Source organism: Budorcas taxicolor, chromosome 15, assembly GCF_023091745.1.
Source record: "Budorcas taxicolor isolate Tak-1 chromosome 15, Takin1.1, whole genome shotgun sequence".
NCBI classification, from domain to species: domain Eukaryota; kingdom Metazoa; phylum Chordata; class Mammalia; order Artiodactyla; family Bovidae; genus Budorcas; species Budorcas taxicolor.
In genome coordinates this window covers 77,947,184-78,091,362 of record NC_068924.1, presented here as the reverse complement: position 1 = coordinate 78,091,362, position 144,179 = coordinate 77,947,184, and the positions used below count along the sequence as shown (strand labels likewise).

Genomic DNA, 144,179 nt, shown 5'->3' with positions numbered 1-144,179 from the left:
ACAAGGCAGGCAATGTGCCTTGTTCAAATTTGTACCTTCAGTACCATATAGTGGGCAATCAACTGACGGTATTTTTCAGTATCCATAATAGCAATGGCTTCAGCTTAAAAAGCACTTTGAAACGCACCAGTGTCTTTAATATTTATTACTTAATACAAGCTCCAGTAGAACAAAGCTGAGTATATCATCCTTACTTTGCAAATAAGGAAACAGACACTGATAATTTAAGAAATTGCTCCAAGTCACAGCTCAGTTCAGTTGCTCAGTTGTGTCCGACTCTTTGCAACCCAGTGGACTGTGGAACGCCAGGCTTCCCTGTCCATCACCAACTCCTAGAGCTTGCTCAAATTCACATCCATCGAGTCAGTGATACAACCCAACCATCTTATCCACTGTCATCCCCTTCTCTTCCTGCCTCCAACCTTTCCCAGCATCAGGGTCTTTTCCAATGATTCAGTTCTTCGCATCAGGTGACCAAAGTACTGGAGTTTCAGCTTTAGCATCCTTCCAAAGAACACCCAGGACTGATCTCCTTTAGGATGGACTGGTTGGATCTCCTTATAGTCCAAGGGACTCTCAAGAGTCTTCTCCAACACCACAGTTCAAAAGCATCAATCTTCAGTGTTCAGCTTTCTTTATACTCCAACTCTGACATCCATATGTGACTACTGGAAAAACCATAGTTTGACTATATGGACCTTTGTTGGCAAAGTAATGTCTCTGCTTTTTAATATGCTGTCTAGGTTGGTCATTGCTCTTCTTCCAAAGAGCAAACATCTTTTAATTTCATGGCTTCACTCACCATCTGCAGTGATTTCAGAACTCCCATAAGTAAAGTCTATCACTGTTTCCGTTATTTCCCCATCTATTTACCATGAAGTGATGGGACCAGATGCCATGATTTTAGTTTTATGAATGTTGAGTTCTAAGCCAACTTTTCCAGTCTCCTCTTTCACCTTCATTAAGAGGCTCCTTAGCTCTTCTTCGCTTTCTGCCAAAAGGGTGGTGGTAACTGCATATGTGAGGTTATTGATATTTCTTCTGCCAATCTTGATTCCAGCTTGTGCTTCATACAGTCCATCATTTCACATGATGTAAATAAACATGGTGATGACATGTAAATAAGCCACCTTGCTGTACTCCTATCCCAACTTGGAAACAGCCTGTTGTTCCATGTCCAGTTCGAACTTGCTTCCTGACCTGTAAACACTTCCCAGGAGGCAGGTGAGGTGGTCTGGTGTTCCCATCTCTTCAAGAATTTTACACAGTGTAATGTGATCCACACAGTCAAAGACTCTGGCATAGTCAATAAAGCAGACATAGATGTTGCTCTGGAACTCTCTTGCTTTTTGATGATCCAACAGATATTGGCAGTTGAATCTCTGGTTCTTCTCCCATTTTAAATCTAACTTGCACATGTGGAAGTTCACAGTTCACATACTGTTGAAGCCTCACTTGGAGAATTTTGAGCATTACTTTACTAGCATGTGAGGTGAGTACAATTGTGTGGTAATTTGAGCATTCTTTGGCATTGACTTTCTTTGGGATTGCAATGAAAACAAACCTTTTCCAGTCCTGTGGCCACTGCTGAGTTTTTGAAGACATAGAGCAGGTATTTATTAGTACACAAAGGTCCGTCTAGTCAAGGCTATGGTGTTTCCAGTGGTCATGTATGGATGTGAGAGTTGGACTGTGAAGAAAGCTGAGTGCTGAAGAATTGATGCTTTTGAACTGTGGTGTTGGAGAAGACTCTTGAGATTCCCTTGGACTGCAAGGAGATCCAACCAGTCCATTCTGAAGGAGATCAGCCCTGGGATTTCTTTGGAGGGAATGATGCTAAAGCTGAAACTCCAGTACTTTGGCCACCTCATGCGAAGAGTTGAGTCATTGGAAAAGACTCTGATGCTGGGAGGGATTAGGGGCAGGAGGAGAAGGGGACGACAGAGGATGAGATGATTGGATGGCATCACGGACTCGATGGACGTGAATTTGAGTGAACTCTGGGAGTTAGTGATGGACAGGGAGGTCTGGAGTGCTGCAATTCATGGGGTCGCAAAGAGTCGGACACAACTGAACGACTGAACTGAACTGAACAGAACTGATGAGGGCCGGCAAAAGCTCTTCCATATTTCATATTTCAGTTGAGTTTTCTTGTTCTGCCTCTGCTGCCCTCATTTTTTGGTAAAGTTTGAAAGAAACATGAATGAATGAATGATGGCTGTGGTAATATACCTTGTCTCCAGATTGTAGAGATTACCTTGGCAATCTTATTTAACTTCTGCTTAATTAATAGCACCCTGCTTATCTAACTTCTTTGCAGAGTACATTAAGCAATATGCCAGCATGGATGACTCACAAGCTGGAATCAAAATTGCCAGGAAAATATTAGCAGCTTCAGGTATGCAAATGATACCACTTTAATGGCAGAAAGTGAAGAGGAACCAAAGAGCCTCTTTGCAGGGTCCAGGCCCGGTGGATCCAGGGTATTCGAAGCGGGGATGGAGTCGGCGAGGAGAGACTTATTTATTTAGAAATATGAAGAGAGATTAGGAAAGAATAGTCTAGTACTAAAATTAGTGCAGAAAAGAGGCCGATATTCCTTGGTTTACATGGAAAGCTAATAAAGTCTCAAGACAAGAAACTTGCACCATCTACATTAGGCCACAGGTGCCCGCTTGAAATGAGCATGTGAGATGAGTGCAATTGTGTGGTAGTTTGAGCATTCTTTGGGGTTGGAATGAAAACTGACCTTTTTGACTCCTGTGGCCACTGCTGAGTATTCCACATTTGCTGGCATATTGAGTCTAGCACTTTCACAGCATCATCTTTTAGCATTTGAAATAGCTCAACTAGAAATCCATCACTGCCACTAGCTTTGTTCACAGTGATGCTTCCTAAGGCCCACTTAACTTCACATTCCAGGATGTCTTGTTCTAAGTGAGTGATCACACCATCATGATTATCTGAGTCATGAAGATTTTTTTTTTGTACAGCTCTTCTGTGTATTCTTGCCACCCCTTCTTAATATCTTCTGCTTCTGTTAGCTCCATACCATTTCGGTCCTCTGTTGTGCCCATCTTTGCATGAAATGTTCCTTTGGTATATTTAATTTTCTTGAAGAGATCTCTGCTGCTGCTGCTGCTGCTAAGTTGCTTCAGTTGTGTCCAACTCTGTGCGGCCACATAGATGGCAGCCCACCAGGCTCCCCTGTCCCTGGGATTCTCCAGGCAAGAACACTGGAGTGGGTTGCCATTTCCTTCTCCAATGCAGGGAAGTGAAAAGTGAAAGTGAAGTCGCTCAGTCCTGTCTAACTCCTAGTGACCCCATGGATTGCAGCCTACCAGGCGCTCCTGTCCATGAGATTTGCCAGGCAAGAGTACTGGAGTGGGTTGCCATTGCCTTCTCCGTAAAGGATCTCTAGTCTTCCCATTTTGTTGTTTTCCTCTGTTTATTTGCATTGATCACTGAAGAAAGCTTTCTTATTTCTCTTTGCAATTCTTTGGAACTCTGCATTCAAATGGGTGTATCTTTCCTTTTCTCCTTTGCCTTTCGCTTCTCTTGTCACAGTGGTGGCTCAGACGGTAAAGCGTCTGTCTACAATGCGGGAGACCCGGGTTCAATCCCTGGATTCGGAAGATCCCCTAGAGAACGAAATGGCAATCCACTCCAGTACTATTGCCTGGAAAATCCCATGGACAGAGGAGCCTGGTAGGCTACAGTCCATGGGGTCACAAAGAGTTGGACATGACTGAGCGACTTCACTTTCACTTTCTCTTTTCATAGCTATTTGTAAGGCCTCCTCAGACAACCATCTTGCCTTTTTGCATTTCTTTTTCTTGAGGATGTTCTTGATCCCTGCCTCCTATACAAAGTCATGAATTTCCATCCACAGTTCTTCAGGCACTCTGTCTATCGGATATAATCCTTTAAATCTATTTCTCACTTCCACTGTATACTCGTAAGGGATTTGATTTAGGTCATACCTGAATGGTCTAGTGGTTTTCTCTACTTTCTTCAATTTAAGTCTGGATTTGACAATAATGAGTTCATGATCTGAGCCAGAGTCAGCTTCTGGTCTTGTTTTTTGCTGACTGTATAGAACGTCTCCATCTTTGGCTGCAAAGAATATAATCAGTCCGATTTTGGTGAGCATCTGGTGACGTCCGTGTGTAGGGTCTCCTCTTTTGTTGTTGGAAGAGGGTGTTTGCTGTGACCAGCGCATCCTCTTGAAGGATGCCTAGGATGCATCTCTAATGGCAGGATGAATGTCCTGGGGCAACGCCTATGTGAATAGATATTATCTGTTTTCTGTAATACCTCGAAAGATTCTTCATTGCTTAGAGTAAGAATTTTTACTCTAAATGTTAAAATGCTTTGAAGTTTGAGTCCAATCCTATTTTTAGTTTTGAAATTTTCATATATACAGTGTGTACTTATTTTGTCTTTCAAAGATGTTGTCCAAATTTTAGCACTCCTCTGCTGCTTAGATACCATCAGTCCACCTTATTTTTACTTACCTATACCTTAATCATACTGTTCATGGGGTTCTCAAGGCAAGAATACTGAAGTGGTTTGCCATTCCCTTCTCCAGTGGACCACATTCTGTCAGACCTCTCCACCATGACCCACCCGTCTTGGGTTGCCCCTCGGGCATGGCTTAGTTTCATTGAGTTAGACAAGGCTGTGGTCTGTGAGATCAGATTGGCTAGTTTTCTGTGATTATGGTCTCAATGTGTCTGCCTTCTGATGCCCACTCGCAATATCTACCATCTTACTTGGGTTTCTCTTACCTTGGATGTGGGGTATCTCTTCATGGCTGCATCAGCAAAGCACAGCCGCTGGTCCTTACCTTGGGCGAGTCACCCCTCCTGACTTTGAACGTGGAGCAGCTCCTCTCGGCCCTCCTGCACCCGTGCAGCCACTGCTCCTTGGACGTGGGGTGGTTCCTCTCGTCCGCCACCCCTGTCCTCGGACGTGGAGTAGCTCCTCTTGGCTGCCACAACAGATAATCATGATGGTGAGAAACCTATATGCAGGTCAGAAAGCAACAGTTAGAACTGGACATGGAACAACAGACTGGTTCCAAATAGGAAAAGGAGTACGTCAAGGCTGCATATTGTCACCCTGCTAATTTAACTTATATGCAGAGTACATCATGAGAAACACTGGGCTGAAAGAAGCACAAGCTGGAATCAAGATTGCCAGAAGAAATATCAATAGCCTCAGATATGCAGATGACACCACCCTTATGGCAGAAAGTGAAGAGGAACTAAAAAGCCTCTTGATGAAAGTGAAAGAGGAGAGTGAAAAAGTTGGCTTAAAGCTCAGCATTCAGAAAACAAAGAACATGGCATCTGGTCCTATCACTTCATGGGAAATAGATGAGGAAACAGTGGAAACAGTGTCAGACCTTGTTTTTGGGGGGCTCCAAAATCACTGCAGATGGTGATTGCAGCCATGAAATTAAAAGACGCTTACTCCTTGGAAGGAAAATTATGACAAACCTAGATAGCATATTGAAAAGCGGAGACATTACTTTGCCAACAAAGGTCCGTCTAGTCAAGGCTATGGTTTTGCCAGTGGTCATGTATGGATGTGAGAGTTAGACTGTGAAGAAAGCTGAGCACCGAAGAATTGATGCTTTTGAACTGTGGTGTTGAAGAAGACTCCTGAGCGTCCCTTGGACAGCAAGAATATCCAACTGGTCCATCCTAAAGGATATCAGTCCTGAGTGTTCATTGGAAGGACTGATGCTAAAGCTGAAACTCCATAGATGATATTATACATGCCTCAGTGTTGATGTATGGCAGAATCAATACAGTATTGTGAAGTAATTAACCTCCAATTAAAATAAATATATTTATATTAAAAAAATAAAGCTGAAACTCCAATAGTTTGGCCACTTGATGCGAAGAATTGACTGATTGGAAAAGACCCTGATGCTAAGAGGGATTGCGGGCAGGAGGAGAAGGGGACGACAGAGGATGAGATGGCTGGATGGCATCACCAACTTGATGGACATGAGTTTGAGTGAACTCCGGGAGTTGGCATGCTGTGATTCATGGGGTCACAAAGATTCAGAGATGACTGAATGCCTGAACTAAACTGAACTGAATATCTTAATCACCTTTTGAGATTGCTTATGTCCAAGAGACTATTTCCAAAACTTCTGTTACAGTGATCCCACCCTTGTAGTTTAGCTTGTGAAGCAGTTTTGGGGTCCTTAGTGCTGCTGTGGACTCAGACTCCCCTTCTGATTGTAACCTCTCTGAAGCAGGACTTTATCTTATATTCTCAAACTGCATAGTGTCAAGGACTGGTGATAATTATGTTGTAGTTGAAGGTTCAGAGTGGGAATTTCAGAGGCAGATGGTTACAAATGGAGGTGTAGTTTTAATTGGTGCAAGTACATTTGATTCAAAGTCCCAAAATTATTTTCTCATAAAATAACTTTAATTTCTTCTCTATAAGCCTGATCTCCTGAGCTTCCATGTCCTTGTAGGAATTATTGGTAATTTACACAACAGCTCTTTAGAAAACCCTCTGGTGAGTGTTGTGCAGAGTTGAGTCAATGAATTCACTAAAGTGCTATTAAGAAGATCCAAGTTTCAAGATGGTATCAGAATATTATCTATCCTCCTAGTCAACATGAAGAAGCTGAGAGAAAAATGGCATGTCTACATTTGTAGAGTAATTCATATGAGGGAATGTTAATTTCATAATTAATTTGGACATAACGAATTAGTTTTGGTCATGTCTGTTTTTAATTTATTCATTTTTAATTGAAAGATAATTGCTTTACAATGTTCTGTTGGTTTCTGTCATACATCAACATGAGCCACAGGTATACATATGTCCCTTCCCTTCTGAACCTTCTTCCCACCTCCCACCCCATCCCTGCCCTCTAGGTTGTCACAGTAGGGCATTTTTTCTTTTCCTTTTTAGGAAATTTCCCAAATTGCCATCAGGAAGCCAGACTTGGAAGGTGAGTTTAGAAGCTTAGGAAAGCATTATCTTTAAGCTTATTATGAGGGATAATTTGGTAGAAATAGAATGTTTCATCTTTGTCTTTTGGTTTAAATGACCTAACTTGAATGTACATTTTGTTTGAATTTTGTATTTGGCATAGAGATGCTGAATGTGCTTTAAGACATATGGGCTCATAGAATGTTAAAATGATGAGACCTTGGTTGGTTTCTCTGGGTCTTAATTTCTTCACATTTCATATACTGGAATATTATATGTAGAAAACAAACCTCTGAATCAGCTAACTTAAATCTTATGCTACTCATGTCCAAAGATGATGAGTTTTCTGAACTGGAATATTTGATTTGGGCAAGGCTGGGAAAAATAAAGTGATATGTGTTTTGCCAGTCAGAAACTGTTGTTTTCACATAATACTTTGAGTTGATTGAGATCACAGATGAGCATCTTCTGTTGCATCTTCACAGATTTTTTTTTAATCACCTTTATTTTGACACTTCAAATGCTTTGTTTCCATCTTTGAGTGAAAGTGAACATAAGTATAAATGACCTGAAATGATTTCTGTGTTTACAAAGAAACATTTCACTACTTAGGTATGATATTTTTGACTAATGTGAAATTCCACCCCTCCAGGTCTTTTCTTCTCTGAGCTCCATTGCCTCTGAGACCACAGGAGGTCTGTCACCTTTATTTCATTAATTTCCTGTTAAGTAAAATCCTTTTCAAGGCGACTTACCAGGGAACGCTGGCATTCATTTTCTGTCAACACATCTCCTGCACACACTCGGTGTTTCTGGGTGATTGTGTGGCTGGAATCACCGTGATTATTTCCATGTCCAAAATGTGTATCTCCCTTCTTAAGTTTTTCTTTTTCCATAGTGCTCTACTCACTTCCCCTCCCTCTAACTTTCTATTCATTGTTTTCTAAAACCTTTTTATTTTGAAATAAATATTCACAGGAAGCTTCAAAGATAGTACAGAGAGGTCTCATGTACCTTTCTGTCAGTTTTACCCCAGTTTACTACTATAGTGCAATACAAAAACCCAGGAAATTGACATCGCTATGTTATGCGTATAGTTTTGTATTGTTTTGGCACTCATGTAGATTTGTTTAATCACCAGCACAATCAGGATACAAAACTATTCCATCCCCACAAAGATCTCCTGTGTGTTATCCTTTTATAGTAACACCACCATCCTCCTTCCCAACATTCTTAATCCCAGGCAACCTCTTCTCCATCTCTAAAATTCTGCCATCTGAGTGTGTTTTATAAATGGACTCATAGAGTACGTGACCTTTTCAGATTGTTTTCCTTTTTATCAGCTCCGCTCTTGACACTCAGCCAGGTTGTTGCCTGTGCCATACTTTGCTCCTCTTTATTATTGAATAGTATTCTGTGGTATGGATATCCCACAGTTTGCTCAATTATTTTTGTTATTTCAAGTGTTTGATCATCATGAATACTGCTTCTATGAATACAGTTGTCCAGGTTTTTCTGTCAACATATGTTTTTAGGGGGATAAATACCCAGGTGTGTCATTTTCTTGCTCAAGATATCATTCTTCTCTCCCAGATTCTGATGTCACAATTGATTACAGCACCTATTGAATGTTTAAGAACTCGTCTCTCTAATGGGCTGAAAAAAGAATGGAGTTTGATAAAGTAATCAGCATGTGCATTAATAATATGAGGAATATAGGGGTTTTGGAGAAGGCATCACAGAGTAGATACTGCTAAGGACTTTGAACTCTGTTCGAAAGCCAACTTCATTTGTCTGAGCTTGCATTCCTTCTTAGACTTCAGAAGTTACCTTTTAGACAACACACTGACTTTTTTTCCCCCAGAATCTGAAGCAGTTAGCAAGCAAGTTATATTTCTTACAGCCTTTATCTAGGGTGGGAGTGAGAACTATCAGCCTGAATTCATTAAATGCACATGATACCTTATCTGTGAAACATGTCTTAAAATATCCTTGGTTCAAAGGCAGGGATTTTTAGAAATGTTATCTGGCACAGTTAGAGGAATTGCTTTAGATAATCTCCAAAAGCTACTTCTACACCTAAAAATCTGTTTTAATCAAGAAGAAACTGAGGTTTAGTGACTTAATATCATGCAAACAATAAGTGGATGATGACCACTCAGAGGCAGAAGTCAGGAGTGTTGTCTGTCGATCTACCCTGTAAATGTAAAAAAGAGAAAAGATTCATTCATGTTTAAAATGAGGAAACCCAATTATGAATGGACTCCAAAGAAAGATCTCTCTCATTCTCATTACAGATTAGATCAGAGAAATGGATTATGGAAAATGAAACTCTGGTGACTGAGTTTGTTTCCGTGGGCTTGACAAATCGCCTCCAGCTGCAGGTTGTTCTTTTTGTGATATTTCTCTTGGTCTATGTGGCCACTTTTCTGGGAAACGTCGGGATGATCACTCTCATTTGGATGGATTCTCGACTGCACAGCCCCGTGAACTTTTTTTCTCAGCCCCTTGTCCTTTGTGGATGTCTATTGCTCTTCTGTCATTGGTCCCAAGATGTTAACTGACATCTTTGTGGAGAAAAAAGTCATCTCTTTCTTTGATTGTGCTGCCCAGATCTGTTTTTTTTGGTCAGTGTGTAGTGACTGAGTGTTTCCTCCTGGCTTCCGTGGCATATGACTGGCACTTGGCCATCTGTAAGCCCCTATTTTACACACTCATTATATCTCAGTGAGTCTGTGGGCAGCTGGTGGAAGCTCCTTATATCGAGGGCCTTATAAGCACCATGATCCACACAACTTTCACCTTTTGCCTGCCTTACTGTGGTCCAAAAATCATCAGTCCCTTCTTCTGTGACCTTCTTCCGGTTCTCTCCCTGGCATGTGCAGACACACGGGTCCATGAAGTTTTAGTTTTCTCCTGGCTGGAGCTCCAGGAGTACTCAGTGGCCGGATCACCTTGGCCTCCTACATTTAGTTGTTGTCACTGTCCTGAGGATCCGTCTCCTGACAGGAGGTGGAAGCCTTCTCCACTGCTCTTCACACCTGACTCCTGTCTCCATCCTTTATGGGGTACTCTTCTTCATCTATGTATGTCCAAGTTCCAGTTTCTCCTTGGATATTAATAAAGTGGTTTTTGTGTTCTACACAGCCCTGATCCCCATGTTGAACCCACTTATCTATAGCCTGAGAAACAGGGAAGTAAAAGAATCATTCAGAAGGACATATGAAAGGAAGAAGTTTCTTATGGGTAAATTAACTGGAATACCATTTATACTACAGATTGAGAGTAATCAGTGTGCAAGACATAACCACGTGGGCTGGGTATGCTGCTGCTGCTGCTAAGTCACTTCAGTCGTGTCCGACTCTGTGCTACCCCATAGGCGGCAGCCTACCACGCTCCCCCGTCCCTGGGATTCTCCAGGCAAGAACACTGGAGAGGGTTGCCATTTCCTTCTCCAATGCATGAAAGTGAAAAGCGAAAGTGAAGTCACTTAGTCATGTCCGACTCCTAGCGACCCCATGGAGTGCAGCCTACCAGGCTCCTCCGTCCATGAGATTTTCCAGGCAAGAGTACTGGATCTTTATTTTATGTTGAGATTTTGCGTCATTGACAAGTCATACAATGTCTTGGGTTATAAATTTCTCACTTTGTTTTTCTCATTTCTGATTCAGTAGGGATGGATTTTAGAACTTTAAACTCAAAAGAGTAGATTATTGAATCCTAAGACTTAAAAATATTCTTATTCATATAAAAAATTTTATGACTAGGATATCAGAAGTTCTTTGTTCAGTCCTGAGTAAATGTAATCATAGCATTGACTTAGCAGTACTTTCGTTTTTCTTACAGTGTGTTGAGATCTCTCGTTGTCTGTAATCTTGACCTTGACTCTTTAAACATAGACTGTTAAAAAATGTATTAAGGTCAAAGTTTAAAGCTTTCAATTATATGATAAATATGTTCTGGGGCTGTAAAATATAGCACAGTTTCTATAGCTAACAATACTGTATTTTATATTTGTAAGTTGCTGAGAAAGGAAATTTTAATCATTCTCATGATGAGAAATAAAATTCAGAACTCTGTTAGGTGATGATAAGCTAAATGGGGTAATCATTTTGCAATATACACAAATATTGAATCATTATGCTATATACCTTGGGCTTAATAAAATATTATGTTAATTATATATCAGTAAACCTGAAAAAGTGAGATATTCAGGAAGTATGTAACCATAGCACTCTCTAATATTACCTTCATGTTTGGTGTAGGTTTATTCCCAAGGCGTTTTATATCCTCTATACTCTTTAGTCATAGTAATAACTTATTGGGATTTTGCTGCTGTAATCATATGCTTTGTGCACATGAAGTACAGAATGCCTCCATGTTCTTTAATAAAGTATTAGCTATTATTGTTATAATGTATTGATCTTTGTGACATAGGCAAGATATTAGTTCTATATTTACAGATAACGCACCAACAGCCATGAAGAGTCAATGCATTACTTGTGACTCCACAATTTGGTCTCATGGTTTTATTTTCTCCAGTTATAATATTCCTTCAGCCATATTTTTGTGTTCTATCTTCTGGAACATGGCAACAAATCAAAAAATGGGGGAATAAATGATGTTTTGTACTAGTATAAGACTTATTGAGATCTACACTTTGTCATCCTTAAAGACTTTCTTTAATATGTATTTATGAGGGCGAAGGTGGGATGATTTGGGAGAATGGCATTGAAACATGTATAATATCATACATGAGAAGAATCACCAGTCCAGATTCGATACATGATACTGGATGCTTGGAGCTGGTGCACTGAGATGAACCAGAGGGATGGTATGGTATGGGGAGGGAAGAGGGTGGGGGGTTCAGGAGGGGAACAGGCGGATTCATGTTGATGTATGGCAAAACCAATATAATATTGTAAAGTAATTAACCTCCAATTAAAATAAATAAATTTATATTTTAAAAAACTGTATTTAAATTTCAATTAAAAAATAAAGAACAACAAAAAATGCATTTAATTTTAGTTCAGTAACTTTGAAGGATAAAAGTAGCTAGTAATATCCTAGAATTTTTGTTTTATGTATTCTTTGTCATGCTTTCTGCCAGTTTTCGGGACTATGTTGGTTAATTACACTGCAGTATATGTTAGAACTGGAGATAGAACAACAGACTGGTTCTAAATAGGAAAAGGAGTATGTCAAGGCTGTATATTGTCAACCTGCTTATTTAACTTATATGCACAGTACATCATGAGAAACGCTGGGCTGGAAGAAGCACAATATCAATAACCTCAGATATGCAGATGACACTACCCGTATGGCAGAAAGTGAAGAGGAACTAAAAAACCTCTTGATGAAAGTGAAAGAGGAGAGTGAAAAAGTTGGCTTAAAGCTCAACATTCAGGAAACGAAGGTCATGGCATCTGGTCCCATCACTTCATGGGAAATAGATGGGGAAACAGTGGAAACAGTGCCAGACTTTATTTTGAGGGGCTCCATAATCACTGCAGATGGTGATTGCAGCCATGAAATTAAAAGACGCTTACTCCCTGGAAGGAAAGTTATGACCAACCTAGATAGCATATTGAAAAGCAGAGGCATTACTTTGCCAACAAAGGTCTTGTCAAGGCTATGGTTTTTCTTGTGGTCATGTATGGATATGAGAGTTAGACTGTGAGGAAAGCTGAGCACCAAAGAATTGATGCTTTTGCACTGTGGTGTTGGAGAAGACTCTTTTTTTTTTTTCTTTCAATTTTTATTTTTACTTTATTTTACTTTACAATACTGTATTGGTTTTGCCATACATTGACATGAATCCACCACGGGTGTACATGCGTTCCCAAACATGAACCCCTCTCCCACCTCCCTCCCCATAACATCTCTCTGGGTCATCACTGTGCACCAGCCCCAAGCATGCTGTATCCTGCGTTGAACATAGACTGGCAATTCGATTCTTACATGATAGTATACATGTTACAATGCCATTCTCCCAAATCATCCCACCCTCTCCCTCTCCCTCAGAGTCCAAAAGTCTCTTATACACATCTGTGTCTTTTTTGCTGTCTTGCATACAGGGTCGTCATTGCCATCTTTCTAAATTCCATATATATGTGTTAATATACTGTATTGGTGTTTTTCTTTCTGGCTTATTTCACTCTGTATAATTGGCTCCAGTTTCATCCATCTCTTCAGAACTGATTCAAAAGTATTCTTTTTAATGACTGAGTAATACTCCATTGTGTATATGTACCACAGCTTTCTTATCCATTCATCTGCTGATGGACATCTAGCTTGTCTCCATGTCCTGGCTATTATAAACAGTGCTGCGATGAACATTGGGGTACATGTGACTCTTTCAATTCTGGTTTCCTCGGTGTGTATGCCCAGCAGTGGGACTGCTGGGTCATAAGGTAGTTCTATTTGCAATTTTTTAAGGAATCTCCAGACTGTTCTCCATAGTGGCTGTACTAGTTTGCATTCCCACCAACAGTGTAGGAGGGTTCCCTTTTCTCCACACCCTCTCCAGCGTTTATTGCTTGCAGATTTTTGGATCGCAGCCATTCTGACTGGTGTGAAGTGGTACCTCATTGTGGTTTTGATTTGCATTTCTCTGATAATGAGGGATGTTGAGCATCTTTCCATGTGTTTGTTAGCCATCTGTATGTCTTCTTTGGAGAAATGTCTATTTAGTTCTTTGGCCCATTTTTTGATTGGGTCGTTTATTTTTCTGGAATTGAGCTGCATAAGTTGCTTGTATATTTTTGAGATGAGTTGTTTGTCAGTTGCTTCATTTGCTATTATTTTCTCCCATTCCGAAGGCTGTCTTTCACCTTGCTTATATTTTCCTTTGTTGTGCAGAAGCTTTTAATTTTAATTAGATCCCATTTGTTTATTTTTGCTTTTATTTCCAGTATTCTGGGAGGTGGATCATAGAGGATCCTGCTGTGATTTATGTCGGAGAGAGTTTTGCCTATGTTCTCGTCTAGGAGTTTTATAGTTTCGGGTCTTACATTTAGATCTTTAATCCATTTTGAGTTTATTTTTGTGTGGTGTTAGAAAGTGTTCTGGTTTCATTCTTTTACAAGTGGTTGACCAGTTTTCCCAGCACCACTTGTTAAAGAGATTGTCTTTTCTCCATTGTATATTCTTGCCTCCTTTGTCAAAGATAAGGTGTCCATATGTGTGTGGATTTATCTCTGGGCTTTCTATTTTGTTCCATTGATCTATATGTCTGTCTTTGTGCCAGTACCATACTGTCTTGATGACTGTGGCTTTGTAGTAGAGCCTGAAGTCAGGCAGGTTGATTGCTCCAGTTCCATTCTTCTTTCTCAAGATTGCTTTGGCTATTCGAGGTTTTTTGTATTTCCATACAAATCTTGAAATTATTTGTTCTAGTTCTGTGAAAAATATGGCTGGTAGCTTGATAGGGATTGCATTGAATTTGTAAATTGCTTTGGGTAGTATACTCATTTTCACTATATTGATTCTTCCGATCCATGAACATGGTATATTTCTCCATCTATAAGTGTCCTCTTTGATTTCTTTCATCAGTATTTTATAGTTTTCTATATATATATCTTTACTTTCTTTAGGTAGATATATTCCTAAGTATTTTATTCTTTTCATTGCAATGGTGAATGGAATTGTTTCCTTAATTTCTTTTTCTACTTTCTCATTATTAGTGTATAGGAATGCAAGGGATTTCTGTGTGTTGATTTTATATCCTGCAACATTACTATATTCATTGATTAGCTCTAGTAATTTTCTGGTGGAGTCTTTAGGGTTTTCTATGTAGAGGATCATGTCATCTGCAAACAGTGAGTGTTTTACTTCTTCTTTTCCAATTTGGATTCCTTTTATTTCTTTTTCTGCTCTGATTGCTGTGGCCAAAACTTCCAGAACTATGTTGAATAGTAGCGGTGAAAGTGGGCACCCTTGTCTTGTTCCTGACTTTAGGGGAAATGCTTTCAATTTTTCACCGTTGAGGATAATGTTCGCTGTGGGTTTGTCATATATAGCTTTTATTATGTTGAGGTATGTTCCGTCTATTCCTGCTTTCTGGAGAGTTTTTATCATAAATGGATGTTGAATTTTGTCAAAGGCCTTCGCTGCATCTATTGAGATGATCATTTGGCTTTTATTTTTCAATTTGTTAATGTGGTGAAGTACATTGATTGATTTGCGGATATTGAAGAATCCTTGCACCGTTGGGATAAAGCCCACTTGGTCATGGTGTATGATCTTTTTAATGTGCTGTTGGATTCTGATTGCTAGAATTTTGTTGAGGATTTTTGCATCTATGTTCATCAGTGATATTGGACTGTAGTTTTCTTTTTTTGTAGTATCTTTGTCAGGTTTTGGTATTAGGGTGATGGTGGCCTCCTAGAATGAGTTTGGAAGTTTACCTTCCTCTGCAATTTTCTGGAAGAGTTTCAGTAGGCTAGGTGTTAGCTCTTCTCGAAATTTTTGGTAGAATTCAGCTGTGAAGCCGTCTGGACCTGGGCTTTTGTTTGCTGGAAGATTTCTGATTACAGTTTCAATTTCCATGCTTGTGATGGGTCTGTTAAGATTTTCTATTTCTTCCTGGTTCAGTTTTGGAAAATTGTACTTTTCTAAGAATTTGTCCATTTCTTCCACGTGGTCCATTTTATTGGCATATAACTGCTGATAGTAGTCTCTTATGATCCTTTGTATTTCTGTGTTGTCTGTTGTGATCTCTCCATTTTCTTTTCTAATTTTATTGATTTGATTTTTCTCTCTGCTTCTTGATGAGTCTGGCTAGTGGTTTGTCAATTTTATTTATCCTTTCAAAGAACCAGCTTTTGGCTTTGTTGATTTTTGCTATGGTTTCTTTTGTTTCTTTTGCATTTATTTCTGCCCTGATTTTTCAGATTTCTTTCCTTCTACTAACTCTGGGGTTCTCCAATTCCTCCTTTTCTAGTTGCTTTAGGTGTAGAGTTAGGTTATTTATTTGACGTTTTTCTTGTTTCTTGAGGTATGCCTGTATTGCTATGAACTTTCCTCTTAGCACTGCTTTTATAATATCCCACAGGTTTTGGGTTGTTGTGTTTTCATTTTCATTAGTTTCTATGCATATTTTGATTTCTTTTTTGATTTCTTCTGTGATTTGTTGGTTATTCAGAAGTGTGTTGTTCAACCTCCATATGTTGGAATTTTTAATAGTTTTTCTCCTGTAATTGAGGTCTAATCTTAATGCATTATGGTCAGAAAAGATGCTTGGAATGATTTCGATTTTTTTTGAATATATCAAGTTTAGATTTATGGCCCAGGATGTGATCTATCCTGGAGAATGTTCCATGAGCACTTGAGAAAAAGGTGAAATTCATTGTTTTGGGGTGAAATGTCCTATACATATCAATTAGGCCTAACTGATCTAATGTATCATTTAAAGTTTGCATTTCTTTGTTGTTTTTCTGTTTAGTTGATCTGTCCATAGATGTGAGTGGGGTATTAATGTCTCCCACTATTATTGTGTTATTGTTGATTTCCCCTTTCATACTTGTTAGCATTTGTCTTACATATTGCGGTGCTCCTATGTTGGGTGCATATATATTTATAATTGTTATATCTTCTTCTTGGATTGATCCTTTGATCATTATGTAGTGGCCTTCTTTGTCTCTTTTCACAGCCTTTGTTTTAAAGTCTATTTTATCGGATATGAGTATTGCTACTCCTGCTTTCGTTTGGTCTCTATTTGAATGGTATATCTTTTTCCAGCCCTTCACTTTCAGTCTGTATGTGTCCGTTGTTTTGAGGTGGGTCTCTTGTAAGCAGCATATAGAGGGGTCTTGTTTTTGTATCCATTCAGCCAGTCTTTGCCTTTTGGTTGGGGCGTTCAACCCATTTATGTTTAAGGTAGTTATTGATAAGTGTGATCCCGTTACCATTTACTTTATTGTTTTGGGTTCGGGTTTATACACCCTTTTTATGTTTCCTGTCTACAGAATATGCTTTCGAATTTGTTGGAGAGCTGGTTTGGTGGTGCTGAATTCTCTCAGCTTTTGCTTGTCTGTAAAGCTTTTGATTTCTCCTTCGTATTTGAATGAGATCCCTGCTGGGTACAGTAATCTGGGCTGTAGGTTATTTTCTTTCATCACGTTAAGTATGTCTTGCCATTCCCTCCTGGCCTGAAGAGTTTCTATTGAAAGATCAGCTGGTATCCTTATGGGAATCCCCTTGTATGTTATTTGTTGTTTTTCCTGTGCTGCTTTTAATATTTGTTCTTTGTGTTTGATCTTTGTGAATTTGATTAATATGTGTCTTGGGGTGTTTCGCCTTGGGTTTATCCTATTTGGAACTCTCTGTGTTTCTTGGACTTGGGTGATTATTTCCTTCCCCATTTTAGGGAAGTTTTCAACTATTATCTCCTCAAGGATTTTCTCATGGTCTTTGTTTTTGTCTTCTTCTTCTGGGACTCCTATAATTCGAATGTTGGAGCATTTCATATCGTCCTGGAGGTCTCTGAGATTGTCCTCATTTCTTTTAATTCGTTTTTCTTGTTTCCTCTCTGATTCATTTATTTCTACCATTCTATCTTCTATTTCACTAATCCTATCTTCTGCCTCCGTTATTCTGCTATTTGTTGCCTCCAGAGTGTTTCTGATCTCATTTATTGTGTTATTCATTATATATTGACTCTTTTTTATTTCTTCTAGGTCCTTGTTAAACCTTTCTTGCATCTTCCCAATCCTTGTGTCTAGGCTATTTTTCTGTGATTCCATTTTGATTTCAAGATTTTGGATCATTTTCACTATCAATATTCGGAATTCTTTCTCAGGTAGATTCCCTATCTCTTCCTCTTTTGTTTGGTTTGGTGGGCAACTCTCCTGTTCCTTTACCTGCTGAGTATTCCTCTGTCTCTTCATCTTGATTATATTGCTGCGTTTGGGGTGGCCTTTTTATATTCTGGTATTTTGTGGAGTTCTCTTTATTATGGAGCTTCCTTACTGTGGGTGGGGTTGTATCAGTGGCTTGTCAAGGTTTCCTGGTTAGGCAGGCTTGTGTTGGAGTTCTGGTTGGTGGAGCTGGGTTTCTTCTCTCTGGAGTGCAGTGGAGTGACCAGTAATGGGTTATGAGACGTCAAAGGTTTTGGAGTAGTTTTGAGCTGCCTGTATATTGAAGCTCAGGGGTGTGTTCCTGTGTTGCTGGAGAATTTGCGTGGTATGTCTTGTTCTGGAACTTGTTGGTCCTTGGGTGGAGCTTGGTTTCAGTGTAGGTATGGAGGCATTTGATGAGCTCCTGTTGCTTAATGTTCCCTGAATTCAGGAGTTCTCTGATGTTTTCAGGCTTTGGACATAAGCCTCCTGCTTCTGGCTTTCAGTTTTATTTTTACAGTAGCCTCTAGACTTCTCCATCTATACAGCACCGATGATAAAACATCTAGGTTAAAGATGAAAAGTTTCTCCACATTGAGGGACACTCAGAGAGGTTCACTGAGTTACATGGAGAAGAGAAGAGGGAGGGGGTAGTTAGAGGTGACTGGAATGAGATGTGGTGAGATCAAAAGAGGAGAGAGCAAGCTAGCCAGTAGTCACTTCCTTATGTGCACTCTATAGTCTGGACTGCTCAGAGGTATTTACGGATTTATACAGGGAAGACGAGAGGGAGGAAGCAGACAGAGGTGGCCAGGAGGATAAGAGAGAGGAATGAGAAGGAGAGAGACAAATCCTGCCAGTAACCAGTTCCTTAGGTGTTCTCCACCGTCTGGGACACACAGAGATTCACAGAGTTGGATAGAGAAGAGATGGGGGAGAAAAGAGACAGAGGCCACCTGGTGGAGAAAAAGGAGAGTCCAAAGGAGGAGAGAGTGGTCAAGCAGGTAATCTCGCTCTCAGGTAAAATTGGGTAGTGAAGTTTGGGTTTTTAAATGTACAAAATTGACAACAAAAACCGACGAGCAAAGATTAAAAATCTAGAGAAGAGGTTGGATTTTCAAAAATACAATATTAAAGAAAAGAAGCAGAAGGAAAAAGGAAAAAATAAAAGAAGAAGAAAAGAAAAGCCACAAGAATTATAAAAAAAAAAAAAAAGTCACCAATAACCACCCAAAGACTATATATGGTGTTTGCCTTAAAAAAAAAAAAAAAGAGTCGTTTCTTTTTTTTTGGAATAGTAATAATAGGTTATAGAAATAAAAATTAGAGGAGAAATAGAAGAGTTAACTATTTTAAAAAAAAGTTAGAAAAAAAAGAATAAAGAAAAAAAAAAGGAATGATTTTAAAAATAGTAAAAATATATCTGGCCCTTCTCTGATGTTGTAGGCATTGTGGGGTCACTTCCAAGGTGGTTCCCTCTGTTTAACTACTTCTGTTTGCTGGTTTTTTAGGCTCACTAGTTCAGTCACGCTGTGGGCATGGGGGATGCAACAAACAAATAGCGCTGTCGTGTGCACACAGTGTCTCAGCTCCACTGGACCTGTCCCTTCTCGTGGCGTACAAACCACTCTGGCTCCAGGATGCTCAGCCAGGAACCGTCTGAGGCCGGCCCTAGGCTGCGTGCACTTTCCCGGTCTAAGCCGCTCAGGTTCGGCACTCAGGTAGCCCTCAGAGGCACAGATTCAGTTTGGACTGCATTTTGTGCCCTTCCCGGGTCCGAGTAGCTCAGGAGTTTGGTGAACACGATCGCTGTGACTTGTCGCCTTTTCTGCCTCTGCTGCTCAGTTTTCTGGGTGCACTGCTGGCGCCCCTTGTGAGGCAGATGGTGACTGTCCAGCACCCCCAGAAGTCTTAGCAAAGAAGCCTGCTTGCAGTTTGGTAAGTAAAGTCTCTCCGGGTCTGCAATTGCCCCTTTCCAGCCCTTACAGCTCTGGCTGCCTGTCCCCGGTGGGGGATGGTCTGCAGCCGGCTTTTTCCATTCCGTCCTTTGTTCTGTGCTCGGTCCTGGCGGTGTCTTAGGTTCGAGCTTTTCGTGTGGTAGCTATCCCACAGTCTGGTTTGCTAGCCCAAGTTAGATCGTTCTGGTTGCACGTGGGGCGTTCCTGCCCGATTCTTACAAAGCACTGCAGCCCGCGCCTCCCGCGCGTCCCTGCCCTGCCCCCACTTCCCAATGGCGGATGCAGGCGTCTGTGCTGCTTTTCCACTGGGGGAGTTACTGTTGGACTTGTAATCTCTTGGTTTTAATTATTTATTTATTTTTCCCTTCCTGTTATGTTGCCCTCTGTGTTTCCAAGGCTTGCCACAGACTCGGCAGGGAGAGTGTTTCCTGGTGTTTGGAAACCTTTCTTCTTAAAATTCCCTTCCCGGGACGGGCTTCCCTTCCCGGAACTGAGCTCCCTTCCCACCTCCTTTGTCTCCTTTTTCGTCTTTTATATTTTTTCCTACCTGTTATTGAAGACAATGGTCTGCTTTTCTGGTTGCCTGATGTCCTCTGGCAGCCTACAGAAATTGTTTTGTGGAGTTTGCTCAGCACTGAAATGTTCTTTTGAGGAATTTGTGAGGGAGAAAGTGGTCTTCCCGTCCTATTCCTCTGCCATCTTAGGACTGCCCCCTGGAAAAGACTCTTGAGAGTCCCTTGGACTGCAAGGAGATCCAACCAGTCCATTCTGAAGGTGATCAGTCCTGGGTGTTCTTTGGAAGGAATGATGCTAAAGCTGAAACTCCAGTATTTTGGCCACTTCATGCGAAGAGTTGACTCATTGGAAAAGACTCTGATGCTGGGAGGGATTGGGGGCAGGAGAAGAAGGGGACAACCGAGGATGAGATGGCTGGATGGCATCACTGACTTGATGGACATGAGTCTGAGTGAACTCTGGGAGTTGGTGATGGACAGGGAAGCCTGGCATGCTGCAATTCATGGGGTCGCAAAGAGTCGGACACGACTGAGCGACTGAACTGAATTGACTGATACTGAGGAGAGAAAAGATTTGAAAAAATGGTATTGGATCCATTGAATGTCTGCATGGGAAAAAAGTGATCATTTACCCTTACCTCACAACACATACTAAGGTCATCTCAAGATGATTTGGAAATCAAGATGTGAAAGGCAAGGAATTAAAACATTTAGAAAATAATATGGGAGAGGATCTCTGTGATATGTGGTTACAAATTTAAAAAAAAGCTACAAAAATACTAAACATAAAGGAAAATATTGATTCTCTAACCACATTAAAATTGAGACCATAGGCTTGCCTTTAAGAGCATAAACATGTAAGACACACCAAGGAAAGATGTATTTACAGTGAATATAGCTGGTATACCTGAAATACATGAGTAATAATTATATATATATATATTTAACAAATCAGGAAATCTGGTGAAAAAATGTGGGCAAACACTTGAATAACCAACCACTGGTTATGTAAATGTCCTGTAAATATTGCAAAGTTGCTCAGTCTCACTAGAAACCGGCAAAATGATTGGTAAAGCTCCAATGCAGCATTAGATTTGCCTTTGTCAGTGAAACATCTCTCAATTTCTCATGGAAAACCCTGTATAAATATAATAGAAATTCTTCACACATTTTGATTCTCAGTGATTTTTTTTTTTTTTGTCTGCATTGGAGAAAGACGCTAACTAAAATGATCACAATGTCAAATAAGGTATCCTGTGGAAAATTCTCTACTATGATGAACTTTAGATAAACGGTTCCAGAAATAGAGTCATCATTACACTGAAGTTTACTCTGTAAATAGCTAAAGAAGGAGGTAAGCAAAGGAGTCAAACACAGAAAACAAATATTTTGATCCCAGAGGATTTTTAAAAGCATTTAGAGGCAGCAAGAACATTTTAATTTACTCTCCTCTTAATAAAATTCCCAAGGTATGGCATACTTTAGGGAAACAAATTCTCCCAGAACAAAAAATGATGTAACTACTTCTGAAAACCTTAATTCATGTGGAAAAATTTTTTTTCAGAGTGAAATCTTCCTACTTCCTTGGAGGAAAAACTAAGAAAGACTACAACCAAGTGACTGCTAGACAGTCGGACTTCCTCTCTATGCAAAGGCACAGGTCTGGGTGGGAAGATGAAATGCATGCTGGAAAAAGAGCACAGTTTGTACTCCAGTGTTAATTCTCTAAAGAAGAAAGGAACTCACTGACATGTAAGTTTAACTCACTTTTTAAACCTATTTCTGCTTCTCTATTTATCTTCGAATGTTCAAGATGAGTTAAATGGATTTATGGGAAAATAAGACTGACCAACATTTAAAATATTTTGTAGGTTTTCTAATGTCGAACAAACTCTTAGTTAAACCCGAATTTTCTCTCTAAAACATTTAAGCCGTATTGCTCTTTAGAACTGTATTTGATTTGCTGGCGTTTTATTCTAGCTTTTTTATGCCAACGTTCCTAAACTGAAAACCTGCAATTTCTTTTCATATGGATAATGTTATGCTTTTAAGGCATTTAAAGCTTTGTGCACTATCAATTTCTTGTTTTTTTCTTTTTCTCACTCTAGTGACTGAACTAACCAATGGCTGGTGAAAACTATACCAGGGTCACGGAGTTTATTTTCACAGGCTTAAAGTGCCATCCGCATGCGCAAGGCTTCCTCTTCTTGCTCCTCCTTCTTTTTTACCTTGTTACCATGACGGGAAATCTGGGCATGGTTACCCTCATCCGGATGGATCCCCGCCTGCACACACCGATGTACTTTTTTCTCAGTCACCTGTCCTTTGTGGATGTCTGCTTTTCATCCGTGGTTGGCCCCAAGATGCTCAGAGACTTCTTCGCTGAAAGGAAAGCCATTTCTTTCCTGGGCTGCGCCTTGCAGCAGTGGTTCTTTGGGTTCTTTGTGGCCATCGAGTGCCTTCTCCTGGCATCCATGGCTTATGACCGCTACGTGGCCATCTGTAACCCACTGCTATATTCAGTTGTCATGTCCCACAGGCTCTGCATACAGCTGGTGGTCGGATCCTATGCTGTTGGATTTCTGAACACCATGACCCACACAACAGCTGCTTTTTGACTTCCCTTTTGTGGTTCCAACATTATCAATCACTTCTTCTGTGACATGTCCCCGCTTCTCTCTCTGGTATGTGCTGACACGCGGATCAATAAATTGCTAGTTTTCATTGTGGCTGGATCTGTACTTGTCGTCAGCAGCCTGACTATATTAACCTCCTATTTTTACATCCTCATCTCTATCCTGAGCATCCGCTCTGCTCATGGGAGGCACAGGGCCTTTTCCACCTGCTCTTCCCATCTCACAGCTGTGTCCGTCTTGTATGGGACTCTCTTCTTTATCTACGTGAGGCCAGGCGCAGTTTTTTCTCTGGATCTCAATAAAGTGGTGGCAGTGTTCTACACAGCAGTGATTCCCATGTTGAATCCTCTCATCTACAGCTTGAGAAATAAAGAAGTGAAAGCTGCTATGTGCAGGATCGTCGCCAGGAGAAAGTTTTGCCTCAAAAGTTAAATTTCCATCTAAAGCAGAAAATAGATTAAAAAGTAAAGCTTCCAGACATGGTTAGACTATCTGACCATCATCCAAAGATGCTAAAAAATTTGCAGAATTTGGGGTGCTATCCTTCCATTCTTCTATATGATTTTTATTTTAGTACCTTTTTTTAAAAGCTCCATTTCACCATGTCCCTATTAGTGATAAAAATCCCCAATCACCCAGACTCAGAGCGATTCTTTCTCCTCAAATATCTTCATTGCTGAGAATATGACGGAATCTAATAAATGTTGAGGAAACCTAGTTACTAATGCTCTCACACTAGTTGGACCAACAGAAATGTCCAGATGAGGTGAGATTCTTTGGAACAGCAAACATTACCCCTATCCTTACATGTAGAGGTGAAAATATCAAACAGAACATTTACTTCTCTTACATATGCCTTTACAAAGTAAATAATGCTCCATACATTATATTTAGTATCTATTATGCTTATTTTCTTAATTCTTACCTTCCAAAAATACAATATCATGATCACTGAAAATAAAAAGAAAATGCAGCTAAGCAAGTGAAGAAAAATGTTAACCAAAACACAAAAGCAAAACAACAACAACAACAAGAACTCTTTAGTTTTCCAACTATTACGTTAGTATTAATATTCAGTTTTCCCTAGTTCTTTCAAATAAAGATAGAGATAGCTTACTACAGAAAGCAGAAATAAATTACAGAGAAGTGAATGAAAAAAATGAGAAAACTTCTAAAAAATCAGGAACGATGTGCTGAGAAGTTATTGGTAACTAAAATGCAGAAAATTTATTTCTTATTGTCTTGTTAGTATTTTTCTGTTATTCTTTTCAAACTAAAAAAATACAATAGAATGGAGATAAAAATTATGTCAACACCTTTCTGCTCCCCTCAACCTCAGAAGAATCCAAAGAGGAATTATATGAATTGCAATCATTTTCATAAAATTTAAGTGCATTTTGAAAAGTATCCATTTGGTATAAACTAAATTCTAACAACATCTATTTTTAGCCCTGATAGCTATTGGTGAATTAAAAATGTAAAATTTATCTCTAGGCTATACAGAGATCCACATATGAGTAGGGGAAACAAAACAAAACAAAAAACAGACATGCTTGAGTAGTGATGTAGGAAAGAAATAGGGTGTAGAATCTAACTCAAACCCCTGCCCAGATAAATATCTTGATGGGGTTGTTGGATAAGCAAATGATTTCTCAGGCAGTATGGATGAAAGGATAGTGTCACAATCCTTCTTCCTCAGACCAGAAGTTGTTGTATCTGCTTTGAACATTGCAACTATACTAAGAATAGCATGTTACAGGGACTGGACTGGGCATGGAGTGACTTGGGTTCAAGGGAAGTGAGCAGACTGTGGAATCAACTGGATACCAAGATGCGGAGCCAGTGTACAGGCTAGGAATAATGGCCTGCATTCAATGAAGCTGTTGCCTCTGCAGGAATGAGGCATGTACTCAATAGTCAGAGAGACAGAAATAGTGCTAGTAGGATGCTATTAAAAGGATCAGGATGTTAGCTCAGAAATTTCCTCCATTTAATTTCCATTATTTATTTATTGTAGAAACAATTAATTAGATGGAGGCTGGGATGAACCATTTCAGATGTGTATGTGTTTGCTGCTAATAGTGTAATGAGGTGACTTTTCTTTCTCTTGATGGAAAGAAAATTATCACTGTTCTGATCTGTGCCTTAGAGCAGAGGTTCTTGGGGTTCTTGCAGATGGTAAGTCGTTCCTCTAAACATCTATGGCATCTAAATATCTTCTGGAAACCAGAGCTCTATTTATTTGCTGAGCCACAAAGATGGTGTGTTATGGTGGTGGAGAGGGGTTTCTGCTCTTGGTTTTGTGAACACCATTATAGCTCATGACAACTGCTGATTTCCAATTATTCTCCAGGTCATTTCTAAGACATTGCCCTACTATTTGCCATCGAATGCTCTGACACTCCATCCAGTGTATTTTTACTCAAAAATATTTTTATTATGGAATGTTTACATTTAGAGAATAATATAACACAATGAGATCCTCTGTTCCCAATATCCAGGTTGTTGCTGTTTGTGTCTGGATTTATAGGTATGGTCTAGCCACCTGCGTGGGAAAGAAAGTTAAAAGGGGGCTTCCCTGGTGGCTCAGATGGTAAAGAATCTGCCTGCAATGCAGGAGCCCCTGGTTCCAACCCTAAGTCCTGAAGATAGCCTGGGGAAAGGAATAGCAACCCACTCCAGTATTCTTGCCTGGAGAATCCCATGGACAGAGGAGCTTGCTGGGCTGCAGTCCATGTACTCTCTGTTTACCTCCTTATGGCCACTGTGAGAATTCACTCAGCTGCTGGAGGGCACAGACTTTCACCCTTGCTTTTACCCTGCGTGATCTCTACACTGGATGAGAACTGCTTCTTTCTCTCTGACTTAGTCTTCCAAGGTTTCCTGACTTTCTCTAAAGGAGTGAAGCCTTTAACACTAAGGTCTCATCAACAAAAGGAATATTTAGAAAAAATAAGATTTTTCCCCTTAAGACCTAAACTCATATCCAATACAGGATATGGGGAAAAAAGAGCTTCCATGAAAATCAAGTGAACTGGGAATGTTCCTATGATTCTATACCATTTAGCAAGGATTCTGAATGAATGGGAAAAGGAGAGGCTGCTTGATCAGAATTTATGTTCCTGTCATTTGGACACCATGATTGCTTCTCACTTTCCTAGGAAAAGAATAAAGTTCAAACCCCATGCATCAAATCCTGCTGCCAAGAGATTGCTGTTAATCTTGACTTTGAACCACAAGCAAGAGTGCTATATTGCTTCAATGTTGTCTGACCATTTGTGACCCTATGTACTGTAGCCCACCAGGCTCCTGTGTCTATGGGATTCTCCAGGCATAAATACTGGAGTGGGTTGCCAGGCCCCGCTCCAGGGGATCTTCCACACCCAGGGGAAGAACCCATATCTTTTATGTCTCCTGCAGATGGGTTCTTTAGCAATAGCACCATCTGGGAAGCCCTTTGAACCACACACAATTCCTTAAAATACCTTTATTAGATCTCTGCACCAAAGAAAATTTCTGGAGCATTCCTTTGTTTTTTCCTGTCCCAATCTCTAATGAGTTTTTTCACAGTTGAATTTCTAATACTAATTTTGATGTTATAACATACTGTCACAAAACTGGTCTAATTAATCTATGATTTTGGACTAGAAGACATATATGGCAACATTAAAAAAGTCACCCAGAGACGAAAAATTACACCCAAGGTAAGAGAAACCCAAGTAAGACAGTAGATGTTGTGAGAGGGCATCAGAGGGCAGACAGACTGAAACCATAATCACAGACAACTAGCCAATCTGATCACATGGACCACAACCTTGTCTAACTCAGTGAAACTAAGCCATGCCATGTGGGGCCACCCAAGATGGATGGGTCATGGTGGAGAGGTCTGACAGAATGTGGTCCATTGGAGAAGGGAATGGCAAACCACTTCAGTTTTCCTGCCTTGAGAACCCCATGATCAGTATAAAAAGGCAAAAAGATAGGATACTGAAAGAGGAACTCCCCAGGTCGGTAGGTGCCCAATATGCTACTGGAGATCAGTGCAGAAATAACTTCAGAAAGAATGAAGGGATGGAGCCAAAGCAAAAACAATGCCCAGTTGTGGATGTGACTGGTGATAGAAGCAAGGTCTGACGCTGTAAAAGCCATATTGCATAGGAACCTGGAATGTCAGGTCCATGAATCAAGGCAAATTGGAAGTGGTCAAACAGGAGATGGCAAGACAGAACGTTGACATTCTAGGAATCAGCAAACTAAAATGGACTGGAACGGGTGAATTTCACTCAGATGACCATTATATCTACTAATGCGGGCAGGAATCCCTTAGAAGAAATGGAGTAGCCATCATAGTCAACAAAAGAGTCCAAAATGCAGTACTTGAATGCGATTTCAAAAATGACAGAATGATCTCTGTTTGTTTGCAAGGCAAACCATTCAATATCACGGTAATCCAAGTCTATGCCCTGACTAGTAACACTGAAGAAGCTGAAGTTGAATGGTTCTATGAAGACCTACCAGACCTTTTAGAACTAACACCCAAAAAAGATGTCCTTTTCATTATAGGGGACTGGAATGCAAAAGTAGGAAGTCAAGAAACACCTGGAGTAACAGGCAAATTTGGCCTTGGAGTACAGAATGAAGCAGGACAAAGGCTAATAGAGTTCTGCCAAGAAAACGCACTGGTCATAGCAAACACCCTCTTCCAACAACACAAGAGAAGACTCTACACATGGACATCACCAGATGGTCAACACTGAAATCAGAGTGATTATATTCTTTGCAGCCAAAGACGGAGAAGCTCTATACAGTCAGCAAAAACAAGACCAGGAGCTCATTGTGGCTCAGATCATGAGCTCCTTCTTGCCAAATTCAGAATTAAATTGAAGAAAGTAGGGAAAACCACTAGATCATTCAGGTATGACCTAAATTAAATCCCTTATGACTATACAGTGGAAATGAGAAATAGATTTAAGGGACTAGATCTGATAGACAGAGTGGCTGATGAACTATGGACAGAGGTTCGTGACATTGTACAGGAGAAGGGAGCAAGACCATCTCTATGGAAAGGAAATGCAAAAAAGCAAAATGGCTGTCTGAGGAGGCCTTACAAACAGGTGTGAAAAGAAAAGAAGTGAAAAGCAAAGGAGAAAAGGAAAGATATACCCATTTGAATACTGAGTTCCAAAGAATAGCAAGAAGAGATAAGAAAGCCTTCCTCAGTGATCAGTTGAAAGAAATACAGGAAAAGAACAGAATGGGAAAGACTAGAGATCTCTTCAAGAAGATTAGAGATACCAAGGGAACATTTCATGCAAAGATGGGCTCAGTAAAGGACAGAAATTGTATGGACCTAACAGAAGCAGAAGATATTAAGAAGAGGTGGCAAGAATACAAAAACCTACTACGTCTGAGTTATTTGGGTCCAGGTAGTTCTGGGTGAGCCTAAGGCTACAGGGACCTTCATGACTCACGTGTTCCCTAGGCCAAGTGAGATGACTCTGGGCCCCTCTGAAGCAATCTGGGAGGATAGCTACCTAAGAAAAAAGCCAGGGAATTCATTCACGGTCATCCAGTGACTACTCTGAGTCTCAGCAGTAATTGATGCAAACCCACAGTTCATCCTCCTCCCCTAGAAAGACTGACTCTTGCATCTCTGGGGAGCTAAAGTGATGCTAGAAACAGTGTAGGTCTTATAGGCTTAGAATTTGTTCATCTCATGTCTGGAGACTCCATCAGGGCAAACTATACCTCATTTTATGTCTCAATCAAAGAAAGAAAGATTTATAAACAATTTAAGAAAGAGTAATTGGTCAGGAAAGAGGATACAGTGCTTACTGTAAGTCCCTGAGCATCTGAAATATCTCTTGATGGAGAACCCAACCTTTAGAAAGGATTAGGGGCTCTTGGGTCTTCTTCAGGTGTTTGAAAATTCCCTGAAACACAGGGATTATCCGAGTAGACATTCTACTTTGTCAAGGCTGTGGAGGCTTTAAGTGGAGCTCATTCAAACAGTGGACCTTCCACCTAGCTGGAAGTGGCTCCCATCTGAACTCAGGGTGATGGGTCAGTGACTGCACCCTCCCAAATCTCACTTGAACCATTTCGAAGCCAAACATAATGGGGTTGAAGTCAGATATCCTGATGCCGATGGAGAGTAGATTTGTCTATATCCTTCACAAAAGATCGCGTTGAGTGTGACAAGTTTTGAGCCATCCTGGAGATTCCATAAATTACTTTCTTGGACCATGGTTTTTATCACTCTTTAAAAATGATGGGCAGTTTTCTTAAAAAATTGAGAGGCTATTTCAACTTGCTTGGGTTATTATACAATTTAGTGTAAAAATCCAACAAAAAACTAATAAGAATATAAAATATTTGTGACTAAAGTTTAAAAAAAAATATATTTTTTGTTGCCTAAGAAGAATAATAAAAGACACTTCTGGAGCTGGTACTTAAAATCACTCTAAAATATTTGGAAAATAGAACATGAAAGAGATAAAAATCACATGTAGTTGTAGTAGTCGCATAAACATATTTTCATATGTTTATTTCAGTTATTTCTTGTTTATATGTATTTGTATAGTATATGTAGAACTCAGAAATATATCGATGTATGCAATTCATTTTATGAGCTAATGGGATATTAAAAAACAAAAGTCCTTATATAATATGGTTGGTCTGTACAGAACATTTGTGTTAAAGCATTTGTTTATATTCTTCTAGTATCTTTCTGTGTAGGTACATGTACTATATGAAAAGATTTCTTATGGAATATTCTTTTGGAATATTCTTATGGAATATTCTTTAATCATAAATCCTAAATACTTTTAATTGGACTATTGTTACTAACTATTCTCAGTAGGAGTTTTAATTGCCAAAATAATTTATATGATTAACAAATACACTTGTGATGACTTATAATAATATGACGGTAGGTAGGCAGTATCCCAGGTTCTGAGGATTTATCTGTGAGCCACACAAGCAAAGACCCTTCCTACATGGAGCTTACATTCTACTGAGAGGAGAAAGAAAGAAAGTGAAGTCGCTCAGTCGTATCTGACTCTGTGACCCCATGGACTGTAGCCCGCCATGCTCCTCTGTCCACAGGATTCTCCAGGCAAGAATACTGGGGTGGGTTGCCATTTCCTTCTCCAGGGGATCTTCCCGACCCAGGGATCCAACCCAGGTCTCCTGCATTGCAGGCAGACGCTTTAACCTCTGAGCCATCAGGGGAGTAACGCATTGAGAGGAGAGAGGCTTGCAAATAAAGACAAATCAAACTGTGGCCAGTACTACTGTGAAAGAAGAGCATAAAGAGGTGGAGTGTGTCTTGCAGTGGAGGCAGGGTCATGCAGCTGGCTTGTCGTGGGGCTGGGGGTTCCAACTCAGATCCTCAGACAGTAAAGCTTACACTTCTAGCTATTGTATTAATGCCATCATCATACTCAGATCACTGAGGAAAAGCAATAGATGAGAAGTCAAACGGACCCCATCTACTTCTGCGGCAGAAACTACTGAAGAAACATCCCATATTTCATTCTGCCCATCTTTAACGGATGACCTATGTTTGGGTGGTGCGTTGAAGCCTGTGTGCATGTGCACCAAGTTGCTTTCATTGTGTCTGACTCTTCTCTGCCCGTGGGATTCTCCAGGCAAGATCACTGGAGTGGGTTACTATTTCCTTCTCCAGGGGATCTTCTCGGCCCATGGATTGAACCCGCGTATCTTATGTCTCCTGCACTGACAAGTGGGATCTTTACCACCAGCGCTACCTGGGAAGGCAGTATGAAAGACTGCGTTTCTCATCGTCCTTTGTAATTGGGTGTTGACACGTTACTAAGTCCTGACGGGTAAGTGGAAGATTTGTGAGGTACCTATAGGAAGTCTTCTTATACTTTCAGAGAGTGCCTTTCTTCTCAGCTAGCTCCCTTGTGCGGCTTTAATGATTGGAACTCGAGCAATCATTTTGGACCACGAGGAAGCATTCGCATCCCTGATACTTTGTACAACCGTATTAGTCCTATATTGTGGTAAAAATAAATTCCTTTAAATACTTTTTGAAAGTCACCTATTTTGAGTTTTATATCATAGGACTAGGCAATCCTGATTCAAATTAACCCAGATGCCTATTTTGGAGGCAGAGGTGGCAACAGCTTATCTGTACCATACTTTGGTTGACTGTTGACTTGGTTTTTAGGTTTAGTACATTAAAATAGAGTAATATTCAGAGAAGATAGTAAAGGAATAGTTTCTATTTACTGTCTCTCTCTCCAGTTGACACACTTCAAGAGAAACAAATGTTGATTTTGACCCAACTCGTGCTTAGTAATCTGGTGGCTGTGTCCAGAGTGTTGGGGTTTCCTCACTGGTTTCCTCCGCTGGAGCAAGTGCTTACATCAGTGATTAATTCGGGAGATGCAGGGTCTCATGATTGACAGCCTTATCAGGTCTAGGATGGACAAGTTATTTATAATAAAAGAGTAATTCTGTTGCCAAAGAAGGAAAAAGGGAGATCTGGTCAGACAGATAAACACATCTGAAATGAAACTTTGAGGCAAGAGAGAGGAAGGTTTAAAGAAGATATTTTGGTGAAAGAAAGACACCATTTTCACAATTTCCTATGCCAGAGCAATGTGAGAAACACTCTGAAAAAAAAAAAACACACCTCATTTTTAATGTGCTTAGATTTTTGTGTGTGCGAGAGGCAGAGAGACAGAGACAGAGACAGAAAGAGAGAAGTTAAATGGGAATGTCCCAGTTAATTTCAGGATATCCAAGTGAGACTACATGATGAAAAATTTAAAATAAGAAGCAGTATTTAGTATCACAGATAATTTAAACAAAAGATTTATTTTGCTCATCTGTGAAATGGGGACAACATTATGTGAGGCACTGGATGAATATAAAAATAAGTAAGAGATCATGAAAAAGTGCTCAGAAGATTGTAAGCAACATTTTACTATTTTTATTATCAATATTCTTTTTTATATAAAAACATTTATAGCACTATTGACTGCAGGTTTTGTTGATTTTTAAATTTGATTTGCAAAGTAAATGCAATAGCTTTCTTTTTTTAGACTTCAGTAAGATAATTTAAAAATTTTTTATTTTTGCAAATTAATTTATTTTAATTGGAGGCTAATTACTTTACAGTATTGTAGTGGCTTTTGCCATACATTCACATGAATCACCCATGGGTGTACAATATTCTTCAAGTTAATAAAAATTCCATATTATCATCTTTATAGGCATAAGACAAAATCAATTCTTAATTAAACTTTATAAAGTTTTAGTAGCCCAGGAAAAGAGGAATTCTTATTGATCGAATGTCCTGGAGAAACACTACTTCTTTAGTGTAGGGAAATATATGACTCTGAAGCAGTTTATTCACTAGAAATTTGTGAGCTCTATCTTAGGGTTCCCCAGTGGCTCAGCAGCAAAGAACCCACCTGGCAATGCAGGAGACATGCATTCGATCCAGGAATCGGGAGGATTCCTGGAAGAAGAAAATGGCAACCCACTCCAGAATTCTTGCCTGGGAAATCCCACGGACAGAGGAGCCCGGCAGGCTACAGTCCATGGAGTCGCAAAGAGTCTGACACGACTTAGTGACTAAACAACAGCAAATCTCTCTTAGGGTATTTTGAAAGAAATGTGACAAAACATTAGCTTCTAAGACTCATACTAGTCCTGCTCCAGCATCATGTTAATAAAGATTCCCTCAAAATGACCTTATTTTCTAAACTATTATAAACCCGATTTTAAATATTTAGTATTACAAAGAAAGATTCCCCTCCACCTTTTTATTCATCTGCTATTTAACAGGATCTCAGTGAAAACAGTGTACTGTAAGTGATAATGACTCAGTCGTGTCTGACTCTGTGACCCCATGGACTGTAGCCCACCAGGGTCCTCTGTCCATGGAGTTCTCCAGGCAAAAATACTGGAGTGGGCTGCCATTCCCTTCTCCAGGGGATCTTTCCAACCCAGGGATGGGACCTGTGTCTCCTGCATTGCCCGCAGACTTTTTGTCATTGAGCCACCAGGGAAGCTTCAGTGCATATAGAAAGCGTTAGTCACTCAATTGTGTCTGACTCTTTGTGACCCGTGGACTGTAGTCCCCCAGGCTCCTCTGTCCACGGAATTCTCCAGGCAAGAGTACTGAGGTGGGTAGTCATTCCCTTCTCCAGAGGAACTTCCTGACCCAGAGATTGAATCCGCATCTCCGGCATTGCAGGCAGATTCCTTACAGTCTGAGCCACCAGGGAAGCCCACTTTCTGCTGTATTGCCCCCATATTGAATATAGGGTGTGTTCAAATAAAGTGTAGGCAAGATTCTTAGTGAAGTAAGTAACATTGTTATAGTTCCTTTGCAAGGTGGTGTTAAACGTTGCCACGAGGTGGCAGCATCAGCTTATCAATCACAATAAAAGTGTGTTCACATTTCCTTCATTATTTTTTAAGGGTTTTTTTTTTTTTTTTTTTGATGTGGATCATTTTGAAAGTCTTTATTGAGTTTGTTACAATACTGCTTCTATTTTATGTTATTTTGGTTTTTTGGTCACAAAGCACAAGGGATCTTAGCTCCCTGACCAGGGATTGAACCTGCACCTCCTGCATGGGACCGGATACCACTGGATACCAGAGAAGTCCCATGTGCTAATTCAATTTACAAAGGATTCCATAGAGTTTCCTTGTGTAGCTTGGAACTAGAGAAAATGGAGAGCCTATATCCAGTTAGAAACAAATATAAAATTATCAGAAAATAGATCTCACTGGACTGACTGAGGTTATGGAGCAGAATTTTAATTGCACTTTCCCTTAACTGTTTTTTGCCGAGATACAGTCCACTTTGGGGACAGGACATCTTCAGTAAGAACACAGAGAAAATGACTCAACGAATTCGGGGGACTTGCAGCTAGTTGGCTAAGACTCTGTATGTGTTACAGTGGAGTCTTCCACACCTTCTTTCTGGAGGAAAGCAAAAAGCAAAATCAAATGACTATTGAAAATTTGGACCCATTCTATGTGTGAAGGTAAGGGAAGAGATGAAAGCTAACAAGCTTGATTTGTTTTTACTTTAGTTCTTTTTGCCATCTTTAAAGAAGAGGGACACCAGTGAAACGAAAGTTAAAAACTTCTAAATCATTATGTGTTCCTTTTCCTACCTGATTTTTAGCAAGTTCAGGAGAACATAAATGAAGTAAATCGAAAGCAAATTTCATATTTGACTCATGGCCACGATGGCATGACCCTTGTCTTTGATGGATGGTTGAGGAAGGTCTAAAAAGAGATAACCTAGGTAGAGAAAAGTTCAGGTTCTGCAGTTGGGTCAAAATATTATAACACGAGTATAAAACGGATCAGAGATGCCTTAGCAGCAGGAACAGGGGAAAAGAAAAGCCCTGAATTCAGTTCACATTCCAGTCTGAGCCATCTGGGTGATTTCCTTTCTCCTTGCTGAAAGAAGGTTATTGTGGGCTGTGGTGTTGTTATCCTAAGCACTCTGAACCCCAGAGTGACTTGAGTTTCTCATCCTGTGTGGTCTCACCTGTTGGATCACTGTAGTCTATTCTAGGCATCAAGCCACATCGAAAAACTGAGAAATTAAAATGTCATGCAGAAGGCTTGGGCAGGGGCTTCCTTGGTTGTTTAATGGTAAAGACTCCGCCTGCCAATGCAGGAGACACGGGTCTGACCTCTGACCTGGGGAGATCTAACATGCTGTGGATCAGCTTCGTGGGTGCTGCACAGCTATTGAGCCCGTGGTGGAGTCCGCACACTGCAACTGTCGCGCCTATGGGCTGCAGTCACTGAGGCCGAGCACTCTAGAGCCTGTGCTTAGCAACAGGAGAAGGACCAGTCCGTGGCTAGAGAGGAGCCTCCACCCGCCGCACCCAGGGAAAAAGCTGCTCAGCCGTGAAGTCCCAGCACGGCCTGTATAAGCGCTTGAGCAACTCAGGTTCAAGGAGATCAGCTGACTTAACCAAGGCCATTCTCACAGTGCATGAAAAAAGAATACATAGAGGGTATCGAGTTGGGCTAATTCAGGCTCTTCTCATGGTTTCTTCCATGTACCGTTTCCATAAAGTGATGCTTAAACTCAGCATTCTAGTATCCTATGGGCTTCCCACTAATGACCATTGGCTGTAACCTCAAGAAAAGTAAAGAAGGCTTGAGCAGGTTTAGCAACAAAGACTGACGACAGGAGTTGATGCGCTTTCGGCAAAGGGCAAACGGAAGACTGAGATGAGGTGCCTGAGTGATCCTGGAGAAAGTGTCAACAAGTGGTGGGTGTGACAGGTGGACGGCTTGATGGCCCATCCTACCTTTCTCTTTAATTTCCCTAAAGTGAAGAATATCATGCAAGCTATATTATTGGGCCTCAGAGGTATAGCCTTGCTGAAGTTGAATAATAAATTTCAAAATAAAAAGTGAAGGAAAAGTGCTTAGCATAAGTGTGATGTTGAACTCCAATATTCCTGGGCAAATAAAAATTTAAAGTATGTGCAGTTTTCTGAGCACTTACACATCAACCCTCTCATTCTAAGTGAGTAAGAGTTCTGAGAGGTCAAGTTACAGGGGTTTCAGCCACATTGAATGAATGAAGCAACTCAGGTTCAAAGAGATCAGCTGACCTAACCACGGCCATACTTACAGTGCATGAAAAAAGAATACATAGAGGATATAGAGTTGCGCTAATTCAGGCTCTTCTCATGGTTTCTTCCATGTACTGTTTTCATAAAGTCATGCTTAAACTCAGCTTTCTAGTATCCTATGGGCTTCCCACTAATGACCATTGGCTGTAACCTCAAAAAAATAGGAAGCCAAAATGTGTTTTGTGTACTCCTATTGCAATGTACATGTTTAACCTCTTTAAGATGAAAGGATTTTTGAAGACGCAGGAGACATTGTTACAGTGTGAAAAAAGAAAGATTACAGTCTGCTTTGACAGGTAATACTTGATGCTCACTTCTGCCGGTCACTAGTATAGGGAAAAGGATTAAACTTTTATTTTGCTCCTATGTAAAAGGAAATATGATGTTTAGCCTGCAGGTTTGTTAAAGACAGCATGTAAGGCACAAATGCCAATAATCAGTCTGCACTTACTGGAAACTCAATAATACTCGGTTAGATGTTTGCACGCGTTAACTCATCTAATCCTCACAGCAATTTACAAGGTAGGTATTACTATTATTACTCCTATTTCACAGGTGAAGAAAAGTAACTTTCCTAGGGTCAGAGCACTTGCAGAACATGCGCTTAGGCTTAAGCTGTAATCCCGAGGTGCACAGAACATGGCCTAACACGGGGCAGCTGCTCATTCTTCTCGGCTTGTTTCATTTCACTCTCCTACATCACTTCACCAGGCGCATACCCACCTGGTGAGCTCAGGAAAATGTCACTGAAGTTGGAATTACCGGACACTTATTCTAGAATTTTCTCTGCTATTGGTAATGGGAATTTGAGTTTCTAAGCTGTGGTTTTCTCACCCATATATTGATGGATTCCTAGGGAACCTTGTAATATTATAGCTTCAAATCTGATCCTTTGCCCCGGCCTCATTTCACTTCTGTTTCCTTAGCCACAGCACGCAACTAAAAGTCATATGCTCTCCTCAGTTCCGTTCAGTTCAGTCGCTCAGTCGTGTCTGACTCTTTGCAACCCCATGAATCGCAGCACTCCAGGCCTCCCTGTCCATCACCAACTCCCGGAGTTCACTCAGACTCACGTCCATCGAGTCAGTGATGCCATCCAGCCATCTCATCCTCTGTCGTCCCCTTCACCTCCTGCCCCCAATCCCTCCCAGCATCAGTCTTTTCCAATGAGTCAACTCTTCGCATGAGGTGGCCAAAGTACTGGAGTTTCAGCTTTAGCATCATTCCTTCCAAAGAAATCCCAGGACTGATCGCCTTCAGAATAGACTGGTTGGTTCTCCTTGCAGTCCAAGGGACTCTCAAGAGTCTTCTCCAACACCACAGTTCAAAAGCATCAATTCTTCAGTGCTCAGCTTTCTTCACACTGCAACTCTCACATCCATACATGACTACTGGAAAAACCATAGGCTTGACCAGACCAGACGAACATTTGTTGGCAAAGTAATGTCTCTGCTTTTGAATATGCTATCTAGGTTGGTCATAACTTTTCTTCCAAGGAGTAAGCGTCTTTTAATTTCATGGCTGCAATCACCATCTGCAGTGATTTTGGAGCCCCCCAAAATAAAGTCTGACACTGCTTCCACCATTTCCCCATCTATTTCCCATGAAGTGATGGGACCAGATGCCATGATCTTTGTTTTCTGAATGTTGAGCTTTAAGCCAACTTTTTCGCTCTCCTCTTTCACTTTCATCAAGAGGCTCTTTAGTTCCTCTTCACTTTCTGCCTAAGGGTGGTGTCATCTGCATATCTGAGGTTTTGATATTTCTCCCGTCAATCTTGATTCCAGCTTGTGCTTCTTTCAGCCCAGCATTTCTCATGATGCACTCTGCATATAAGTTAAATAAGCAGGGTGACAATATACAGCCTTGACGTACTCCTTCTTCTATTTGGAACTAGTCTGTTGTTCCATGTCCAGTTCTAACTGTTGCTTCCTGACCTGCATATAGGTTTCTCAAGAGGCAGGTTAGGTGGTCTGGTAATCCCATCTCTTTCAGAATTTTCCACAGTTTATTGTGATCCACACAGTCAATGGCTTTGGCATGCTCTCCTAGGGACTAGTTTATTTCTGGGTCCCCCTTTTGAAGACATGCTTACCAAATTTCTCTTCTCTTCTCCAGCGGAATCCAGAGTCTGTCTCCGGCTAATGAAAGCGACACGAGGGTCACAGAGTTCATCTTCAGAGGTTTGAATTTCAGCCCTCAATTGCAGGTCTGCCTTTGCCTGCTCCTTCTGAGTTTCTACCTCATCAACCTATCAGGAAACTTGGGTACGATTGTTCTGATACAGATGGATTCCCGCCTTCATGCCCCATGTACTTTTTCCTCAGTCATTTATCTTCCATGGCCATGAGCTTCTCTTCTGTCGTGAGCCCCAAGATTCTCTCTGACTTCTTTGTGAGGCGGAAAGGCGTCTCTGTCCGGGGCTGTGCTTGGCAACAGGGGTGCTTTGGGTTCTTCGTCATAGCAGAGTGTTTTCTCTGGCGTCCGTGGCCTATGGCTGCTGTGGCTACACCTGAAACCCACTGTTGTATTCTATCGCCATGTCCCAGAGACTCTGAGTCCAGCTGGTGGTGGGTCCCTATGTCACCGGGTTCCTGAACCCCACGATGCACACGTGATGCTTTTCGCCTTCCTTTCTGCAGCCCCGATGTCATCCACCACTTCTTCTGTGACTTGCCGCCTCTGCTTTCCCTTGTGTGTGCTGACACCACTCTCAACAAGAGGGTGGTTTTTGTCGTGGGTGGAGCTGTAGGCGTCTACAGTGACCTGACTCTCCTGGGCTCCTCCACTGACATCCTCATCCCCATCCTGAAGATCCGCTCTGCTGACGGGAGATGCGAAGCCTCCTCTACCTGCTCTGCACGCAGGACAGCCGTGTCTATCCTGTATGGCCCTCTTCTCTTTATTTATGTCCAGCCTAGTGCCTGCGTCTCCCTGGGTCTCGACAAAGGTGTCTGTGGTTTACAGTGCAGGCATCCCCATGTTGAACCCACTTACCTATTGCTTGAGGAATAAGGAGGTCAAAGATGCCATCCATAGGGCCGTGTTGAAAAGGACGTTTTGTAGGGCATAAATTCTTATCTAGAAAGGAAATTGGAGGAGAAAGCTAAAATGACAGACTGCAGGGGGGCGGTCCTAAGATGGCAGAGGAAGAGGACGGGGAGACCACTTTCTCCCTCAAAAAGTCATCAAAAGAACATTTCAATGCTGAGTAAATTCCACAAAACAACTTCTGAATGCCAGCAGAGGACATCAGGCACCCAGCAAAGCAGATCATTGGCTTCAAAAACAGGTAGGAAAAAATATAATAAGATGAGAAAAGAGACAAAGGAGGTAGGGAGGAAGCGCCGTCCCGGGAAGGGAATCCCGTCCCAGGAAGAGACTCTTAAGAAGAGAAGTTTCCAAACACCAGGAAACATTCTCGCAGCCGAGTCTGTGGCAAGCTTTGGAAGCACAGAGGGCAACATAACAGGAAGGAAAAATAAATAAATAATTAAAACCAACAGATTACGAGCCTCACAGTAACTCCCCCCAGCGGAAAAGCAGCGCAGACGCCTGCATCTGCCACTAGCAAGTGGGGGCTGGGCAGGGAGGATCAGGAGGCGCAGCCAGCAGTGCTTTTTAAGAATTGGGCTGCAGGAGGCGTGGGCTGCAGTGCTTTTTTGAGAATTGGGCTGGAACGCCCCGCCCGTGGACAGAGCGAACTAACTTGGGCTAGCAAACCAGACTGTGGGATAGCTACCAGGCGAAACGCTCGAACATAAGACACCGCCAGGACCGAGCACAGAACAAAGGACAGATCAGAAATAGCCGGCTGCATACCATCCCCCTCCGGTGACAGGAAGCCAGAGCCTAAGGGCTGGAAGGGGGCAATCGCAGCCCAAGAGAGACATTACTTACCAAAATGCAAGCAGGCTTCTTTGTTAACTAAGACTTCTGGGGGTTCTGGGCAGTCATCACCCGCCTGAGAAGGAATGCCAGTGGTACACTCAGAAAACTGAGCAACAGGGAAAGGCCATAGTCACAGCGATTGCGCTCGCCAAACTCCTGAGCTACTCGGACCTGGGAAGGGCACAAAACGCAGGCCCAACCAAATCTGCGCCTCTGAGGGCTTCCTGAGGGCCGAGCCTGAGCGGCTTAGACTGGGGAGGTGCATGAAGCCTAGGGCCGGCCTCAGACTGTTACCCAGTGGAGCTAGGTAGAGCCTGAGCGGTGTGCACCATGAGCAGGGGCAGGCCCAGAGTGGATGAGACACTGCAAGCACACACCAGTAATATTTATTTGCAGCATCCCTCCCTCCCCACAGCATGACTGAATAGTGAACCTAGTTGTCCACCACCGCCCTCCCTGTGTCAAGATGGAAATCAGACACTGAAGAGACCAGTAAACAGAGGAAGTTAAACAGAGGGAACCGCCTTGGAAGTGATCCCACACAGCCCACAACACCAGAGAAAGGGCCGGATATACCTTTACTACTTTTACAATCTTTTTTTTTTTTTTTTTTTTGAGTTGATGGGGTTGCGTGATTGTTTTTTCTTCTTTTTTTTTTTGTTTTTCCTGTTTTTTTTTTTTTTAACTTTCTTAAATTTTTAAGTACTCTATTTCCCTAATTATTATTTTTAATAATTCTTCTGGCTTTGTTTTTTGTTTGTTTGTTTGTTTGTTTTTTCTTTCTTTTTTTCCTCTTCTTCTTCTTTTCTTTAATATTGTAGTTTTGAAAATCCAATCTCTACTCCAGAGTTTTAATCTTTGCTTTTTGGTATTTGTTGTCAATTTTGTACATGTCAAAACCCAATCTTCAGTACCCAATTTTACCTGAGAGTGAGATTACTGGCTTGACCACTCTCCCCTCCTTTGGACTCTCTTTTATCTCCACCAGGTGTCCTCTGTCTCCCCCCTCCCCCTTCTCTTCTCTACCCAACCCTGTGAATCTCCGTGTGTTCCAGACGGTGGAGAATACTCAGGGAACTGGTTACTGGCCAGATCTCTCTCTCTCCCTTTATTTCCCTCTTTTATCCTCCTGGCCACCTCTGTCTACTTCCTCCCTTGCCTCTTCCCTGTATAACTCCATGAACACCTCTGAGTGGTCCAGACTGTGGAGTGTACATAAGGACGTGATTACTGGCTTGTTTGCTCTCTCCTCTTTTGATCCCACCTCATCTCATTCCAGTCACCTCTAACTACCCTCTCCCTCTTCCCTCCTTCGTGTAACTCAGTGAACCTCTATGGGTGACCCTCAATGTGGAGAAACCTTTCATCTTTAACCTAGATGCTTTATCATCAGTGCTCTATAGATGGAGAAGTCCTGAGGCTAGGGTAAAAATAAAACTGAAAACCAGAAACAGGAGGCTTGAGTCCAAATGCTAAGAACATCAGAGAAATCCTGAATCCAGGGAACATTAATCAATAGGAGCTCATCAAATGCCTCCATACCTACACTGAAACCAAGCACCACCCAAGGGCCAACAAGTTCCAGAACAAGACATACCACGCAAATTCTCCAGCAACGCAGGAACACACCCCTGAGCTTCAATATACAGGCAGCTCAAAACTACTCCAAAACCATTGATGTCTCACAACCCATTACTGGACAATTCATAGCACTCCAGAGAGAAGAAATCCAGCTCCACCCACCAGAACTCCAACACAAGCCTCCCTAACCAAGAAACCTTGACAAGCCACTGATACAACCCCACCCACAGTGAGGAAACCCCATAATAAACAGAACTCCACAGAATATAGAAAGGCCACCTCAAACGCAGCAATATAACCAAGATGAAGAGACAGAGGAATACCCAGCAGGTAAAGGAACAGGAGAAATGCCTACCAAACCAAATCAAAGAGGAAGAGATAGGGAATCTACCTGAGAAAGAATTCCGAATATTGATAGTGAAAATGATCCAAAATCTTGAAATCAAAATGGAATCACAGATAAATAGCCTGGAGACAAGGATTGAGAAGATGCAAGAAAGGTGTAACAAGTACCTAGAAGAAATAAAAAAGAGTCAATATATAATGAAAAATGCAATAAATGAGATCAGAAACACTCTGGAGGCAACAGATAGTAGGATAACAGAGGCAGAAGATAGGATTAGTGAAATAGAAGATAGAATGGTAGAAATAAATGAATCAGAGAGGAAAAAAGAAAAATGAATTAAAAGAAATGAGGACAACCTCAGAGACCTCCAGGACAATATGAAATGCTCCAGCATTCGAATTATAGGAATCCCAGAGAAGAAGACGAAAAGAAAGACCATGAGAAAATTCTTGAGGAGATAATAGTTGAAAACTTCCCTAAAATGGGGAAGGAAATGATCACCCAAGTCCAAGAAACCCAGAGAGTTCCAAACAGGATAAACCCAAGGCGAAACACCCCAAGACATATATTAATCAAATTAACAAAGACCAAACATAAAGGACAAATATTAAAAGCAGCAAGGGAAAAACAACAAATAACATACAAGGGGATTCCCATAAGGATAACAGCTGATCTTTCAATAGAAACTCTTCAGGCCAGGAGGGAATGGCAAGACATACTTAAAGTAATGAAAGAAAATAACCTACAGCCCAGATTACTGTACCCAGCAAGGATCTCATTCAAATACGAAGGAGAAATCAAAAGCTTTACAGACAAGCAAAAGCTGAGAGAATTCAGCACCACCAAACCAGCTCTCCAACAAATACTAAAGGATATTCTCTAGACAGGAAACACAAAAAGGGCATATAAACCTGAACCCAAAACAATAAAGTAAATGGCAATGGGATCACACTTATCAATAATTACCTTAAACATAAATGGGTTGAATGCCCCAACCAAAAGGCAAAGACTGGCTGAATGGATGCAAAAACAAGATCCTTATATATGCTGCCTACAAGAGACCCACCTCAAAATAAGGGACACATACAGACTGAAAGTGAAGGGCTGGAAAAAGATATTCCACGCAAATAGAGACCAAAAGAAAGCAGGAGTAGCAATATTCATCTCCAATAAAATAGACTTTAAAACAAAGGCTGTGAAAAGAGACAAAGAAGGCCACTACATAATGATCAAAGGATCAATCCAAGAAGAAGATATCACAATTATAAATATATATGCACCCAACATAGGAGCACCGCAATATGTAAGACAAATGCTAACAAGCATGAAAGGGGAAATTAACAATAACACAATAATAGTGGGAGACTTTAATACCCCACTCACACCTATGGACAGATCAACTAAACAGAAAATTAACAATGAAACGCAAACTTTAAAAGAGACAATAGACCAGTTAGACCTACTTGATATCTATAGGACATTACACCCCAAAACAATGAATTTCACCTTTTTTCTCAAGTGCTCACGGAACCTTTTCCAGGATAGATCACATCCTGGGCCATAAATCTAACCTTGATAAATTCAAAAAAATCGAAATCATTCCAAGCATCTTTTCTGACCATAATGCATTAAGATTAGATCTCAATTACAGGAGGAAAACTATTAAAAATCCCAACATATGGAGGCTGAACAACACGCTTCTGAATAACCAACAAATCACAGAAGAAATCAAATTATGCATAGAAACGAATGAAAATGAAAACACAACAACCTAAAACCTGTGGGACACTATAAGAGCAGTGCTAAGAGGAAAGTTCATAGCAATAGAGGCATACCTCAAGAAACAAGAAAAAAGTCAAATAAATAACCTAACTCTACACCTAAAGCAACTAGAAAAGGAAGAAATGGAGAACCCCAGAGTAAGTAGAAGGAAAGAAATCTTAAAAAATAGGGCAGAAATAAATGCAAAAGAAACAAAAGAGACCATAGCAAAAATCAACAAAGCCAAAAGCTGGTTCTTTGAGAGGATATATAAAATTGACAAGCCATTAGCTAGACTCATCAAGAAACAGAGAAAAATCAAATCAATAAAATTAGAAATGAAAATGGAGAGATCACAACAGACAACACAGAAATGCAAAGGATCATAAGAGACTACTATCAGCAATTATACGCCAATAAAATGGACAACGTGGAAGAAATGGACAAATTCTTAGAAAGGTACAACTTTCCATAACTGAACCAGGAAGAAATAGAAAATCTTAACAGACCCATCACAAGCACAGAAATTGAAACTGTAATCAGAAATCTTCCAGCAAACAAAAGCCCAGGTCCAGACGGCTTCACCGCTGAATTCTACCAAAAATTTCGACAAGAGCTAACACCTATCCTACTCAAACTCTTCTAGAAAATGCCAGAGGAAGGTAAACTTCCAAACTCATTCTATGAGCCCACCATCACCCTAATACCAAAACCTGACAAAGATGCCACAGAAAAAGAAAACTACAGGCCAGTATCACTGATGAACATAGATGCAAAAATCCTCAACAAAATTCTAGCAATCAAAATCCAACAACACATTAAAAAGATCATACACCATGACCAAGTGGGCTTTATCCCAGGGATGCAAGGATTCTTCAATATCCACAAATCAATCAATGTAATTCACCACATTAACAAACTGAAAAATAAAAACCATATGATTATCTCAATAGATGCAGAGAAGGCCTTTGACAAAATTCAACATCCATTTATGATAAAAACTCTCCAGAAAGCAGGAATAAAAGGAACATACCCCAACGTAATAAAAGCTATATATGACAAACCCACAGCAAACATTATCCTCAATGGTGAAAAATGGAAAGCATTTCCTTTTAAGTCAGGAACAAGACAAGGGTGCCCACTTTCACCACTACTATTCAAATAGTTCTGGAAGTTTTGGCCACAGCACTCAGAGCAGAAAAAGAAATAAACGGAATCCAAATTAGAAAAGAAGAAGTAAAACTTTCACTGTTTGCAGATGACATGATCCTCTACATAGAAAACCCTAAAGACTCCACCAGAAAATTACTAGAGCTAATCAATGAATATAGTAAAGTTGCAGGATATAAAATCAACACTCAGAAATGCCTTGCATTCCTATACACTAATAATGAGAAAGTAGGAAAAGAAATTAAGGAAACAATTCCATTCACCATTGCAATGAAAAGAATAAAATACTTCGGAATATACCTACCTAAAGAAACGAAAGAGCTATATATCAAAAACTATAAAACACTGATGAAAGAAATCAAAGAGGACACTAATAGATGGAGAAATATACCATGTTCACGGATTTACAAGTGGTAAAGAATTGGAGTGGAATTCCAATATATGGATTGGAAGAATCAATATAGTGAACATGAGTATACTGCCCAAAGCAATCTACAGATTCAATGCAATCCCTATCAAGCTACCAGTGGTATTTTTCACAGAGCTAGAACAAATAATTTCAAGATTTGTATGGAAATACAAAAAACCGCGAATAGCCAAAGCAATCTTGAGAAAGAAGAATGGAACTGGAGGAAGCAACTTGCCTGACTTCAGGCTCTACTACAAAGCCACAGTCATCAAGACAGTATGGTACTGGCACAAAGACAGAAATATAGATCAATAGAACAAAATAGAAAGCCCAGAGATAAATCCATGCACCTATGGACACCTTATCTTCGACAAAGGAGGCAAGAATATACAATGGAGTAAGACAATCTCTATAACAAGTGGTGCCAAGAAAACTCATCAACCACTTGTAAAAGAATGAAACTAGATCACTTTCTAACACCACACACAAAAATAAACTCAAAATGGATTAAAGATCTAAATGCAAGACCAGAAACTGTAAAACTCCTAGAGGAGAACATAGGCAAAACACTCTCTGACATAAATCACAGCAGGATTCTCTATGATCCAACTCCCAGAATACTGGAAATGAAAGCAAAAATAAACAAATGGGATCTAATTAAAATTAAAAGCTTTGCACAACAAAGGAAACTATAAGTAAGGTGAAAAGACAGCCTTCTGAATGGGAGAAAACAATAGCAAATGAAGCAACTGACAAACAACTAATCTCAAAAATATACAAGCAACTTATGTAGCTCAACTCCAGAAAAATAAACGACCCAATCAAAAAATGGGCCAAAGAACTGAATAGGCATTTCTCCAAAGAAGACATACAGATGGCTAACAAACACGTGAAAAGATGCTCAACATCACTCATTATCAGAGAAATGCAAATCAAGACCACAATGAGGTACCATTTCACACCAGTCAGAATGGCTGCGATCCAAAATCTACAAGCAATGAATGCTGGAGAGGGTGTGGAGAAAAGGGAACCCTCTTCCACTGTTGGTGGGAATGCAAACTAGTACAGCCACTATGGAGAACAGTGTGGAGATTCCTTAAAAAATTGCAAATAGAGCTGCCTTATGACCCAGCAATCCCACTGCTGGGCATACACACCGAGGAAACCAGAATTGAAAGAGACACATGTATCCCAATGTTCATTGCAGCACTGTTTATAATAGCCTGGACATGGAAACAACCTAGATGTCCATCAGCAGATGAATGGATAAGAAAGCTGTGGTACATATACACAATGGAGTATTACTCAGCCATTCAAAAAAATACATTTGAATCAGTTCTAATGAGATGGATGGATGAAACTGGAGCCGATTATACAGAGTGAAGTAAGCCAGAAAGAAAAACACCAATACAGTACACTGACACATATATACGGAATTTAGAAAGATGGTAATGATGACCCTGTATGCGAGACAGCAAAAGAGACACAGATATATAGAACGGACTTTTAGACTCTGAGGGAGAAGGAGAGGGTGGGATGATTTGGGAGAATGGCATTGAAACGTGTATATTATCATGTAAGAAACGAAGTGCCAGTCTATGTTCGATACAGGATACAGGATGCTTAGGGCTGGTGCATGGGGATGATCCAGAGTGATGATATGGGGTGGGAGGTGGGAGGGGGATTCAGGATTGGGAGCTTGTATACACCCGTGGTGGATTCATGCCAATGTATGGCAAAACCAATACAGTATTGTAAGGTAAAATAAAGTAAAAATAATAAAATAAAATAAAATGACAGACTGTGGATTCCTAAGGTTCCAGGCCTCTAGCAAGTATTTCGGGATGCAGTGGTACCCCATTATCCACTCATCCATCCAATTATTCATTCATCTTGTCAATCAATGTGGATTCATTAAGCCTTGTATGTGATCTTTTCTGTATAATAAGGCAAAGTTATAGTTCAAATCCACAGCTCATTTAATCTGATTTCTCTCAGCCATCTCTAAATCCAATTATTTTCAGAAAAAGTTTATTATTTAGCATCAGCTACTATTTTTAATAAAAACTCTGTATATCTATTTTCTTTCTCTGCTGACTCCTTGGAATTGGACTTTTAAAATGCCATTGTTTGCACCTTTAGCTCTGATCAATAGGAGTTGGTAAAATAAATGATGTGGGGTTTTATGTTCAACCTCATAAATGGAATGAAAGCCTTGGCCTACACACACCAGTTTTGGGAATGGCCTTAATACAAGGAGTTATATGTATATCATGAAGTAAAGATCTATTTGTGTTCAACTGTGACAAATGGAGTGGTTCACAGAGCCAGTTTAGAGTAACACAGACCCTTGGGCTTATCTCTAATGCATTTCAAGCTTGAAAGACTTTCTGATGGAATCGAGTAAAATTATATGTGTGTGTGTGTGTGTGAGAAAATGTACAGCATTTGTCTTTTTCTAATTTATCTCACTAAACATTAAACCTTCCAGGTCCATCCATGTTGTAATAAATGGCAAATTTTCATTTTTTTTTATGGTTGAGTAAAACCCCCCACACCTGTTAGAACGGCAAACTAAAAAAGACAAGAAATAACAAGTGTTGGTGAAATGTGAAGAAAGGGAACCCTTTGTGCATGTGGATAGGGCTGTAGATTAAAGCAACCACTATGAAAAACAATACGGAATTTCCTCAAAAGATTAAAAATAGGACTACCATACAATCTGACAATTCCATTCCTGGGTATCTATCCTAAGAAAACAAAAACACTTATTTGAAAAGACTTATGTACCCTAATGTTCATAGAAGTGTTATCTACATAGCCTAGATATGGAAGCAACCTAATTGTTCATAAATGGATAAATGAGTAAAAAAGATGTGGTACATATATTTAATGGATATTTTCTGGGGTTCGGTTTGAAAATCATGATGGGTAAACATAAGTGTAACATAATACCAGTAAAGATACATGGGGGTAGTGGTGCATAAAATAACTGTCGAAAAAACCTGATAGATTTGACCATATATTGACATGAGTTTAAGCCAATTCCAGGAGACAGTGAAGGACAGGAAGCTTGACAGGCTGCAGTCCACGGGGCTCCAAAGAGTTGGACACGACTTAGTGACTGAACAACAACAATGGGAATGTTAGTAAAGTCAGTTTTGTAGGACAGAATAGAATAGAATTGTTTAAAGGAATAGAATAGAATAAAGAAGAAATAAAGTTGAATAGTTCAGTTCATTTCCGTCACTCAGTCGTGTCCAGCTCTTTGTAACTCCAGGGACTGCAGTACACCACGCCTCCCTGTCCATCACCAACTCCTGGAGTTTACTCAAACTCATGTCCATTGAGTTGGTAATGCCATCCAACCATCTCATCTTCGGTCGCCTCCTTATCCACCTGCCCTCAATTTTTCCCGGCATCAGGGTCTTTTCTAATAAGTCAGTTCTTCACATCAGGTGGCCAAAGTATTGGAGCTTTAGCTTCAGTATTAATTCTTCCAATGAATATTTGGGTTGATTTCCTTTAGGACTGACTGGTTTGATCTCCTTGCAGTCTAAGGGACTCTCAAGAGTCTTCTCCAGCATCACAATTCAAAAGCATCAGCCATGTTTATGGTCCAATTCTCACATCTGTACATGGCTACTGGAAAAACCATAGCCTTGACTGTATGAATATTTGTAGGTTAAGTGATGTTTCTGCCTTTTAATATGCTATCTAGGTTTGTTATAGCTTTTCTTCCAAGGAGCAAGTCTCTTTTACTTTGATGTCCGCAATCTCCACGCACAGTGATTTTACTCCCATTAATATAAGTTGAAAAATATGTTTGAAAAACACTATTCTTATTCAGATCTAGAGAAGAAGTATATTATTAATACATATTAGTTAAGATCATATACATTAAAACAGAACTTGGGTTTATATTCTTACTTTTCTACTTAATAGCTGTGTAAACCCGGGCAAGTTACTTAATATCTCTGAGCTTCTGTAAACACATATATAGAGTGAAAATGATAATAATAGTAGTTACATAGTTAATTTTTGTGAGGTAACCGGAATAGTGTCTTGTTACATAAGGAACTCTAGCTGTGTGATGTTGTCATTTGTGTTTGTATTAGTCAGGGTCCTCCAGAGAAACAGAACCAATAGCATGTGTGTGTATAAGCAGAATGGCATTTATTTTAAGTAATGAACTCATGATATTATGGAGGCTGGCAAGTACAAATTCTATAGGGTGGAGATTCAGGAAAGAGTTGTTGTTATAATTCAAGTCCAACCATCAAGCTGAAGACACAGGAAAATCCATTGCTGGAATTTCAAATCTGAAAGGAGTCTGCCACAGGATTCTCTCTTGTTCAGGAAAGATCAGTATTTTATTTTATTCAAGCCTTCAACTGATTAGATGATGCCCATCCACATGTTGGAGGGCAATCTGATTCAAAGTTCACTGTTGAATGTTATCCTTATCCCCAAACACCTCACAGAATCATCTAGAATAATGTTTGGCCACAGATGGGCATTGTGACCCAGCCAAACTGACACATATAAGTAGTCATCATAGAGCTGAATAGATTTCATGTCATGGTAACATAAAGAAACATGTTAATTGTTCAGCACCCTGAAGACACTGGGAAATGACTGGGGTATCCAAGTGGGATATTATATTATTTTCAAATTATTTTCAAATATCATATTTTAATGAAACAAATACAATTCAAAATGATAAGAAAGGTGATTTGAATTTGTATAAAAATTACAAATATTTTTTTTCCAAATTTTTGAATGGAAAACTTGAGTTTGCTTCCAACAGTTTACCTCAGCTTTTTCAGTTGAAATGACAATGAAAAATTTCTGAAGAATAATCTTTTAAATAAAAAAATTATTTAATTTATTTATTGGAGTATAGTTGCTTTTCACTGTTTCGCTAGTTTCTGCTATGCAGCAAAATGAATCAGCTCTACATATGCATATTATCTCCTCTTTTTCGGATTTTCTTCCCAGTTATTTCACCACAGAGCATGGAGCCGAGTTTCCTGGGCTATGTAGCCAGTTCTCATCAGTTATCTGTTTTATTTGTGGGTGTTGTTTAGTCACTAAGTCATGTCAGACTCTTTGTGATCCCACGGACTGTAGCCCGCCAGGCTCCTCTGTTCATGGGACTTCCTAGGCAAGAATACTGGAGCGGGTTGCCATTTCCTTCTCCAGGGGATCTTCCCGACCCAGGCATCGAACCCAGGTCTCTTGCACTGCAGGCAAATTCTTTACCATCTGAGCCACCAGAGAAGCCCTTTCAATTTTATCCATAATAATAATTTGAAATTTAGTTTTTGCCTCATTCAAATACTTAGAGGGCCTGACATTAAATTTAAAGAAATGATGTTAAAGCTCTTCTTCATTTTCTCCCTTTGAGAGACACAGTGTTGAGACTTCCTGTTACAATGCAAATGAATTTCAGACCCAGCCTTATGTTCGCATAGAGCACATTCCAAAAGCTGACGAATGTCTAAACTGTGGAATGTTCACGTGGTGTTAGATAGTCACGTTGCACCTTTAGTTAGTTAGTGAGTTCAGTCACTCAGTCATGTCTGACTCTTTGTGACCCCATGAATCGCAGCATGCCAGGCCTCCTGGTCCATCACCAACTCCCAGAGTTCACTTAGATGTCAGTAAAATGACAAGTCAGCTAAAGGTGCACATGTTTCTGATGAATATGAAAACAGATTTGGGAGCCCAGGTGGACCTGTATTTGCCAGGAAATTTGACCAGACACAATATTCACCCCTTCCTGCCTGACTGCCTCTCCACAGACCTATCCTGCTGTACCATGGCCCTTATCCACAATGGGGCCGTGGAGACAGTTCTTCAGGTGCCTGTATTAACCAGATTAGCATACGATGGCAAAGCAGAGAATGAAGCAGAGGATGTCGGAGTTAGTCTCCTTGGGGTCCTGGGGTGGGGAAGGCCATCAGAGCACTCTTTGCAAACTGCCTTCCTTATTGTACCTGAGGAGGTTGCCAGGTGTGTGTGGCCAGCTCCCCGTCTTTGTCCCAATATTTCTAGGCATGCTTGTACTTTGTACTTTAATCAAAAAGCTGTTTTCATTCAGCACTGTCCCCCTAGTTGAATGCCTGCTACAGAGTAGGTGCTTAGTAGTATTTGTGAAATGAATGTTCATAAACTAGCCAATATTTTATATTATCATATTCATCCTAATTTCAGCAGAAAATCTTTGCTTTGTCCTTGCATGGCTAAGAAGTTTACTGACAGTAGCTGGAGTATTCATCATAGTCAAAAATGTGGAACTCCCCCCCCAAATATCCGTTGACAAATAAATGGATAATCAAAGTGATATATCCATATAGTGAAAAATGAAAGTGAAATTTGCTCAGTTGTGTCCGACTCTTTGTGACCCAATGGACTGTACAGTCCATGGAATTCTCCAGGCCAGAATACTGAAGTGGGTAGATTTTCCCTTTTCCAGGGGATCTTCCCAACCCAGGGATTGAACCCAGGTCTCCCATATTGCAGGTGGATTCTTTACCAGCTGAGAAACAAGGGAAGCCCAAGAATACTGGAGTGGGTAGCCTATTCCTTCTCCAGCGGATCTTCCCAACCCAGGAATAGAATTTGGGTCTCCTGCATTGCAGGCGGATATCCATATTGTGGAATATTATTCAGCCTCATAAAGGAATGGGATTCTGATACATGCTATCACATGAATGAAATTTAAAATATTCAGTTTAGTGAAATAAGCCAGACACAAATGGACAAATATTGTATAATTCGACTTATGTGAGGTACTTGTGCTAAGTCGCTTCAGTTCTGTCTGACTCTGTGCGACGTTATGGACTGTCGCCTGCCAGGCTCCTCTGTACATGGGACCCTCCTGGCAAGAATACTGGAGCGGGTTGCCATTTCCTTCTCCAGGGGATCTTCCCGACCCAGGAATCAAACCTGCGTCTCTTACATCTCCTGCATTGGCAGGAGAGTTCTTTACCATTAGCGCCACCTGGGAAGCTAAGACTGAGCGACTTCCCTTTCACTTTTCACTTTCATGCATTGGAGAAGGAAATGGCAACCCACTTCCGTGTTCTTGCCTGGAGAATCCCAGGGACAGGGGAGCCTGGTGGGCTGCCGTCTATGGGGTCGCACAGAGTTGGACACAACTGAAGTGACTTAGCAGCAGCAGGGAAGCTGAGTAGTCAAATTCACAGAGATGGAAAATAGAATAGTGGTCACCAGCAGGTAGGGGAGGGGACAGTACGGAGTTATTGTTTGATAGGTACAGGTTTTAGTTTCGAATGATGAAAAAATAATTCTGGAGTTGGATGGCAGCAATGGTTGTATGATGGTGTTATTTACTTAATGTCACTTGCTGCTGCTGCTGCTGCTGCTGCTGCTAAGTCGCTTCAGTCGTGTCTGACTCTGTGCGACCCCATAGACGGCAGCCCACCAGGTTCCCCCATCCCTGGGATTCTCCAGGCAAGAACACTTACATTGTCAATTACGGATAATGTCAATTATATGTTGAATCGTTAAAATGACAATTTTATATATGTTTATGTTCTTTTACTATGATTTTTTGAAAAAGTTGATTGATAGGATTTGTAAAGAATAAGGGTGTATGTTCTGCCTTAAAGAAGTATCCAGGTCTCTACCTTTTCTCTTAAAAAAACCAACAACTAAAAAATGAGAACCTCAAAATTATTTTAAAATGGCTTTTATGAATTTCATCCTTAAAAGTACAAGCTTTGGGCTCAGATGCACCTGGCTACAGATGGAATGATCAACTACTAAAATAATCATTTTTCTCTGTTGAATATTTAAACCCAATGAACTGTAGCATTATGTCTTATATATAAAAATATATTTCAGCTATTGCCAGTCTTAAACAAGTGTTTATAAATTGCAAAGATATCATTCTCTGGCTAAACATGTAGTAAAAATAAAATGTTATACAGATGTTTTCAAAACACGAAACAGGGGAGAAAGGCTGAAAACAAGCAAGATCAGAAGTGACCCACCTAACTTCATAGCAGTTATATTTGTGTGATGAGATCATTGAAAAAAATTTTCTATGTTTCTATGTTGTTTAACCTTTTTATAATGAGTATATTTTTATAATGTCTACTTTAGATGACTTGCGAAAAGATGGCGGAGGAATAGGACGGGAAGACCACTTTCTCCCTCACAAATTCCTCAAAAGAACATTTCAACTCTGAGCAAACTCCACAAAACAACTTCGGTAGGCTGGCAGAGGTCATCAGGCATCCAGAAAAGCAGACCATTGTCTTCAAAAACAGGTAGGAAAAAATATAAAAGACGAAAAAGGAGACAAAGGAGGTGGGGAGGGAGCTCCGTCCTGGGAAGGGAAGCCCGTCCCGGGAAGGGAATTTTAAGAAGAGAGGTTTCCAAACACCAGGAAACACTCTCCCTGCCGAGTCAGTGGCGAATCTTGGAAACACAGAGGGCAACATAACAGGAAGGAAAAATAAAGAAATAATTAAGACCAAGAGATTACAAGCCCAACAGTAACTCCCCCAGCGGAAAAGCGGCACAGACGCCTGCGTCCGCCATTGGGAAGTGGGGGCAGGGCAGGGACGCGCGGGAGGCGCGGGCTGCAGTGCTTTGTAAGAATCGGGCAGGAACGCCCCACGCGCAACCAGAACGATCTAACTTGCGCTAGCAAACCAGACTGTGGGATAGCTACCACGCGAAAAGCTCGAACATAAGACACCGCCAGGACCGAGCACAGAACAAAGGACGGAACGGAAAAAGCCGGCTGCAGACCATCCCCCGCCGGGGACAGGCAGCCAGAGCCGTAAGGACTGGAAAGGGGCAATTGCAGACCCGGAGAGACTTTACTTACCTAACTGCAAGCAGGCCTCTTTGCTAAGACTTCTGGGGGTGCTGGACACTCACAATCTGCCTCACGGGGGACGCCAGCGGTCCACCCAGAAAGCTGAGCAGCAGCAGCAGAAAAGGTGACACGCCGCGGCAATCGCGCTCGCCAAACTCCTGAGCTACTCGGACCTGGGAAGGGCACAAAACGCAGTCCCAGCCGAATCTGTGCCTCTGAGGGCGGCCTGAGTGGCTTGGACCGGGGAAGTGCACGCAGCCTAGGGCCGGCCCCAGACGGTTCCCGGCTGAGCATCGTAGAGCCGGAGCGGTTTGTACCCCACAAGAAGGGACAAGTCAGGCGGGGCTGAGACACTGTGCACACGACAGTGCTATTTGTTTGCAGCATCCCCCCTCCCCACAGCGCGACTGAACTAGTGAGCCTAAAAAACCAGCAAACAGAAGAAGTTAAACAGAGGGAACCACCTTGGAAGTGATCCCACACGGCCCAAAACATCAGAGAACGGCCAGATATATTTTTAATAATTTTAAAATCATTCCTTTTTTTTTTTTTCTCTTTTTTCTTCTTTTTTTTTCTAACTATTTTTTTAATTGTTAAGTCTTCTATTTATCCTCTAATTTTTATTTCTATAACCTACTATTAATATTTAAAAAAAAAAAGACTTTTTTTTTTTTTAAGGAAAACACCATATATAGCCTTTGGATGGTTGTTGGTGGTTTTTTGTTTTTTTTTGGTTTGTTTTGTTTTTTTGTTTGTTTGTTTTTTAAATAATTCTTGTGTGTTTTTTTTTCTTTCTTCCTTTTTCCTTCTGCTTCTTTTCTTTAATATTGTATTTTTTAAAATCCAACCTCTACTCTAGATTTTTAATCTTTGCTCTTAGGTTTCTGTTGTCAATTTTGTACATCTAAAAACCCAAACTTCACTACCCAAATTTACCTGAGAGCGAGATTACTGGCTTGACCACTCTCTCCTCCTTTGGACTCTCCTTTTTCTCCACCAGGTGGCCTCTGCCTCTTTTCTCCCCCATCTCTTCTCTATCCAACTCTGTGAATCTCTGTGTGTTCCAGCCAGTGGAGAACACCTAAGGAACTGGTTACAGGCAGGATTTGTCTCTCTCCTTCTCATTCCTCTCTCTTATCCCCCTGGTCACCTCTGTCTACTTCCTCCCTCTCCTCTTCCCCGTATAACTCCGTAAATACCTCTGAGCGGTCCAGACTATAGAACACACATAAGGAAGTGACTACTGGCTAGCTTGCTCTCTCCTCTTTTGATCTCACCACATCTAATTCCAGTTACCTCTAACTACCCCCTCCATCTTCTCTTCTCCTTGTAACTCAGTGAACCTCTCTGAGTGTCCCTCAATGTGGAGAAACTTTTCATCTTTAACCTAGATGTTTTATCATCGGTGCTGTATAGTTGGAGAAGTCTAGAGGCTACTGTAAAAATAAAACTGAAAACCAGAAGCAGGAGGCTTATGTCCAAAGCCTGAAAACATTAGAGAACTCTTGAATTCAGGGAACATTAAGCAATAGGACCTCATCAAATGCCTTCATACCTACACTGAAACCAAGCTCCACCCAAGGGCCAACAAGTTCCAAAACAAGACATACCACTCAAATTCTCCAGCAACACAGGAACACTCCCCTGAGCTTCAATATACAGGCAGCTCAAAATTATTCCAAAACACTTGATGTCTCATAACCCATTACTGGTCACTCCACTGCACTCCAGAGAGAAGAAACCCAGCTCCACCCACCAGAACTCCAACACAAGCCTCCCTAACCAGGAAACCTTGACAAGCCACTGATAGAACCCCACCCACAGTGAGGAAGCTCCATAATAAAGAAAACTCCACAAACTACCAGAATACAAAAAGGCCACCCCAAACCCAGCAATATAACCAAGATGAAGAGACAGAGGAATACTCAGCAGGTAAAGGAACAGGAGAGTTGCCCACCAAACCAAACAAAAGAGGAAGAAGTAGGGAATCTACCTGAGAAGGAATTCCAAATATTGATAGTGAAAATGATCCAAAATCTTGAAATCAAAATAGAATCACAGATAAATAGTCTAGAGACAAGGATTGAGAAGATGCAAGAAAGGTTTAACAAGGACCTAGATGAAATAAAAAAGAGTCAAAATATAATGAATAACGCAATAAATGAGATCAGAAACACTCTGGAGGCAACAAATAGTAGAATAACGGAGGCAGAAGATAGGATTAGTGAAATAGAAGATAGAATGGTAGAAATAAATGAATCAGAGAGGAAACAAGAAAAACGAATTAAAAGTAATGAGGACAATCTCAGAGACCTCCAGGACAATATGAAATGCTCCAACATTCGAATTATAGGAGTCCCAGAAGAAGAAGACAGAAAGAAAGACCATGAGAAAATCCTTGAGGAGATAATAGTTGAAAACTTCCCTAAAATGGGGAAGGAAATAATCACCCAAGTCCAAGAAACCCAGAGAGTTCCAAATAGGATAAACCCAAGGCGAAACACCCCAAGACACATATTAATCAAATTAACAAAGATCAAACACAAAGAACAAATATTAAAAGCAGCAAGGGAAAAACAACAAATAACACACAAGGGGATTCCCATAAGGATAACAGCTGATCTTTCAATAGAAACTCTTCAGGCCAGGAGGGAATGGCAAGACATACTTAAAGTGATGAAAGACAATAACCTACATCCCAGATTACTGTACCCAGCAAGGATCTCATTCAAATACGAAGGAGAAATCAAAAGCTTTACAGAGAAGCAAAAGCTGAGAGAATTCAGCACCACCAAACCAGCTCTCCAACAAATTCTAAAGGATATTCTCTAGACAGGAAACACGAAAAGGGTGTATAAACCCGAACCCAAAACAATAAAGTAAATGATAACGGGATCATACTTATCAATAATTACCTTAAATGTAAATGGGTTGAATGCCCCAACCAAAAGGCAAAGACTGGCCGAATGGATACAAAAACAAGACCCCTCTATATGCTGCTTACAAGAGACCCACCTCAAAACAAGGGACACATACAGACTGAAAGTGAAGGGCTGGAAAAAGATATTCCATGCAAATAGAGACCAAAAGAAAGCAGGAGTGGCAATACTCATATCCGATAAAATAGACTTTAAAACAAAGGCTGTGAAAAGAGACAAAGAAGGCCACTACATAATGATCAAAGGATCAATCCAAGAAGAAGATATAACAATTATAAATATATATGCACCCAACATAGGAGCACCGCAATATGTAAGACAAATGCTAACAAGTATGAAAGGGGAAATCAACAATAACACAATAATAGTGGGAGACTTTAATACCCCACTCACACCTATGGACAGATCAACTAAACAGAAAATTAACAAAGAAACGCAAACTTTAAATGATACATTAGATCAATTAGACCTAATTGATATCTATAGGACATTTCACCCCAAAACAATGAATTTCACCTTTTTCTCAAGTGCTCATGGAACCTTCTCCAGGATAGATCACATCCTGGGCCATAAATCTAAACTTGATAAATTCAAAAAAATCGAAATCATTCCAAGCATCTTTTCTGACCATAATGCATTAAGATTAGATCTCAATTACAGGAGAAAAACTACTAAAAATTCCAACATATGGAGGTTGAACAACACACTTCTGAATAACCAACAAATCATAGAAGAAATCAAAAAAGAAATCAAAATATGCATAGAAACTAATGAAAATGAAAACACAACAACCCAAAACCTGTGGGACACTATAAAAGCAGTGCTAAGAGGAAAGTTCATAGCAATACAGGCATACCTCAAGAAACAAGAAAAAAGTCAAATAAATAACCTAACTCTACAACTAAAGCAACTAGAAAAGGAAGAATTGGAGAACCCCAGAGTTAGTAGAAGGAAAGAAATCTTAAAAATTAGGGCAGAAATAAATGCAAAAGAAACAAAAGAGACCATAGCAAAAATCAACAAAGCCAAAAGCTGGTTCTTTGAAAGGATAAATAAAATTGACAAACCATTAGCCAGACTCATCAAGAAGCAAAGAGAGAAAAATGAAATCAATAAAATTAGAAATGAAAATGGAGAGATCACAACAGACAACACAGAAATACAAAGGATCATAAGAGACTACTATCAGCAGTTGTATACCAATAAAATGGACAACATGGAAGAAATGGACAAATTCTTAGAAAAGTACAATTTTCCAAAACTGAACCAGGAAGAAATAGAAAATCTTAACAGACCCATCACAAGCACGGAAATTGAAACTGTAATCAGAAATCTTCCAGCAAACAAAAGCCCAGGTCCAGACGGCTTCACAGCTGAATTCTACCAAAAATTTCGAGAAGAGCTAACACCTATCCTACTCAAACTCTTCCAGAAAATTGCAGAGGAAGGTAAACTTCCAAACTCATTCTATGAGGCCACCATCACTCTAATACCAAAACCTGACAAAGATGTCACAAAAAAAGAAAACTACAGGCCAATATCACTGATGAACATAGATGCAAAAATCCTCAACAAAATTCTAGCAATCAGAATCCAACAACACATTAAAAAGATCATACACCATGACCAAGTGGGCTTTATCCCAGGGATGCAAGGATTCTTCAATATCCGCAAATCAATCAATGTAATTCACCACATTAACAAACTGAAAAATAAGAACCATATGATTATCTCAATAGATGCAGAGAAGGCCTTTGACAAAATTCAACATCCATTTATGATAAAAACTCTCCAGAAAGCAGGAATAAAAGGAACATACCTCAACATAATAAAAGCTATATATGACAAACCCACAGCAAACATTATCCTCAATGGTGAAAAATTGAAAGCATTTCCCCTAAAGTCAGGAACAAGACAAGGGTGTCCACTTTCACCGCTACTATTCAACATAGTTCTGGAAGTTTTGGCCACAGCAATCAGAGCAGAAAAAGAAATAAAAGGAATCCAAATTGGAAAAGAAGAAGTAAAACTCTCACTGTTTGCAGATGACATGATCCTCTACATAGAAAACCCTAAAGACTCCACCAGAAAATTACTAGAGCTCATCAATGAATATAGTAAAGTTGCAGGATATAAAATCAACACACAGAAATCCCTTGCATTCCTATACACCAATAATGAGAAAGTAGAAAAAGCAATTAAGGAAACAATTCCATTCACCATTGCAACGAAAAGAATAAAATACTTAGGAATATATCTACCCAAAGAAACTAAAGACCTATATACAGAAAACTATAAAACACTGATGAAAGAAATCAAAGAGGACACTAATAGATGGAGAAATATACCATGTTCATGGATCGGAAGAATCAATATAGTGAAAATGAGTATACTACCCAAAGCAATTTACAAATTCAATGCAATCCCTATCAAGCTACCAGCCATATTTTTCACAGAACTAGAACAAATAATTTCAAGATTTGTATGGAAATACAAAAAACCTCGAATTGCCAAAGCAATCTTGAGAAAGAAGAATGGAACTGGAGGAATCAACTTGCCTGACTTCAGGCTCTACTACAAAGCCACAGTCATCAAAACAGTATGGTACTGGCACAAAGACAGACATATAGATCAATGGAACAAAATAGAAAGCCCAGAGATAAATCCACACACATATGGACACCTTATCTTTGACAAAGGAGGCAAGAATATACAATGGAGTAAAGACAATCTCTTTAACAAGTGGTGCTGGGAAAACTGGTCAACCACTTGTAAAAGAATGAAACTAGATCACTTTCTAACACCACACACAAAAATAAACTCAAAATGGATTAAAGATCTAAATGTAAGACCAGAAACTATAAAACTCCTAGAGGAGAACATAGGCAAAACACTCTCAGACATAAATCACAGCAGGATCCTCTATGATCCACCCCCCAGAATTCTGGAAATAAAAGCAAAAATAAACAAATGGGATCTAATTAAAATTAAAAGCTTCTGCACAACAAAGGAAAATATCAGCAAGGTGAAAAGACAGCCTTCTGAATGGGAGAAAATAATAGCAAATGAAGCAACTGACAAACAACTAATCTCAAAAATATACAAGCAACTTATGCAGCTCAATTCCAGAAAAATAAACGACCCAATCAAAAAATGGGCCAAAGAACTAAATAGACACATCTCCAAAGAAGACATACGGATGGCTAACAAACACATGAAAAGATGCTCAACATCACTCATTATCAGAGAAATGCAAATCAAAACCACAATGAGGTACCACTTCACACCAGTCAGAATGGCTGCGATCCAAAAGTCTACAAGCAATAAATGCTGGAGAGGGTGTGGAGAAAAGGGAACCCTCCTACACTGTTGGTGGGAATGCAAACTAGTACAGCCACTATGGAGAACAGTGTGGAGATTCCTTAAAAAATTGCAAATAGAACTCCCTTATGACCCAGCAATCCCACTGCTGGGCATACACACCGAGGAAACCAGAATTGAAAGAGACACATGTACCCCAATGTTCATCGCAGCACTGTTTATAATAGCCAGGACATGGAAACAACCTAGATGTCCATCAGCAGATGAATGGATAAGAAAGCTGTGGTACATATACACAATGGAGTATTACTCAGCCGTTAAAAAGAATTCATTTGAATCAGTTCTGATGAGATGGACGAAACTGGAGCCGATTATACAGAGTGAAGTAAGCCAGAAAGAAAACACCAATACAGTATACTAACACATATATATGGAATTTAGAAAGATGGCAATGACGACCCTGTATGCAAGACAGGAAAAAGACGCAGCTGTCTATAACGGACTTTTGGACTCAGAGGGAGAGGGAGAGGGTGGGATGATATGGGAGAATGGCATTCTATCATGTATACTATCATGTAAGAATTGAATCGCTAGTCTATGTCTGACGCAGGATACAGCATGCTTGGGGCTGGTGCATGGGGATGACCCACAGAGATGTTATGGGGAGGGAGGTGGGAGGGGGGTTCATGTTTGGGAACACATGTAAGAATTAAAGATTTTAAAATTAAAAAAAAAAATATAATGTCTACTTTAAAAGGATCCTAGAATACCCTTAAGAATGTCCACTTAATTCTCTATTGTCCTTTTCGAGGGTAGTAACTCTCCTTTTATTTATTTTTAATTGAGATTGGGATTTGAAAATTAGCCTCTTTAACATATTTATTATTCAGTATCAGTCAATAACAATGCTTTAAGCATTCCCTTGCCAATTTATAGACTTCCAATTTCTAACTTAGTATTTCTCTGTATAAAAGACACATTCACCATTCTCATCTCATACTTTGATTTACCTGTTTAAACTTGAGGCCCCTATGGCATGGACTTTGCCCTTGATGAGGTACTTCTAAGGGCTTTTAGGAGATTCTGGGCTTGTGGACACTTTGGTGGGAAAAGAACAACGGGAATAGAAGATGGGACTGGGAAAGTTAAATGACTATAATCTTTGCATAGTTTTGTTTTGTAAAAGTGAGATGAAACTAATACTCTGGCGAATGTGTAAGTGTTCATGTGGGAATCCTGAGGGCATACGGACTGTTGACAACGTTGACAACACAGAACTGGTGATCTTGTCCCAGTAAGATTAAGAAGATATTGGTCTGGGAAGCTTACTGGCTAGGAAGTCAAAGGGGAGAGTATGAGACTGAACTTTGTCGTTAATTTTTTCTTTAACCTCCAGATACCTTGCTCCCAGAAGGGCTTCATTTTCACATTTATAAAATAGAATTATGACCGTTTCTGAGCAACAAAATAGGGCTTATTTACTAAACTTAAAATACTATCATTTGTTGGCCTTTATTGTTGCTATTAATAAAAATAACCAGAAAAAATATAGTTTCTATCCTTAGGAAAGTCCCAATCGAATGAAGCATGGCTAACATATAATGACTAAAACTTCTGACAGAATTGTCAATAGTCATAAGAAGGAAACACAGGGTTTGATGAAGACTCAAAGGAAGGAAGGGAAGAAGGAAGGAATACTCACTGTGTGTTAGACTAGGCAGTAAATAGTCGTTGTGGACGAGGTGACCTTTGAGACGGGCCTGAAGGTAGGGTTTGGATGTCCAGCTGTGATGAGAGGGATAGCAGGTGATGGGAATGACCCGAGGAGGGGCCTGGTGAGGTGACAAACAGGGGTCACGTTTAGCTGAGATTATGGCAACGGTGAAGTCGCGTGGTATGGGATGTGAGTAGAAAAATAGACGGAGTCATATCTAATTGGTTTAGTGAGTTGGAACATTATTCTCTAGAAAGAGGCTAATTTTTATCACATTAGGGCTACCCTGTTGGAAAGGCGGCTTTGTGTAGGATGGTCAGAGCGTCTAGAGGGGATGCAACCAGGTAGGAGCTAGTGCAATAGCCTGGGAGAGAATAGCAGTGATGGTTAAGCAGGAAGGAGACGTAATATTTATTGAGCACTTGCTATCTTCTAGGCACATTATGTACACTACCCCCATGTGATTCCTGACTGTGGGCACCACTAACTTGCAGCTACGCTTGAAGAAACAGAAACTCAAGGGTTTTAAATGACTTGCTGGAGATCAAGAGCTGGTGTTCCAACCTAAAGCGTCCTCCTGCAGCACAAACACTGTTTTGTTTTTGTTTTTAATAAAGTTTTTATTTTGAGATAATTGTAGATGAAATAATGAGAAATAATTATGAGGAATATGAGGCATAAGTATGAGAAATAATACAGAGAGATCCTATGCACTTTTTTCTTAATTTTTCTAATGTAACATCTCCTGCACTTCACCTACTTTATGTATCTACCCTCCTCCAAACCCCGGACAATCAGTGATCTTTTTCTGTCTGTATATTTCTGCCTTTTCTATAATGTCATGTAATGGGAATAACAAAATATGTAGCTTTTGAAGACTAGGACCCATGTTCCTCAACTAGCAAAGAATTTGAATTACAGCTTTTTCTATATCTTCTGATTTTTATAAAGGAATTGAATCTTCCACCTTTGCCAGTTTTTGCTAAATGGGAATACATTTTTCTTTTGTTTGTTTTGTAAGGCAAACAATCTAACTTCAAGAAACTAGGATAACAATCAATAAACTTACAGTGCTAGAAAGAACTAGTCTGCACCTTACGTTAATTTACAAAGACATTGTGATTCCCCCGAGGTCAGTTCTTTGCTGCCTCACTGTATCAGGCATCAAGAGCTACATTTCAGAGTTGAACAGCAATGATCACCCAAGAAGTTTTCTTATTTACAACTGCCTTCATTAATTAGTTCCTCTGAAACTTGTTTAGGAGTGAGGCAAATGATTTATTTCAATGTTAGTAATCGCCCATCTCTGGACACTCAATCAGTCTTAATAATGCCCAAAGCATCTTGTTGGAGAGAAGATTAGTTAAAATGTTGGGTCTTGGAGTCTGTCTCACACTGGGATGAAAAACTTAAGTTAGTTTTCTGCTGTAAAAGCTTCTCCGAAGATTAAACTACTGATTGCTCAGGTTTGAAACTCATTCAAAGTTTTTCTGAATCCCAGAAATGTTAGAAGTGAAAACTGCCTTAGCGATAATCAGGGCTGATCCTTCTGTTTGTGAGATGAGGGACGAATAAATAAAGAACTGACTGTCTCAGGTCATGGAGGTAGAAGTGCAGCATTAAGAACCTGGTCCTCCTGATGGTTAGGGAGGTTACACCTTGTAGGGTCCCATGATATTATAAAAAACAGAGGAAAGAAGCAAGGAGGGAGGAAAATAAGGCTCAAATAACTAATCACACTGAAAGAGAATATTAAACATTTTATGATTAACTCATGACTATTCCCAAAGGACATTCTATTAAAAAAGATAATCATATTCTTGTGGAATTTTAGAAATATGTGATAGAGAAGCAAAGAATTTTTAAAAAAGAGAGTCAATGCTTCCTGGTACTTTTTGACAGAGGCCGTAAGGGGAAGGAAATAGTCTTGAAACTCAAGGAAATAAAGACCATTGCTCTCAACTAAATCAACTTTGCTTTCTTTTCTGGCCAGCTTTTTTTTTTAAAAAATGAATCTTTTCTCTGAGAGATAGTTGACTGGTATAATCTGCTGAATGGGTATAGCAAATATATGCAAACATACTTTATATAGTTTCAATACATGTAAACTTTGTATGTGTATCAGTTCAGTTCAGTCACCGTACTGTATCAGCTCAGTTCAGTTCAGTCACTCAGTTGTGTCTGACTCTTTGCAACCCCATGAATCCCAGCACGCCACGCCTCCCTGTCAATCACCATCTCCCGGAGTTCACTCAAACTCACATCCATGGACTCGGTGATGCCATCCAGCCATCTCATCCTCTGTCGTCCCCTTCTCCTCCTGCCCCCAATCCCTCCCAGCATCAGTCTTTTCCAATGAGTCAACTCTTCGCATGAGGTGGCCAAAGTACTGGAGTTTCAGCGTTAGCGTCAGTCCTTCCAAAGAACACCCAGGGCTGATCTCCTTTATTTATTTATTTATTTATGTTTTTAAACATTTTCACTTTCCTTTATTTTTTTGTTTGCTTTTTTAATTTTTACTTTATTTTACTTTACAATACTGTATTGGTTTTGCCATACTAGAATGGACTGGTTGGATCTCCTTGCAGTCCAAGGGACTCTCAAGAGTCTTCTCCAACACCACAGTTCAAAAGTATCAATTCTTCGGCGCTCAGCTTTCTTCACAGTCCAACTCTCACATCCATACATGACCACAGGAAAAACCATAGCCTTGAGTAGACGGACCTTTGTTGGCAAAGTAATGTCTCTGCTTTTGAATCTAGGTTGGTCATAACTTTCCTTCCAAGGAGTAAGCATCTTTTAATTTCATGGCTGCAATCACCATCCGCAGTGATTTTGGAGCCCTAAAAAATAAAGTCTGCCACTGTTTCCACTGTTTCCCCATCTCTTTCCCACGAAGTGATGGGACCAGATGCCATGATCTTCGTTTTCTGAATGTTGAGCTTTAAGCCAACTTTTTCACTCTCCTCTTTCACTTTCATCAAGAGGCTTTTTAGTTCCTCTTCACTTTCTGCCATAAGGGTGGTGTCATCTGCATATCTGAGGTTATTGATATTTCTCCCAGCAATCTTGATTCCAGATTCTACTTCTTCCAGCTCAGCGTTTCTCATGATGTACTCTGTATATAAGTTAATTATGCAGGGTGACAATATACAGCCTTGACATACACCTTTTCCTATTTGGAACGAGTCTGTTGTTCCATATCCAGTTCTAGCTGTTGCTTTCTGACCTGCATATAGGTTTCTCAATAGGCAGGTCAGGTGGTCTGGTATTCCCATCTCTTTCACAATTTCCCACAGTTTATTGTGATCCACACAGTCAAAGGCTTTGGCATATACTCTATACACACACATAAACACACTCAGAGAAAATCTATGACCGGGGAAGTCCTGAATTGATGGAATATTTTTAAATAGGCATTACAAGGCATAACAATGCTGTTTTAAGATAAAAGTGAGAGGACTGCAATAAAAAGCTATGACCAATTATGCAAAAGAGAAATATGGGTGGGCCCCTGCTGTTACAGCACATGCAATAGCCAACCCCAAATAGATTAGAGACTTAAATGTAACACTTTATACTGTAAAAACTAGAAGAAAACATAGAGGGAAATATCCTTGACATTGGCGATGATTTTTTGAATGTGGCACCAAAAGCCCAGAAATCAAAAGCAAACATATACAAGTGGACTATATCAAAATGCTTCTGCACAGCAAAGAAAACTATCATCATCATGGAGAGACAACCTGTACTTGGAAAAATACTTGAAAATCATAGATGTGATAAGGAGTTAATGTCCAAAACATGTGAGGATCTCAAACATCCTAGTAGAAGAAAATATCAAAGAAGTTGATTTTAAAAATGGGAAAAGGACTTGAATAGGCATCTTTTTCTCCAAGGAAGACATACAAATGACCATTAGGTATATAAAAATATACTCCACATCACTGGTCATCAGGAAAGCGCAAATGAAAACCATAATGAGGTATGGACTCAGACTTGTTGGAATGACTATTGTCAAAAAGACAAAAGATAACAAGTGCAGTGAAAGATGTAGAGAAAAAGGACCCTCATGCATTTTGGGGAAGGAACATTGCCATAGGCTTTATGGAATAGAGTTTGAAGGTTTCTCTAAAAACAGAACTACCATATGAGTCAGTAATTTCATTTCTGAATATGTACCCAAAGAAAATGAAATCAGTACATTGGATATTCTAAATGTCCATTGATGAATGAACGGATAAAGAAACTGCGCCACATCTTTATCTGTCCCTATAATTTTAGAATGAAGGGAGCCTGGGTTTTGCAACAACATGGGCAGATCTGGAGGATAGCGTGCTAGGTCCCGAGCACAGTTGTGTCCGACGCATTGCGACCCTGTCAGCCGTAGCCCCCCAGGCTCCCCTGTCCAGGGAATTTCCCAGGGGAAAATCCTGGAGTGGGCTCCTCCTTCAGGCTCCTCCCGTCACAGAGCCTGAGCCCGCATATCTTGTGTCTCCTGTTTTGCAAGCGGATTCTTTATTGCAGTTGCCACCTGGTAAGCCCCTGGAGGACGTTATCCGAAGCAAATGAGCCAGGCATAAAACGACAAACACTGCAGGATCCCACTTACATGTGAAATCTCAAAAAGTCAAATTCATAGAAATAGTGAGTACAGCAGGGACAGGTAGGTGTGCGAAACAGGAAGATATTGGTTGAAGTGTGTGAAGTTTCAGTTATGAAGGATGAATGAGTTTGAGAATCCCAAAGTGCTGCATGATGGTCACGGTTAACAGTTACATTATATTGGAAGCTTGCTAAGAGAGTAGACCTCAGGCGACCTCCACACACACACACACACACGCACGTACACACACGCACACACGCACACGATGATGTGAGAGGGCGGATGTGTTATTAGCGTGGATATAGTGCTCATTGCACTGTGTATGTGTGTGAAACACTGTGCTTTACTTCACGCCGGCTCAGTCATGTCTGACTCAGGGCAAAAATCACCCAGTGTTCCTGGGGTTTGTGGTTTAGAGAAGAGACAAGAAAATAAACAACTGCAAATATATGTAAATTATTCAGCATTATAAATACTACAAAGTGACGATTCTAGATTATGGATACTTGGAAGGGTATGGATTGTATAAGTGACTAGGGCAGGAGAGCCTGGCTAAAGGACAGTGCTTCTTGTTGAGCACATGTGTGAATACTTCAAGCACAGTATTATTTTTAGACACCACAAGGTGGCAAGATTTATCCAACAAAAGCGTCTTTTCTTGTTATGCTGAAGTCGGACTGGGTTTTTTATGACTTTACACATATGCACACAAATAATTATATAGAAAAAAAATTTAAATCATTCATAAACAATGTCATCAATTATATTTAATATGTTTATAGGTGGAAATAATTCTTTTAAATTTCTATTAGAAGGCTATATTAATTCATGTCTGTTACTAAAAGGAGTCAAAATCCCTAAAGTATATAGAAGGAAAATAAAAACGCCATTCAACCTACTCCTTTACGTTTAACCTGCTTCAGGTTCAACTGATGACCCAGAGGGATGGGATGAGGAGGTTAATGGGAGGGGGGTTCAGGATGGGGAACACATGTACACACATGGCTGATTCATGTCAATGTATGGCAAAAACCACTACAATAGTGTAAAGTAATTAGCTTCCAATTAAAATAAATAAATTAAAAAACATAACAAACAAAAAAATCCCCAATCACCTTCTTTCATCTTTTTAAATAGACTAATATTTTTTTAAGGTTAAGTTTAATTTCAGGACAAAATTTATTGGAAAGCACAGAAGATAAATCCTTTTAACAATTTTTTTTCTTTTAAATTTGCCTGCAAAAGAGAAAGTGTTATAATGTTGTTGTTCAGTCACTCAGCCGTGTCTGATTCTTTAGTGACCTCACAGCGAGCCTGCCAGGCTCCTCTGTCTATGGGATTGTCCAGGCAAGAATTCTGGGGTGAGTTGCCGTTTCCCCTCCAGGGGATCTTCTGATCAAGGGATTGAGTCCATGTCTTCTGCATTGGCAGGCAGATTCTTTACCACTGAGCCACTTGGGAAGCCTGGTGTTACAATATTTGCTTACAGTTACATTTCCGTGATTGATTATCTTTCTTGAAGGCAGGGACTACACGTTTGTTTGCTTTTGATTTTTAAAATCAGCAATGCCTATTTGTCTGACCATTCATGCATCTCTAATATTCTTGTCAGAGCACTACTTGATAAAATTTATGGAATTAGATAGGAATTTCACATTACCGGAAAAGCTGCAATTTCTGTGATTTTATGCCATCTTCCCTAAAGGATAGGAAAAGCACCTCAGTGTTCAAAATAAAGAAATCAAACAATATTAATATTAATTGTAAAATTATATATTATCTATTTTAAACAAGGTTCTAAACACTTTATGTGTTTTAACTTATTTTGCAAATTATTCATAGAATGCTTAAATATAGTTGCTATTTGCTGTTTTTAAAAACTATTTTACTTCTTAGAGAAATGTGTATCTTATACACTTTTTATTTTAGTTATCTGAGGTTTAAGCAAGTTTCCCACTGCTCTAGGCAGGTTTTTATCTCTTTCAAGTGTTTGAGGTTGGAGTGAGATAATATCCATAAAATTCTCAACCCTGTGCCTGGAATTCAGCAAGAATGTGCCATAGTAACCATTCTTTTTATTAAGTATTGAGAGTGGAGGACAGATGTGGAGGGAATCCTGAGTTCTTGGTGTTGACGGTGCTTTGCACATGTGTCGTTTTGAATCATGGTTTTCTCAGTTGTATGTTCAGCAGTGGTGATTCTATTTTTAGAGGTTTTTTAAGGAATCTCCATACTGTTCTCCAAGTGGCTGTATCAACTTACATTCCCATCAACAATGCAAGAGAACTCCTTTTTCTCCACAGCCTCTCCAGCATCTATTGTTTGTAGGTTTTTTGATGATGGCCATTCTGATCAGGGTAGATTGGCACCTCATTGTAGCTTTGATTTGCCTTTCTCCTGTATGGATGTGAGAGTTGGACTATAAAGAAAGTTGAGTGCAGAAGATTTGATGCTTTTGAACTGAAGAAGACTCTTGAGAGTCCCTTGGACTGCAAGGCGATCCACCCAGTCCATCCTAAAGGAGATCAGTCCTGGCTGTGTTCATTGGAAGCGCTGACGTTGAAGCTGAAACTCCAATACTTTGGCCACCTGATACGAAGGACCAACTCATTTGAAAAGACCCTGATGCTGGGAAAGATTGAAGGCAGGAGGAGAAGGGGACGACAGAGAATGAGATGGTTGGATGGCATCACCGACTCAATGGACATGAGTTTAAGTAAATTCTGGGAGTTGGTGATAGACAGGGAAGCCTGGTGTGCTGCAGCCTATGGGTTCACAAAGAGTCGGACATGACTGAGCGACTGAACGGAACTGAATTGAACTGAACTGAACTGAACAATTAGTGATGCTGAGCATCTTTTCCTGTGCCTCTTGGCCATCTGTGTGTCTTAGACTTTCGGCCAATTTTTTGATTGGTTGTTTGTTTTTAGATAGTGAGTTTCATGAGTTCTTTGTATATATTGGAAATGAATCCTTGTCAGTACCTTGTACGGAAGTGTACCTCGTTGGGGATCACTATTACAAAGAACAGTGAGTGATTCATACTGTTTTTGCAAGTGGGGGAATGCCAAATGTTTTAGGCTAATTTTTGACTTGAATTATGTGGCGTGACTAGAAGCATGCAAGGTGGAGTAGCTTGCAAAAATATTGCAAGCTCAAGGAACAGCATGCTCAAATCCAAGGAGAGGTGCTCATGGTGGAGGCTTTTCCAGGTAATAAGACAGAGTTCTGGGGGTCTGCATCATTGAAAGCATGGTGGTGATGACTCGCAGAAGAGGTGACTGGGCAGGAAGGCCATAATTTATGAGCCTTTCTGTGTCGTGTAGGGAAGTGTGAACTGTTATCTTGTCAAGTTCCAATACTGGTCTGAAGTTACTTAGAGGGACTGTGATTTACAGTAGGGTCATAAACAGAAACATTTTTCTTTAATTGAGGTTCTGTCTATAGAAGTGCAAATGACTCAGCCTTAATTTGTCCAGCCTTGTGCGGGGGATCTCCTCTATTATGCAGCTCGGTTGGTAAAGAATCCACCTGCAATGCAGGAGACCCCAGTTCAATTTCTGGGTCAGGAGTGGGTCAGCAGTGGAGTACGGCTACCCACTCCAGTATTCTCAGGCCTCCCTTGTGGCTCGGCTGGTGAAGAATCTGCCTGCAATATCAGAGAGCTGGGTTCAATCCCTGGGTTGGGAGGATCCCTTGGAGAAGGGAAAGGCTACCCACTCCAGTGTTCTGGCCTAGAGAGTTCCATGGACTAGTAAATAGGGTCACAAGGAGTCTGACACGGCTGAGCCACTTTCACTTTCTTCTATTATGCTGGAGTATTTCATAAATTTAAGAACACAGTCAGTTATTATGACCTTGTTCCTTTTTCCTCTCCTTCCAAAATGGCCCCTGTGCCTGACATAGTTACACTTAAGCAGCTTTGCCCTCTTGCATTCTCTGAGTATATTAGTGTGACTTGCTTAGTTGTGTCTGACTCTGTGATGGTATGTAGCCCAACAGGCTCCTCTGTCCATGGAATTCTCCAGGCAAGAATACTGGAGCTGGTTGCCATTTCCTTCTCCAGGGGATCTTCCTAATCCACGGATAGAACCTGGATCTCCTGCACTGGCAGGCAGATTCTTCATCATCTGAGCCACCAGGGAAGCCTCATTCTCTGAGTGGTCCTTAGGGATTCTAGGCGCACTGTGACGTTTTCTGCCCCTTTGCCTTAGTTCCCCTCCATCCTTTGCTTCAAGATTGGGCATGTGTGGATGGCACTGAGGGGGTGTTTAGACAGAGGAGGGCTCTCCTATCCCACCTGTAGTGGTGAAAGCCTCCAAGTCACACGATGGGAGTGACTCATAGGTTTTGCAGAGACTCTAACAGCACGTTGCCTGACCAAGTATTATTTCCTCCTTTTTCCATGACCCTCCTTATTTTGATTAGTCCCTGCTTATCACTCTCAAAACACCCTTTTGTTTTCTTCAGATGTGATGATCTTGGTTTTTGTTCCATTTATTTATTTAATTTTTTTTTCTACTAGGTTGTGAGCTTCAAGAACCTGGGCTCCTGGATCTCTTGGTCGCATCATCTGGTCCAAGTCTGACACATGGTAAGTGCTCAATAAATATTGAAAGCTCAATAAATAATGAAGGATAAATGTTTGCACAAGAAGGTTTATACTGAGTTAATTTATTTTCCACAATGTTAACCATGTTATATTCCCTTCACATAGCAACGTTCCAATAAAACCCCCTTAAAGATGAAGCTGCTACACAATTCTTTATTGAAGATGAGCAATGAACTTTGTTATTTGCATAATCTGAGGTTTAGTTTTATAAATAAGCCCCTGAAAATTTAGAGATAGATTAATGGATAGAGAGACAGATGGATAGATATAAAATAAAACAAACTTACTAAATGTAACATCAAAATTTGGATGATAGCTGACCAGATAGATGTTCACTGGTAAATTCTTTCAACATGACTGTCTTTATGCAAGTTTTCATAAAGGAATGTGGGAAAGAAACAGTACCCGTGATTCCTCCTCTGGGTAGAGCTTACTTTCAATCTATACTTTCTATGTCCTTCAGGTGGATGATTATCAGGGAAATAGCTAAGAAAATACTTTATAGTGTATTGTTTCAGGAACAAGTGATATATTGGGTATGATTTCCAGTAGAGAGTTGTGCACTCACATGGTTAATTAGAAGTTGGGAAAACTGGAGCCCATGACTCACTATTCCTCTGGCTTAAGATCTGGCTGCTGGTTCCAGGGGACTGAGTAAAGTCAGAGGTGGAAGGTGACTCCCAATTGTTACCTGTTGTAACAGGAGAAATCATTGTCTCACTTGTAACTCATAATTCTCTCATCTAAGGAAATGTGCCCTTGGGATCATTAAGATGGTTCCCTGTCTTTCTGTCCTGTAAATCTTGTTGACCTTGGGGCCACTCTTGCTTTTGATGGGTCCAGGATGGGAGGAACCATCATTACAGTAATAACAATAACCAGCATGTGAATGAGTGTTCATGGCTTATGAAAGTATTCTATTTGCCTTACTTTATTTGGTTTTCCCAACAATGCTATGTTTCAGATAAACCAGGTAATATTATGTACCCACCTGTTTTACAGATCGAGGCAATGTGTGAGAGACATGGGCAATTTCACGGTACGGTATTGAGGAGCTGAAATTAGGACTGAGGCTCCTGACTTCTAATCCAAGCAGCTACCCTTGTCTAATGCCCGACTGAAAATGTAGGGAATAGTTCACTACCTGATTTTATGAAAAGGAGGGAGGCTATTTCAAGGAATTAGAATATCAGAGAAAAGCCCAAGGAAGGTGAACTCTTCCCAGGCTGAATTCATGCTACGTAATTGCAAAGACTCGAATCCAGTTCTTCATTCTGTTCTTCCATGTCTTTTGCAGTGTCTGTCCCTTCTGAAAGGAGAGATCTCTGCGTGATTCTCTCCCAGTGAGTTTCTCTGAGGTGAATAATACTCTTTTAGGGTTAGGGAGTAGAGACTAGCCAACAGGCATCCTTACTATGCTGCTGCTGTGCCTGTCGTATGTTCCGTGTATCCTCCCCTCCCCAGGTGGCTGATCCCAGTGAGGTGGAATGATAACTCCTTTAATATTATTCCATCAGCTTCTGAAAAGCTATTAGAGTTCAAATGTGCCCACTGCTCATGACTTGTAATGCCATTTAATTCCCCTTCACTTTTGGTTTGTTGGAGGTTAATGAGTGTTGACTACGGAGTCAGACATCCCTGTGTCTGAGACTACACTCAGCTCACCTGTGCCATCAGGCAAGTCGCTCGGCTTCCCTTAAGTCTCATGTTTTTATCTACAAAATGAGATGAATTATAAAGCTTGCCCTTTGGAATTGTTGTGAGGACTAAATGGAATAATACTTATGAAGGGTACAACTCAGTACTTGCTGCTTAGAAGATGCTCATAACTATTGCTAAGAATTTTAATAATTCAGAGTTAGAATGTAGAAATGCTCTTCATAAACTTGATAAAATTTATCTTACTCTCTAATAAGAAGGAATGCAGATGACACCACCCTTATGGCAGAAAGTGAAGAGGAGCTAAAAAGCCTCTTGATGAAAGTGAAAGAGGAGAGCGAAAAAGTTGGCTTAAAGCTCAACATTCAGAAAACGAAGGTCATGGCATCCAGTCCCATCACTTCATGGGAAATAGATGGGGAAACTGGAAACAGTGTCAGACTTTATTTTGGGGGGCTCCAAAATCACTGCAGATGGTGACTGCAGCCATGAAATTAAAAGACGCTTATTCCTTGGGAGAAAAGTTATGACCAACCTAGATAGCATATTCAAAAGCAGAGACATTACTTTGCTGACTAAGGTCTGTCTAGTCATGGCTATGGTTTTTCCAATAGTCAGGTATGGATGTGAGAGTTGGACTGTGAAGAAAGCCGAGCACTGAAGAATTGATGCGTTTGAATTGTGGTGTTGGAGAAGACTCTTGGGAGTCCCTTGGACTGCAAGGAGATCCAACCCGTCCAACTGAAGGAGATCAGCCCTGGGATTTCTTTGGAAGGAATGATGCTAAAGCTGAAACTCCAGTACTTTGGCCACCTCATGCGAAGAGTTGACTCATTGGAAAAGACTCTGATGCTGGGAGGGATTGGGGGCAGGAGGAGAAGGGGACGACAGAGGATGAGATGGCTGGATGGCATCACGGACTCGATGGACATGAGTCTGAGTGAACTCCGGGAGTTCGTGATGGACAGGGAGGCCTGGCGTGCTGTGATTCATGGGGTTGCAAAGAGTCCGACACGACTGAGCGACTGAACTGAACTGATACTTACAGCATTTTGCCAACAAACATCCATATAGTCAAAGCTATGGTTTTTGCAGCAATCATGTACAGATGTGAGATCTGAGCCATTAAGAAGACTGAGCACCAAAGAGTTGATGCTTTTCAATTGTGGTGATGGAGGAGACTCTCAAGAGTCCCTTGAAGATCATGGAGATTAACCAGTCAATCCTAAAGGAAATCAACCCTGAATATACATTCGAAGGACTGATGCTGAAACTTCAGTATTTGGCTACCTATTTTTGAAGAGCTGACTCACTAAAAAAGACCCTGATGCTGCGAAAGACTGAGCGCAGGAGGAGAAGGGAGGAACAGAGAGTGAGATGGTTAGATGGCATCCCTGACTCAATGGACATGAGTTTGAGCAAACCCTGGGAGACAGCAAAAGACAGGCAATCCTGGTGTGCTGCAATTCTTGGGTCACAAAGAGAGCTGGACACAGCTTAGAGACTGAAGAACAGCAACATTTACACACAGCTGTTTCTTCCTGCCTCCTCCCTCCCTCCCTCCCTCCCTCCCTTCTTTCTATAGACTGAAAGAAAGGCCCAGTATGAGAGCTGTGAGTTAAGCTCTGTTGGGGCAAAATGAGGACTACAGGCTGGGAGACAGGATTTCTGATAGCTCTGAGAAACTGCTCCAAAGAGGACCTTCTGCCTGACTTATAGTTTTGTTCTCTTATCTCTGAAAAAAGTTCAGTGTCTTGTTAGGGGATAAGGTAAGTGTCATATATGATTTTAGTGAAGGGGGCACCTGCAGTCATGCATGCATTTTGGCAGAGGTTTGCTGCTAGTCATGAGCAAATTTGCCATTAATGAGTTTAGTGCTTTTCTGGACATGAAGAGATGTAATAACTGGGCTCATAAAATCTTCTTCTGCAAATATCTAACTATCTGAAGACCTGTCCTGCCAGTTTTTCCAAGAGTACAGAGTGCCTCATTCCCGTTCTCCACTGTATATTCCTTTCAGAGGGTATTGAATGTCAGCAGCTGCAGCAGCACTTGATTTATTCCTTGTAGAGGTAGCTGTCAAGTGCCAATTTGTAGTTGACAAACTCCTTCTTTCCCCCCTTCCTTTCTCCTCTCCAGCTCCCTCCCTCCTTTCCTTCTGCACGTTGTCATTGAGTGTCTCTGTCATGTTAGGCAGTCTCTACTCTTACGGATATTGCAGGTTACAGTAGAAAACTAAGGAATCACATAAATGGATGTCAAATTATACCTTTAGTAATTACTACAGAATATATCAAAAGGAGGCCTTGAATTAATGGGGAGGCTTCCCTAAAATCTTTACCAAGCAAAGGGCTCACTACTTGAAGCACGTAGAAACCAATACTATGGCACCAGCTTTTGAGAAGAGTTCTATTTTGAGGCCAGCTGACGAGGAGACGTGGGGAGGGCTCAAATCTGTGTCTTTGATTTGAGATTCGGTCAAACATTATGAGTTGGTGGAGGATGTATTAGTTGGCAGAAATGTTGGTGAAGCAGGTTTCAATGAGTGGATTTTGTAACTTGTCCATTTATGATGGGATATGGTTGAAGCTTCAACATGGGATCTTCTAGGATGGAGAACCCTTCACTTCTAAAAGGATTCTGGCATTCAAATTCCAGTCATGTCCTGATCCTTTGGTTCCCTGGAGGTGGTATGGAGACTTAGTTTTTGGGTGTTATTTGAGATCAAAAATTCTTCCCTTGTGCCTACTTTGGCTGCCTGGGGCTGAAGCTGAGGGAGGGACTATACAAGGTGGGGCAGGGCTCCTGGAGGAGGGCCAATGCTGGTAGTCTGTTGGCAATCACCAGGTTGCAGATTGCAACTTTATTCCAAGAGCAATGGGAATCCATTGAAGAATTTCAGGTAGGACTGTAACATAACTCTCATGAGTCATTTAGTTTAAATGGAAGTCTGCCCAGTTAAGCCATCTTTATCCATGTGGCCAGTGAGCAGAGGGCAGACATGATCCACAGGATTGATCATCTGAATTCGAACGCCATGCTCAGTGATCTGGGAAATTGTGAAAGTAATAGGCCTTCATGTCTTCCTCAGGGAAGTTTATTGAACAAGCTGTTAAAAAAACTTCAATTGAGTAAATTTGAAGACTTCATTGGCTTTATTCAATGACTTATGAATCAAGCAGTATCCCAGTTATTAAGCAGAAGGGAGTTCTGAGGGGTTGTGCAAATGGAAGGTTTTTATAGGAAGAAAGGAAAGGCAAGGAAGCCATCAGCAAAGTATATTTGGGGCAGACACCTTTTTTTTTTTTTATGAGGGGGGAGGGATTACAAGGGTTTTATCATGCAGATAAATCTTTTGCTGGGCCAGGGGCAGGAATGGAGAAGGGGTAGAATGCAACAGATTATCACCACACTGCCTACCCCAAAATTCCAGACTAGTTGATTAAGATTGTATTTCTGGGGAAGGCTTTAAGTGCAATTCTGTCAGGTATTATAGAGGTTTGGTATCATGGGCTTTAGTACAAGTGACACTTTTGGGGCCTGTGGTTTTTCTCTTTAGCACCAGCACATCTGGATTATATTTCTGAATGTGTGCAGTAAGCCTCCTTCCAGAGGGCTCCATACTTCTTCAGGGCCCTGCAAGAGGTGCAGACAAAATCATGAGTAGGTGAGATTCGGGTCAAAGGAGCTACTTCATGGAACATTTGCTCTTTTACTTAATAGTTTACAACGCTGTCATTTTCAGCTATATCTGAAAGGCCTCTTTCTATCTTGCCCGGTGGAGGGAGTCAAATACACTCTGACTTATGTTTTAGAAGGTGAGTTCACATTTTCTATATGGAGGAGATTGAGATTTTCTTTTGTTGCATGCTTTTCTGTACCCCAAAGCATCATTTCCCTTTTCTCCAGTATGAAAAGAAAAAGCTCGGCTGAATCTCTATAAGATAAATCATATAACTATAAACCAACTCATTCTGTACCCACCTACCTCACCTACTTTAAAAAGGGAAATATTTTTCTGGGCTCTGGTGATACAGGAGTGAATAGGAGTGATGAGAGTCTTGTCCACCTGGAATTCCTGGTCTGCATTGGGAAACACGTATTACCCAATATGCTCTTGAACCATGATTGTGATAAAGGTCAGACATGAAGAGAACCAAGCATTTCTCTTCTTCTCTACAGGTGTAGTCTTGGGGGCAAGGGAGGACTGAGATGAAGAAAAGACCTTTCAGGTGAGCTTTGGAGAGTGAATGGAACTTGAGAAGGTGACAGGAGGCGGGTGGCAAGTTGGAAGATTATTCCGGTAGAAGAGAAGGTGACCAAGGATGGGTCATGGCAAGGGGCAGGGAGTTCTGTGGCAACTGTAGGGAGGTCAGATATCTGGAGGGCAGGAAAGGAGGAGGGCAATGGTAGACAGTGAAGATGGGCCACTCTTCAGGGATCTGATGTGACTAGGTCTAGCCTTGCTGCATGATTTATCCATATTAATAGGACACTGTTTTTCTTTTTCCTAATCTTAAAAAAAAATGGCAGCCAAGGTTTTGGCAGTTAATTTGACAAGCACAGGATCCTCCAGGGAACTGTGAATGCTTCAGGATGAGTATGGATTCTCAGTTCCTGTAGGAAGAGTCACGCCTGCCTGTCCCACCAGACCCTGCAAGCATCTTAGTTTGCAACCCTGGACCAGATGATTTGAGAGTCCCTCCCACTGGTTAAGTTCTAAAGCATGTCAAGGCTCTGTGGGCGATACAAAGACAAATAATGCAGAACCCTGGTTTATAAGAAGCTTGAAATTTAGTAGGGTGTCAAGGTATTTTTGCTAAGAAGTACCCAGAAGGCAGCAGGTAAATGGTAGGAATGACTGTTATCATTTCTGTGTTAGTGTTGTTCCGTACTGAGCCTCAGGTCCATGCTGGGCACGTGGATGCTCCTTAATAAATAGCTATTGGCTGAATGATTCATAAAGCAGTGAAGAGTCTGGTGACCAAGAGTGAAGGGAAATGAGAGCTGTGGGTTGAGGGACTGTTATTACCTGAAAATATCTCCAAATGCCTTCAACATGGGCTTTTTCACATATGGTAGTCCATGCTTGGCACACAGTGACTTCACCAGAGGTGCCACCTTGTGATAATTATGGCGTGGCATTGTGGGAAATAGGCTAGGGAAACAGAGAAAGGAGATATAAAACTTCTCAGACCTAAGGAGAAACCCAAAGTTCCCTTTCCCCTTTTACAAAATAAAATGGTATCAGCCACACAGACCCAACCTTGACCTTGCACAATACATTTGTTCTGGGAAATTAAACTTGCTGCCAGACTCATCTTATCCCTTAAACCTCTACAAGCCTTGTGGGTGGCAGATGTTTAGGAAGAACTAAGAGAATATGTTTTAGCTCCATCAACTTGTTATTTTTGGCCTGATCCAATGAAAGTAAATCATTTAGAACTTTCTACCATTTAGAACTACCTAGAGAACTGGAAATACTGAATTGCCCACCCTGCCCCTGCTAATCTCTGTCTTAGTCTCTCTTTCTACCTTCCTAGCAAGAATAGATGAATGTTTATTAAGTAATGGGACATAGCTCAAAGTCCCCGGAAAGGAATGAGAAGGGAGGAGAGATGGACTTTTAATCCCGAGTTTTCATCAGTCTCCCGGATGATCGTCTCGGACGGAAACCTCTCCTTTGATGAAACTGTGAGTAAGAATCTTTCTGTTTTGTTTTGCTGAAATTTTCAAGCCCTAATATGAGAGAGAGAATGAAAAAAAATTCCTTGAACAAATAAAGGTCTTGTTCTTTCTTTGACTATCATAGACTCACATGGTTAGACAAAGAGAATGTGGAAAGCCTTTCCCCTGACACTCTGGGGAAATTGACTCTCAGTGTTTTAACATGCATCAAGGTGTGAACTACCCATTTCCTCTCTGTAACTGACCCATTGGCAAAGTATTTGCAGATACCATGTATAAATTGCAGCAGGGACTCCACTTCATTAATTATTTTGTAAACTTGGCTCTAAAGACACAGATAAGTAAATATTTGAATTATAGCATAGTTAAGTTTGAACACAAGTTGGTTACTCAAGTGTCCTGATTTTTCTTAGGTTTTGCCAACAAAGAAAATGCAAAGACATCACCATTTCCTAAGCCCATAGGAATCTGGAAACTGAGTCACTGATACTTTTCCAAGATTTCACTCCATTTACTTGCAATTGTGACACTTCCTTCATTTCTTTCTTCCCTTATCTATCATTGTCGTTAATTGAAAAATAGCATCCTTTAGAGAATCCTGGTTCATTTTTTTCCCTTAAGATTGCGAGTCTCCTGCTCCTCTCTGGACTCTATGGATGGTGGTTATTAGTGACAGCCCTTGCCCTTTATCATAAACTATTTCTCTTACTCACTGGTGCTCAATTTGGAAGTTCAAGTGCCCAGTGAACCAGTCATTGAAAAAGGAATGTTCAACATTACAGGTGGCCAAGACCTGCAAAGAAAAAGCTTACATTAGACATAAATGAACCCATATCAAACAAGATATTTAGTTATTCTTTTGTTTATCCATCATTCAACAAGTGCTGATTGAGTACGTATTTTATGTAACAAACCATGCGGGATAAAAATAAGTCCCAGGTCTCAGGGACCTTACAATTATAAAGGAAATAGGCATTTTGCTAAGAAGTATTGATAAGGCAACAGATATGAAGAAGTGAATAGGATCTGAGAGGACTAAGTCACTATCAGCCCTCAAAATCAGAAGACTAAGGTATCATGGGTAAGGACTTTGGCAGATGGAAGCGGGATTGTAGGACTCATAGAAATTATAGGAGTTTGAATATTATTACCACAGAATAGACTTAAAGGACTTCTAAATGGGGAATAAAGCATGCAAGGGCTTAAATCAAGAGTTTTGTGCATAGAAATACATTTATTAATATATACAAGTAGCTTCCTTTTTAATCTAATGTATTTTATTTTGTACAAAGTTCAAAATAAGATTCTTCAGACTACTTAGAATGCTTATGAATGTGACTTTTATTCAGTGCCTTTCTAAGATTTAATTCTTGTTAGGGTTGTTGCCATTTTGAATGGTATTTTTGCAGTTGCTTTATGTCAGGGTTCCTTGAGTGTACTTTAGAGCACCTTGGGGTCCCTAGGACACTTTCAGGGGATCTTCAAGGTCAAAATGATCCCCATAATACTTCTGAGACAGTATTTGCCTTTTTTTATTCTCATTCATGCAAGCTTATAGCATGGTTTTTTCCAGAGGCTATTAAACATGGGATGATGTAATCACCCTGATGTTAACCTTTATTGGCTTAATCGTGTTATTTAAAAATTAATTAACAGATATTTAAAAACTCTCAGTTTCAATTTCAAATACAGTAAGTCTCAGTGGATATAACCTCCAGCAATGAAAGCTCTTTGATGTTCTCAATAAGTTTTCAGAGTGGTTTCTTGACCAAAAAGATTGAGAATCACTACTGTGTGGAATGTCCACTGAATTTGCAAATGAGCATGGAGAAGGAAGCAGTATGATGACTGGATTCTCCAGTTAATCACGGCATAGCCAGTGTCAGGCTTAGGAGGCAGTGGTATTCCGCATGGGTCATGAATCTTTTAATCGTTAACAGCATGCTTGCTGAGAATACAGAGTCTCCTCTCTGGGCCCCACTATCTGTACAATGAAATGAGGGGGATTCCAGGGTTCTCCCTTCTGTTATTCTAGGAGTGTGAGATTCATTGAAAGATCGTATCATGTTGAGGCAGGTTTAGTAAACCTTGCCTGTAAAGTGCCGCACAGTAAATGTTTCAATTCTGCATCACAGCTACGCAGTTCTGCTGTTTTAGAATGAAAACTATCATAGAGAATATGTAATGTATGAGTGTGGCTGTGTTCCAATAAAACTTAAAAAAATAAAACAAAAACTGGGCTAGATTGTCACTGGACTGTAGTTTATTAAGCCTTGGTTAAAAGCCAAGGTTCTGAAATCAAACTGCCGAGGTTTTAAACCTGCTTCTAGGGAATTTCCACAGGTCCACTGGTTAGGACTGTGTGCTCAACAGAGGTTTGATCCCTGGTAGGAGAACTAAGACCCTGCCTGCCACACAGTGTGGCCAAATAAATAAACAAAACCTGCTTCTGCCACTTAGCTGTGTGATCTTGCACAAGCTGTGCAGCTTCTTCATACCTCAATGTTATCATTTGCAAAGTGGGAATATTCCGAGTATTTAGGTACATGTAGCTACATCTCATGTAGCTACATGCAAAACAGTTAGTGCCTGGCCCCTGGCAAGCCTCCAATAAACTTTATTTGAGGTAATCAGACAGTAATCAGAATGCTTTGGTGGATGTTTTCCCGGAACAGCATTATTACCTGAGAGCTGAACCAGTCTCGGTTCTCCTCTTTGCTTATTTTCATTGGTATGTGGCTCATCTGGGTAACATACGTAGCCCAGACACTTTCCAAAAACCTTTAAGAGAACAAGAAGATATGATCACTCCTTGGGGAGTCTAAGTTCCAGTCACTGGGCTTGCATAACCACTGGCAGATCTGGCTGAGCAGTAGAGGAAATGGCAGTGACTCAGAGGTTCCATCATGTGGTGGTTTTTTGTTTTTCATCTCTGCAGACCTTTCATATCTAAAGATGGCATACTAGGTATTCAGTCACACTACCTGTCTTGCAGCCTACTGGACCAGAGCAGTGTCCCCAGTATTTTCTGTCGGCATTGGTGCCAGGCTCAGAAGATACCTAGATAACTGAAGGTCAGGCTCCCCTGGTGGCTCAGTGGTCAAGATTCCATCTGCCAGTGCAGGAGATCCAGGTTTGATTCCTGGGTTGGGAAGATCCCCTGGACAAAGAAATGGCAACCAACTCCAGTATTCTTGCCTGTGAAATCCCCAGAGCAGAGGAGCCTGGCAGGCTACAATCCATGGGGTCACAAAAGAGTCAGACATGATTTAGCGACTAAAGCAACAACAAATTAAAGATATACGCAACTTGATTAACAGCTTGGCTGTTGTCATCAGATAGAGCTGAGTACAAGCTCTGATTTGGCACTGCTGCTGGCCCTTATTTGCTCTTGAGTAAGTGATTTAATTTCTCTGAACTTTAGTTCTCTTATCAGAAAAATGAAATTGATACTATCTACATTGCCTGGGTGTGCATTTTTGATTACATCAAATAAGATAATGCATGTGAAGTGAATGAAGTTGCTCAGTTGTGTCTGACTCTTTGTGACCCCATTGACAGTAGCCCATCAGCACTTCCATCCGTGGAATTTTCCAGGCAAGAATACTGGAGTGGGTTGCCATTTCCTTCTCCAGGGGTTCTTCCTGACCCAGGGATTGACCCGGGTCTCCCACAATGCAGGCAGGCGCTTTACTGTCTGAGCCACCAGGGAAGCCCACAAGGTAAAGCCTTTAGCAAATTGCCTGATGCATAGTAGCTACCGTTATTTTATTAATAGTAATGCAAATGAATGAGGAAGGAATACATTGGGAAGTTGAAGAGGGTTATTTGGTTTAAAGTCATTTTGATTTGGGGAAAATCTGTAGTTGTAAAATAAATTTAAAAAGATTGGCCTTCTGTTATCTTTGGTAAGAATTATGATGTCCAGCTCGATTACAGTTTGAAGGACTTGGTGATCAGGCAGAATACAGTTGACCTTTGAGAAACATGCAGGTCCACTTAAATATGGATATTTTTAAGAAAACACACAGTACTACAAGATTAGTGGTTGCTTGAATCCACAGTTGTGGAACCACATATATGGATAGATGACTATGGGGCTTGAATATCTTTGGATTTTGGTAACTGAGGTGGGTCCAGGGACTAATCCTCCTCAGATGCTGAGGGACTACTATACTGTAATTGGGAATTAATCACGTGGGAAAACAGGCAAGACTGGGCAAATGCAGTTTCCCAGAAACTCATTCAACTATTTCAGCTGTTTTATCCCACATTTTCTTGGTGTCTCAGCTACAAGAATGCAGTCTGGTGTCATAAACTGCAAACCTTTGCCAATCATAAATAGATCAAGTAAGAAAGGTAAGAGGACCATCCAGGCAATAAGTGTAGGATAATATTATTGTTTTCTTACTTGGCTAAATATATGAGCACCATGGTTCCGAAGATTCCGTAGAAAGGACCGAATGTGATGAAATAGCGGATATAAAAGCTGATGGCCCAGGCAATGTCCTGCAGAAAGAAGTGCTTGAAAGTTAAGCTAGTGGAAATAAAACTGGTTAAGTCTTATATCCTTATACTCAAGGAAGCTGCATCTGGAAAGGATCAAGCATTTACCCTTCCCCTTTTCTACCAGCCTGATCTAGCTCTAGAGAAGGAATCGAGTTACTCACCTCCCAGTGCCTTCTGTGGCACATATGTAGAATGGACTCCAGGTTGAAATATACTGGTATGAGAAAGGGGGAAACTGAAAAAAAGAAGAAGAAGAAGAAGAAAAAAAAAAACAACAAGAAGATAGTGAACACATGAGCAGACTGATCCCTAGCGGGAGGTGATCTCCTAGCATGCTGCCCCCGGAGTATTGCCCCTGAGAAGGATGCACGGTGGAAACCCACAACCACATCCTGGATGCTGCTGGGCTTTCAGAGCCTCTGAGGGTGAACCGGGACTTTGGTTCAAGCTCCCTTAAGGAGACTAGGGAAGCTTTGAAGATCTGAGTCATTCCATGAAGGCATCCTGGAAGGGCTTCTGCTGTGAGCTTTCAAGTTTTCTCAAGGTCCCTGGAATCCTTCAATTCGTCACGATCCTTCATGTTGGGCCCTGTCACAATATGTTGAGGTGGCAGATACAGAGCATACCTGCATCTCCCCCAGGACCAGTGAAGTTGCCTGGAGCAGGTAGGAGTCATATGGAGACCCTTCAGATTTTGACAACTCTCTTCTTAATCAAAATTTAGTCAGATGCTCTGAGTCCCCATCCTAACTAGGCTTCAAACGTGACCCATAGATTTTCAGAGTCTGTGAACTGTCAGCACAAATGATTTTCTCCACCCTACACACTAAGAAACTCACACAAATGCTAGAAATAGTTTCTAAGAACAATTTAAGGTCATGCTCCTGGGATGACACTGACACCTTAAAGTCCCTGCGTGAGAAAGTTCAAGACTGTCTAAAGAACTTACTGCTTGTTCAGTAGGCTTCTGACCTCCTTTTCTTCAATCATTTGTTAGAAAACTTACAATTATAAAATTCTTAATCTGTCCCTCTGAGATGGATCTTCTCTGACCCAGAAATGTTTTTCTCAAGGACTTGGGAGTTATCCCTTTGAAATACAATCTTTGAAGATTGGGCTCTGTCCTGCAGCCTCTGGGAGGGTAGGAGTTTGACTTTGATAAGCACCAGTGAGAAGCCACATGTGGCTTAACCACATGACCAGCTTCCCCTCCCTTTATCCTCTTTCCCTGATTCCCATTAGCATGTCCCAGTGTTTTAAAAGTCTCCCACCTTTCATTTCTGGAGAGTTGAGCTTAGCCTATACTGAATTACCTTTCCCTACTACAGGAATCTGCATGAAAGCTGTCTCGCCACCTTTATGAAGTGTCAAGCCTCATCTCTCTCTGACAGGTTGAGTATGACTCATTTGTATCTGTCATACTACGTGGAAGACATTTGAAAGAAAATGACAAAATGAAACAGCTCCTGAGGATGATGTGGTTTGTAAGCTGGGCATTCTGCAGCGAGCTACAGTATTCATCCATTCCTCATAAGCTAAGGCTGTATTGGTTTACTACACACAGGAGGAGAGTTCAGATAAGAGACCCCAACAGTTTTTTCTTATGTGAATATACGTCTGTCTGGGCTGGAAGAGTTCCCTTTCAAACTGGGGCACCAATGTCCTCCACACCCTTTTTGGTTATAAAAGGGAATAACTGCATTAGGAGAAATGCCCAGAATTCTAGCCGTGGAAGAGGCTGCAGTGGTGGTTGAGCCTCGTGTCCCAGAAAATGGACTTACAGGCTATCCCGGTCAGGCATGAGACAGATGACCCTTGGTGGCCAATGTGTGGGCAAGCCAGATCATCTGTAACAGTTTCTGAATCTTAACACTGTTGGCATTTTAGGGTCAGATAATTCTTTATTGTTCAGGGCTGTTTGTGTACTATAAGACATTTCATAACATCCCTGGCTTCTGCCCCATGGGTGTCAATACCATTCTTCCCTCTTTGTTGCCATAATCAAAAAAGTATCTATACGGTGTCAAACGTCCCACTGGGGGCAGCAATGTTCTTAGTTGAGAACCACTGATCTATAGGAAATGTTTGGAATCTTTCCTAATTTGGGTTTCTTTTCCAAATGAGTAAGCGTGTTTCAGATGAGCATATTTTGGGGTCCTAAACTTTTCTTCGTGAGCAATCATGAGTTTGACTTGGTTAAGAGCAAAACACTTTTGCTTCTAATATTTGTATTGTTATTAGCATTATTCAGCTACTCTATTTTCTCTCAAGCCTAGAACATATCCCGACCTGTCTTATTAAATGTGTGCATGTGTGTATGTGTGTGTGTGTATCTGTCCACTAAAATACCTTCTACAGCTGTATGTAAGCTGTGGGAACAGTCAACTATTTTCCACACAGAAGCTCTACAGCTGGCTTTTATTCATGAGACTCTGCTTTTCCTGGGACCTACTGTCAGTGCTTGAGCGTTCTTTTCCTGTTTTTCCTCCCTATCCATATACCACTGTCCTTTTCTTCTTGATAAGTATTGCATTTAGTTATCCAGGACAAGAGTCACAGACACCAGACCCCTTGATTGGCATCCTGCCTCCCATCCTTCTTGGACCATCACCTTCCCTGTACAGTAGCCAGAGTGATGAGATGCCCATTAAGAATGCTTAATCACTCTTCTGTTTTCCTCTTCAGATTCCACCCCAGTAAGTCTGAAATAAAACAGGCTGCTTTTCTGAGGCACAAGGCCTGGGATCGTCTCTCTGTGGGAGCATTTCAGTCATGCCTTCTGGCTCGACAGCTGTTTGCTTCCGGGAAACGGGGTGATAAGGATTGTGGCTCTCTGGTGACTCACCCAGGAAGAAGATCAGGTGCTGCTTCTCGTAGTCGAAGAATTTGATTCTGTTCTTGCCATACTGAATGGAGAGAGGATAGAATGCAAGTAAGAACAATATAGACTTCTGTTACTATACTCAAGGCTGTGTGTGTGCGTGTGTGCGTGCACGTGTGTGTGTCTGTATGTGTGTGTGTGCATGTGTGTGTGCATATGTGTGTCTGTGTGTGTGCGTGTGTGTCTCTGTGTGTGTGTGTGTGTGTGTGTGTGTGTAGAATCTCTATGGAAAGAGCCATCTGGTCAGATTTCATTTACTGTCAAAGTGAAGGCACTGAGGAACCAGAACTGAAGGGGAAGGAAATATTGTGGTGCCTTTTTCTTTATTTAAATGTGGGCAATTCTTGCAGGGATGGTTTATTCCATTTGCAGATGACACCACCCTTATGGCAGAAAGTGAAGAGGAGCTAAAAAGCCTCTTGATGAAAGTGAAAGAGGAGAGTGAAAAAGTTGGCTTAAAGCTCAACATTCAGATAATGAAGATCATGGCATCTGGTCCGATCACTTCATGGGAAATAGATGGGGAAACAGTGGAAACAGTGCCAGACTTTATTGTTTGGGGCTTCAAAATCACTGCAGATGGTGACTGCAGCCATGAAATTAAAAGTCGCTTACTCCCTGGAAGAAAAGTTATGACCAACCTAGATAGCATATTCAAAAGCAGAGACATTACTTTGCCGACTAAGGTCCGTCTAGTCAAGGCTATGGTTTTTCCTGTGGTCGTGTATGGATGTGAGAGTTGGACTGTGAAGAAGGCTGAGCGTCAAAGAATTGATGCTTTTGAACTGTGGTGTTGGAGAAGACTCTTGAGAGTCCCTTGGACTGCAAGGAGATCCAACCAGTCCATTCTGAAAGGGATCAGCCGTGGGTGTTCTTTGGAAGGAATGATGCTAAAGCTGAAGCTCCGGTACTTTGGCCACCTCATGCGAAGAGTTGACTCATTGGAAAAGACTCTGATGCTGGGAGGGATTGGGGGCAGGAGGAGAAGGGGACGACCGAGGATGAGATGGCTGGATGGCATCACGGACTCGATGGACGTGCGTCTGAGTGAACTCCGGGAGTTGGTGATGGACAGGGAGGTCTGGCGTGCTGCGATTTACGGGGTCACAAAGAGTCGGACACGACTGAGCGACTGAACTGAAGTGAACTGATCATTTATTATTATTCTCATGGGAGCCATTTTAAAATTTCTGTCCTGGTGTAAATAGAATGGTGATGGAGGAGAAATATTTCTGATAAGTTTTCAAGGTCTTCTTCAACCTATGTGCTTAGAATTCTGTTTGAAGCTCAGTCTGCTTGTATCCATTCATCTGTTTAATGGAGATTTGTTGAATAGTTACATTATAAAACACATAGTCATAACTCTGGTATCTACTTCATCTTTCATCCTTTAATTCCATCATGGATCTCATGCTGTGGTTTACTCATTTTAAGGGTTGATAATATATAAACTTACCACTGGGAATTTGAGTCATTTCCTAGGAGTCTTCTTAGTTAATTTAGTCTGTGCCCAAATGCACAAAGGCAGCAAATATCTTGAGAGGAGGCATAGAAGTAATGGTTTAACTCTATAACCTAAGAGACACTTGATAAACGTTTAGTTGAAGGAATTAATGAATAAATAATAATTCAAACCCCCTCTATAGTTTTACCTTATGTTCAGTTAAAATACTGTGAGCCGTGTTTAATTTTTTGCTTTTCCCATTCTTTTGACACCTTCCCTTCTATATATTTCTTCTGTTGTTTAGATATTAGACTTGACCCTTGGTTCTCTTACTATCATAAATAAAAATAAATGTCATGGTGATAAAGTAACGATAGTTATTTGCAGTTACTCCCAAGCTTCTGGATATTTAAGTGGTAGGAAACTTGAAAGAGGGAGTTGGTGGAGAATTCTGGAGAGTTGGCAAACGTAGGTGAAGGATTGATTTATGAGTATGGTTCCAAAGGAGAAGTCTAACTTTTCCAGAGTATGAGCACAGGACCTGGGCCTAGAGGATTTAAATAATACTTGTTAAAGGAATGAATGTTTGAAGAAAGTGGTAGAAAGACTGACAGTAAAATGGGAAGAATGGAAACATTTAAGGCTTATCAGAATTAGTTGTGTTGTAAAATAGCTGAATTTAGAGATAACTGATTGTAAGTAATGTGGTGTGCATTGGCTCTGAAATTATAGTAAACAGAAACCAATTGCTCGAGGGATACGTCTCTCGAATGATGGAGGAGTGATGATGTCTCCATCCTCTGTGAAGAAGCAGCATGTGAACTGGATACAGTTCTACAGGAGGGACTTCTGGAGGGGCCAGGCTGCCTCACGAACTCCAGTGAGACAGATCTCCATTGCTGTGAGGGACTGAGGAGAGAAGTCAAAGTGTCATAAGTTTAGTGATCAGCCGAGGAGTTCACAGAGATTCCCTGGTGCTCAGACTGTAAAGTCTGCCTGCAATGTGGGAGACCCAGGTTCGATCCCTGGAGAAGGAAATGACAACCGACTCCAGTATTCTTGCTTGGAAAATCCCATGGGTGGAGGAGCCTGGGGGGGCTACAGTCCTTAGCGTCGCAAAGAGTCAGACAGGACTGAACGACTTCACTTTAGGTGTTTGCAAACTTTGGAGAGCTCTGACTTGTTTGTGGAGTCATTGTGAAGAACAACTGACTGAAGAATGCAGTCAAGGTTTCTTTCTTTCTTTTATTTTCTTTATATCTTGGCAGGAGACTCTTCCCTAATTGGAAGAAGGTTGTCTTCCCAAACTGGGAAAACCTATTTTGAGAAAGTTGCACAATTCTGGTTACGACAAAGTCCACACAGCAAGTGACCAAGCTACACTCCTTTATTTTTAGAAAGCTCCTAAATTCTTCCAGAAGGAAACAGAGCCTCTTCCTAAGCACGTAATTCTCAGGATCCATCATTTCTTCTCAAGGAAAGATACCTTTCTGTGGTTATCCTTCTGCCTTCTATCTTGAAAGCAGACTCTAAAAATCTTGGTAATAATCCTTACATGCTGGTTTTTAAGCTGAGGTTTAAGAAAGTCAACAGCTGAGATATCCTGGAGTTTGCCTTCCTTTTTCTTGTCCTTAAGAAATCTGAATTAGAGGCGAGGTCCTGTGTATTATGAGGCATTTGAGCTGAGTTTCATGTATAAATGAACCAAAACGACCCTAAACTAAAAATAACAGCTTAGTTTCCTCCAACAGCTAGAATTAGTTGACATAACTAGATATATAGATGTTTCATGATTTACTGCCATGCCTTCTATGTGATTTAGCCTGAATGATTTTTAAGATCATGAAGTCATTCCTTCCACATTTTCTTCTTTTCTTACAACACCAGATTCACTTATTTAAAATCTATATCCTGCAGATGAATGGATAAGAAAGCTGTGGTACATATACAAATGGAGTATTACTCAGCCATTTAAAAGAATACATTTGAATCAGTTCTAATGAGGTGGATGAAACTGGAGCCTATTATGAAGAGTGAAGCAAGCCAGAAAGAAAAACACCAATACAGTATACTAGCACATATATATGGAATTTAGAAAGATGGTAACGATAACCCTGTATGCGAGACAGCAAAAGAGACACAGATGTATAGAACAGTCTTTTGGACTCTGTGGGAGAGGGTGAGGATGGGATGATTTGGGAGAATGGCATTAAAACATGTATAATATCACATATGAAACGAATCGCCAGTCCAGGTTTGATGCATGATGCTGGATGCTTGGGGCTGGTGCATAGGGACGACCCAGAGGGATGGTATGGGGAGGGAGGTGGGAGGGGGGTTCAGGATGGGGAACATGTGTATACTTGTGGCAGATTCATGTTGATGTATGGCAAAACCAAAATAATATTGTAAAGTAATTAACCTCCAATTAAAATAAATAAATTTATACTAACAAATAAATAAAATCTATATCCTGGACTTAAAAAGAGATGCTCTGATAACACACTTGAAGCCAGAATCTCCAGCATGATCTCCTCAAGACAAAGGCGTAAACCTTTCCAAGAACTGCTTCCTAAAACATTTCTCTAGTGCTTAGGATTTCTAAACATACCTCGACAGGTTGTAAATCTCCAAGAACAAGAAGTGGGCCTGTGTCAATATCTGGGTCTTTGGGGTAGATGTTTGTTTTTACATGGTGTTGGAAGTGCCGGTTATTCCACCATTTTGAAGATACGCCCTGAGAAGAGAACATTCATTAGCTGCAAGATTTCTCTCCTGAAATATCTTTCATTATCAGAGTTTTCCAAAACTAAAGAAAATCAACCCTGAATATTCATTGGAAGGACTGATGCTGAAGCTGAAGCTCCAATACTGACCACCTGATGTGAAGAGCCAGCTCACTGGAAAAGACCCTGATGCTGCAAAAGACTGAGGGCAGGAAGAAAAGGGGATGACAGAGGATGAGGTGGTTGGATGATACCACCCATTCAATGGACATGAAAAAAGCGACTTTGTGAACTGGTGATGGACAGGGAGGCCTTGTGTGCTGTGTTCATGAGGTCGCAATGAGTCGGACCTGACCAGCGTCTGAATAGTAACAATCAGAGTTTTCTGCCTACATCTCCAAAGTTTAATTAGGATATGGATTCCTGGAACATGCCGCCACCCCTCATTCCTGGGTCACAGAATGATTCATTGCCTAGAGGCTCTAAAAGCTTACCAGCAAATAATTATCTTACCCAGGAACACAAATTCCAGGTTAAAACAACTCCTGATAATGAAGAAGAATAAAAACCATTGAAATGAAATGTTTTTCCATCTTTCTTTCTTTCTTTTTTTTGTCCTCCTTTTAAAAAGAAACATGAAATAGGTAGAGCAGATAGAACACTTCTTATTTTATAAATAAAGAAACTTCAGGTCTAAAACTAATTAGTTCTGGGGGGAAAATGGCCCCAGGGTTCCTACTTCAATGAATATTTTAAAGAATCATGGATCTGAAGTCATCTCCTATGGGGGCTTGCCTCTGATCATCACATGTTCAAGCTTCAGTGATCTCATTAAATATGAAAGAATAAAAGTATTTTAGTTGATGCCGAGCTCATGTCATCTCTGATTAAGTTGTTTGGGACTTTTTTCTCTTTCAGTGAAAATCTTAAGGTTTTAACAGAGAAAAGGATTTGGAAGCACATCAACTTACTTGCATCCACTGGATGTATAAATGCATCTGTGTGGTTTGGGAAAATTATCTACCCTTTGATGTTCACTTTCATCTTCAGTAAATATAGTATAATACAATGACATTTACCTGCATGGGTTGTTTAAGGAGACATGAATTGCTGTATGTAGAATACTGGCATATTGAGATATTAAATTTCTCTTCCCTTCCCCTATTATGTTAATCATTTATAAAAGAATAAGCAATAGTCATAGCTTTTACTGAATATATGACATCTCTCAAAAACTGATTAATGTGTATTTTAGGTCTCCAGTGCTCAATAGAGTAGCCCTTATCTATGTGTGGCCACTGAGCACTTAATAAGTGACCAGTCAAATTGAGGTGGGCTGTGTAAGGATATAATACATACTAGATTCAAAGCCTCAGAATGAAGAAAGAATTTTTATATTTCTTTTGTGTTAAAATGAAAATATTTGAAATATATACAAGAATAATAAAGTTGGAAGAGGGTATTTGCTGTGACCAGTGTGTTCTCTTGGCAAGATTCTGTTGGCTTTTGCCCTGCTTCATTCATCCCAAGGTCAAACTTGCCTGTTACGCCAGGTATCTCTTGATTTCCTACTTTTACATCCCAGCTCCCTTTGATGCAAAGGACATCTTTTTTTCAGTTTTAGTTCTGGAAGGTCTTGCAGGTCTTCATAGAATCATTCCACTTCAGCTTCTTTGGCATTAGTGTTTGGGGCATAGACTTCGATTACTGTGATATTGAATGGTTTGCCTTGGAAATGAACAGAGATCATTCTTTAATTTTTGAGACTGCATCCAAGTACTGCATTTAGGACTCTTGTTGATTATGAGGGTTACTCCATTTCTTCTAAGGAATTTTTGCCCACAGTAGTAGATATAATGTTCATCTGAATTACATTCGCCCATTCGGGTCCATTTTAGTTCACTGATTCCTAAAATGTTGATGCTCACTCTTGCCATCTTCTGTTTGACCACTTCCAATCTGCCTTGATTCTTGGGCCTAACATTCCAGGTTCCTATGCAATATCGCTCTTTACAGCGCTGGACTTTACTTCCACCACCAGTCACATCCACAGCTCACCACTGTTTTCACTTTGGCTCTGTCTCTTCATTCTTGCTGGAGTTACATCCCCACTCTTCTCCAGTAGCACATTGGGTACCTACCGACCTGGGACTTCATCTTTCAGTGTCATATCTTTTTGCCACTTCATCCTGTTCATGGGGTTATCAAGGCAAGAATACTGAAAAGGAGTACAAAATGAAGCAGGGCAAAGGCTAGCAGAGTTAGCTCGACTTGGATTACTGTGATTCTAAATGGTTTGCCTTGGAAACGAACAGAGATCATTCTGTCATTTGGTTTCTCACCAAATCCTAGAACATCATAGAAAAGCTGATATCCAGTTGAAGTCCTAGTTTTAGAGATGAGAACACTGAGAGCCAGAGATAGAATCTGACTTGTTCAGGGTTGCACAGTGAGCATTATCAGAGCCTGGGCTAAAACCTACTTTCATCAACCCATGTCCTGTTATCTAGCATCTGTCCATCTATCCATCCATCATTCCATCCATCTATCCATTCCTTCATGCATTCAACAAATGCTTATTGAAGGCCTACTGTGTGTTAGGCACTCTGTTAGGTGCTGCATTTCAGGGGTGCATAGGATAGTGTTCCTGTCCTTCTGGAGCATATCTGAGGGGGATAAGACCAACTGCCCCTGCTTTTTTCAGTAGTCTGGATTTTGCAACCCTCAACTCTTAAACTGAGCCATCTAACTTTCCATGGTTTCTCTCTTTTGTTAAACTTTTATCTATTTTGCATCATTTCTTTTATTTGTACATTGTCTTCCCAGGATTAAATGGTTTGCTGGATTCCCCTAGCCTCCTAGAAGTACATGTCCAGACCCCTTCTAAGAATATCTCTACTCATGACTTTATAGGGTATATGTCCTGAGAAGTGGTTCTTTAATGGTGTACCAGGGATTGGGCCAAATAGTTTGTTGGCTAAGAAAAAACAGAACTTCTGAAATAAAATTAACCATTTCTCCTAAACATTTAAAATTCTAATTTTAGCATATATGTTATAATGTTTGTGTGTGTGTGTGTATGTGTGTGTGTGTAGTCACTACATTGTTAGTATATTTACATTTACTTGTGGGGTGTGTAGTAACATTTTTTGCTGATAAGTGTATGTAGAAACCACTGCTTAGTGAAATGACTTTCAGAATCTCATCATACTCCTGGAACATTCTGTACCTTGAGATGACCCATCACAAATTTGTGCATCAGGCGGTTCCACTTGGACTTCTTAAATATGGAAAGGTGTCCCATGTCATGTTGCAGAAATAAACCCTGAGCCTAGAAGAGACAGGGTTACTGTCAGAGAAGTTGAAAAGTTAAGAAGAAATTAGTAAGTGAGCCCTCTGGTAGACTCGGGAACCCCTGGGAATATTGAGAGATCTCTGTGTGTATCGACACTTGCTGTGTTCTTTCCCATCTCTGTGCCTTTGCACAGGTGGTTCTGTTAGCTGACAGTACTCTTCTCTCAACTGTCACAATCTCCAGTGTGGAATGGAAGGAGGATGCCTTTGGAGTCAGGCTGACTAGGGCTCTAAACTGTCCTTCCCCACTTTACAAGTTATACAACTCTTGGCAAGCTAGTCGGTACCTCTGAACTCAGTTCTTTGTTTGAGAAGCAGGGATTATAATATACCTTGCTCATTCAGCTGTTTTGCAGCTGAATACATGTAAAATTCCTGATAATGCTAAGCAGTCAAATATTTGTTTCCTTTCTTGATTCCAAAAGTTGTTTTTCAAAGAGTAAAGCAAGTTGACTTTTCAAGAAAAAAATGAGCAGATAAAATTTTGTAATTAACAGTGATGTTAATTCTCCATGAAATCATCCCCAATTGCCTCAATTAGAATTAGATACCTCTTTCTGCTCCAACAGCACATGCTTGTTTCTTTTCCTTCTGCCTTATATCATGTCTAGATATTTCAATGACCAGCTCCTCCCCTGGAAGACCATTTCCCAAGTGCAGGGTCAGGTGTGTTTCCCTTTGTGTACACAATACAGTGTTGTGGTCATAGAATGCTATCTTCAGAGATCTGTGCTTCATTCAAAGGATTTATCAATTGCCCTGCTACATGCCAGTTGCTGATTGCCATTTCTGGTAGAATACATGATCCTTCAGTTCAGTTCAGTCACTCAGTCATGTCCAACTCTGCGACCCCATGAATCGCAGCCTCCTGTCCATCACCAACTCCCGGAGTTCACTCAGACTCACGTCCTTCGAGTCCGTGATGCCATCCAGCCATCTCATCCTCGGCCGTCCCCTTCTCCTCCTGCCCCTAATCCCTCCCAGCATCAGAGTCTTTTCCAATGAGTCAACTTTCAGCATGAGGTGGCTAAAGTAATGGAGCTTCAGCTTTCGAATCATTCCCTCCAAAGAAATCCCAGGGCTGATCTCCTTTAGAATATACTGGTTGGATCTCCTTGCAGTCCAAGGGACTCTCAGGAGTTTTCTCCAACACCACAGTTCAAAAGCATCAATTCTTCGGCACTCAGCCTTCTTCACAGTCCAACTCTCGCATCCATACATGACCACTGGAAAAACCATCCTATTATCATGTAATAAATAGACTCTCTTCATAGATTACTGTATTGATAAGTATTGGTGAAATGAGGCTTTTGGCTAGGGTCTCAGGTAATTTTTAAAAAAAATACAGATATATAACTTCTTTTTAGTAGAATCTTTTTTTTTTTTAAAGTGGAAGCATGTTTAAACAGCATGTATAAATAGTGATATATATATATATATATATATATACACACACATATATATATATACACACACACACACTTATAGGTATAAATTAATGTGGGGCTTCCTTTCTTCATGGTGGCTAAGACAGTAAAGAATCTGCCTGCAATGTGGCAGACTCAGATTTGATCCCTGGGTCAGGAAGATTCCCTGGTAAAGGGAATGGCAACCTACTCCAGTATTCTTGCCTGAGGAAATCCATGGACTGAGGAGCCAGTTACAGTCCATGGGGTCAAAAAGGTTGGAAACAACTGAGCGAAAAAGAGAACAAAATGAACTCATGTGTGTGCCTATAGTCTTAACAAAATCATTGAACAACCATGAGAAATGTTGGTTGGTTAATGAACGAAAGACAAAGGTGAAGGTTACGTGGCCTAGAACGGAACTTCAGTTACTGACATTGTGCGGATAACGTCGGGCAAAGAGCAGCAACTGTCAAGGATATTTACCACATGCCAGTCTCTGTGCTAAGTACTCTACAGAGTAACTTGCTTAGTTCTCCTCAGAATATTTCCATAAAAAGTTGTTACCCCATGTTACAGATAAGAGAACTGGGGCCCTGTGGGTTTTGATAACTTAGCTTGACAGGAAGTGCCAGGCAGCCACTGATACCAGTGTAAAGAGAGAAGAAAAATTCTGAGGCTTCCCATAGAGCCACTGCCTGGGCTTAAGATACCTACTTACCTGAGCAACCGTGAGAAGAAAAGAAATGAATATTGTGATAAGCCAGCCACTGCCAAAATGCCACACTATTACCAAAGCCAGGGCCTCCAAAATCAAGATCTGGGCGAGGTGAAGGAAGAAGAACCCCAGGTTGGCATTGAACATATTCAAGGTCTCTAATGTCCTCCGCAGTTCTTGGAAATCTTCCACCAACCGGGACTGTGAGATAAGCATGCAAGAAAAGAATTAGTTCCTTCAGTGGAGAGGGAGCACAGATGAGCATATATTATTCATCTATTTTATCAGTGTATGACACCTTAATTTTATGAATAGATTTTTATTTATTTAATAAATATAATTAGGCATAATTTAAACAAGAAAACGAAACCTTAAAAAATTAACAGAAAGCAAAATGCTTAAAACAAGTTATGATAATTTTTTTTTTTTTTCTGGAGAAGAGACAAATGAGTAGTGATTTGTAAACTGTCCTCACATTGTAATGGGACTTATAACTTACTTCTTCTTGGGGGGATGGAGGAGGTTCAGTGAACAGATACATAACTTTAACAATTCTTTTAAAAACTGATTAATTAAACAAATTTGATGCAGATAATTTCTTTTGAGGTCTTTATTGAATTTGTGGCAATATTGCTTTTATTTTACATTTTTGTTTTTTGGGGGGCTGTGAAGCATGTGAGATCTGGATTCCCTGATGAGGGATCAAAGCTGCACCCCCTGCATTGAAAGAAGAAGTCTTAACAACTGAGCTGCCAGGGAAAACCCCTTAAATTAATTTTCTACTTTTCCAAACCAAAAGGTTTATTGAAGTATAGTTGATTAACAATGTTGTATTGGTTTCAGGTGTACAGCAAATCATATACACACACACACACACACACACACACATATTGTTACTTCAGATTCTATTCCATTGTAGACCATTACAAGATATTGAATATAGATCCCTGCCAAACAGTAGGTCCTTGTTGTTTGTCTGTTTTGTATGTAGAAGTGTGTAGCTATTAATAATAATTGCCTTTTTAAATCAATGTGTTGTTTGATCTCTGATTATACTTTGGGGAACTTTGCTATCTATATGGATCTGTGTTACTTTCTATGTTATCAGCTATTTAGTGTGTGCAAAAGACTCCTTTATGAAAGATAGCGTTCACTTAGATTAGCTCAAAGGATGAATTTCTTGTGAGATGCTCAGAAGCTCTGCAGGAACGAGACAGGGTGTCCTGTGGTATTTGTGGTGTGTCTATTGGCTGAAGGAGTCCTTATTCTGTGTACATGTACTGTGCTTACGTATGTACGTCAAGTGCCAGCATGGATTTATGAACTTGCACATACTCGAGAGTCAGCAGAAGGCCTGGGAAGAAATATCTCCTTAGCTTAATAACTATAGTGGGTTTGAAACTCAGACTGTTGAGAAAGTGACCAGGGTATAAGAATGAAAACCTGATTGTTCAGATGTAAAAGAAAAGAGTAAAATTTGAAATATTAATAAAAAAAAAGCTATGAACAATCCTAGAAGCAAGAAAATTCATTTCAAAATTCACTGATACAACTTTTAAATGATCCAATACCTGGGAAGGGTCTGGATGGGCTCATCTCTAAAGACCCCATGAACATCAGAATGCTGGTGGCCACAGATAACTTTAATAGATCACACAAGTGTGCTAGTCAACAAAAGTGTTCAAAATATAGTACTTAGGTGCAAAATCAAAAATGAAAGATGATCTCTGTTCATTTCCAAGGGAAACCATTCACTAGCAGAGTAATCCAAGTTTGTGCTCTGATCACTAATGCTGAAGAAGCTGAAGTTGGATGGTTCTCTGAAGATTTACAAGACCTTCTAGAACTAACACCAAAGAAAGATGTTCTTTTCATCATCAGTTCAGTTCAGTCGCTCAGTCGTGTCTGACACTTTGTGACCAAATGGACTGCTGCACGCTAGGCTTCCCTGTCCATCATCAACTCCTGGAGCTTACTCAAACTTATGCCCATTAAGGTGGTGATGCCATCCAATCATCTCATCCTCTGTCATCCCCTTCTCCTCCCACATTCAATCTATCCCAGCATCAGGGTCTTTCTAAATGAGTCAGTTCTTCACATCAGGTAGCCAAAGTATTGCAGTTTCAGCTTCAGCATCAGTCCTTTAAATGAATATTCAGGACTGATCTCCTTTAGGATGGACTGGTTGTATCTCCTTGCAGTCCAAGGGACTCTCAAAAGTCTTCTCCAACATCACAGTTCAAAGGCATCAATTCTTCAGCGCTTAGCTTTCTTTCATCATAGGGGATTAGAATGCAAGGGAAGTCAAAAGGTACCTGGAGTAACAGGCAAGCTTGGCCTTGGAGTACGAAATGAAGCTCAGCAGAGGCTAACAGAGTTTTCCCAAGAGAACAGACTGGTCATAACAAACACCCTCTTCCAACAACATGATAGATGACTCTACACATGGACATCACCAGATAGCCAATACCAAAATCAGATTGATTATATTCTTTGCAGCCAAAGATAGAGAAGCTCTATACAGTCAGCAAAAACAAGACCAGGAGCTGATTATGGCTCAGATCATGAACTCCTTATTGCCAAACTCAGACTGAAATTGAAGAAAGTAGGGGAAACCACTAGGCCATTCATGTATGACCTAAAGTAAATCACTTGCAGTTATACAGTGGAAGTGAGAAATAGATTCAAGGGATAACATCTGATAGACAGAGTGCCTGAAGAACTATGGACCTAGGTTCATAAATTGTACTGGAGGTGGTGATCAAAATCATCCCCAAGGACAATCACTGCAAAATGGCAAAGCAGTGTTTGAGGAGCCCTTACAAATATCTGAGAAAAGAAGAAAAGTGAAAGGCAAAGGAGAAAAAGAAAGATATACCTATCTGAATGCAGAATTCCAAAGAACAGCAAGGAGAGATAAGAAAGCCTTCCTCACTGATCAATGCAAAGAAATAGAGAAAAGCAATAGAATGGGAAAGACTGGAGATCTCTTTGAGAAAATTAGGGAAAATTTCATACAAAGATGGGCACAATATAGGACAGAAACCATATGGACCTAACAGAAGCAGAAGATATCCAGAAGAGGTGGCAAGAATACAGAGAAGAACTATACAAAAAAGATCTTAATGAACCAGATAACCATGATGGTTTTGCGATCACTCACCTAGAGCCAGACATGCTGGAGTGTGAAGTCAAGTAGGCCTTGGAAGCATCACTACCAACAAAGGTAGCAAAGGTGATAGAATTCCAGCTGAGCTATTTCAAATCCTAAAAGATGATGCTGTTAAAGTGCTGCATCAATATGCCAGCAAACATGGGAAACTCAACAGTGGCCGCAGGACCTGAAAAATCAATTTTCATCCCAATCCCAAAGAAAGGCAATGCCAAAGGATGTTCAAACTTCTGCACAATTGCAGTCACTTCACACGCTAACAAAAGAATTCTTAAAATTCTCCAATCTAGGCTTCAACAATACGCGAACCAAGAACTTCCAGATGTTCCAGCTGAATCTAGAGGAGGCAGAGAATCCAGCAATCAAATTGCTAATATCTGTTGGATCATAGAGAAAGCAAGGGAATTCCAAAAGACATCTACTTCTGCTTCACTCACTATGCTAAAGGCTTTGACCATGTGGATCACAGCAAACTGTGGAAAATTCTTCAATCGCTGGGAATACCAGACCGCCTTACCTGCCTACTGAGCAACCTGTATGTAGGTCAAGAAGTAACAGAATTGGACACGGAACAACTGAGTGGTTCCAAATTGGGAAAGGAGTACATCAAGGCTGTATGCTGTCACCCTGCTTATTTAACTTCTATGCAGACTATATAATGAGAAATATTGGGCTGGATGAAGCAGAAGTTGGAATCAAGACTGCCAGGAGAAATATCAATAACCTCATATATGCAGATGACAGCACCCTTATGGCAGAAAGTGAAAAGGACCTAAAGAGCCTCTTGATGAAGGTGAAAGAGGAGAGTGAAAAAGCTGGTTTAAAATTCAAGATTCAAAAATGAAGATCATGGCAACTGGTCCCATGATTTCATGACAAATAGATGGGGTAAACAATAAAAACAGTGACAGACTTTATTTTCTTGGGCTCCCAGATCACTGCAGACTATGACTGCAGCCATGAAACTGAACCTTGCTTGCTCCTTGGAAGAAAAGACAAAACTAGACAACATTTTAAAAAGCAGAGATGTTACTTTGCCAACAAGTGTCTGTCTAGTTAAAGCTATGGTTTTTCTAGTAGTAATGTATGGATGTGAGAATTGGACTATAAAGAAGTCTGGGCACCGAAGAACTGATGCTTGAACTGTTGTGTTGGAGAAGACTCTTTAGAGTCCCTTGGACTGCAAGAAGATCAAACCAGTCAATCCTAAAGGAAATCAGTCTTGAATATCCATTGGAAGGGCTGATGTTGAAGCTGAGGTTCCAATCCTTTGACCACATAATAGGAAGAGCTGACTCATTGGAAAAGACCCTAATGCTGGTAAAGATTGAAGGTATGAGGAAAAGGGGACAACAGAGAATGAGATGGCTGGATGGCATCACCGACTCAGTGGATACGAGAGTTTGAACAAGCTCTGGGAGATGGTGAAGGACAGGGGAGCCAGGCGTGCTGCAGGTCACAAAGAGTCAGACACAACCTAGCAACTGAACAACAGCAACAGGGTGTTTCCAAGCTTGGCTGATTTTACCATCACAGCCACTGTACTGTTGGGGATCGCTAAAGCCCAGAAGAGTGATTAATGTGAAATCCTCAGCAAGTGATGGAAGCTGGACTTTAGCCTGTACTTCCTGACATTCAGTTTTGTGCTCAAACACTAATTGTCTATATACATATCTCCAGGTAATCACAGATGCACAAAGAAAATTCATATCAGCTCTTTACCTTCAGGAATCAACACTGTTTTAGATAATAAACAATTATAGCTCTCAACCATGAATGGGATTATGTTTTCCTTAGAGAAAATATTTAGGGAAAACAACAAAGCTCTGGATCATTTCCTCTTTTTACCCTAGTGCGTCCTGCCCTAAATGACTCTGTAAAGTTAGAGGCTTGCAAGGTACTTGCGTGACTGCTGAGTTTATGATAATTGTAGTCTCTAAAGTTTATTGAATATTTTCTACATTCCAGGCACTGTTCTAAGCACTTTAAATGCCTTTAACTCTTTCAGTAATCTCCCAATAACACTTATATTGTTGATTCTATTGTTGCTATTTTACACAGAGGGACACTGAACCACAGACAGGTTTGGTAACTGGCCTAGACTCATATCCCACAGTCTCAAGCCCTTCAAAGTCAGGGTCCCAAGACGGATGGGCCATGGTGGAAAGTTGTGACCAAACATGGTCAGAAGGGAATGGCAAACCATTTCAGTATTCTTGCCTCAAGAATCCCATGAACAGTATGAAAAGGCTAAAGCTATGACACTGAAAGATGAGCCCCCCCCAGGTAAGTAGATGTCCAATATACTACTGGGAAACTGGAGAAATAGCACCGGAAAGAATATGAGACTAGGCCAAGGCAGAAATGACACCCAGTTATGGATGTGTTTAGTGGGGAAAGTAAAGCCTGATGATGTAAACAACAATATTGCATAGAGACCTGGAAAGTTAGGTCCATGAATCAAGGTAAACTGCACGTGGTCAAGCAGGAGATGGCAAGAGTGAACATCAACATTTTAGGAATCAGTGAACTACAATGTAAGGGAATGGGTGAATTTAATTCACATGACCATTGTATCTACTACTGTGGTCAAGAATCCCTTAGAAGAAATGGAGTCGCTCTCATAGTCAACAAAAGAGTCTAAAATGTAGTACTTGGGTGCAGTCTCAAAAATGAGAGTATGATCTCTGTTCGATTCCAAGGCAAACCATTCAGTATCACAGTAATCCAAGTCTATGCCCTGACCCCTAATGCTGAAGAAGCTGAATTTGAATGGTTCTCTGAAGTCCTACCACACCTTCTAGAACTAACACCAAAACAGGATATCGTTTTCATCATAGGGAATTGGAACACAAAAGTAGGAAGTCAAGAGATACCTGGAGTAATAGGCAAGCTTAGCCTTGGAGTACAAAATGAAACTAGGCAAAGGCTAACAAATTTTTGCCAAGAGAATGCACTGGTTAAAGCAAACACCCTCTTCCAACAACACAAGAAACGACTCTACACATGGACATCACCAGATCGTCAATACTGAAGCCAGACTGATTATATTCTTTGTGGCCAAAGATGGAGAAGCTCTATACATCAGCAAAAACAAGACTGGGAGCTGATTATGGCTCAGATCATGAACTCCTTATTGCCAAATTCAGACTGAAATTGAAGAAAGTAGGGAAAACCACTAAGCCATTCAGGTAGGAACTTGCAGTAATACAGTGGAAGTGACAAATAAATTCAAGGGATAAGATCTGATAGAGCGCCTGAAGAACGATGGACAGAGGCTCATAACATTGTAATGGAGGTGGTGACCAAACTCATCCCCAAGGAAAAGAAAAGCAAAATGGCAAAGTGGGATCTGAAGAGGCCTTACAAATATCTGAGAAAAGAAGAGAAGTGAAAGGCAAAGGAGAAAAGGAAAGATATACCCAACTGAATGCAGAGTTCCAGAGAATAGCAAGTAGAGATAAGAAAGCATTCTTACGCGAACAAAGCAAGAAGTAGAGGAAAATGATAGAATGGGAAAAACTAGAGATCTCTTCAACAAAATTGGAGATGTCAAGGGAACATTTCATGCAAAGATGGGCACAATAAAGGACAGAAATGGTAAAGACCTCACCAAAAAGAAGATAGTAAGAAGATGCGGCAAGAATAAAGAGAATTCTACAAAAAAAGTTCTAATGATCCAGATAACCACAATGATATGGTCATTCACCTAGAGCCAAACATTTTGGAGTGTGAAGTCAAGTAGGCCTTAGAAAGCACTGATATGAAAAATGCTAATGGAGGTGATTTAATGCTAATGGAGGTGGTGTAATTCCAGCTGAACTATTTGAAATCCCAAAAGATAATGCTATTATAGTGCTACACTCGATATGCTAGCAAATTTGGAAAACTCAGCAGTGGTCACAGGACTTGAAAAATCAGTTTTCATTCCAATCCCAAAGAAAGGCAAGACCAAAGAACATTCAAAATGCCACATAATTGCTCTCATTTCACATGCTAGCAAGGTAATGCCCAAAATCTTTCAAACTAGGCTTCAACAGTGCATGAACTGAGAACTTCCAGATATACAAGTTGGATTTAAAAAAAGGAAGAGGAAAAAAAATAAAAAAATAAAAATAAAATAAAAAAGGAAGAGGAATCAAAAAATCAAATTACCAATATCTGTTGGATCATGGAAAAAGTAAGAGAATTGAAAAAACAAAAACAAAAACAAAACCTGCTTCACTGACTACTCTAACATTCCTCTGGGTTTATTGTTTCTTCTGACCCTTTGTGGATCGCAACAATCTGTGGAAAACTCATAACAAAATGGGAGCACTAGACCATCTTTCCTGCCTCCTGAGAAACCTGTATGCAGGTCAAGAAGCACCAGTTCGAACCAGACTTGGAACAATGGACTGGTTCCAAATTGAGAAAGGAGTATGTCAAGGCTGTATATTATCACCCTGCATATTTAAATTATATGCAGAGTATATCATGTGAAATGCTGTGCTGGATGAAGCAGAAGCTGGAATCAAAATTGCTGGGAGAAATATCAACAACTTCAGATAAGATCATGCCACTCTAATGGCAGAAAGTGAAGAAACTCAACATTCAAAAAATGAAGATCATGGCATTCAGTCCAATCACTTTATGGCAAATAGATGGGGAAAAATAGAAACAGTGACAGACTTTATTTTCTTGGGCTCCAAAAGTCACTGAAGCTGGTGACTGCAGCCATGAAATTAAAAGATGCTTGCTCCTTGGAAGAAAAGCAGTGACAAACCTAAATAGCATGTTCAAAAGCAGAGACGTTACTTTGCAAGCAAATGTCCATATAGTCAAAGCTATGGGTTTTCCAGTAGTCAGGTATGGATGTGAGAGTTGGACCTGAAAGAAGCCTGAGCATCAGAGAATCGTTGCTTTTGAACTGTGGTGTTGGAGAAAACTCTTGAGCGTCCCTTGGACAGCATGAAGACCAAACCTATCAGCCCTATAGGAAATCAACCCTGAATTTGCATTGAAATGACTGATGGTTAAGCTGAAGCTCCAATACATTGGCCACCTGATGGAAAGAACCAACTCATTGTAAAAGACCCTGGTGCCTGGAAAGGCTGAGAACAGGAGGAGCAGAGGGCGACAGAGGATGAGATTGTTGGATGGCATCATGGACTCAATGGACATGAGTTCAAGCAAACTCTGGGAGATAGTGTAGGAACATGTAGGCCTGGTGTGCTGCAGTTCACAGGGTCGTGAAGAGTCAGACATGACTTACTGACCGAACAATATCTCGGCTCCTACACCTTGTCATAGGAACCGGGCTGTGTCCAGTCTGTGTGCCTGATGGCCCACTTGTCTCAGTACCATGCTTTGCTTCCTGGCACACAGCCTTGAGGGATGCACATGGGCCTCAGGTGTCAGCCTAAGTATTCGTCTTGGGCTTGCACTTAACCAGTCCTCTTTCCTCAGATTCCTGCTATCCCCTTGTGAGTTTGTTTCTTCATTTCTTAAAATGGAAATATAATTCATATTCTTTCTGCTGCACAGTGATATCTGGATCACCACCTTGTACAAAGTATTTCAAAAGAATGGTACAATTGTAAGCTGTTTTAAAACATGAAGTGCAAAAAAAAAAAAAAGAAGTGCTTAATATTACCTAAAATCCCTTTAAGCTTTGTGTGCAACCATTCTAGTGAATTCTAGTCTTATGGAGGCCCTGCCCTTTGAAGACACTTTTTCAGTCAACCAAAGTCTTGGTGAAATAAAAAAGTGGTGCTTTTCGTGGGGAATACCCAAAGGTTTGGAGCCAGGAAGAGGTGAACTGGAGTTCCTGTCTTTGCTTTTCAGAAGGTAGTTTATTCTCCTGGAACTGTAATTTCTCCAATTGTAAAAAGAACTATAATTAAGATATAGTCACATCATTGATTCAACAGCTATTTATGGAATTCCTACTACAGGTCCAATCCTGCACCGGTAGGTACTGAGGACTGAGGGATGAGCAAAATTGACATAGTCTCTGCTCTCATGGAAACTGGTTTAACAGGGAACATCAAACAATCGTAAGCAGTCATGGAAAAAGAAAAGTTACTTGTAAGTTGTGTGGCAAGAAGTAGGTAGTTAGAAACATGGAATTACCATTTGGCACAGGGCCAAGCATCCCATTCCTTTGTTTCTCAGAGGTTTAAGAATTCTGAGGATCTCAGGAGGATGTCATTATTTTGAAATATTTGGAATCCACTCATTTATGCTATTTGGAGAAGGCAATGGCACCCCACTCCAGTACTCTTGCCTGGAAAATCCCATGGACGGAGGAGCCTGGTGGGCTGCAGTCCATGGGGTTGCTAAGAGTCGGACATGACTGAGTGACTTCACTTTCCCTTTTCACTTTCATGCACTGGAGAAGGAAATGGCAACCCACTCCAGTGTTCTTGCCTGGAGAATCCCAGGGACGGGGGAGCCTGGTGGGCTGCCGTCTATGGGGTCGCCTGGAGTTGGACATGACTGAAGTGACTTAGCAGCATTTATGCTATTGCAGGTCCTCCCAGGCAGAATGGCTGGTTTTCCACGGAAAATGATAAGTTGGCCCTGAAATATACCTCTTCCTCATCTCTCCACATACTCTTGGGTCCCGAGACCTCACTCACATTTTTGTTTCTCTCCTGATTGGGCTCTTCTGGAGCAAGCTCTCCAATGAGCAGTGGTTTAAGGTACAACCGCACAATGTCAGGGTCCGGATGCATGGCTCTGAAGACGTCCTGTGAATCAGAGAGAACTGTTAGAGGCTAAAAAATGACATGCTTATTCACAGATATCTCCCCTTTCTTACCTCATTCTGTACCGACCTTAGGAATCAGCACAGACTATGTTATAGAGCATTTACTTCTAACTCTAGGTTGACACTTCAAGTTCACTGATCAGAGTTACCCTTGAAATTCTTCTATGAGAGCCTCACACTGGAGATCCACCCACTGAGTGCATGGCTTACTAGGCAAGTCCTGGGTGGAAAGTTGATCCCCAAGCATTGGAAGAGATCGCTGTTTATTTTATTGAGCATGAGAAGAAGTAGTTGGCTTTGAGACTGTGGGCCACGGTGAATCTTTAGAGACAAACCTCAGGCTTGGTGTGGAAGTTGCCCACACTGTTTGGAGCATGCAGCAACCAAGACTGCCTATGCAAACCACATCTATCAGTTTCCCTTTTAGTTCTTGGTCAAGGACCAGGGGACAGAGGCTCTCGCATTGAGTTATTTCCAAGGAAAGACAAGTTAAAGTTGATGATAACAAATGTCTAAGAGAGCATGGGAGCAAAGCCCTCGAACCCTTAGTTGTCTAAAGTGGCACTTTCTTGGCTAAGTTTATCACTGAAGAAGCCTTAGCACTCTTTCTAAAACAACAACAACAACAACAACAACAAACACCACAGCATTCTCTGTAGGGGCTGGAGACAGGCACAAAATAGAGCTGACCCACTATGTTTTTCCAACTCCATTCCCATGTTAAGTAGTAACTCCAAGTGGCTATGAGAAGCAGTGTTGGTTCTCATGTCCTGCTTAAGTTTGGAAATAAGATATAGACTTTTTTTTTTTTTTCCTCGAAGGATTTAAACTGCTTTGGGGGAAGGAGCTTTCTCCAAGAGTAAGATACTGGGCTTCTTGCTATTATGGTTTTGAGAATAGGAATGGACAATATGAAGAAAAATAACCAAGGTTTATTAATTTGAATATGTGGAATCCACACACAATACCCTCGAGTGGTGGTGTTGCAGAGTGCTGATTAAGAAACCGGATCCCCGAGCAGCCTTCCTACACGTAGGTCTATGCTTGCTGTGTAATTGTGGACAAGTCTCTTGACCAGTCCATGCTCCTGTTTTCTCTTCCCTAACACAGGAGTGATGGTAATAGCTACTCAATTTATAAAGTTATTATAAAAATTAAGTGAGTTGATTAGAGTCTGATTGGTTTATAGTAAATTCTCAAACATATTAGCTCTCTTTCCTATACGTGTGCCTGTGGGCTTCCCTGGTGGCTCAGATGGTAAAGAATTCACCTGCAATGCGGGAGACCCTGGTTAGATCCCTGGGTTGGGAAGATCCCCTGGAGAAGGGAATGGCACCCACTCCAGTATTCTGGGCTGGAGAATTCCATGGACAGAGGAGCCTGATGGGCTATAGTTCACGGCCTTGCAAAGAGTTGTACACGACTGAATGACTAAGATACACAGGATAAGAGCCACCTGCCTTCCTGCTCTTCAATAAAATATAACAGTTCAGAGATTTTCTTTCCATACTCCACTCGGAGTGAGCTCTGAATTGTTTTAGTGAAGACAATGAACCCTCCATCTTCAAAATCTAAAGCAACTTTAGATACATCTAGAACTACATACAAACCTACACATAGAGCATTTTCTTATGTATAGGCTTGTATGTATATATATGACATGAATGAGGCTATTCAGAAGGGTGCAGTATCAACTCTTTAGACTCACTTTTCTAGATTCAGTGATGTAAGAAGGGATTTGTATCTGTGAGAACCAGTCCAGGACCTGCTGCTCCTTCTGCCTTTGTACACTTGCTCTGACCCCCTTGGGAAATGCTGCTTTCAAAAATGTGTTTTCGTTGTCACATTCAACGACCCTAAAGTTAGTTTACCTAACCAGGATGAGAGTCATTCGGTGATTAGCAATGTGACTAAAACATTTCAGGGTGGCCCATACTGAAAAATCATGTTCTGCCTGCTGTTAAGGAACAGAGGAGAGTGAGAAACGCTCTGAGGGATCAAGGTCAGGGTGTAGAGCAGGGGTGAGGCTCTGGACTTGCATCTTACTCTGAGAAGTCGCCCAGAGCCCTGGAACAGTGTGCTGAAGCTAATATTCCTCTGGGTTCACTGTTTCTTCTGATCTTCAGCAAGATTCACAGGTCAATACTGTGACAACAGAGCCTGAAGACCTACAGAGTTTTCCAGAAGAGTAAGAATTGCCCTGCTGTGTGGAACTCTTTTCATTGCATTAATGGGCAGTACAAATATGGCTCAGGTAGTCTTAGAATATTCAGTTTGAAGGAATTCACTATTAGAGTCTAGATACTGAGTAAGTTGTGAAATCTTCTCAAAAGACCTTCAAAAATGAGTTGTTATTTTTTCTTAATTAACTTTATTTGACAAGTATGCTCCTCCTGGAGAAAGTCCAGGGGTAAATGAAGGGGATAGGGAGTAACACCATGTTCTTAGTGTATCCTGTGTACAAGGCGCTCTATGGGCCAGCTCATCATCATCAACTTACTTCTGTGAGGTTCCATCACTTTGTTATACATATAAAGACTCCAAATCTCAGAACATTGCCACAGTAAGTGGGAGAGCCAGGATTTGAACTCAAGGCTATGTGGCTTTACAGCCAGGAAGCCATAAAGGTCCATTCCAGCCTTAACATGTACAGTTCTTTTCCTGAAAGAAGGGTGACACAAGATTGTTTGGGGAGGATGTTAAGATCAGTATATGCATGCTAGGCAGTTAGTAAAGTGTTTCCCCACCTTAGGTTTTAATCACGTGTGTCACTTTGTCTGTGGCCCCAACCTACTTCTCCAGGTTGACCTCTCACCATACGCTTCATGCCTCATCCTGTCCAATGGAACTCTCCCTATTCAGTAAACACTCCAGGACCCTGTATAGTTCTGAAGCTTTTAATACGTGCTGCTCCCATTGCCTTGACTGCTTTCCTCCATTTTTTCTTTTTTCCTACTTAAAAGTTCCTTCTCAGTCTTGAACATCCAGATGAAATACGGCTTCCTAACACAGTTAGGAAAGTTATTTATGGGCTTCCCATGACTCTTCTGGGCTCCCATGACACTTTGTTCCTAAAGCTTTTCAAATGATGTTGCAGTGAACCTGTGTATTCACAAAGGCCTTTCTCTAGTGGCTTTTACTTTTTTGAAGACTGAGACAATGCATTATTGATTAAATTATACCTGATGTTTTTCGCTGTGCCTGGAATATGACATGTGATCAAGAGATGGCGGATGAATAAGGGGAAGGGTGAATGAACAGAGCAGTATATGACTTCTCTAAAAAGGAGAAAGTTGAGAAGTATTGATTTCAAAGGATATGGGTCTTAAGCACTGCTGTCTCTTCCCCTCCCTCAGCATCTCTATTTTCTGATCTCTTAACTACTTTGTTATCTCTCATTTTCATCTGTTATCTTTTGATTCACTTCTCAACCATCATCTCTATTTCCTAACCTCTTCATAAATTAACACTGTAGCTCCTCTTAAAACTGATCATTTCCCAAACAGTATCAGCAGAGAGGAAAGATGTGATTATCTTTGCTTTCACAGTGACTTTGAAATCCTGCTGATTTTTTGCTGATATTTACTGGGGGCTGGAAATGTGCCCATTATTGGAAGAGCAGTATGATCCCTAGTGGGAGAGACAAGTATGTAAAGTGAGAAGGCCTGAGAAGGATCATGTCCTTGTAATTTAACTACTCTGTACAGGCTGTGCCCCGCATCAAGGCACTTGGCCTAGAGGGTATGTGTGGGTTGAAATTCAGGAGACACTCCATTTGCCAAATATTGTTCTGTAATCAATCAAAGTGTGTGCCTATTAAACTTACACAAGAACACACTGCAGGGAGCAGTGCAGCATGTTGTTTATGTCGGGAAATTTGCTTAATCTCTGAGGCTTCGATTTGTTTTCTAACTGTGGATACTACTTAGTCTGCTCCATGGGCTCATTTATTCCTTCATTCATTTATCCCTTCATTCATTTATTCCTTCATTCATTTATTCCGTCATTACATAACCTTGCCGAAGACTTAGCCAAGCAACAGAAAGCTTAAGCTTTGGAATCAGATGCTATTAAAATGATGATGTTTTTATATTATTATTATTGTTTGGTTCCTCTGAAGTGGGTTGAAATTTCCCAAAATTCAGAAAAAAGAAAAAACACCCCATCCATGGTGAATTTATGTATATAGTCACAAAACAATATAACTAGAACATAAATTTTGATTTACTTATCTCCAAAAGCTCACAGGGGACTTCCCTGTCAGTCTGGTGATTAAGACTCCATGCTTCCAATGGAGGGTGTGCGTTCCATCCCTGTTGGGCAACTAAGGTCCCACACGCCTTTCAGCACAGCCGAAAAACAAAACAAAACAAAACAAAAAAAACACCACCTCACCAGAATATTCAATACCCAACCACGGACACCCATTCCTACACCTTTGGGTAGTTCCTCTTCTGGTTCCTTCTCAGATCTCACCTGTTTCAAGGCAAATGCTAAATCAAGGTCCCTTGTATTTCTGGGAGATCACAAGTTTTGAGTAGGCTGATTTATCTGGAGAATATAGTCTTTGCCTTCATTTGGGAAAAGAGCCACTTTGGAGTGGAGAATGTTTACATGAAGTCACTAAGATTCCCCTCCACCCACACGGATAAACAGAGTGGTATTTATTTATCTATTTATTTTTGCCATAACTCACTCTATTATTTGAGAATTTTCATTATTTGAGATTTTTTCCTGTGATATACTTAACTAAGCTCCAGGCCAGACTCTCTCTCTATCTCCACTGCCCCCACCAAAGCTGTTCATCTTTCTGGCTTCATTATCTCGTAATGGCAACTGCCACCCACCTACATACATAAGGCATCCATCAGACAGTTTAGACTCCTTACCCCTGCTTACTTACCCAGCCACTTATCCCCTATTATAAATTATGTCTCCTGGTTATCCACCCCTCTTCCTCATTTCTGTTGTCAGTGCCTTTCTCAGGACTTCAGCATGTTCCCTGGACTCCTTCCTTCGTTTTGATTCTTTTAAAAAAAATGTATATGGGGCCGTAGCCTATTAACAATGTTGTGATAGCTCCAGGCGGACAGCAAAGGGACTCAGCCATACAGATGCCTGTATCCATTCTGCCTTGACTAACTCTTCTTGATCTTCAGCCTTTACTTAACCACCAGGCTGACATTTGAAAAAGAGTCCCTCTTCATGGCCTTTGCCACCCATTAGCCCTTTAACTGCACCTGTCTCTTTACTCTTGTACCTTGTTTTCAACTTGAACCATCATTCAAATGAAAATCAAATTAAAATTTAATTTTAAAGTAAAAAATGTTGACAGCCCACAAAAGATGCAGTTATGACTGATGACAACTTTCCTTTTACAAACAGCTAGAATCCTGGTTGGTTTCCTTGTAGGATTGGGTGTAGGGAAGGATGCTGGGCTAGAGAAGTGTCATTACCTGCAGTGGGAGGAGAGGAAGACATACAGCGATGGTAAAATCCAGAGTCCTTCGCTCAGAACTCAAGACCCTTTCTCCCCCTCCTCCTTCTCTCTTTCTTTACCTTGCACACCCTTCATCCTCTCTTCCTCCTTCCCCTCTTCTCATCCTTAAGCCATCATATCGACCAGGATTGTGCTGAGCAAAGGATGTGGCCAAGCCGGGAGACCTATTCTGCTGGTGCTTCCTCGTGATGTGAACCTGATCTGTATGCCACCTCTGTACACCTCCTCTCTTGCCCCACCCCAGCCTTGCCTCTGCTGATTCCACATGAGTCTTTTGGACCTGCACACAGCTCTATCCTCATCCACCTTGCAGTCTTCCAAGCAGTTGAAACAAATTTTGCTATATTTCCTCCAGGCTTTTGTCAACTTTTTCCTGTTATATTGGATTTTTATTCTGATGAAGAGCTTGAGTTTCTGAGTGTCCCTCTCAGACCCTGATGTTCAGACTTGAGGTGGCTTAGCATGCAGCTTTGGTGATAACCATGACTCCTTTGTTCTGAATTGTCTGCTCTTGTGCATACCTCACAAGAGGTGTGTGTTTACTTCTTTTGTGGAACCCGGAAATATAGTTCACTTACTTGTATAAAACTTGGGACTTCCCAGGTTGTGCTAGTGGTAAAGAACCCACCTGCCAATGCAGGAGACATAAGAGATGCAGGTTCGGTTCCTGGTAGGGAAGATTCCCCTGGAGGAGAGCAGGACAACCCACTCCAGTATTCTTGCCTGGAGGATCCCCAAGGACAGAGGAGCCTAGTGGGCTCCATAGGGTCAGAGATGACTGAAGTAACTTAGCCCAACTTAGCATGCAGGATGCTTCATACGGACATGTTGTAATCTATGTGATTAATTGCTCTTGCTGGACATATAGGTTGTTTCTGGCTTTTCATAGGTAAAGCTTTTCTAGGTGAGAAGGTCTAAGCCTTGACTTTAGTTATTAGCATTGTGCATTAGTTTTAAATCATATATTTTGAAGAAACAATCAAATCAACAATATGTTCTATAATAGGAATTGATGTGCCTGTGTCTTGTATGATAGACTTACCCTCTTCCAACAACACAAGAGAAGACTCTACACATGGACATCACCAGATCGTCAACACCGAAAAAAGATATATTATATTTTTGCAGCCAAAGGTGGAGAAGCTCTATAGAGTCAGCAAAAGCAAGACTGGGAGCTGACTGTGGCTCAGATCATGAACTCCTTATCAGCAAATTCAGACTTAAATAGCAGAAAGTAGGGAAGACCATTATGCCATTCAGGTATGACCTAAATCAAATCTGTAAGTATTATTAAGTGGAATTGAGAAATAGATTCAAAGGACTAGATCTGATAGAGTGCCTGAGGAGCTATGGATGGAGGTTCGTGACACTGTACAGGAGAAAGGGAGCAAGACCATCCCCAAGAAAAAGAAATGCAAAAAGGCAAAATGGCTGTCTGAGGAGGGCTTACAAATAGCTTTGAATAGAAGAGAAGTGAAAAGCAAAGGAGTAAAGGAAAGATATATCCATTTGAATGTGGAGTTCCAAAGAATACCAAGAAGAGATAAGAAAGCCTTCCTCAGTGGTCAATGCAAAGAAATAGAGAAAACAATAGAATGGGAAAGACTAGAGATCTCTTCAAGAAAGTTATAGATTCCAAGGGAACATTTCATACAAAGATGGGCTCAATAAAGGACAAAATGGTATGGACGGAACAGAAGCAGTAGATATTAAGAAGAGTTGGCAAGGATACACAGAAGAACTGTACAAAAAAGATCTTCACGACCCAGATAATCATGATGGTATTGTCACTCAGCTAGAGTCAGACATCCTGGAATGTGAAGTCAAGTGGGCCTTAGGAAGCATCACTATGAACAAAGCTAGCGGAGGTGATGGAATTCCAGTTGAGCTATTTCAAATCCTAAAAGACGACGCTGTGAAAGTGCTGCACTCATTATGCCAGCAAATTTGGAAAACTCAGCAGTGACCATGGGACTGGAAAAGGTCAGTTTTCATTCCTATCCCTAAGAAAGGCAATGCGAAAGAATGTTCAAACTAGGGCACAATTGCACTCATCTCACATGCTAGTAAAGTAATGCTAAAAATTCTCCAAGCCAGGCTTCAGCATTGTGTGAACCATGAACTTGCAGATTTTCAAGGTCGATTTAGAAAAGGCAGAGGAACCAGAGATCAAATTGCCAACATCCGGTGGATCATCAATAAATCAAGGGAGTTCTGGGAAAACATATGTTTCTGCTTTATTGATGATGCCAAAGCCTTTGACTGTGTGGATCACAATAAACTGTGGGAAATTATGAAAGAGATAGGAATACCAGACCACCTGACCTGCCTCTTGAGAAATCCATATGCAGGTCAGGAAGCAACAGTTCGAACTGGACATGGAACAACAGACTGGTTCCAAATAGGAAAAGGAGTACGTCAAGGCTGCATATTGTCACCCTGCTTATTTAACTTGTATGCAGAGTACCTCATGAGAAACGCTGGGCTGGATGAAGCACAAGCTGGAACCAAGATTGCCGGGCAAAGTATCAGTAACTTCAGTTATGCAGATGACACCACTCTTATAGCATAAAGTGAAGAACTAAAGAGCCTCTGATGAAAGTGAAAGAGTAGAGTGAAAAAGCTGGCTTAAAGCTCAACATTCAGAAAACAAAGATCACGGCATCCGGTCCCATCACTTCACGGAAAATAGATGGGGAAACAGTGGAAACAGTGTCAGATTTTATATTTTTGGGCTCCAAAATCACTGCAGATGGTGATTGCAGCCATGAAATTAAAAGACGCTTACTCCTTGGGTAAAAAGTTATGACCAACGTAGACAGCATATTAAAAAGCAGAGAGGTTACTCTGCCAACAAAGGTCCATCTAGTCAAGTCTATGATTTTTTCCCAGTAGTCATGTATGGATGTGTGAGTGGGCTATAAAGAAAGCTGAGCGCTGACGAATTGATACTTTTGAACTATGGTGTTGGAGAAGACTCTTGAGAGTCCCTTGGACTGCGAGGAGATCCAACCAGTCCATCCTAAAGGAAATCAGTCCTGGATATTCTTTGGAAGGACTGATGTTGAAGCTGAAAGTCCAATACTTTGGCCACCTGATGCGAAGAACTGACTCATTTGATAAGACCCTGATGCTAGGAAAGACTGAAGGTGGGAGGAGAAGGGGATGACAGAGAATGAGATGGTTGAAGGGCATCACTGACTCAATGGACATGAGTTTAAGTAAACTCTGTGAGTTGGTGATGGACAGGGAGGCCTGGCGTGCTGCAGTCCATGGGGTGGCAAAGAGTCAGACATGACTGAGCAACTGAACTAACTAACTAACTCAGTAAAATTCTTTGGACAAAATGACAACTTATCTCAGAATAACTAAGGAATAATAAATGTCATTTTTGAGTGTTTAATCTGTGCCAGGTATAAAAAGAAGACCTTTATTTTATCTCTGCTGACTTTGACATCCATACTAAGATAGAAGTATCATTATCCCACTTTCTAGATAAAGGAGCTGAGGCTCCAAGGCTTCAGCAAGCTCCTCAGGACATTCCTAGTAAGTAGTAGAGACAAGATGCAAACCACACCTCTTTCATGCCAAAATTTGTACTCTTAATCATTAGACTGGACACCTCAAAAAGTTTTAGAATGATTGACCACATGAATGAATGAATGAATGAATGAATGAGTGACTCTATGGAACAAGCTACCTTGGTATCATTATGTACTTTTCATGAGAAGGATGGACGCTTGGAGAAGAGTTTCTATGTAAATAAGGAAAGATGCCCCCCTCTGGGCAGGTGCAGCTATGGTCCAGGGCTTGTGCACAGAGATCATATTTGGTGCACATTTGCCTTTCAGGGCACCACCTGCAAACACTTTTTAGGCTGTAGAGAGACAGCATCTGACCTCAGGTTCTCTAACTAGAGTCTCGCCGTTTCCCCACCACATACTCCTCTGTTCCCAAAGAGTTGGCAGCAAACAATCAGGATTTCTAAGCAGGTGGTAAACAGGAAATGTTAAGCATACCTCTGAGTCTATGGACGTGTGATACAAATAACAATATCTATGGTTTAATGAAAAGGGTGTCTGGCATTATGCTAAACACTTTACAAGCTTTAGTCTCATTTACTAATTAGATGGGTAAGGTCATTCCCATTATGCAGATGATGAAGCTGAGTTCCAGAGCATTTCAGGGACCTTCCCAGGCTTATCTAACCAGTATACCACACCTCAGGCTCCATGGACTCTGAGTGGCCATGGAATACCACAGTTGTCAGAATTCTCCTGGCACCCTTCCATCTTCTCTAGCCATCATCCACTGGGGACTTTCCTCTGAACATTCTGGATCTGCCTTCTAAAAGTCTAGGGTACATGACTGACCATGCTCAGGGTGTTCATCCTTAAGGCACTAATCCTGAGGTGTCATGGGTATTTTCCCACAGGTTCTGATTGTTTCTATTTTATTAATCAATTCTTCCTTGTTGACTAGAATTGGATGCAGAATCGTGGTCTTTCTCTAACTTCTGGGAGATAAAAACTCACAAGCAAATTGCAAATTCATTAGCTGACCTGCTTTCTGCAAGCTACATCTACCAGTTATATTCAAGGTGGTTGAAGGTACATATTTTTCTAACACATCCTCTGAGCTGATTCTGTGACTTGTGTTAGAAAAGCATCGTCCATATTTTCTTTGTGTTGTGGAGATGAGATCTGTGGTATTTTTTCCCTCTTTCTTTGCCACTTTATTTTTTTTTTAATTGAAGTAGAATTGCTTTACAGAATTTTGTGATTTTCTGTTATTCGTCAACAAGTATTTTTTCCCTTTATTTTTGTTAATTTTTCTCTCAATTCTTACACAAATGCCTGTCACTTGGCTTCTTCTATCTTCAGCTCTCTGGCTTCCTAGGGTCTTCCTGACACATGTGAGACTCCCATCCTGGACTACAAGCTCATGCACACTTTCCCAGGAAAAGGTTGAGCTTTGCTTTAAAAATATCAGATCAGATTGGAGTGGTGGAGATGTGGAAGGGTGTGTTCATAAAGGCATTCCTCTGACTACAGAATCAAGACAAGAAGATGGTAGAAGACCCTGATTAGACAGAGAAGTTGAGAAATTTGGAGAAAATGAGAATTGGGGAAAGAAGATGTTGCTAGCGTCAAAACCCAAAATCTTTCTTACTTTGCAAGCTTGCCGTATGCTTGTGTATTCTGTTTTTATCAGTCAGGTAACACTCACAGAGCAGAGCTTCATGAATCAATATTTTTAGTCCTATGCTTTGAAACCAGTTGGAAAAATTATATACTAACATGAAAACCATAAGGGTAACATAAAAATAATCTGTTTAAATTTCTACTCGATAATATGCTAATTTTCTGATCTTGAATTAGTTTATTTAACACCTTTTATTCTCCATTTCTTCGTGTGTATAATATGGAGAAAAAGTTCCTAATTGGGCTAAAACCAACTTTCTTATAGAATATTTTAGAAGGGAGTCCTAAATATATTTAAGGATTGAGAAACCTCCTTCTTCAATATTAAATGGAAATTTTATTTTTAAGATCAGCTATCAAGGGCTTTATGGTTAAAAACCTATCTGATTATTAAAATTTGTTGCTGTTATTTGTGGACTGTGAGATACATTATTTTCATGTGTTAGCATCAGTTTTTTTCATCTTTAATATGGGAATACCATTCACTTTCCTTATGGTGAGGTTTAAGTGAGGCCATGCCTTTGAATGTGTCTGTGGTATCTTAGGGCTTCCCAAGTGGTGCTGATGGTAAAGAACACTCCTGCCATTGCTGGAGAGGTAAGAGATACAGGTTCGATCCCTGGGTCAGGAAGATCCCCTGGAAAAGAGCATGGCAACGCGCTTCAGTATTCATGTCTGGAGGATCCCAAGGACAGAGGTGCCAGGCGGGATGTGGTCCATAGGGTCGCAAAGAGTTGAATGTGGCTGTATGGATGTGAGCGCTGGACTGTGAAGAAAGCTGAGGGCCGAAGAATTGATGCTTTTGAACTGTGGTGTTGGAGAAGACTCTTGAGAGTCCCTTGGACTGCAAGGAGATCCAACCAGTCCATTCTAAAGGAGATCAGTCCTGGGTGTTCTTTGGAAGGACTGATGCTAAAGCTAAAACTCCAATACTTTGGGCACCTCATGCGAAGAGTTGACTCATTGGAAAAGACTCTGATGCTGGGAGGGATTGGGGGCAGGAGGAAAAGGGGACGACAGAGGATGGGATGGCTGGATGGCATCACCGACTCGATGGACATGAGTTTGAGCGAACTCCGGGAGTTGGTGATGGACAAGGAGGCCTGGCATGCTGCAATTCATGAGGTCGCAAAGAGTCAGACATGACTGAGCGGCTGAACTGAACTGAAAGCTACTTAACATGCATGATGCATGGTATGTTAGGCATCCATTGAAAGTCTATTTTTTTCAGCTATTTTGGTGGAGGAGAGTTATGAGGAAAACCAGTGAAGGAAAGTGGTTAAGACTGAAAGTTAAGAAAGATAAGTGTTTTGAATCTGAGATCTGCTGGCTTGGTGAACTTGAGTCAGTCACTTAACCACTCTGATTTCAGTTACTTCTTCCATAAAAGTGGGCTGTATTACCTGTATCCCACTGAATGAACTGCATGACTAAAAAGAGCTCTACAAAGTCTAAAAGCCTGTGTCACTGTATGCTTCAAACACCGCTCAACATTCTGATGCTCGCCAGATGGACTGCTGTCTACCTCACGCACCCCAGTTGTTAGTAGTCTGAGAAATTTCTACTTGGGTGAAGACGTTTTTCCCAGATTTTGCTCACCTATTTGTAATTTTCTTCTTATAAGACAATAACTACATTTCAAAACAAAACAAATAAAACAAAAACATAATGCCAAGAACAAAACCCAAAACCTGCAATATACATAGTATCTACTGTCAGCATGTGAGCCCACCCCAAACCTAGTGCAATTAGCTTTCAAGTTTTTGCTGGATAGGAATCCTAGAAAATTGGTTTGGGAGGAGATGAGTGATCATGGAGCTTGAACACATAGTTGAAATGCTTTTGGAAAGACAGCCAAGGTCCCAGCCACCCAGCAGCTGGAACAGAGAGCGAGAGGGCAGGCTTTGAGCACCTTACCGTGGCATCTTCCCCAGCGTAGTAGTGGAGGACCTGCCGCCCACCGGGATGCCGGTCTGCCCAGCCAGTAACATCGTAGACCTTGCGATTGATCACCAGCCACTGATCAGTCTTCTGATTGTGTCTCTGGATCTCCTGCCAGGTGTATGTGTTGAGGCTTTTTCTGGGCAAGTCGCACTTTGCATTCGCCTCCTGCCTTGCAGAGAGCTTGGCTTTCCCACTTGCTCCTGGATTCCCATTTGGCTGATGCTTCGCACCTAGGTCCAGCTGGTTCTCATCTATGAGGCTCCCATTGCCCTCAGGCTTTTCTTCAAATGTCATTGTCTTTGTACTTTTAGAATTTCTGGCTTGACACCTGGAATTTCTAATTCTCACCTGACTGAACTACAGAATGACCTTTTCCCTCTCCTGTGAAGTAAGCCTACACAGAAAACTGTTTAGCCTACTTGACTCTTGGCAAACCTGATGGTGAGCTCCTTCCCAGCCTCTCACTTCTCTGTCCTGTGTCTTTTTTGTCCTGATGAAGACTGTACTACCTTTCCCCGCACTCCAGAATGTTGGTCTACCTTTCTCTCTTCTCTCTGCTGGCTGATCTTTTAGCAGAGTTCTTATCCATCATTAAGTGTCCCTTAGTCAAGAGCTGGAGCCAATCACAGCCCAGAGGATGGTGTGGCCTGACCCCTGGGAGGAGGGGCTGGCTCCTCCTTTGCTGACTGTCTGCACTGGCATCATGCTGGGTCAGGCTCATTAGCTCTCCCCCATTGAAAGGAAGAGTTGTTTTAATTCAACACATGAGCAGAAACTTGCAAAACCTCTAGGAGGCTATGAACGCCTCCTGGAATTGGGAAATGTTCTTTCTTTGTTGTTGTTAAGATTGGAAATTTTCCTTTTATTCTTCTTTTCTCAGATTACTTAAAAATTTTTTTTTTAAAAAGTTTGAACTGAAGGATAATTGCTTTACAGAATTTTGTGGCTTTCTGTCATACATCAACAAGAATCAGCCACAGGTATGACCATATCCTTTGTGTCTCCCTCTCCATCCCACCCTTTCAGACTGTCATAGAACCCCTGTTTGAATTCCCTCAGTCATACAGCAAATTGTTCTTTTGACAGCTGTTATTTCTCCCTAAGGGTTTTAAATTTCTGAAAAAAGCATTTTTGACTTTAAAATGTTTGTAACACTCTATTCAGCTTACATTGGTTTACAACATTATATAAATTTCAGGTGTGGGAAATTATAATATAATTCAACTTCTGAAGCAGTACAGCATGCTCACCACCAAAAGTTTTATTTTCCATCAGTCGCCATGCAGTTGACCTTTACCCATTCTACCATCCTCCCAGCACTCCCACTCGAGGAGCCACTGCACTGCATGTTTGTTTTTAACATTTCACGTTTGTATCCAGAAAGGAGTGAAGTCGTATGGTAGCTGTCTTTCTCTGCTTGATTTTTTTCACTTAGTATAATATTCTCAAGAACGTGAAGTTGCTCAGTGGTGCCCAAGTCTTTGCAACCCCATGGACTGTAGCCTACCAGGGTCCTCTGTCCATGGGATTTTCCAGGCAAGAATACTGGAATGGGTTGCCATCTCCTTCTCCACGGGATCTTCCCAATCCAGGGACTTAACCTGGGTCTCCCCTGAGTTGTGGGCAGATGTTTTGCCATCTGAGCCACCAGGGAAGCCCATGCCTATTTCCAAAAGTGTGAAGATTTCATCTTTCAATCATTTTAATTATCTTTTAATGATTTCTGATAATTTTTGTCTGTTTTGTTTTCTTTGCTTTATTCTTCAGTTGGCACTCTGCTTTGATTTTATTTATTTATTTTAGCTTTTTAAAAATTGTTTGATTTCTTTTTTGGTTTCTTTAGTTCTCTTGTGTTTTGTTTTGTTTTTGGTTCTGTTTTCATTTCTTTTGTGTATATGTTACTTTGTTCTTGTTTCTATTTACAATTTGAGGTTTTGTCTTTTCTTTTTTCCTTTTCTTTAATCCTCATTGTGGCTTTCATTTGCATTTCCCTGATGACTAACGATGTTGGGCATCTTTTCATGTATCTGTTGGCCGCCTGCATGTCTTCTTTGGAATAATGTCTATTCATTTCTTCTGCCCATATTTTTAACTGAGTTGTTTGTTTTTTGGAGGTTGAGTTGTATGAGCCGTTTATGTTGTTTATTTTTTTATTTTTTTTTTTATTTATTTTATTTTTATTTTTTTTTAATTTTAAAATCTTTAATTCTTACATGTGTTCCCAAACATTGTTTAGATCCCTTTTTGCTCATATCATTTGCAAATATTTTCTTACATTCAGTAAGTTGTCTTTTTTGTTCTGTTGGTGGTTTCCTTTGCTGTGGAAAGCTTTTACGTAGGCCCCGTTTGTTTATTTTTAGTTATTTATTTATTTTATTTTTCGATGTGCTTGGTCTTCATTGCCTAGCACGGGCTTTCTCTAGTTGCCGTGAACAAGGGATGCTCTTTGTTGAAGTGGCTTCTCTTGCTGTGCAGTATGGACTCCAGGCACACAGGCTTTGGCAGCTGTCTTGTTGGCCCTAGAGTGTGGGCTCAGTAGTTGTGGTGTTGCTGTGGCTTAGTTATTCCATGGCATGTGGGATCCTCCTGGACAAGGGATTGAATCTGTGTCCGCGGCATCGGCAGGCAAATCCCTAACTGCTAGAGCACCAGGGAAGTCACCTATGTGTTCAGTTTTTCTTTTATGCTGTTCAGTTGCTCAGTCGTGTCCACCTCTTTGTGACCCCATGGACTGCAGCACACCAGGCTTCCCTGTCCTTTGATGTCTCCCAGAGCTTGCTCAAACTCATGTCCATTGTACATGTGTACATGTATGCTCACCCAAGTTCCTGCCCAAGTGCAAGAAGAATGAAAGCAGAGAAGCCAGTTAAGAAGCTCTTGCAGTACTCCGAGGGAGAGGTGATGATGGATTGCACATGAGGAGTGGCACTTAAAGTGGAGAAATTGTGCAAATGAACTTATTCTTTAAGATTCTTCTCTGATATATTGCTTTTCTAACAAGGAAAAAAGTTGAATTTTTAAAAGCCAAATCTTTAGTCCAGGTAGCTATTTCCTCATACTCCAACAATACCCAATGATTAATCCCATCAGACCCCTCATTAGGTTGAATCACATATACTTGCTGTGTTTTAAACGTCAAGCCAATCAAATATAATTAGCGTCTTATGGCTCAGTGTAAGAGACAAAATTCATCTGAACATGCTCACGTTGAGCATCTATTTTGTGCCGGCCTTGTGCTGGTTCCTGCAATGTTGTATGTGTTCATTTTAATCACCTGAGTTTCACCCAGGGACACTTACTAAGGATCATGGCCTTTATATCTGCGTTCTAACCACCTAGACAGTGACTGGCAAATTTTAATAGAAAGAGCCCTATTTGTACAGAAGAAGCAAGGTTGGGGTCCTTGGCAAAGCTAGAAATAAAAGAATCCACAAAGATAGTGGTTTGGGGATGGATTTTTCTGGCTCAAAATGATAATGTCCTCATGGTTGGTAATTGAAGAGATAAAGGATTGGCAGGAATAGAAACAATTCTCTAACTCTTACTAAAACCTAAGGGAGTCTCATCTCTTGAGCCAAAGTCTTAAGAATACACAGGAAATAATTCTAAAGTTGGAATTTAGCTGTCTCTGTGGTGTGGAGTTGTGTTTTTGAGATTGGTTCGTGCTTTGGAATATTATTCTGAAAGAATGAAGTTGGATTCCGGTTTATGGACTCCATGGTCGGGACTGGGCTGAATGACAGATAGAGCCAGTAGAAATCTTTTATGACACCAAGTAGAATTGGTAATTCTTGGTGGGAGTATATGATTATGTAAAAACAGCATGTGGTTTTTTGAAGAATGGAATTTCCTCAGCTAAGCCTATGGCATCTACCATGACCTTATCAGCAACTGAATGTATGTGATCTTTGAACTTACTCCTTGGCACCTGGGCCATATCTGAATCATGATATTTGTGGTATGATGATAAACGAAATGGGCTCTCCTCTCACAAGTAAAAGAAAACCCCCAGGAATAGCACTTTTGTTTGAAATAATGGTGATGATGATTTGACAGTGGTAACAATAAGAAAACGTTTATTAAGCACCAAAGATGTGCCAGCAGTATTCTAAACCCTTCACGTGCATTAGAAAAGTTAATCCTCACAACAATCCTATGGGACAAGCACTAAATGCTTTAGTAACTTGCTCTTATTTTCACAGCTCACAGTGGCAGGGCAGGCAAATCACTTTCACAATGACTAGTCTTCTAGCCATAGTTTCACTTCTCAACTGTGAAACTTCCTTCTGCTGCACAGAAACCTTTGTTTCTACAGTATACTTTGTTTGGGAACCTTCTCACTTTACCTGGCCAGGACAATATCTATATAGCCATTAAGACTCTTTTAAGGAAACATATGAAGATATCTTTAAGTCTCTTGTGTTTTCTTAGTACTTAGAATATTTCGCTAAACACTCATGTTCATTATGTGCCTGTTTGCCTTAACTGCTAATCTCTACACAATTCTTGATTCTTTTTATCTTTTGGACTGGGTCAATGTATAGTAAATGTTTTATGAGTGAATAATGAAAGAATGACTATAAGAGCTTAATTATTTGAGCAGAGCCAAAATCCAGACAGTAAGCAGCTCAAATGAATTGTCCTCAGAGAAGTGCTGTTGAAATGTATTTAATTGTCTATCTGTCATCTCTTGCTAATAGAATTGCGCCAGCCTCTGATGATGTAGTTCAATTGGAGCAACTCTGTCTCTGTAATGTGACCCTTCTCCTCGAAGCCACAGAGGATGATTCAGGAGAGCTACTCAGCTCCAGCTGAGCCAGAGAACTTCTTTTGGAATCAGCTATTATCTTGAGTGGAGGATATGTAATTTTAAGAGCTATTGACCACAGTTGCTCTCCACGACTTGGACCAGGAAGCCCAAAGGCTTATCTGTAGCAAGTGCAAAAAGTGAGATTAAAAAATGTCAAGATATAAATTCAGGAAAATTTCCTGGATAGATCTCTTGTAGTATTCTAGTGACTGAGAGCAATAGGCTCCATGAGAAAATAATCATTTTTATTGTGCCCACTATCATATTCTCAAGTCTAGCAGAATAGGTATTTCATAATTATTTGTTTAATGAATAAATAGGCAGGGTCCTATAAAGATGAAATACCTGGAGGAAGGAAAAGGACAGCAGGTCTAGTTCTTATATCTCATGTAGGATTAGAATTGATTGCCATAGTTGATGCCATCATTTGAACTTAGAATCTTATGTTCTAAAAAATGTTGCAAAAATTTACTTGGGTGGACTAGATAATTATGAGTTACCGGGAAAGCTTTAGTAAACGTTGAATTCTGGGTATCAGCCTGTGGAAATTCTGATCCAGTTAGTTCAAGACGGGGTTTCCAGATTCTGCATTTTCTAGGTCTCCCAGATGATTTTACTGAACAAATAGGTTTTCAGAGCTTCTTGAATGGCCACACCCGATGGTTCATTCATCCCCCAGGTCTAGTACTAGACTCCTTGTTCCATCAAGAGTGCTTCAGATAACATCAATCTGCCATTCGTCAGGGACTGCTGATGAGAGGGTCGGACGGAGGTAAAGAGCAGCGCAAACTGATGGCTCTGCTTTTACAGTTTCCTGGCGAAAAATCAGTTACCACCATCCTTCAACGAAGAAAACAATTCCGACTTTTGGCTCAGAAGTTTAAGGTACCATCTAATCAGAATGTAAGACAAACCCCGCTTTCATGTGTGAAGGCACGAATCAGCAATATGACAAGGCCAAAGAATGTGGGTTTTTAAAAAACCCTCTTTTCATCATTGTAGGCTGGCCTCATTTATCCTGACACTTTCTGTTTGCTTTCCACAGACTTAGTTTTATTCAAGATAAACTGGAAGCTGAAACTCTGCCCATAAACATAAATTGCACCATTGAGAACTGTGAATGGGTCTGTAATTAGAGATTGTGAGAGTCATGGTGCTGGCGGTTGCCTATTCAAAAAGGTGGTGCCTAAACTGTGATAAAGCAAATATTAATCAAGGCACCTGGGTTTTAACCCTCATTATTAATTGTTGTTGTTGTTGTTCACTCAGTCGCGTCCAACTCTTTGTGACCCCACTGACTGCAGCACCCCAGGCTTCCTGTCCTTCACTATCTCCTGGAGTTTGCTCCAACTCATGTCCATTGTGACAGTGATGCCATCCAACCATCTCATCCTCTGTCATCCCCTTCTCCTCCTGCCTTCCATCTCTCCCAGCATCAGGGTCTTTTCCAATGAGTCAGCTTTTCACATCAGGTGGCCAGAGTATCGGAGCTTCAACTTCAGCATTAGTCTTTCCAATGAATATTCAGGGCTGATTTCCTTTAGGACTGATTGGTTTGATCTCTTTGCTGTACAAGGGACTCTCAAGAGGCTTCTCTAAAACCACAGTTCAAAAACATCAATTCTTTGGTGCTCAACCTTCTTTATGGTCCAACTCTCACATCCATACATGACTACTGGCAAAATCATAGTTTGACTGTATGGACCTTTGTTGGCAAAGTGGTCTCTGCTTTTTAAGACACTGTCTAGGTTTGTCATAGCTATTCTTTCAAGGAACAAGTATCTTTTACTTTTGAGGCTGCAGTCATCATTTGCAGTGATTTTGGAGCCCAAGAAAATAAAATCTGTCACTGTTTCTACTTTTTCCTCCTCTGTTTACCATGAAGTGATGAAACTGTATGCCATGATCTTCATCTTTTGAATGTTGAATTTTAAGCCAGCTTTTTCACTCTCTCACTTTCATCAAGAGGCTCTTTAGTTCCTCTTCTCTTTCTGCCATTAGAATGATATCCTCTGCATGCATGAGGTTGTTATTTCTCCTGGCAATCTTAATTCTGGCTTGTCATTCATCCAGCCTGGCATTTCACATGATATTCTCTGCAGAGAAGTGAAATAAGCAGGGTGAAAATAAACAGCCGTGATGTACTTTTTCCTATTTTGAACCAGTGCATTTCTCCATCGCATTCTGTTATTTCTTGTCCTACATACAGGAAGCAGGTAATATGGTCTAGTATTCCCATCTCTTTAAGAATTACCCGCAGTTGTGATCCACACAGTCAAAGGCTTCAGTGTAGTCAATGAAGCAGAAGTAGATGTTTTTCTGGAATTCCCTTGCTTTATCTATGATCCAACAGCTTTTGATAATTTGATCTCTAGTTCCTCTGCCTTTTCTAAATCCAGCTTGTACATTTAGTCCTGCTTGGTTCACATACTGCTGAAGACTTGCTGGAAGGATTTTGTGCATTACCTTGCTAGCTTGTGAAATGAGTGCAATTGCACGGTAGTTTGAACATTGCTGATTAGCTGGATGCATTGCACAACCATTCTTCTTTTTGAGGTCTCCATGTCCTTATCTCACATTGAGTGATGCATTAATGCTGTTCTCAAGGACTCAGGGATCCCAAAGAATACTGACTTATAAATCAAAAGCTATTTTTTTGGCTGATCATTGAACATTGCATCGGAGAATATCTGAGATTCCTTCTGGCTCTTAGATAAAAAGAAGCCCTGTCTGTTTTCCTTGCTCTGGTAAAGTTGGGTCTTCACTTTTCTCCCTTAACCATAGACAAAATGTACTTATGATTCTGCTCTATTGAGTGTGGGATTAAATCCTCAGATAATATGAGATTTCATAATAAATACTTGTCTCTGTTATATATGGGATTAAATCTTCAGATGAAATGAGATTTCATAATAAATACGTGTGACTGTTATATATCAAATTAAATCTTCAGATAATATGACATTTCATAATAAATATTTATCTCCTGTAGACATATGTGCCAATCATCCTGCTTGGCCTTCTTAGAGGATACACAGGAAAGGCAGGGTGTGTGATCTCTGCTCACAGTGGTTTCCCATCTGCCCCCCTCCTAGACTTTCTGCACTCCTGTTAAGGTCTATGTGTGACGTCACAAAGAAGTCACCACGCCCAGGTTAGTCCCCACCACCCTGCCTTTCCAGGGTACTCCTGCTCATTCTTGAGTTCGGTTGAAGCATACGCTTCCGCTGCCTCGTGCTCAGTCTCGATGGAGCTGAAGCTCCTCGTTTGTGCCCCGCTATCCCTTCCCGCGGCGAGGTCTCCGCTTTGGTCGCGTCTTGTTCGTGTTGCCGTCACCTTGGTTGTCTCTCTCCTCCTCTAGATCAGCGATGGTTTGAAGGCAGGGAGCATGCCTTTCTCACGTCTGCGTTTTTCAAAGCAGGCACTAACTAGTGTTCAGTATTTGCTTACAGAGTGAATGACTGGTTCAGTGGAAAGCTAAGACCCAGCGCTGTGCACGCTCTACCCTGTCATATATACTTTCTGTGATGGAGATGAAGGGGGTGAGTGCAAGTCCCACTTAAACTAACCCCCCAGCTCCTATCTCACCTTAGCAGTGCCAAGCCTTGTGACTGATGTCAGTGTTATCCCTGATTGTTCTTTCTCACCTGATGAGGAGTGTCCTTAGGTCTTTAATGCTAGGTGCACTCATTTATCTTCTGATGTGCTGTTAACATTCTTGTATCATTTACATAATCTTTAAGTCTGATGATAATTGCAAAATCTGCTAAGTAAATTCTCATGAAGGGCAAAAGGTGATTTCTGACGGCCTAACAAACTCTTCAGGTGACAAACTAAAGACCCAAACTATGGTTTTCTAAGAAGCATTTGCTGTTTCAAGTGGCAGATTCATGCCTTTGCATTCAGCACTGCAGTTGACCTTCTGATTCTCATAGTTGTTTTTACCTTTTGTTGCACAACTGCTGTGTTTCAAAATGTTAATTGCAATTTCTCAGTCAGTCTTAACAGTTGATCCTTAGCCCCATTGCAGATGAGTTTCAGAATAGATATGAACAGCTCAAAGTAACATAGCTGGAAAGTGACTCAACTAGGATTTGAACTTGGTTATGGTTGGCTTCATAGCTGAAGCTGTTTCTGTTTTGACACAGTGTTATTCCACTATGACTAATTTTGTTACATAGCAGTTTATTGTCAACCTGCATCCTAATGACCCTCCAACTTTCCCCCTGAGTTTGAGCAGAGCCATTGGATATTTCAGAAAGGAATCTTTCTTCAATTGTGACACCTATGGGAAACAAAACAAAACAAAACAAACAAACAAAAAAACAAGTAAAAGTAGAACTACCACATTAACCATTAATTTTACTCCTGGGTATATACCCAAGGAAAACAAAACCGCGAATTCCAAAACGATATGTGCACCGGAATGGTCACTGCAGCATTGTTTATAGTTGCCAAGCTATGGAAGCACCCTATATGCCCATCCATAGGTAGATGAATAGATGAGAATGTGGCATACGGGGAGGTTTATGATCATAGTCTCAATGCCAGCACTTGTGATTAGTCTGTTTATATTTTCTGTTTCATCATGCTTCAGTCTTGGGAGATTGTTCATTTCTAAGAACTCGTCCACTTATTCTAGGTTGTCCATTTTATTGGCATGTTGTTTGTAGTTGCTTGCAATAGTCTCTTATGATTCTTTTTATTTCTAGGGTGTCTGTTGTAACTTCCTTTTCATTTATCTCTTCATCAGTTTGGGCCCCCTTCCTTTTTTTCTTGATGAGTCTGGCTAGAGGTTTATCAACTTTGTTTATCTTCTGAAAGAACCACTTCTAGTTTCACTGAGTTTTTTTCTATCGTTTTCTTCCTTTCTATTTCATTTATTTTTGTCCTGATCTTTTTGGTTTCTTCCCTTCTGCTACTTTTTTTGCTTGTTCTTTCTCTAGTCCTTTAAGTATAATGTCAGGTTTTCCCAGGTCTGTGATCTTCCTTCCTTCCTGAGGTGAGACTGTATCACTGCAGGTTTTCCTTTGAGTTTTGCTTGTTCTTTCTCTAGTCCTTTAAGTATGATGTCAGGCTTTCTCAGGTCTGTGATTTTCCTCCCTTCCTGAGGTGAGACTGTATCGCTGCAGGTTTTCCTCTTAGAACTGCTTTTCTGCATCCTATACGTTTTGGATGACTGTGCTTTCATTTTCATTTGTCTCCAAGTGTTGTTTGATTTTCTGTTTTATTTCTTCTGTGATCCACTAGTTGTTTAGTAGCATGTTATTTAGCCTCCACCTGCTTTACAATTTTTTTTTTTCCTCTAGTAGTTGATATCTAATCTCACAGTATTGTGGTTGGGGCAGATGCGTGATGTGATTTTGATTTTCTTAAATTTACTGAGGTTTGCTTTGTGGCCCAGCATGTGGTGAATCTTGGAGAATGTTCCCTTGTGCACATGAGAAGAATGTGTATTCTGCTACTTTTGAGTGGAATGCTCTGTAAGTATCGATTATGTCTATCTGGCTTAACAAGCTACTTAAGTTCTGTGTTTCCTTGTTTTCTGGATGATCTGTCTATTAATGTGTTACTGTCATTTTCCCTTCTCCTTTTCTGGCTGTATTTGACTTATGTATTGGGATGCTCTTATGGTGGGTGTGTATAGGTGTTTACAATTATTGTATCTTCTTCTTGGGTTGATCACTTGATCATTATGTAGTGTCCTTCTTTATCTTTTTTAATGGTCTTTATTCTAATGTCTATTTTGTCTCATGTGAGTATTGCCACTGCACCTTTCCTTTGATTCACATGTGCATGGACCCCCCTTTTCCATTTCTTCACTTTCTGTCTGTATTTGTCCCTAGGACTGAAGTGGATCTCTTAAAGACAACGTGTATACAGGTCTTGTGTTTTTATCCATTCAACCAGTCTGTGCCTTTTGGTTGGAGCAGTTAATCTATTTATGTTTAAAGTAATTATTGATATCCGTGTTCTTATTACCATTTTTGGTAATTGTTTTGGATTTGTTTCTGTAGGCCTTTCCCCCTCCTTTCCTCTTTTCCCCTCTTCTGTTGTGATTTGATGGCTAACTTTAGTGTCATGTTTGAGTTCCTTTTTCTTTATTTGTGTTTGTATCTGTTGTATTGGGTTGGCCAAAGTGTTCATTTGGATTTGTCTGAAGACCTGAATGAACTCTTTGGCCAACCCAATAGATTTTTGGTTTCAGGTGACCATGAGGTTTTGATATAGCAGTCTATATATAAACAAGGTTGCTTCAAGTTGTTGGTCTTTTAATTCTAAATGCATTTCCAATATACTGCATTTCTTCTCTCCTCTATCACAGTTGCTGCCTTTCTTATTATATTTGTGTGCAAATGATTTCACACCTTTCCAGTATTCAGGCAGAAATGTGGAGTTGGGCCATAATGTAGGTTGAGCATCGAAGAACTGATGTTTTCAAACTGTGGTGTTGGAGAAGACTCTTGAGAGTCCCTTGGACATCAAGGAAATCAAACCAGTCAGTCCTAAAGGAAATCAACTCATTGGAGGGGAATGGAGAGGAAATTCTTAAGGAAATCCCTCATTGGAAGGACTGATACTGAAGCCTAAACTCCAATACTTTGGCCACCTGATGGAAAGAGCCAAGTCGTTGGAAAAGATCCTGGTGCTGGGAAAGATTGAGGGCAGGAGAAGAAGGGGGAACAGAGGATAAGATGGTTGGATGGCATCATTGACTCAATGAACAGGAGTTTGAGCAAACTCCGACAGATAGTGAAGACAGGGAAGCCTGGCATTCTTCAGTCCATGAGGTCACAAGGAATCAGGCACAAGTTGGCAACTAAACAATGGCAACAACTCTATGTTTGCCTTTACTGGGGAGCTTTTCCATTTGTAATTTTCTTGTTTCTGTTTGTGTGTGTGTGTGTGCTTAGAGAAGTTCCTTTAACATTTGTTTGCAAAGCTGTTCTGTTGGTGCTGAATTGCCTTAGCTGTTGCTTGTCTGTAAATCTTTTGATTTCTCCATCAAACTTGAGTGTGAGCCTTGCTGGTTAGAGTATTCTTTGTTCTAGGGCCTTTCATTTCATTATTTTAATATGTCATGAAGTTCCTTTAACATTTGTTTGCAAAGCTGTTCTGTTGGTGCTGAATTGCCTTAGCTGTTGCTTGTCTGTAAATCTTTTGATTTCTCCATCAAACTTGAGTGTGAGCCTTGCTGGTTAGAGTATTCTTTGTTCTAGGGCCTTTCATTTCATTATTTTAATATGTCATGCCACTCCCTTTCACCTAGAGTTTCTGCTGATAAATCAGCTGATAATCGTATGGAGTTTCCCTTGTATATTATTTGTTGCTTTTCCCTTGTTTCTTTTAATAATTTTTCTTTGCCTTCAATTTTGGTCAGTTTGCTTACTATGTGTCTCAGTGTGTTCCTATTTGGGTTTATTCTGCCTGGGACTCTGCTGCCTGGACTTAGGTGAATGTTTCCTTTCTCATGTTAGGGAAGTTTTCAGCTATTATATCTCTTCAAATACTTTTTCAGGTCCTTTCTCAGGTTATTTGTTTAACCTTAACAGTGTGACTTGCCTCATATAGAAGGCATTTGGAGTTGTTGTTTAGTCATATTTGGAGTAAGAATTAAATAAAATTTAAAGAGTTTCTCAAAGAAAGGCCACTTTCCTGCTCCATAGATTGACCTTCTACAATTAATACGACTTTCATTGTTTCCCCTGCCACATTACAGTCGCATTCTGGTTTTCTTCCACAACAGACAGAAAGCAAAGAACCATGGCCTCTCTAAGATGCAAGCTCAGGGGGAAAGCAGCTCTGCAGCTGCTTGCACCTTGGTGTCAGATAATCACTCATAATTCATCTGCATATCTTATCAAAAAGAGTCTAATTATCTTCTCCCTCTAAAAATTCTCTGGAGGGAAATCTTTTCCTACCTCCTTAAGACAAGTAATATCTTTGAGCTTAATTTCACCTTGGGGAAGCAGAAGAGAGAGAAGGAAAAATGTATTTTTTCCTTTTTTATGTAATTAGTTTTTTTTAAACCCTGATTTTCTGATTTTATAGAGAAATATTTAAAGTACTTAGACCCTAAACACAATATGTTATCAGGGAACCCCAATATGTGTGCAGTGGTAGAAACTAAGTTCTAAATCACATATTTCTTCCCTTGAATTCCATTTCTCACCATCCAAGCTCACTGGGGCCAGAGGGAGGCTTAGCTTAAACTGTATATTATGATGTCATATTACATAACATTTTATGTGTGTGTCTGTGTGTCTGTGTGTGTGTAGCTTAGCATAATGAGGTGGAGAGAAGCGTTTTCCCCCAATCATTTTGCCTAATGTCACCAGCTTAGATGAGTAATTCAGGCCTCTCAATGGCAAATTTTCAGGTGTTCATTATCTGGTTGATTACTTCAGTTTCCCACTAGACAGATGTAGACTGAATTAATGAGGTGAACAAGATTACAGACATTATACAAGGGAGTCTTTAAAGATTCTGCTTTGCACTTAAGAGATTAGCAAAGATGTCCAAGATGTGAGTTTGGAGAGACATTTGTTTCTGTGAGATCCATTTCCATCGCCCCACGTGTGTTATATTTCTCACCTACCTGGTGTGTAAGGAAATAGAGTTTTGTGCAGGTGCTGCTTTCATGGGTCAGGGAGTTGGAGATGATCAAATGAGTCATTTCAAGGTAAGGGACTGAAATCAAACCCTCTGATTGTCCTCAATTGGAATCTTTTTTCCCCCGGCATGAAGAAAACTGATTTTTGATAAGTCTCAGGTGATTTACATTATCTTCTGGCCAAAAGGCCTGTTAACACTTTATGGCTCTCTTCCTTAATGAATGTTAATCTCATTTTCCCTTTAGTGTTTTTCCTTAATCTGCATCACCTTCAAAGTACTAAATAAAGTTACATTAAAAGATATGAAAACTTGGCAGCAAGTATTGGCTCAACAATGAAACCCTTAATCAGTCCTATTCTAATGATTTTGACTCCTCAGAAGCCCCTACGTTCCTAGGATGTTTTAAGCTTCCTGTGCCTCTCGAGGTTGGGAGGCTGTGAGCAATCACATGCGCAGTTGTAAAAGGTCCGGACAGACCTGTCAGGCAAGTTAGAAAGCTACCAGAGGGGTTTGAGTGGAGACACTCCTTTTGTATGCAGGAGACTGTTAGCTGGAGCTCTAAGTTAACTTTTTCCAGAAAAAGGTGGTGGGGGATAACCCCCTGTTAGTGTCAGAGGAGTTGGTGAAAGCATAATGCCGTAAGGTAGGCAGACTCTGGTTTTGGGGTTAGAGGCTCGAGAATTTCCAGGGGGACCCCTGAGGCTCGATCCCACCTTTGCATATGCCGAGCCTCCTTCCTCATGACCTTTGCCACGGGTGGGATTCCTCACGCTGCCTCCCAGCATCTCTTGATGAAGGTGAAAGAGGAGAGTGACAAATCTGTCTTTAAGCTCTACATTGAAAAAATGAAGATCATACCATCTGATCCTATTTTACGGCAAATAGATGGGGAAAATTGGAAATCGTGTCAGATTCCATTTTCTTGGGTTCTGAAATCAATGTAGACAGTGACTGCAGCCACAAAATTTAAAGATGCTTGCTCCTTGGAAGAATAGCTATGACAAACCTAGACAGTGTATTAAAAAGCAAAGACATTACTTTGCTGACAAAGGTTCATCTAGTCAAAGCTATGGTTTTTCCAGTAGTCATATATGGATGTGAGAGTTGGACCACGAAGAAGGCTGAGCACCAAAGAACTGACAATTTCTAACTATAGTGCTGGAGAAGACTCTTGACAGTCCCTTGGACTACAAGCAGATCAAACTTGTGAATCCTAAAGGAAATCAGCCCTGAATATTCATTGGAAGGACTGATGCTAAAGCTGAAACTCCAATTCTTTGGCCACCTGATGTGAAGAGCTGACTCAATGGAAACGAACCTGATGTTGGGAAAGACTGAAGGCAGGAGGAGAAGTGGGTGACAGAGGATGAGATTACTGGATTGCATCACTGACTCAATGAACTTGTTTGAGCAAGCTCAACAAGGTAATGAAGGACAGAGAAGCCTGGTGTGCTACAGTTCATGGGGTCACAAGGATTTGGACACAACTTAGTGCTGAACAACAACGTCCGCTAAGTCATATCCAATTCTTTTACAACCAAAAGGACTTCAGCTCCCTGCACCTCCAGGCTCCTTTGCCCATGGGGTTTTCCAGGCAAGAATACTGGAGTGGGTTGCCATTTCCTTCTCTGAGGAATCTTCCCAACCAAGGGATTGAACCCACATCTCCTGCTTGGCAAGCAGATTCTTTACCACTGAGCTACCTGGGAAGACCTGGTGACGATGACATTGGTTAAAAAACAAGTGCAGAGATCTGGGAAGGGGCTATGTGCCTATCAGTTCAGTCCATAGATAGAGTCTGTATTCCTAAGTGCTGAAAGCAAAACAGACCTTGAGCTGTTTCTATTAATACTGTCAGGCCTAGGGAACACCCTTTACCAGCATCACATCCTAATCACATCTCTTCAAACTAGCTTGCATTGAGCTTACAGAGCTGAAAGGGAGAAGAAATGATGAAAATTCTCCTGGCTAGTCAAGGGATTTAGGGGGAGTAGTCAGTTCCTCTTGAAGAAGGATTTGATTAGCATCCGAAACAGTCATTTTTAGAGGGGCCACAGGGTCAGTGTACTCCCACTTATGCAAAGAGGATTATGAAACCTCCCTGTGCACTACTTATCTTCTCAGAGTGTGCCCTATATAGGTGAAGTGACCTTTCTGAGTCAGGCAAGCAGTGAGGGCCTTTGGTTCTTCAGGTTAGTGGCTGGATATTGGTTGGGCAGAAACACCTAGTTTTGACATAGAGTTGTGAACCTCAGAGTCTCTTGACCTACCCCAGGGAAGTGTTTTGTAAGTTCAGAGGTAGACTGAGTGTGCTATGAGAAATTAGAGTAATTAAAATAAAAACCAATATTTATTTAATATCTATGATGTGAAAACTAAAGTGAAAGTAAAAGTTACTTAGTCATGTCCGACACTCTGAATCCATGGACTGTTGCCTGCAAAGTTCCTCCATCCATGGAAATCTCCAGGCAAGAATAATGGAGTTGGTAGCCATTCCCTTATCCAGGCGATCTTTCTGAGCCAGTGATTGAACCCAGGGACGGGGCAGCCTGGTGGGCTGCGGTCTATGGGATCGCACAGAGTCGGACATGACTGAAGCGACTTATGAGCAGCAGTTCTTGTATTGCAGGCAGATTCTTCACCATTTGAGCCACCAGGTACTGACACTATTCTAGACACTGGGGAAAAAATCAGTGGAGTGAGAGTTGTGGAGTTAGGAGAAGAAAAATACAGGCACAAATATCTAACTTCCTGAGGCATATATTCAAGAATGGATGTCAGATAATATATAAAATAATTAAATGAAATTTATAGTATGTTAACTGGTGACAAATATTGCAGAAAAAAAGTAATGATGTTAAGGAGGGTGGGGGAGACATTGCAATTTAATTGGTTTGATCAGAAAACATCTCACTGAGATGACATTTGAGCAAAAACTTTAGGAGATGAAGAAGTGAACCACATGGATATCTGTAGATAACTTCAGAGGGAGGTTCGGGCTGTTTCAGGTAGATGGTGAATGAGCTGAAAGGTCAGTTCAGTTCAGTTCAGTCACTCAGTCGTGTCCGACGCTTTGCGACCCATGAATCGTAGCACTCCAGGCCTCCTTGTCCATCACCAACTCCCGGAGTTTACTCAGACCCACGTCCATTGAGTCAGTGATGCCATCCAGCCATCTCATCCTCTGTCGTCCCCTTATCCTCCTGCCCCCAATCCCTCCCAGCATCAGAGTCTTTTCCAATGAGTCAACTCTTCGCATGAGGTGGCCAAAGGACTGGAGTTTCAGCTTTAGCATGATTTCTTCCAAAGAAATCCCAGGGCTGATCTCCTTTAGAATGCACTTGTTGGTTCTCCTTGCAGTTCAAGGGACTCTCAAGAGTCTTCGCCAACACCGCAGTTCAAAAGCATCAATTCTTTGGTGCTCAGCTTTCATCACAGACCAACTCTCACATGACCACAGGAAAAACCATAGCCTTGATAGACGGACCTTTGTTGGCAAATAATGTCTCTGCTTTTGAAATGCTATCTAGGTTGGTCATAACTTTTCTTCCAAGGAGTAAGCATCTTTTAATTTCATGGCTGCAATCACCATCTGCAGTGATTTTGGAGCCCCAAAAGATAAAGTCTGACACTGTTTCCTCTGTTTCTCCATCTATTTGCCATGAAGTGATGGGACCGGATGCCATGATCTTCGTTTTCTGAATGTTGAGCTGTAAGCCATTTTTTTCATTCTCCTCTTTTACTTTCATCAAGAGGCTTTTTAGTTCCTCTTCACTTTCTGCCATAAGGCTGGTGTCCTCTGCCTATCTGAGGTTATTGATATTTCTCTTGGCAATCTTAATTCCAGCTTGTGTTTCTTCCAGTCCAGCATTTCTCATGATGTACTCTGCACAAAAGTTAAATAAGCAGGGTGACAATTACGACCTTGATGTACTCCTTTTCCTATTTGGAACCAGTTTGTTGTTCCATGTCCAGTTCTAACTGTCGCTTCCTGACCTGCATATAGATTTCTCAAGAGGCAGGTCAGGTGGTCTGGTATTCCCATCTCTTGAAGAATTTTCCACAGTTTATTGTGATTCACACAGTCAAAGGCTTTGGCATAGTCAATAAAGCAGAAATCGATGTTTTTCTGGATCTCTCTTGCCTTTTTGATGATCCAGCAGATGTTGGCAATTTGATCTCTGGTTCCTCTGCCTTTTCTACAACTAGCTTGAACATCAGGAAGTTCATGGTTCACATATTGCTGAAGCCTGGCTTGGAGAATTTTGGTCATTACTTTACTAGCATGTGAGATGAGTGCAATTGTGCAGTAGTTTGAGCATTCTTTGGCATTGCCTTTCTTTGGGATTGTAATGAAAACTGGCCTTTTCCAATCCTGTGGCCACTGCCGAGTTTTCCAAATTTGCTGGCATATTGATTGCAGCACTTTTACAGTATCATCTTTCAGGATTCGAAATAGCTCAACTGGAATTCCATCACCTCCACTAGCTTTGTTTGTAATGATGCTTTCTAAGGCCCACTTGACTTTAGATTCCAGGATGTTTGGCTCTAGGTGAGTGATCACATCATCGTGATTATTGGTCTTGAAGATCTTTTTTGTCCAGTTCTTCTGTGTACTCTTGCCACCTCTTCTTAATATCTTCTGCTTCTCTTAGGTCCATAGCATTTCTGTTTTGTCAAGTCCATCTTTGTGTGAAATGTTCCCTTGGTATCTCCAATTTTCTTGAAGAGATCTTTAGTCTTTCCGATTCTGTTGTTTTCCTCTGTTTCTTTGCATTGATTGCTGAGGAAATCTTTCTTATCTCTTCTTGCTATTCTTTGGAACTCTGCATTCAGATGCTTATATCTTTCCTTTTCTCCTATGCTTTTCACTTCTCTTCTTTTCACAGCTATTTGTAAGGCCTCCCCAGACGTCATTTTGCTTTTTTGCATTTCTTTTCCATGGGGATGGTCTTGATCCCTGTCTCCCGTACAATATCACGAATCTCAATCCATAGTTCATCTGGCACTCTATCTATCAGATCTAGTCCCTTAAATCTATTTCTCATTTCCACTGTGTAGTCATAAAGGATTTGATTTAGGTAATACTTGAATGGTCTAGTGGTTTTCCCTACTTTCTTCAATTTCAGTCTGAATTTGGCCGTAAGGAGTTCATGATCCGAGCCACAGTCAGCTCCCAGGCTTGTTTTTCTTGACTATATAGAGCTTCTCCATCTTTGGCTGCCAAAAATATAATCATTCTGATTTCGGTGTTGACCATCTGGTGATTTCCATGTGTAGAGTCTTCTCTTGTGTTGTTGGAAGAGGGTGTTTCCTATGACCAGTGCATTTTCTTGGCAAAACCCTACTAGCCTTTGCCCTGCTTCATTCCGTATTCCAAGGCCAAATTTGCCTGTTACTCCAGGTGTTTCTTGACTTCCCACTTTAGCATTCCAGTCCCCTATAATGAAAAGGACATTTTTTTTGCGGGGGGGGGGGGGGTGGGGGGGGTGTCAGTTCTAAAATTTCTGGTAGGTCTTCATAGAACCATTCAACTTCAGCTTCTTCAGCATTACTGGTTGGGGCATAGACTTGGATTACTGTGATATTGAATGGTTTGCCTTGGAAATGAACAGAGATCATTCTGTCATTTTTGAGATGGCATCCAAGTACTGCATTTTCGACCCTCTTGTTGACCATGATGGCTACTCCATTCCTCCTAAGGGATTCCTGTCTACAGTAGTAGATATATTGGTCATCTGAGTTCAATTCACCCATTCCAGTCCATTTTAGTTCGCTGATTCCTAGAATGTCAACGTTCATTCTTGCCATCTCTTGTTTGACCACTTCCCATTTGCCTTGATTCGTGGACCTGACATTCCAGGTTCCTATGCAATATTGCTCTTTACAGCATCAGACCTCGCTTCTATCACTAGTCACATCCACAGCTGGGTATTGTTTTTGCTTTGGCTCCATCCCTTCATTCTTTCTGGGGTTATGTCTCCACTGATCGCCAGTAGCATATTGGGCACCTACTGACCTGGGGAGTTCCTCTTCCAGTATCCTATCATTTTGCCTTTTCTTGCTGTTCATGGGGTTCCCAAGGCAAGAATACTGAAGTGGTTTGCCGTTCTCTTCTCCAGTGGACCACATTCTGTCCGACCTCTCCACCATGACCTGCCCGTCTTGTGGGGGCCCACGGGCATGGCTTCGTTTCATTGAGTTAGACAAGGCTGTGGTCCTAGTGTGAGTAGATTGACTAGTTTTCTGTGGTTATGGTTTCAGTGTGTCTGCCCTCCGATGCCCTCTTGCAACACCTACCGTCTTACTTGTGTTTCTCTTACCTTGGGCGTGGGGTATCTCTTCACGGCTGCTCCAGCAAAGCACAGCCGCTGCTCCTTACCTTGGATGATGGGTATCTCCTCACCGCCACTCCTCCTGACCTTGAACGTGGAATAGCTCCTCTAGGCCCTGCTGCACCCACGCAGCCACTGCCCCTCGGAAGGTCAGTGGGGCTCCAAAGTGATGAGTCAAGAGAATAAAAATCGAAAATGAGCTTAGAGAGATAAAAGGAAGGTAAGACCATGATCATGCAAGTAGATTTTGGTTGTGTTTCAGTTCAGTTCAGCCACTCAGTCATTTCCAACTCTTTGTGATCCGATGGACTGCAGCACGCCAGGCCTCCCTGTCTATCGCCAACTCCCAGAGTCCGCCCAAACCCAGGTCCATTGAGTTGGTGATGCCATCCAACCATCTCATCCTCTGTCATCCCCTCTCCTCCCACCTTCAATCTTTCCCAGCATTATGGTCTGTGCAGATGAGTCAGCGCTTCACATCACGTGGCCAAAGTATTGAATTTTCAGCTTCGACATCAGTCCTTCCAATGAATATTCAGGAATGATCTCCTTCACAATGGACTGGTTGGATCTCCTTGCAGTCCAAGGGACTCTCAAGAGTCTTCTCCAATACCACAGTTCAAAAGCATCAATTCGTCGGCGCTCAGCTTTCTTTATAGTCCAACTCTCACATCCATACATGACCACTGGCAAAACCATAGACTCGACTGTACGGACCTTTGTTGACAAAGTAATGTCTCTGCTTTTGAATATGCTGTCTAAGTTGGTCATAACTTTCCTTCCAGGGAGAAAGCGTCTCTTAATTTCATGGCTGCGGTCACCATCTGCAGTGATTTTGGAGCCCCCCAAAATAAAGTCAGCCACTGTTTCCACTGTTTTCCCATCTCTTTGACATGAAGTGACGGGACCGGATGCCATGATCTTTGTTTTCTGTATTTTGAGCTTTACGCCAACTTTTTCACTCTCCTCTTTCACTTTCATCAAGAGGCTTTTTAGTTCCTCTTCACTTTCTGCCATAAGGGGGGTGTCATCTGCATATCTGAGGTTATTGATATTTCTCTTGGCAATCTTGATTCCAGCTTGTGTTTCTTCCAGTCCAGCATTTCTCATGATGTACTCTGCACCAAAGTTAAATAAGCAGGGTGACAATTACAGCCTTGACGTACTCCTTTTCCTATTTGGAACCAGTTTGTTGTTCCATGTCCAGTGCTAACTGTCACTTCCTGACCTGCATATAGATTTCTCAAGAGGCAGGTCAGGTGGTCTGGTATTCCCATCTCTTGAAGAATTTTCCACAGTTTATTGTGATTCACACAGTCAAAGGCTTTGGCATAGTCAATAAAGCAGAAATCGATGTTTTTCTGGATCTCTCTTGCTTTTCCGATGATCCAGCTGATGCTGGCAATTTGATCTCTGGTTCCTCTGCCTTTTCTAAAACTAGCTCGAGCATCAGGAAGTTCATGGTTCACATATTGCTGAAGCCTGGCTTGGAGAATTTTGATCATTACTTTACTAGCATGTGAGATGAGTGCAATTGTGCAGTAGTTTGAGCATTCTTTGGCATTGCCTTTCTTTGGGATTGCAATGAAAACTGAGCTTTTCCAATCCTGTGGCCACTGCCGAGTTTTCCAAATTTGCTGGCATATTGACTGCAGCACTTTTACAGTATCATCTTTCAGGATTTGAAATAGCTCAACTGGAATTCCATCACCTCCACTAGCTTTGTTTGTAGTGATGCTTTCTGAGGCCCGCTTGACTTCACATTCCAGGATGTTTGGCTCTAGGTGAGTGATCACATCATCGTGATTATTGGTCTTGAAGATCTTTTTTGTCCAGTTCTTCTGTGTACTCTTGCCACCTCTTCTTAATATCTTCTGCTTCTGTTAGGTCCATAGCATTTCTGTCTTGTCGAGTCCATCTTTGGGTGAAATGTTCCCTTGGTATCTCTAATTTTCTTGAAGAGATCTTTAGTCTTTCCGATTCTGTTGTTTTCCTCTGTTTCTTTGCATGGATCGCTGAGGAAATCTTTCTTATCTCTTCTTGCTATTCTTTGGAACTCTGCATTCAGATGCTTATATCTTTCCTTTTCTCCTATGCTTTTCACTTCTCTTCTTTTCACAGCTATTTGTAAGGCCTCCCCAGACAGTCATTTTGCTTTTTTTTGCATTTCTTTTCCATGGGGACGGTCTTGATCCCTGTCTCCCGTACAATATCACGAATCTCAATCCGTAGTTCATCAGGCACTCTATCTATCAGATCTAGTCCCTTAAATCTATTTCTCATTTCCACTGTGTAGTCAGAAAGGATTTGATTTAGATAATACTTGAATGGTCTAGTGGTTTTCCCTACTTTCTTCAATTTCAGTCTGAATTTGGCCGTAAGGAGTTCATGATCTGAGCCACAGTCAACTCCCAGTCTTGTTTTTCTTGACTGTATAGAGCTTCTCCATCTTTGGCTGCCAAAAATATAATCATTCTGATTTCGGTGTTGACCATCTGGTGATTTCCATGTGTAGAGTCTTCTCTTGTGTTGTTGGAAGAGGGTGTTTGCTATGACCAGTGCATTTTCTTGGCAAAACCCTACTAGCCTTTGCCCTGCTTCATTCCGTATTCCAAGGCCAAATTTGCCTGTTACTCCAGGTGTTTCTTGACTTCCCACTTTAGCATTCCAGTCCCCTATAATGAAAAGGACATTTTTTTTGCGGGGTGGGGGTTCTGGGGGGGGTGTCAGTTCTAAAATTTCTGGTAGGTCTTCATAGAACCATTCAACTTCAGCTTCTTCAGCATTACTGGTTGGGGCATAGACTTGGATTACTGTGATATTGAATGGTTTGCCTTGGAAATGAACAGAGATCATTCTGTCATTTTTGAGATGGCATCCAAGTACTGCATTTTCGACCCTCTTGTTGACCATGATGGCTACTCCATTCCTCCTAAGGGATTCCTGTCTACAGTAGTAGATATATTGGTCATCTGAGTTCAATTCACCCATTCCAGTCCATTTTAGTTCGCTGATTCCTAGAATGTCAACGTTCATTCTTGCCATCTCTTGTTTGACCACTTCCCATTTGCCTTGATTCGTGGACCTGACATTCCAGGTTCCTATGCAATATTGCTCTTTACAGCATCAGACCTCGCTTCTATCACTAGTCACATCCACAGCTGGGTATTGTTTTTGCTTTGGCTCCATCCCTTCATTCTTTCTGGGGTTATGTCTCCACTGATCGCCAGTAGCATATTGGGCACCTACTGACCTGGGGAGTTCCTCTTCCAGTATCCTATCATTTTGCCTTTTCTTGCTGTTCATGGGGTTCCCAAGGCAAGAATACTGAAGTGGTTTGCCGTTCTCTTCTCCAGTGGACCACATTCTGTCCGACCTCTCCACCATGACCTGCCCGTCTTGTGGGGGCCCACGGGCATGGCTTCGTTTCATTGAGTTAGACAAGGCTGTGGTCCTAGTGTGAGTAGATTGACTAGTTTTCTGTGGTTATGGTTTCAGTGTGTCTGCCCTCCGATGCCCTCTTGCAACACCTACCGTCTTACTTGTGTTTCTCTTACCTTGGGCGTGGGGTATCTCTTCACGGCTGCTCCAGCAAAGCACAGCCGCTGCTCCTTACCTTGGATGATGGGTATCTCCTCACCGCCACTCCTCCTGACCTTGAACGTGGAATAGCTCCTCTAGGCCCTGCTGCACCCACGCAGCCACTGCCCCTCGGAAGGTCAGTGGGGCTCCAAAGTGATGAGTCAAGAGAATAAAAATCGAAAATGAGCTTAGAGAGATAAAAGGAAGGTAAGACCATGATCATGCAAGTAGATTTTGGTTGTGTTTCAGTTCAGTTCAGCCACTCAGTCATTTCCAACTCTTTGTGATCCGATGGACTGCAGCACGCCAGGCCTCCCTGTCTATCGCCAACTCCCAGAGTCCGCCCAAACCCAGGTCCATTGAGTTGGTGATGCCATCCAACCATCTCATCCTCTGTCATCCCCTCTCCTCCCACCTTCAATCTTTCCCAGCATTATGGTCTGTGCAGATGAGTCAGCGCTTCACATCACGTGGCCAAAGTATTGAATTTTCAGCTTCGACATCAGTCCTTCCAATGAATATTCAGGAATGATCTCCTTCACAGTGGACTGGTTGGATCTCCTTGCAGTCCAAGGGACTCTCAAGAGTCTTCTCCAATACCACAGTTCAAAAGCATCAATTCGTCGGCGCTCAGCTTTCTTTATAGTCCAACTCTCACATCCATACATGACCACTGGCAAAACCATAGACTCGACTGTACGGACCTTTGTTGACAAAGTAATGTCTCTGCTTTTGAATATGCTGTCTAAGTTGGTCATAACTTTCCTTCCAGGGAGAAAGCGTCTCTTAATTTCATGGCTGCGGTCACCATCTGCAGTGATTTTGGAGCCCCCCAAAATAAAGTCAGCCACTGTTTCCACTGTTTTCCCATCTCTTTGACATGAAGTGACGGGACCGGATGCCATGATCTTTGTTTTCTGTATTTTGAGCTTTACGCCAACTTTTTCACTCTCCTCTTTCACTTTCATCAAGAGGCTTTTTAGTTCCTCTTCACTTTCTGCCATAAGGGGGGTGTCATCTGCATATCTGAGGTTATTGATATTTCTCTTGGCAATCTTGATTCCAGCTTGTGTTTCTTCCAGTCCAGCATTTCTCATGATGTACTCTGCACCAAAGTTAAATAAGCAGGGTGACAATTACAGCCTTGACGTACTCCTTTTCCTATTTGGAACCAGTTTGTTGTTCCATGTCCAGTGCTAACTGTCACTTCCTGACCTGCATATAGATTTCTCAAGAGGCAGGTCAGGTGGTCTGGTATTCCCATCTCTTGAAGAATTTTCCACAGTTTATTGTGATTCACACAGTCAAAGGCTTTGGCATAGTCAATAAAGCAGAAATCGATGTTTTTCTGGATCTCTCTTGCTTTTCCGATGATCCAGCTGATGCTGGCAATTTGATCTCTGGTTCCTCTGCCTTTTCTAAAACTAGCTCGAGCATCAGGAAGTTCATGGTTCACATATTGCTGAAGCCTGGCTTGGAGAATTTTGATCATTACTTTACTAGCATGTGAGATGAGTGCAATTGTGCAGTAGTTTGAGCATTCTTTGGCATTGCCTTTCTTTGGGATTGCAATGAAAACTGAGCTTTTCCAATCCTGTGGCCACTGCCGAGTTTTCCAAATTTGCTGGCATATTGACTGCAGCACTTTTACAGTATCATCTTTCAGGATTTGAAATAGCTCAACTGGAATTCCATCACCTCCACTAGCTTTGTTTGTAGTGATGCTTTCTGAGGCCCGCTTGACTTCACATTCCAGGATGTTTGGCTCTAGGTGAGTGATCACATCATCGTGATTATTGGTCTTGAAGATCTTTTTTGTCCAGTTCTTCTGTGTACTCTTGCCACCTCTTCTTAATATCTTCTGCTTCTGTTAGGTCCATAGCATTTCTGTCTTGTCGAGTCCATCTTTGGGTGAAATGTTCCCTTGGTATCTCTAATTTTCTTGAAGAGATCTTTAGTCTTTCCGATTCTGTTGTTTTCCTCTGTTTCTTTGCATGGATCGCTGAGGAAATCTTTCTTATCTCTTCTTGCTATTCTTTGGAACTCTGCATTCAGATGCTTATATCTTTCCTTTTCTCCTATGCTTTTCACTTCTCTTCTTTTCACAGCTATTTGTAAGGCCTCCCCAGACAGTCATTTTGCTTTTTTTTGCATTTCTTTTCCATGGGGACGGTCTTGATCCCTGTCTCCCGTACAATATCACGAATCTCAATCCGTAGTTCATCAGGCACTCTATCTATCAGATCTAGTCCCTTAAATCTATTTCTCATTTCCACTGTGTAGTCAGAAAGGATTTGATTTAGATAATACTTGAATGGTCTAGTGGTTTTCCCTACTTTCTTCAATTTCAGTCTGAATTTGGCCGTAAGGAGTTCATGATCTGAGCCACAGTCAACTCCCAGTCTTGTTTTTCTTGACTGTATAGAGCTTCTCCATCTTTGGCTGCCAAAAATATAATCATTCTGATTTCGGTGTTGACCATCTGGTGATTTCCATGTGTAGAGTCTTCTCTTGTGTTGTTGGAAGAGGGTGTTTGCTATGACCAGTGCATTTTCTTGGCAAAACCCTACTAGCCTTTGCCCTGCTTCATTCCGTATTCCAAGGCCAAATTTGCCTGTTACTCCAGGTGTTTCTTGACTTCCCACTTTAGCATTCCAGTCCCCTATAATGAAAAGGACATTTATTTTGCGGGGGTGGGGGGGGGGGGTGGGGGGGGGTGTCAGTTCTAAAATTTCTGGTAGGTCTTCATAGAACCATTCAACTTCAGCTTCTTCAGCATTACTGGTTGGGGCATAGACTTGGATTACTGTGATATTGAATGGTTTGCCTTGGAAATGAACAGAGATCATTCTGTCATTTTTGAGATGGCATCCAAGTACTGCATTTTCGACCCTCTTGTTGACCATGATGGCTACTCCATTCCTCCTAAGGGATTCCTGTCTACAGTAGTAGATATATTGGTCATCTGAGTTCAATTCACCCATTCCAGTCCATTTTAGTTCGCTGATTCCTAGAATGTCAACGTTCATTCTTGCCATCTCTTGTTTGGCCACTTCCCATTTGCCTTGATTCGTGGACCTGACATTCCAGGTTCC

At 40.9% G+C, this 144,179-nt stretch overlaps 2 protein-coding genes and 2 pseudogenes across 2 annotated transcripts; 3 read left to right on the top strand and 1 right to left on the bottom strand.

The window, feature by feature from the left end:
- Positions 1–9,284: 9,284 nt before the first annotated feature.
- LOC128059982 (olfactory receptor 1002-like) lies at positions 9,285–10,307 on the top strand (annotated as a pseudogene).
- Positions 10,308–22,400: 12,093 nt separating this feature from the next.
- LOC128060749 (olfactory receptor 1009-like) lies at positions 22,401–23,345 on the top strand. The gene is given in 1 exon segment (XM_052653129.1): positions 22,401–23,345. A coding segment is annotated over 1 exon segment (945 nt).
- A 12,425-nt stretch (positions 23,346–35,770) lies between these two features.
- Positions 35,771–38,645, top strand: LOC128059981 (olfactory receptor 1009-like; annotated as a pseudogene).
- Positions 38,646–76,016: 37,371 nt separating this feature from the next.
- Positions 76,017–118,035, bottom strand: LOC128059980 (fatty acid desaturase 2-like protein FADS2B). The gene is made up of 12 exons (XM_052652205.1): positions 117,715–118,035; positions 104,963–105,073; positions 95,171–95,368; positions 92,919–93,020; positions 89,575–89,700; positions 85,484–85,544; positions 82,800–82,873; positions 82,541–82,638; positions 80,814–80,910; positions 78,843–78,922; positions 77,474–77,599; positions 76,017–76,077 (listed from the first exon to the last, which is right to left on the bottom strand). Exons 1-12 carry the CDS (start codon positions 118,033–118,035, stop codon positions 76,017–76,019), a joined length of 1,455 nt encoding a protein of 484 aa, XP_052508165.1.
- Positions 118,036–144,179: the final 26,144 nt, after the last annotated feature.

What these genes read in the sequence shown, in the direction of transcription:
- LOC128059980 (XM_052652205.1), bottom strand. Translation starts at nt 118,035, where the DNA reads ATGACATTTGAAGAAAAGCCTGAGGGCAATGGGAGCCTCATAGATGAG. An exon ending in GTGCTCATATATTTAGCCAA is followed by an intron (nt 80,911 to 82,540) that starts GTAAGAAAACAA and finishes GTTCTCTTAAAG; the next exon opens with GTTTTTGGAAAGTGTCTGGG. An exon ending in GAGACTGGTTCAGCTCTCAG is followed by an intron (nt 78,923 to 80,813) that starts GTAATAATGCTG and finishes TTTTCTTTGCAG; the next exon opens with GTCTTGGCCACCTGTAATGT.